Source organism: Tamandua tetradactyla, chromosome 14 (assembly GCF_023851605.1).
Source record: "Tamandua tetradactyla isolate mTamTet1 chromosome 14, mTamTet1.pri, whole genome shotgun sequence".
Taxonomy (NCBI): Eukaryota; Metazoa; Chordata; class Mammalia; order Pilosa; family Myrmecophagidae; genus Tamandua; species Tamandua tetradactyla.
In genome coordinates, this window is record NC_135340.1 from 43,878,007 (window position 1) to 44,022,185 (window position 144,179).

At 36.5% G+C, this 144,179-nt stretch overlaps 3 protein-coding genes and 5 pseudogenes across 3 annotated transcripts; 2 read left to right on the plus strand and 6 right to left on the minus strand.

Annotated features, from left to right (window-relative positions):
- Nucleotides 1-1,197: 1,197 nt before the first annotated feature.
- On the minus strand, nt 1,198-2,148 carry LOC143655407 (olfactory receptor 4F3/4F16/4F29-like; annotated as a pseudogene).
- Nucleotides 2,149-23,955: 21,807 nt separating this feature from the next.
- LOC143655040 (olfactory receptor 4F15-like) lies at nt 23,956-24,894 on the minus strand. Its single transcript, XM_077126601.1, has one exon. It carries the CDS (start codon nt 24,892-24,894, stop codon nt 23,956-23,958), a length of 939 nt encoding a protein of 312 aa, XP_076982716.1.
- Nucleotides 24,895-39,903: 15,009 nt separating this feature from the next.
- LOC143655041 (olfactory receptor 4F3/4F16/4F29-like) lies at nt 39,904-40,797 on the minus strand. The gene has a single exon (XM_077126602.1). It carries the CDS (start codon nt 40,795-40,797, stop codon nt 39,904-39,906), a length of 894 nt encoding a protein of 297 aa, XP_076982717.1.
- Nucleotides 40,798-45,712: 4,915 nt separating this feature from the next.
- Nucleotides 45,713-48,189, plus strand: LOC143655408 (methylmalonate-semialdehyde/malonate-semialdehyde dehydrogenase [acylating], mitochondrial pseudogene; annotated as a pseudogene).
- Nucleotides 48,190-57,199: 9,010 nt separating this feature from the next.
- On the minus strand, nt 57,200-58,135 carry LOC143655042 (olfactory receptor 4F3/4F16/4F29-like; annotated as a pseudogene).
- A 37,971-nt stretch (nt 58,136-96,106) lies between these two features.
- Nucleotides 96,107-96,982, minus strand: LOC143655409 (olfactory receptor 4F21-like; annotated as a pseudogene).
- Nucleotides 96,983-114,499: 17,517 nt separating this feature from the next.
- On the plus strand, nt 114,500-116,038 carry LOC143655410 (methylmalonate-semialdehyde/malonate-semialdehyde dehydrogenase [acylating], mitochondrial pseudogene; annotated as a pseudogene).
- A 21,999-nt stretch (nt 116,039-138,037) lies between these two features.
- Nucleotides 138,038-138,976, minus strand: LOC143655043 (olfactory receptor 4F3/4F16/4F29-like). Its single transcript, XM_077126603.1, has one exon. It carries the CDS (start codon nt 138,974-138,976, stop codon nt 138,038-138,040), a length of 939 nt encoding a protein of 312 aa, XP_076982718.1.
- Nucleotides 138,977-144,179: the final 5,203 nt, after the last annotated feature.

The window sequence follows — 144,179 nt, forward strand, 5'->3', positions numbered from 1 at the left end:
ATTTTCCAAACAAGGCTTAAAAGAAAGCTATCATTCTTTCCTTTTGAAATTGGGTAAATTAAAACTTATGATATAATTTGAAATTATGATTCTTTTTCAAAAGAACTATTTTAAACCTATGCGGGAAAATGGCATTAGAAAGCAAAAAGAAAAGGCAAATAAATTAAAAACTGAGATAAATTATGAAGAAAAATAAGGATCACTTGTAAGACAATGGGGAAAGTTAGAAGGTTGATAAATTTGTTAAGGCGTATGATGTATATATTACATTCAGAGCCATTTTCACTACATCTCTATCTGAAAATGATCTTTTGTTTGTTCTTTGTTGAAATGGGTGTGGATTATAATTTTTAAATCAGTTGATGCAAATCACCCATTCTAATAGAATGAAATACATTCATATATAAAATATCTCTCAACCTTAAACTTAGCCCGTGAGAAGTGCGATCATACAAAATCATTGGGAATAATCTTATGTTAGCAGAAGGAAGATAAAAAACCTGGCTAGTCACATATCAAAATACGGTGTTCCTTTAACAATATGGGGATATATAGGTTGGAACAAAGTGCAGACAAGTCAAAAGATGAATATTGGAAAAATCAGATGGCCAGTCCTCAAAAGGGTAGACTGGCATAAGGATTCTGTTTTTCCTCTTATGATGGCAAGAATAGACTAGCTGGAAAGATGGATATTAATCTAACAAAACCTGATATCATTCAATATTGAATAATTCCTTGTTCATTGATGTTCTCATCATTGATTGACCTACCAAAAACCTCCTGATAATGAAAGAATGAGTTCAACCTATGTGGAAGTTCTTCCACTGGATGGATATTCTTTGTAACAAATTAATACATTGGCAACTTAGTGTACATTTTCCATCTGGTATCACTATATTTAGTGACAATCAGTACTTCTTTTTATAAATGACTCTGTGACACTGAAAAAGACTCAATCTTGAAGCCAAGACCATGATCAATTCATAAAAGTAATGTATCCTAAGGGACAGTCATTAGATTTTTCCTGGAGGCTTTTCTACACCACATCTTAACTTCAACCATAGAAAGCAAAATAATTTATCAGTTAAGGTTTGAAAAGAACAATGTTATTTTAATTGTGACACCTAAACAGTAACATTCTTGAAAACTTATGATATTGGTATAATAGAAAGTTAATGTTACTTCATGAAACATCTGTCAATCAAGAAATTTTCTATAAATAATGAATTCACTACATAGTTTCCTCATTGCCATCTTCATGTCTTTGCTCCTGAATGTATAAATAAATGGATTCAAAACAGGGGTGAGAACTGAGTCAAAAATGGCAAGGAATTTATCTAGGTGTGAAGTGGAGTGAAGCCAGATATAAACAAAAATGCGAGGGCCAAAGAACAAAATCACCACCATGATGTGAGATGATAAAGTAGAGAGGGCCTTAGATGAGTCCCTTGCAGAGTGTTTGTAAACAGTGACCAGTATAAAAATGTAGGAGATTATCAAAGTGAAGAATGATCCCAGTGATATAAATCCACTGTTAGCTATGACCATGAACTCTAGTCTATAGGTGTCTATGCAGGAACCTATAGACAGTTTAATGATCCGAAGAAGGTCACAGTAAAAGCTGTCCAACACATTCGGGCCACAGAATGGAAAATTTATAACAAAAATCAGTTGAATCACAGAATGGATCAAGACAATTAACCATGCAGCAACTAGAAGAAAAATACACATTTTTTGACTCATAATAAGTCAAGTAGTGGAGAGGCTTACATACGGCAATGTATCTGTCAAAGGCCACGGCTATGAGCAGCACCATCTCTGTACCACCAATGATGTGAATGAAGAAGATCTGAGTGATGCAGCCTCCAAAGGAGATGACTTTGTGCTTTCTGAAAAGGTCATAAATCATCTTGGGGCAGTGACAGAAGAAGCACCGAAGTCAATGAAGGAGAGATTGGCCAAGAGAAAGTACATAGGGCAGTGTAAGTGAGAGTCACTGGTCACTGTGAGCACAATGAGGGAGTTTCCCATCATGCTTGCCACATAAAACATGGAGGAGAACCCTAAAAGGAGAAGTTAGATATCCCAGGAGTCAGATATTCCCAGGAACACAATCTCTGGCACCTCAGTGTGATTTGCTTCATCCATTGATGTATCAGCTGGAGCACCTCCAATGTTACCAGATACAAGAAAATGGGACATAAACTAAAAAGAGTGATAATAACATCATATAATGATTAATTATTCAGGTCCATTCATATTGTGAAACTCTATACTCTCTCAATTCCTTCTCAGGGCCACATAATCACTAAATAAGCATTTTACTCTTGATCATCTTAACAGTTGAGTCACTTCCACTTGCAATAACCCATCATCATGGCTTCCTGTGATTATCCTCTGTCTATAAACAAGATAATGTAAGAAATAGGGAATCATATACTCGCATGGAACAAATTGAAGGATCAGGGAAGTAATGCATTATAAAACAAAAAAGAAGTATCAGGTGGAGATTACCTCATTTCCCAGAATTCACAGGATCTATTATTGAATTATCCATAGAATATTCTTCAGTCATTCAAGTTGTCTCTCCTTTTAGCCTCACCTTATTTCAGACACATAGTAAGTCTTTTGTAGTCATTCTCATATCACTATGCACAAGGACATTTGTAGTTCCTCCAAAGCCCAGAGAATATGGGTGATTATAACACAACCTATTGTGGGACACTGAAGTGACTCCAGAGAATGACAGGACCAAGGCAAGGGTAAAAAAGAATTGAGCACTCAGGATATTTTGTGAGCTCCCAGAATATTAAATGGTAGTACAGGTAAGGTGGTTATCAGTCAGACACGACAAAGGTGTGCAAGATGGGGCTGGGGTTCTGTTGAAATTCAAGGATATTAAGAAGTCCTATGTATTTCTTTGTTCAGATTCTTGGCAGTTCCTGATGTTTCTAAACCTTGGCTATCGATAATGGAAACCTAAGATTTTACAGTCTGTTTGAGATAAAGAAATGCACACTAACGTCATACTTAGTATATAACCACTGAGCTCTCTTGTCCCTTCACCCTTCTGTTTTAGCCTCTCTTAACTCATCTCTCTGTTTTAAGCCATCCAAAGTCAAGTCTGACATTTTTGCTGACACAAATCCTGGCTGCTATAGGAGTTTTATTCTGCTCTATTTCTGTAAACAATACCAGATGGAAGATATAGTTTTCTGCCTGTGGATCAAACATTTTTGTTTCTCAAGCCCTATTCCTTCCACAACATTTGGACATATTCTTAATAAAAGTAAAGTGAGTTGAGGAAAGAGGGAGTTTGGAGTGAAAACAGTGGAGGGCTTATAAAATAAAAGTACATGAGTGCATAAGAACCCTTAGACTTGAAGCTGAAAGGATAGGATGTGAGAAACTGAGCATTAGTAATAAACCAAATTCAATGTTTTGCCCTTTGATATTAGTGTTTATATTCATAAACATACACACATACACACATCTCAGATGTATGTGATGGTTGAAATTTATCATAAAGCTATTACCACAGAACCTCCCAGATAATATCTTTTCCTTGATGCTAGTTTACAAATGAGATGGTGAGGACATAACCAGCATCTAGGTTTCCTGGTCCAGATATAGTTTCAGATTTTACATACAAGAAAAGTAATGAAGTGAGAAAATTCTAGAACTACTTGGTCCAATATCATAACCTCTAGTCACATATCGTTATTAAATAAAACAAAAAATCCATTTCTTTAGTTATACTAGCACATTTCAAGTGCTCAATAGTCACAGGTGGTAAATAGTTATTTATTGAACAGTGCACTATTGAATAGTTCCAATTACTACCCACATTTTAAAGGTTAACCAAAATCCCATTTCCTCCATGAAAATATACCCATTAACTGCACTTCATACTAATCTCTTCCTAGTTTTTCCTACAAGTCAAGAAACTCAAAATTTAATTGGAAAAATAATTTCTCACATGACAAATAAACCTCAAAATGGCACAATGGGAGAATTTCCAGGGATTTGTAAGGTACAATAGGAAGAGAGAAATTTAAGTTACAAGAGGAAAAGAGAAATGATTTGTTTCCTTAACTAGAGAATATTTTTTGCTTCAATTTATCGTTATTGATGGTTTCAGTTTTTCAATTCGATCTTCTCAAATATAAGTATAAATTGGAGGAGGATAAGGACTGTTTCTTCTGGCTTTTTTTTCGCCTCAAATAGAGAGTGAATTAAATCATAAAGTTTTCTTGATTGTTCAGTTAATACAATTTCCAGAGGCAAGGCCATTTCTTCCAGTCAATAATGTTCTACAGTTCCTATTTTTCTAGTTTATCATCTTTTTTGTTTGTTTGTTTGTTTGTCATCTTTTTAAATTAAATCCAACATTTATAAAGGAAGTTTCCACATTCACCTTATGTAACACATTTCCCAACCACTTCCAAAAAGATAATGCATGATATTCCTGCTATAAATTTCCAGTTAGAGTTTAGGGGAACCTCTCTTCAAGGTTTATACACCCATGATATTATCTGATGAAATATTAGGCCCAAATGAAAAACATGTAAAGGGGAAGAGAGAGACCCAGAGAGACAAAGAAAGATAGCATACAGAGAGTGAGGGGAAAAAAATTCCAAAATCAGCATGGAAAAATAGTTCCATAAAAAACTTACACAAGTTCTCTTTTCCAGGCTTCATGATATGATTAGTAATATCTCCAATACCCTTCCTAAATGCAAAGAAGAAAATACAAATGATCTTTCACCAGATTTTAAAGGTTTCTGAAATAAGTAATGATGGAATTTAGAAGCCGCCACAGTATATAACAAAAAAATACATATTTGATCTTAATAACCATCTGTTGTGGACAAAGGACTGGTATATGTTAGATAATATAATTATTTTTATTTATAGATGAGAAGTATCAAGGCAGAGATAGTGACAACTTACCCCCAAACAATAAGCCTAATAATTTGGGACCAAAAATCAGGTCTTCTGATCCATATTCAGTGCAGTTTTCATGGCATCATGCAACTATGATTATTTTCTCATTAACTAAAACAATTATTCATATTATGAACTTTACTTAAGAATTTCATTTTGCTCAGAAGAATAGTCAATTCTATACTCATAAATATTTAACACAAGATTTTACAGCTAATAGCAGCAGAGCCAAGATTATTATCCACACATTATTACTAAAATTTGGAGGGTGTGATAATAATGAGAAAGGGAAAGAACCAAAATACATCAAAGTTATGGTGTCAGTAAAAGAGTATTCATCATCATCATAACATATTACTACTATTTTTTCATATTGTCTACATTTATAAAGCCCAGGTTTTTTTTTTTTTTAATATTATTTTATTATTTTTTGTTTGTTTGTTTGTTTTTTTTTTTTACATGGGCTGGGGCCGGGAATCGAACCGGGGTCCTCCGGCATGGCAGGCAAGCACTCTTGCCCGCTGAGCCACCACGGCCCGCCCTATAAAGCCCAGGTTTTACGTGCTGTGACATGATACAAAGGAGAAAGAATATAAAAAAACTAAAAGGTGAGCAGTGCAATGGTGACTCAGTGGCAGAAATCTTGCCTGCCATGTCAGAGACCAGGTTCGATTCCCAATGCCTACCCATACAAAAATAAATAAATTAATTAATTAATTTAAAATAAGAGGTGTCTTTCACTTATGCTACCAAGTGTTCAAAGAGAGCAAGACTAGGAAAAATGCATAGATTTATTGCCGTGACATGAAAAAAGAGCAACAGAAATCAAATTCTAGAGAGACAACCAAGATTGTAAGAAGGTAGTGAATGGTGACAGATGTAAATAACAAGATTACATATGATGATTAATTTCAATAATGTAGGTGAGAGGTTATTTGTAAAAAAAACCTGTTAAAAAGTATTTAAAAACTGTTTATAAACAGTTGAGATAAACAAAACTATTTCCAAGCAACTGTGAGAATTCTTTTAAGATGAAGAAAAGCTTGCGGGACTATTACTGTGATGCAATTCAGAAATGCTCAGGAACTCAATACATAGAACTTAAGAATAGCACTTTTGTCCACCATATGAGCAGAATGGAGAATCACAAAAAGACAAAGATCCTTATAGGCTAGAGATCACACTGAAATTGTCTGACTAGATCACATGCTGGGGAATATAGCAAATGAAGCCAAAATTAAGCAGGTATATGAAGAAAATAAGAAGCATTTCAGATCTTCAAAGCAAGTAGAGTAATTGTAAAATTATGGTGACAATTCTTTCTCCTATATTTTGACTCTCAAATATGGATCCTCATTAAAAATCAACCACACTTTCTTTCATATGCCCTTTCTTCATACAATTGTCCCAAATCTCCCTTCCTGTGAAACTTATGTTCCTTCTGTTACGTCCTACCTCTATGGAAACATAAGAAAGGGTTCTTCTTGAGATACAGTGTAGTGTGCTATCTCTTCAGCCCCTTATCACTACCACCACCTACCTTATCTATGAAAAGATCTCAGATAGCAGCATGATCAGGAAGTCAGAGAAGTTCCTTAAATTAAATATGCTCCTGTGCACAAGAATTTCTCCTCTCTCATCATCCACCCTCCCTAAGACAAGAAGCTATATACAACACTGCCATTTGGAGAGAGGTCACTATTTGCTACAATAGAAGGTGATGACAGAATGACACTTTACAGCTCTGGGATCCTCAGACTGAGATCATCAGACCAAGGGAATTGTCTCAGAGGATTGTCAGGGGATAGATAGATTCATACTTCCTTATGAAAAAATAAATATTCACTTTTTCTTTTATATCTTATTTTTAGATCTTATTTTAGCTATGATCAGGGAATCCCTAATGAAAGGGAAAATGTATTTTTCAATTTTTCCATAGAAGAAATTCCAAACCATTCTTGAAAAAAATTGGTTGTAGAACTTAGAAAATTCTGACGTACTTGTCACCTAAAGCCCTTTGTGTGTTCAAAGGCCCAAACAATGGTTAAGAACAGCAAGTATGAGACAATAAACATTTTGACCATAATGTCATGAGAGACCCTGACCCACTCAGCTAAAAAGCTTTTAGATTCCTGATCCACAGAAACTATATGAGGAAACTATATGTTTGTTGTTTTGAGGTTATTTAATACATACCAGCTAAATGGCTGGGTTCCCAAAACAGAGGATTTGTATCAAGGCTTTAGTCAGGTTTTAAGAAGGAATGATTTTGGAAATGTTCAAAATTACTGTCTAAAATACTTTATGAGACCCTAAAATTTGCTGAATTATCTTTATATTAATAGGCCTAGGGAAGTTTAGACGGTTTTGTAGTAGGCCAGATGTAAGAAGTTTAATTCCTTGAGATGGCACCATAAATAACAACTATTTTACAAACAAAATTACAATTTTTCTGATTTCTGATTTCAGTCCCAACATGTAAAGAGCTTGCAAATTGTCACTCCCAACTCTACAACAAGAAAAGTGCTGAGGAGACTGAAAATCAATGACTTGGCATCTATTAACCAATACATAATTTGGCTTTCAACAAAAAAAATTGTAAGGCATAATAAAAGGTAAGGTTATACCTTTAAAACAGCAAGCTGTTGATACAAGGACATATAAATATATATAAATGAATGAAATTGCACAGAATATCAACTCTCACATTTATGGCCATCTGAGTTTTGACAAGGGGGCAAAGACTACTCAATTGAGAAAGAACAGTCTCTTCAACAAATGGTGCTGGGAAAATGGTTCTCCGTTTCCAAAAACAGTGAATGATGACCCCTACATCACACCATATACAAAAAAATCAAGTCAACGTGGATCAAAGACCCAAATATAAGAGCTAGCACTATCAAACTCATTGAAATAAACATAGGGAAGCATCTTCAGGACCTTGTGTTAGGCAATGATTGCTTAGACTTTATACCCAAAGCACAAGAAACAAACAAAAAATATAGATAAATGGAACCTCATCAAAATTAAAAGTTTTGCACCTCAAAGGACTTTACCTTGAAAGTAAAATGACAACCTATGCACTGGGGAAAAAATTCGAAACTACATATCTGAAAATGTTCAATAACCAGAACATATAAATAAGTCCTTCAACTCATGAACAAAAAGACAAATAACTCAATTTAAAAAATGGGCAAGGGTGGTTCAAAGGTGGCTCAGTGGCAGAATTCTTGCCTGCCATGCCAGAGATCTGGGTTTGATTCCTGGAGCCTGCCCATGCCAGAAAAAAGGAATAAGCAAAAGATATGTGTAGACATTTCTCCAAAAAGATATGCAAATTGTCATAAAGCAAACAAAAGGATGCTCAAGATCATTAGCCTTCAGGAAAATACAAATCAATACCACAATGAGATACCATTTCACAACCAATTAGAATGGCTGCTATTAATAAAAATGTAACAAGTACTGGAGAGGATGTGGAAAAACAGGAACATTTAAGCGTTGCTGGTGAGAATTTAAAATGGTGCAGCCACTGTAGTAAATGGTTTGGCAGTTCCTCAGAAAGTTAGGTATAGAATTACTATATGGAAATCCCACTTCTATTATACAGCCAAAAGAAGTAAAAGGGGGGTCTCAAACAGATATTTGCACAGCAATGTTCATAGTGACATTATTCACAACTGCAAAAAGATAGGATTAACTCAAGTGTCTATGGATATAGACTCATTCAAATGTGGTATATTCACAGAATTAAATATTATTCAGTCACAAAAAGAATGAAGTACTGATAAATACAACACCATGGATGAACCTTGAAGAGATCATGTTGAGTGAAATAAGCCAGACACAAAAGGACAAATATTGTATAATCTCACTGATATGAAATAATTAGAATAAACAAAGTCTAAGAGGAAAAGTCTAGAATGTAAATTACCAAGGGACAAGGTGGAAGAATAGCATAGGGAGTCACCATTTAAAACATACAGAATTCTCATTTGGTGGTGATGATTAACAGCATATAATTATGTAATAAATGAGGTCAAGAGGGGAACTATTAGGTTACATATATGGTACTAAAATCTGTTTTTTTTAAATCTATGGAACTGCACTACACAGTGAACCCTAATTAAACCATGGATTAGTATTAATACTGTAATTATAAAGATGTGTTTTCATCAACTGAAGCAAATGTACCACACTAAAGCAATGTGTTACTAAGAAGATAGTATATGAGAAACGTGTATTCTATGCATGATTGTTATGTTAACCCACAACATATCCAATAAAAAACAAATTAGGCAAATAAGTTCTACAGGTAAAATTTATTTGTATAAATGTTTTCAGAAACCATGCATACTGTTACCACATAACTCAAGTATAGTGTTGTAACCCAGAAAGGAATTTGTATTATAAGTGAACACTTTTTGCCTTATTTCCACCAAAGTAGTTTGTTATGAAATTAGTATTAGACACAAAGCCCCATATACAAAGTTGAACTTCTTTGATTCTTAAAAGATTAATTTTCCCTATATAAAATTAATAACTTAGGTTGTCTTTATAAATATTTTAATTCCTTATTTTGAATAAAAATGTGTTCTTTTCTATTCTTAATTTTGGCAAATGGTATATTTTTATGAGAGGTTATTAAAAATCATTTCTACTCCATTAACATTGAAAACTTAAAGACACATACCAGTGGTTGTTCTGGAAATTTTCCAAATGGAGGAGAATCCTGTTTCCAGATTTGAGACACTATAGAGGAAGGCTTTTGGGTTAATGGGGCAGATGAAGGCAGTCTGTTTGTGCAATGGTTTCTCCTGAAAATGCCCTCTTAAGATGTGCAGTGAAGGTAGTAAACTGTCATTCCAGGAAAAAAGGGATAGAGGTGGTGTAGCCTAAAGGGCTCAGGGCATAGAAGAAAAAGTTTCCCAAAACAGAAAAAAGATGATTTGAAAATGCAAAAAAAATGGATATCTAGAAACTAATCTCATTGTTTGTTCAGTCTCATTGTAACAGTAACTTTTACATAAAATCTTAAAACTGTTAAACTAGAAATTGTTAAATTAGCCTTAGAATGTAGCCTTTAAAACAGCCTTTGACTATAACTTGAAAGTTGGAAACGGGCTGTTAATGGGAGCTTCTAGCCTCAAAAAGGAACAATATGTAAATGTAAAGTCTGCACCAGACCTGAGTAAGTTAATGTAAATGTAAAGTCTGTATCCAGACCTCCCAGGTATGAATAGACTCTCATCTATCTCCCTCAACTGGGAGGCACCTTTCCCGGATGTCACAGGATGTCAATCCTGAAGGAAATATGAAATAATTAAGATAAACTATTGAAGTTTTCCAGACCTCTCTTACCTGTTAACTAGATGAGTATCTCTCTTTGTCTCTGATAAAAGCCAATTGAACATTCAGTTCAGGGAGGATGATTTAGGAAATCACTCCATTCTTCCTGCCAAAATGAATAAATGTCTTTTTCTCCTCAGCCCCCATCAGTGGGACCTCTGTTAGTGGTGCAGAGTGATGAACCCAGATTTGGAAAGTGCCCCTTCTACATCACAGCCAGTCTATAATCCTGATAGATAGTACCATAGTTCCCCAGTCTGCATAAAGAAGCAAAGAGGCAAACATTGTCCATAAAAAAAGCTTCCTCCTCCCCCTGCTCCCAAGGGTTTGACATCGTTTTTTTAATCTTTTGGTTCTTTACCCAAACAAAGTCATTATAACTGTTCTTGTAATTGTCTTTCAATCATTATTTCTTTCTTCTTCTTAATAATTTCATATTTAAAAGATTTATGAACATCATTTCAAAGTCTGATATATCAAAGACAATGTAATAGGAAATTATTATTTGATGATTTGTTTGAGGTGTCTAAAATGCATACATATAAAGTACAATTTAGATACATATCATACTTGGATAATATGTATGGGAAAGACTGGAGAAAAGAGGAGGCTATATTACAACCTGATGAAGAGAAGAGCAGAGGTTATAAAGTCCTGAATGTTTTATACTAATTTCTTTGATGCCTTGGGCAAGGTGTGTAACTTTCTTTATATGCTACAGTTTCTTTGTTTTAAAAAATGATGATATTGGCATATGCCTTTTCTCTGTCTCATACAATTCTTCTTCAATGACATAAGATGAGCTAATGTACCACTTATCCAGCCATCGTGCTCCCAGCCCTAGATATTAAAAAAAAGTATGGAAAAAACAATCTGAAAAGACAAAATAGACATCAGAATCATCTTATTTATTGCTCATATTTGGGAATTATGAGACATTATTCAAATAATTACTTGATTAATATGTTAAGGTCATGATGGAAAAGGGAAAAATATGAAAGAAAAGATAGGTAATATAAGCAGAAATGTAGAAATTCTAGGAGAAATTGTTAGATATCAAAAAGACTTGTTAGAAATTAAAAACACTATAACAGAAATGAAGAATGCCTTTGTTGGTTCTTCAGTAGATTTCCAAAGCTAAGGAAAGAATTAGTGAGCATCAATAGAAACATCCCAAACTGAAATACTAACAGAAATAGAATGGAAAAAACCCAAATAAATGTCCAAGAACCCTGGAGCATAGCTGTGATGGACTCAGGTCTCAACTTGGCCAGGTGATGTTGACCCATTTTTCTGTTTCTGTGGATGTAAATCATTAGCATGTGAAATTCATCTATGGTGGATTACACCTGCAGTTGGCTAAAGGGAATGCCCACCATAATGAATGACAATTAACTTAATTAGCTGAAGGCATAAAAGAGAGCGATCAGAAGAAAGCTCAGCAGTTCAGCATACCTCATCTCAGCACTCAGACCCAGACTTTGGAGATGCAGAAAGGAATGATCCGAAGGAAAGCCTTCTCATGTGACAGAGAAACATAGAGGAAGGCCAGTCACCTTTCCCCTGAAAAACTGTAAATTTGTAACTAAATAAATCCCCTTATTAAAAGCTAATCCATGGTTGGTGTGTTGCACTCTGGCAGCTTTAGCAAACTAAAGCAATAGTAAGAAGGAATAATAAAAAATTGAAAAGAAAGTGAAAAAAAAGAGAGAACAGAGCAGAAAAAATATTTGAAGTAACAAAGACAAAAAAATTCAAAATCAATGACAAGACACCAAGCCACAGATCTAGAACTCAGAGAATACTAAGCAGGAAAAATACAAAAGAAAAAATATATATACCTAGACATGTCATATGTAAAGTGAGGTAAACCAAAGATAAAGACAAAATCTTGAAAGAAGCTGGAGGTTAAAAATGACTTACCTATAGAGGAACAAGGATATAACTAAGTCCAATGGTATCATTTATTGCCTGCCATAAATGACTAAGGGCTAATGGAGATGTCTTGTTCTTGGGCATTTCTTTGTTTCTGAAGGAAAGATAGACTAAGAAGTAGTGCACCCCTATGTCTAGTCAATCTGTAAATTTAAAAGAATAATTAGAAATTGGGTGCTACATTCTCCCTCAGAGACCTCTTATTGCTCATCAGATTTTTCCTTGTCTTTTATTTCTTTAGCACAAGCACAGCAGTTGTTTTTCCAATATTCTTACCAAAGAGTTTTGATTAGGAGGGATCCAGTAATATATTGAACTGAAAAATAGTTTAATTTGCAAACATTAATTTGATTTGGATCTCAATCTCAAAATGTTCAGCCAAATATATTAGAATTTGTTTTATTTGCTAAAGTCAAATGCATAACACCAGAAATGAAATGGATTTTATAAAGGGTAATTATTTAGTTATAAAGTTACTAATATCAGAAGGCACATGGCAATGTCTGCTGGCTTCTATCCCTGCTTTATGGTCCAAACAGTTTTCCCAAGGACATATCCTCTCTGCATCTCCAAACATCTGGATCTGAGCTGGCTCTGAGTTCTTGTCTTCTGACACCTTCTTTTAAGCTTCACTCATGGTGGAACGCATTTCCTTTAGTCGAATGTAGACATAATCAGCCATATATGAAATTCACATGCTGATGATTTAAGTCCACAACAACAGAACAACTGCAAATTGTTCTGTTCATCACCTGGCCAAGTTGAACTTGAACCTAACTGCACTCTGAACCACTCACTGTCTAGTGTCCTTTACCTTCAGTTAAAGAACTCCCTTTAACATTTCTAATAGGGCAAGTCTAGTGGGGATGAACCCCCTCAGCTTTTGTTTAGCTGGGAATGTCTTAATGTCCCTCTTATTTTGGAAGGAAACTCCCACTGTATATAAAATTCTTGGCTGGTATTTGTTTTCTTTCAGCCCACTGCCTTCTTGCCCCCATGATTTTGGATGAGAAATCAGTGCTCAATCTAACTGGAAGTCCATGCACTTAAAATATTGCTTTCCTCTTGCAACATTCAGAACTCTCTCCTTGTCCTATCACTCAATAGTGTGATCAATATATGATGGGGTGCATTTTTCTTCATGTTTATCCTGTCTGGTGTTCTCTGGGATTCTTCTATGTGAACCATCACTTCTTTTGCTAAGTTTGGAAATTTCTCAGTCATTATTTCTTTGAACATTCCTGCTGCTCCTTTCTCTCTTTGTTCTCTTTCTGGGACTCCCATAACATACGTATCAGTGTGCCTGATGGGGCCTCAGAGTTGTCTTAGAATAGTTTCACCTTATGTAATTTTTTTCCTTTCTGCTCCTCAGCATGATTCTTTTCAAGGGTCTTGACTTAAGGTTTACTGATTCTTTCTTCTGCCAAGTCCAGTCTGGTCTCTAGTTCTCTGTATTTTCATTCATCAACTTGAGCATTGTTTTTCTTTTATTTTAACATGAGTATTTTTAAGATCATTTTTAAGGGCTTTGTTTGGCATGGCCACATTCTGGTGATTATAGTAGAAGTCTTTGTGAACTTTGGATGGCTTATATGATATGTGAATATATATCAATAAAACTGATTTCTAAAAAAAGACAACCAACAGAATATTTGGAAAACATATACATAAATTGAGTATAATATCCAGAATATATGAATAACTCCTATAACTCTACAACAAAAAGACAAAACTCAATCTATAAAGTGAATAAAGGATTGAATAGTAGTTACTCCAAAGATGTAAAAAATGACCAATAAGCATGTGAAAAAGTGTTCAATATTATTAGCCATAGGGAAATGTAAATGAAAACCAAAATGCAATACCAACTCACACCCAACTAAATGGTTATCATAAAATTAAAAAAAAGATAACAAGGGTTGAAGAGGATATGGAGAAATAGGAATCTTAGAACAGGTTTGGTGGGAATATAAAATGGTACATCCAGACTTCTGGAGAAGATGGTGGCTTAGTAAGACACGCGGATCTTAGTCCCTCCTCCAGAACAGCTACTAGGGGAGTAGAAATGATACAGAACAGCTCCAAGAGCCACAACAGAGATAAAAAAGACAGTGTACCCCATCCTGGAACGGCTGACTGGGTGAGAGAATCCAATTCGGTGAGATTGCCGAGGGCACGGGGTTCCCCAGGCAGGGTGGTAAGCAGCCGGAATCCCTTCCTTCCTCCTTCCCGGGCCAGCTGGAACAATTGGACAGGCGGTCCCCTCAAGCTGCGGCGGCTGGTGCCCCCACCACGCATGGCCCCCCAGACCAACTGAGAGAATTGGATCGGAAATCCCCAGGCCGTGGAGAATGGTGACCAGGGGTGTCCCTTCCAAACATGTGAATCCGCAGTCCAGCTGGGAACAGTGCACTTTCCCGGGCCGTGGTGGCTGGTGCCCTTTCACCATGCTTGGCACCCCAGGCCAACTAGGAAATTAGGACGGGCGCTCTCACGGGCTGCGGCAGCCGGCGACCCTCCCCGCATTCGGACCCCTGGGCCAGCTGGCCCTCTTCCAAGCCGCTTCGGCTGGCAAACCTCCCCCACGGCGAGAGTTTTCCAAAGTTAAAGGACCCACAGCACCTTTTACTGATGGGACCCACAGACAAACGTGTGCCACGAGCGCCACCTACTGGGCAGGATAAGAAAAACAGAACCCAGAGGTTTCACAGAAAAATCTCCCAACCTGTTGGGTCCAACACCCAGGGAAATCTGACTAAATGCCCAGACACCAGCAGAAGATAATGGATCACGCTCAGAAAATTGAAAATATGGCCCAGTCAAAGGAACAAACCAATAGTTCAAATGAGATACAGGAGCTGAGACAACTAATGCTGAATATATGAACAGAAATGGAAAACCTCTTCAAAAATGAAATCGATAAATTGAGGGAGGAAATGAAGAAGACATGGGGTGAAACAAAAAGAAGAAATAGAAAAACTGAAAAAAAATAACAGAACTTATGGAAGTGAAGGATAAAGTAGAAAAGATGGAAAAAACAATGTATAATTACAAGGATAGATTTAAAGAGACAGAAGATAGAATTAGTGATTTGGAGGATGGAACATCTGAATTCCAAAAACAAACAGAAACTATCAGGAAAAGAATGGAAAAATTTGAACAGGGTATCAGGGAACTCAAGAACAATATGAACTGCACAAATATACATGTTGTGGGTGTCCCAGAAGGAGAAGAGAAGGGAAAAGGAGGAGAAAAACTAATGGAAGAAATTATCACTGAAAATTTCCCAACTCTTACGAAAGACCTAAAATTACAGAATCAAGAAGTGCAGCACACCGCAAAGAGATTAGACCCAAATAGGCGTTCTCCAAGACACTTACTAGTTAGAATGTCAGAGGTCAAAGAGAAAGAGAGGATCTTGAAAGCAGCAAGAGAAAAACAATCCATCACATACAAGGGAAACCCAATAAGACTATATGTAGATTTCTCAGCAGAAACCATGGAAGCTAGAAGACAGTGGGATGATATATTTAAATTACTAAAAGAGAAAAACTGCCAACCAAGACTCCTATATCCAGCAAAATTATCCTTCAAAAATGAGGGAGAAATTAAAACATTCTCAGACAAAAAGTCACTGAGAGAATTTGTGACCAAGAGACCAGCTCTGCAAGAAATACTAAAGGGAGCACTAGAGTCAGATACGAAAAGACAGAAGAGAGAGGTATGGAGAAGAGTATAGAAAGAAGGAAAGTCAGATATGATATATATAATACAAAAGGCAAAATGGTAGAGGAAAATATTATCCAAAAAGAAATAACACTAAATGTTAATGGACTGAATTCCCCAATCAAAAGAAATACTGGCAGAATGGATTAAAAAACAGGATCCTTCCATATGCTGTCTACAGGAACCACATCTTAGACCCAAAGATAAACATAGGTTGAAAGTGAAATGTTGGGAAAAGATATTTCATGCAAATAACAACCAGAAAAGAGCAGGAGTGGCTATACTAATATCCAACAAATTAGACTTCAAATGTAAAACAGTTAAAAGAGACAAAGAAGGACACTATATACTAATAAAAGGAACAATTAAACACGAAGACATAACAATCATAAATATTTACGGATCAAACCAGAATGCCCCAAAATACGTGAGGAATACACTGCAAACACTGAAAAGGAAAATAGACACATATACCATAGTAGTTGGAGACTTCAATTCACCACTCTCATCAATGGACATAACATCTAGACAGAGGATCAATAAAGAAATACAGAATCTGAATATTACTATAAAAGAGCTAGACTTAACAGACATTTATAGGACATTAAATCCCACAACAGCAGGATACACCTTTTTCTCAAGTGCTCATGGGTCATTCTCAAAGATAGACCATATGCTGGGTCACAAAGCAAGTCTTAACAAATTTAAAGAGATTGAAATCATACACAACACTTTCTCGGATCATAAAGGAATGAAGTTGGAAATCAATAATAGTTGGAGTGCCAGAAAGTTCACAAATATGTGGAGGATCAACAACACACTCTTAAACAACGAGTGGGTCAAAGAAGAAATTGCAAGAGAAATTAGTAAATACCTCGAGGCAAATGAAAATGAAAACACAACATATCAAAACTTATGGGATGCAGCAAAGGCAGTGCTAAGAGGGAAATTAATTGCCCTAAATGCCTATATCAGAAAAGAAGAAAAGGTAAAAATGCAGGAATTAACTGTCCACTTGAAAGAACTGGAGAAAGAACAGCAAACTAATCCCAAAGCAAGCAAAAGGAAAGAAATAACAAAGATTAGAGCAGAAATAAATGAAATTGAAAACATGAAAACAATAGAGAAAATCAATAAGACCAGAAGTTGGTTCTATGAGAAAATCAATAAGATTGATGGGCCCTTATCAAGATTGACAAAAAGAAGAAGAGAGAGGATGCCAATAAATAAGATCAGAAATGGAAGAGGAGACATAACTACTGACCTCACAGAAATAAAGGAGGTAATAACAGGATACTATGAACAACTTTACGCTAATAAATACAACAATTTAGATGAAATGGACGAGTTCTTGGAAAGACATGAGCAATCAACTTTGACTCAAGAAGAAATAGATGACCTCAACAAACCAATCACAAGTAAAGAAATTGAATTAGTCATTCAAAAGCTTCCTAAAAAGAAAAGTCCAGGAGCAGACGGCTTCACATGTGAATTCTATCAAACATTCCAGGAAGAATTAGTACCAACTCTCCTCAAACTCTTCACAAAAATCGAAGTGGAGGGAAAACTACTTAATTCATTCTATGAAGCCAACATCACGGTCATACCAAAACCAGGCAAAGATATTACAAAAAAAGAAAACTACAGACCAATCTCTCTAATGAATATAGATGCAAAAATCCTCAATAAAATTCTAGCAAATTGTATCCAACAACACATTAAAAGAATTAGACATCATGACCAAGCAGGATTCATCCCAGGTATGCAAGGATGGTTCAACATAAGAAAATCAATTAATGTAATACACCATATCAAGAAATCAAAGCAGAAAATACACACGATCATCTCAATTGATGCAGAGAAGGCATTTGACAAGATTCAACATCCTTTCCTGTTGAAAACACTTCAAAAGATAGGAATACAAGGGAACTTCCTTAAAATGATAGAGGAAATATATGAAAAACCCACAACTAATCTTATCCTCAATGGGGTAAAATTGAAAACTTTCCCCCTAAGATCAGGAACAAGACAAGGATGTCCACTATCACCCCTATTATTCAACATTGTGTTGGTGGTTCTAGCCAGAGCAATTAGACAAGAAAAAGAAATACAAGGCATCAAAATTGGAAAGGAAGAAGTAAACCTATCACTGTTTGCAGACGATATGATACTATCCATCGAAAACCCAGAAAAATCCACAACAAAACTTCTAGAGCTAATAAATCAGTACAGCAAAGTAGCAGGTTACAAGATCAACATTCAAAAATCTGTAGCATTTCTGTACACTAACAATGAACAAGCTGAGGGGGAAATCAAGAAACGAATCCCATTTACAATTGCAACTAAAAGAATAAAATACTTAGGAATAAATTTAACTAAAGAGACAAAAAACCTATACAAAGAAAACTACAAAAAACTGTTAAAAGAAATCACAGAAGACCTAAATAGATGGAAGGGCATACCGTGTTCATGGATTGGAAGACTAAATATAGTTAAGATGTCAATCCTACCTAAATTGATTTACAGATTCAATGCAATACCAATCAAAATCCCAACAACTTATTTTTCAGAAATAGAAAAACCAATAAGCAAATTTATCTGGAAGGGCAGGGTGCCCCGAATTGCTAAAAACATCTTGAGGGAAAAAAAACGAAGCTGGAGGTCTCACGCTGCCTGACTTTAAGGTATATTATGAAGCCACAGTGGTCAAAACAGCATGGTACTGGCATAAAGATAGATATATTGATCAATGGAATCGAATAGAATGTTCAGATATAGACCCTCTCATCTATGGACATTTGATCTTTGATAAGGCAGTCAAGCCAACTCACCTGGGACAGAGTAGTCTCTTCAATGAATGGTGCCTAGAGAACTGGGTATCCATATGCAAAAGAATGAAAGAAGACCCATATCTCACACCCTATACAAAAGTTAACTCAAAATGGATCAAAGATCTAAACATTAGGTCTAAGACCATAAAACAGAGGAAAATGTTGGGAGATATCTTATGAAACTTACAATTGGAGGCAGTTTTATGGACCTTAAACCTAAAGCAAGAGCACTGAAGAAGGAAATAAATAAATGGGAGCTCCTCAAAATTAAACACTTTTGTGCATCAAAGAACTTCATCAAGAAAGTAGAAAGACAGCCTACACAATGGGATACAATATTTGGAAATGACATATCAGATAAAGGTCTAGTATCCAGAATTTATAAAGAGATTGTTCAACTCAACAACAACAAAATGGCAATCAACCCAATTACAAAATGGGAAAAAGACATGAACAGACACCTATCAGAAGAGGAAATACAAATGGCCAAAAGGCACATAAAGAGATGCTCAATGTCCCTGGGCATTAGAGAAATGCAAATCAAAACCACAATGAGATATCATCTCACACCCACCAGAATGGCCATTATCAACAAAACAGAAAATGACAAGTGCTGGAGAGGATACGGAGAAAGAGGCACACTTATCCACTGTTGGTGGGAATGTCAAGTGGTGCGACCACTGTGGAAGGCAGTTTGGTGGTTCCTCAAAAAGCTGAATATAGAATTGCCATATGACCCAGCAATACCATTGCTGGGTATCTACTCAAAGGACTTAAGGGCAAAGAAACAAATGGACATTTGTACACCAATGTTTATAGCAGCATTATTTACAATTGCAAAGAGATGGAAACAGCCAAAATGTCCATCAATAGACGAGTGGCTAAACAAACTGTGGTATATACATACGATGGAATATTATGCAGCTTTAAGACAGGATAAACTTATGAAGCATGTAATTACATGGATGGACCTAGAGAACATTATGCTGAGTGAGTCTAGCCAAAAACTAAAGGACAAATACTGTATGGTCCCACTGATGTGAACCGACATTCGAGAATAAACTTGGAATATGTCATTGGTCACAGAGTCCAGCAGGAGTTAGAAACAGGGTAAGATAATGGGTAATTGGAGCTGAAGGGATACAGACTGCGCAACCGGACTAGATACAAAAACTCAAAAATGGACAGCACAATAATACCTAATTGTAAAGTAATCATGTTAAAACACTGAATGAAGCTGCATCTGAGCTATAGGTTTTTTTTTTGTTTGTTTTTTTACTATTATTATTACTTTTATTTTTTCTCTATATTAACATTCCTTATCTTTTTCTTTTGTGTTGCTAGTTCTTCTAAACCGATGCAAATGTACTAAGAAACAATGATCATGCATATATGTGATGATGTTAAGAATTACTGATTGCATATGTAGAATGTTATGATTTCTAAATGTTGGATTAATTTCTTTTTTTCCATTAATTAATAAGAAAAATGGTACATCCACTGCAAAAAAACAGTTTGGCAGTTCCTCAAAAAGTTAAACATATAACTATCATATGTCCTGACAATCCTACTTCTAGATATATACCCAAAGATTTTAAAGAAGGAAATCAGACAGTATTTGTACAACAATGTTCATAGAAGCACTTCACAATAGGCAAAAGGTGAAAATAATGCAAATAACTTTAGCAAATGAATAGATAAAATACATTAAATACATGCACATGGAAAAAGATACAGCTGTTAAAAAGAATGAAGTTCGACAAATGCCACTACATGGATGAACCTTGAAGACATCATGTTGAGTAAAATAAGTCATACACAAAGAGATAGATATTGTGTGATTCTATATAAAAACTTGCTAGAATATACAAATTCATAGAGAGAGAAAGTAGACTAAGATGTGGAGGGGTAATTGGAATTTTACACACTATGGGTGAAAGATTTCTCTTTGGGGTGATCAAAAATTTCTGGTACTGGATGGTTGTGAGGGTACCACAACATTGTGAATATGATTAATCCCACTGAATTGTATGTTTGGGAGTGGTTGAGATGGAAAAGTTTGCATTGTATATATGTTTTGGCAATTAAAAATAAAAGGCCAAAGAGGCAATAACAGCTAAATACAGTACATGATTCTGGAGTGTATACAATAATGGAGGAGAAAAGGCTCAAAATACCTTATTAGAACATACGGGGAAAATTATATATAGACTCTAAGCTTTATATTAATGTTAAATTTCCCAAACTTCATTGCTCTACTTAAGTTGTTTCCATAAGTTAATGCCATTGTTCTCAGGAAAATTATATGAAAGTATTGAGTGTACAAGAAACATGTATGCAACCTATTATCAAGTATAGAAGATAGATGAATAAATGGAAAGACGGATGATAGATGATGATGATGATGATGATAGATAGATAGATTAGAAATATATTGATGACAGATTAGATAAGTAGATATAGATGATAGATGGATGAAGGATATTAGATTTAGGTATAAAAACTGGATTTAGGTGTCTAAGTATGAGATATGCTGGAGTTCTCTGTATAAGTTTTGTCTTATTTTTGCAGCTGTCTTGTAAGTTTGAAATTATTTCAAATGAAGAGTTTTTTAAAAAATCAACTCCTTACTCACTAAAATAGTAACAGTGGGATTTCAGTGTTCTGGAATGCTGTAAGCAAGAGTTTTCTATATTTTCCAAATTTCTTGTATATTCCTTTTAAAATAATAAAAAAGTAAGTGCCCAAGTAGCACTATTAGAGATGAGGAATTGCCAACCAAGTTATACTTGGTAAAAAGAATAACCCAAAGATTGACATTAGCTAGGCCAAATAACAGAGAATAAAGCAAAATTATTGTAAAGAGATTACTCATCAACAGGAGGGAAGGAAGATGGGATGGTAGTGAAAATGGATTTTTGCCAGATTGTAAAACTTAAGCCCACTTGGTGGTTGGATTTAATTGAAAAATCAATGGAAAGTATCAGTATCTATACTAAAGAGTTGAAACCATGCTTATGATTGACAAAAGTTAAATCTACTGCCTGTATCAGTAATGTTAAACAAGCAAACAGAAATACATTCACTAAAGAATAATCAATATAAAGTTTACAGAATGATTTAATAACTTATTCTTAAAAACGAATTAGAAATGAGTAATGGCAATATTACACACATCTTTAAATTGCACCTGATGTCAAGGGAATTAAGTAGGAAATTCACATATACTTGATAGGAAATGGATAGGGCAGGGCTCTAAAAATGTTAGCACTTATATAAGTTCAAAGTATAATAATAATAAATGCCATAAAACAGAATTGAAATCCCTAGGTAATGATTTTAATTCAATGACTACACTAGAAATGAAAAATGGGTACCTACAGATCTAGGGATATTCACAACTGTACTCTGAATTATCATCACAAGAAATCTCTTTCCCTGACTATGTCTCTGATTTTAGTAGCATATGAATCTGATCAATCAGAGCCATAAAGATAAATCAAAGAGCCTGAAATCAGCTTGCACTTACTCCAACTTTGCTACGTCCACATGAAAGAAACCTTTTCCCCATGCAACTGATTTGACTCACTTCCACTAATTGTAGTGAAAATAAACAATATTTGTTTCAGTAAAGACCTAAATTCCTTTAGACTGTAAATTTTGTCAAAGTCAAGGCAATGTATAATATTTATTGAACATCTATCCATAATTCCAAGAACACTATTTTGCACACAGTTGAAAATTTGGTATCATTAGTAGCCAGGTCAATATACACTAATTTTATCATAGTTTCACTTGTAAGCATCATCATATTTGACTGCACATGGGAGGAACTGTGACTTTCTTTTGTGTGGCTGGCTTTCAGTGCTTGCTTTTAAGTTGGCCAAGCTTGTACGTTGGTCTAAGTTGATCTCATTCTTATTTCTAACAATATTTATCCAATGTAAAAACTGGACCCAATCTGTCCAATATTTATGTCCTCAAGACATATGCAGAGAAATAGAGATTGCATTGTGACCTCCATTCTTAAAGGGCACAGAGACTGCCTGTCAAAGCACCCTAATATCTCTTTTGTCACCAATTGAGAAGTTGACTCATATCCATTCAATGAATGAGTGTGACATCTGCAGACCATTATCAAAGTGCTCTTACCAAAAAAGACAGCAAAATGTTTAGTGATCTATGGCTCAGTAAAGAGACACAGCTTTGCAAGATATGAGAAAATGCACTGTAATATTTAAGACTAAAAGTAATGGTTGTTAGAATTCTACAGGAGGTCAAGTATGCATGCAGAGAAATTAAAACCAGTGATCACAATATTGTAGCTCAAAAAATGCCTTTGTCAAGATTCTACATTAAAATCTGTGAAAAACGACAAATTTTTGTATTTTGTTTAAGGTTTTTAAATGTATTCTATTATTACATGACAACATTTGTTGTAAAAATATAAAAATCACAGGTAAGGATGGAAGATAAGTGTACAAAGGGGATAGCTATATTCTTATGAGAGAAAATATCACTATTAACATTTTGCTTATACACATATATTACTTAAAAATAGATTGTATTTTGTTTTATTATCTCCCTTTTCATTTATTAATCTATATTAAGCACTTTTCCATGTTATTAAATTTTAATTCTATAATAATTGTCTGGTTTGTACATTATATATTTAGACTGATAGAATGAATACGTGGCCACAGAACTTAAAGATGATTGCTAAATTTTATCCATAACCAACGAAATTCAGGAAAGAAAGCAGAACAACAAAAAAAGATATGGGATGCAAATAGATAATGATATATGATGTTAACAAGGGCACCAAGTAGAGGGCAAGACAGCTTGAAAATATTTGTATGGTTATCTTGAGAAAAAAATTACACTATTATTTAAAATGTGTGAAAGCTATTCTTGGCACTATTCTTTGGGACCCATAAAGTAAAGATTAATATAATCGTGGATAGCTCTATCTTTTATATAAAAATCCTCCTCTCTTTTCAGGTAAGAATTTTACTAATTCTTCAGTGGGAATCAAATAGACCCACTACACCAGTGATAGGAAGTCTGTGAACACTCAAATCCTGAATGATAAAAAGATGGACCCTTCTTCATGGTTACTGCTATGAACAGTTAATAGTGTCTTGGAAGTAAGCTTCAATCAAACCATTTAAATGATGATTCTAAAGATTTTCACCTGACCAAACACGTTCCTCATTGCCATCTTCATTTCTCCATTCTTGAATATATAAATGACTGGATTTAGAAAAGGAGTTAAAATAGCATCAAACAGAGCTAGAAATTTATCCAGATGTGTTGAAGGAGATGGCCACATATAGAAAAAAATCAGTGGACCAAAGAATAAAACCACCACAGAAATATGAGCTGACAGAGTAGAAAGAGCTTTGGATGGACCACCAGAGGAGTGCTTCTGAAGACTGGCCAGGATGAAGATGTAAGGAAGGATGAGCAAAAAGAAAGCTCCCAAAGAAATGAACCCACTATTAACAGTCACCATGAACTCCAATCTATAGGTGTCTGTGCAAGCAAGTTTGATGAGCCGAGGTTTGTCACAGTAAAAGCTGTCTAATACATTAGGGCCACAGAAGGGCAAATTTACAATAAAAGCCAACTGGGTCAATGAGTGCATAAGACCAATGGCGCAGGCAACCACTAATATCAAAATGCACATCCGTGGGGTCATGATTCCCAGGTAGTGGAGAGGCTTACATATGGCCACATATCTGTCAAAGGCCATGGTTATGAGCCACACCATCTCAGTGCCTCCAACTGCATGGCTAAAGAAGATCTGAGCTAAACAGCCTCCAAAGGAGATGGCTTTCCACTTCTTGAAAAGATCACAAATCATCTGGAGTGCTGCAATGGAACAAAACAGCAGGTCAATGATGGAGACGTTGGCAAGCAGAAAGTACATGGGGGAGTGTAGGTAAGGGTCAGAGGTCACAGTGACCACTGTGAGGAGGTTTCCCATTATACTGGACACATAGAAAAGGAAGGAAAAGCAAAAGAGAAGAAGCTGGATCTCCCAGGAATTGGAGAGGCCCAGGAACACAAACTCAGACACTACAAAGTGGTTGGCTCCATTCATTGTTCAATTGGTATGTTCAATCTCATGTTACCTACAGGACGAAATAAGAAAATGTAAATTAGTAGTACTATATTAATATCCTCTATAGAAAAATATCTAAATTATGGAGCCAAATACCACCTGATCATTTCATAAAAATCAAATAACAACCTTTTACTATTAATACTATAGTTATAGAAGACATAAATGAGTTGTGTTGTGGCCTTGCTAACATGAAGAATGGTGAATGATCTAGAGGACTGATCATACTAATCACATATACTAGACAGATTAAGAGGGTTATACTTATTGTGAAAAGAATTGTAAGATTTTGTGGCTTTGTTTTTGTTGCTTCAGCCAGAAATTATTTCTGAATTGTGTACTTCTGAAAAAATTCATTCTTCAATGTTCCATTCAAATGGCAACTCTTCAACCAAACGTCACTCATAACCAACTGTACATCCATTTTTACTTACTTTGTTTTGAGTTTATGTACAAGAAACTTATCTAAATACCAGAGATGCTATGAAAAACAAACTAGAAAAAAATAGCTATCTTTATTGATTTGCATTCTTTCAGAGAAGGACAGGCAATTAAACAACAATAAAGATGATAGATAGTGTGTCTGATGATGGTTTTGCAGTGGAGAATATAAAGCAAGGAAAGAGGATAGAACAGTATGGGGAATGCTTTGATAAATTGGAGTAGACAGGGAAGTTTTTGCTAGTTGTTTGGCTCTGAGAAGAAATCTAAAGAAAGTGAATGAGTGAGCCATGAAGATATTTGAAACATGAAGAGAACAGCAAGAGTAAAACCTGAAGCATGAGCATACTTGATGAATTCAAAGAGCTATTAGAAAATCAGAAAGGCTGAACCTGAGTACGTAAGAGGGAGAGTGTAGTACATGAGGTCTGAGAGGTAGCGGAGACCGACAATCACAAAAAATGGCCTTGTGAGCCATTGTAAGTACTTTGTTTAAAGCAGTGAGTGAGATAAAAAGCAAGTGGAGGACACTGAACTAAAGGATGATAAAATTGGCTACATTGTTAAAGTATCACTTAGGTTGCAGCCTTGTGAATATACTTCATAGTCTCAATGATATAATCAATGAGATTGGTTAGAGAGTACTGCAAAAATCCAAGCAAATGAGAATGGTGGCTTAGATCAGGACAGGAGAGGTGGAATGGTGAGATTTAGTTAGGTGCTAATTATGCCAAGAATGATGCATAGTGAGATTTCCAGGGATATAGATGATCCTCAGGCTTTTAGATGTTGTGAAAAATCAAAGCTCACTGCATAAGTTTTCATATGAACAAAACAAAAATGACCCCAAACCTACAAAATTATGAAAATGTATATTTAGTCAGTAACTAATAAAGGTTCTAGAATAAGAAAGCATTTGAAGCTCTAAGAAAAGAATTTGAAGCAAATAAAAAGAAGTAATCCCTTACAAAGCAAGTAGAAAATTAGAGAATACCATTAACAGTTGTATAGGCTGAAATGTTTTAGAACCCAAAATGAATTTTTAAAGAAAATAACAAAATAGCCTCTATTTATCATGCCATGTCCTAAACAAAGTTTAAGTTAACATTTCTCTTTTTTTTAATGAACGATTTGGAATTTCAGGCTAATTACACTGAGCTCTTTAACCTTTTTTTCCCTAATGAGATTTTTATGAAGCAGGAAAGCAAGAATAAGCATTGCTTTTGGTCACTTTAAACTTCACATTACCAGGGGTTTCAAAAACTTGCTCATAGACACTCTATAAAATGTGACCAAATAAACAACCCAAAAGACACCCAAAATGGAAAATAAAGAGTAAAATAGTAGAAAAATAGAAAGACTACTTTCTACCTTTAGCTAAAAACTTTTAAGTCAGTTGTAATCAGGTCTGCATAAATCCAGTATACAAAATTTCAGTAGTCACTTTACCAAGGGTAGACCAGATTGCAAAAAATTCAGATTTATTCATAAATAATATGTGAGCCTTTTAGACTGCAATGAATGATAAATGGTAAAGGGAAATCATTTTCTTTCTGTGTGATAAGAATTTCCCTGCCAAAAACACATCTAAAATTACATTAGGAATCTGTGTGTACTCAATAGAAGAGCTCAAAAATGAACACTGGAATATTTACAGCCAAGCATCAGCTGTGCCTGTATTTAATACATTCCCATATGTAATATTTACTCTGCCTCTATGAAAAGTAGGCAGAGAGACTAATCCTCTGTAGTGTCTCTTTATGGGTATAGAGCTAGGATGAATTAAACAGTGGAAGAAATTTAGCTTTCTGGAAATAAGAAGCAAATAATTGTCAACATTGTGATAGAACAACTCTGCTGATGATTAAAACCTACTAATGATCAGAAACCAAGAAGAAAATTGCACATGTCAACCACTTCCATTTAAAGTAAATAGATGAAACGTCCCCACAAATAAAGGTTTGGGGAGAGAGTGAGGGGGTGGGAAAACATTTCAAGCAATATCCAGATGACTCCTTTAATGCTAGAATTAATACATAAAGAGCCATGACATTCCATGAATACTCTCAAAAAGCTGAAGATGAATATTCTTTAGTGTAGAATGTAAGAGAAAACAACACTTCAGAACCAATAAATTAAATGATGAAAGCAAAAAAAAAGTAAGTGTGAAAGACCTATATTACCTACTGAATGAACAAACTGGTATGAATACTTCACACCCAGTTAGATTTAAAGGAATAGCCTATCTTTTAATATTACTACTCCTTGTTTATGACATAAAACATTAAAGGCCTGCACTTAAAACAATACTAATATAGAAGTACTCATAACCAATTTCAGTTAAATTTGATCAAAATGTTTCTTATTAAAAAACAGAAACAAGAGGTGCATAGGTGGTTCAGTGGTAGAATGTTCTTCTTCCATGTGGGAGACCTGGGCTTAATTTCCAGATCATGCACACACCCCCCAAAAAGGCAGAAACACAAGCAAACAGAAATAAAAAATCCATTTTCTAAATTGATTACAAACTCCAGTGTCATTTTCAATGGTTTAGTATTTAAAGACTCCTGAAAATAAAAGAGCATTTTTATTAAATCTCTTCATAAAGTTATATCAAAAGTAACCACGTGGGGGCGGGCCGCGGTGGCTCAGCGGGCAAAGTGCTTGCCTGCTATGCCGGAGGACCTCGGTTCGATTCCCGGCCCCACCCCATGTACCAAAAACGGAGAAACAGAATACAATAAAACAAGCAAATGTTTAAAAAGATGTTTCCCTTTCTTCCTTCCTTCCTTCCTTCTATCCTTCCTTCCTTCTCTCTGTCTTTCCTTTAAAAAAAAAAAAAAAAAAAAAAAAAGTAACCACGTGGTAGAAAAAGCAGTGAATCAAATCGAACTTGTTAGCTAAATCATTTACTTGGATAGGAATTGATCATATGAAAGAAAAGTCACTGTATTGTAAAACAAGTCAACTATGGGTTATGGTGAATAATTTCCTCAAATAAAGGATCTTCTTTTGGGATTGAACTAAGAACTACTTTGCAGAAGTATATTTGCAATGATCATAGGTGGGGAGAAGAGACAAGACACATACTTCAGTAGAAGACCAAATCTCCACTGAGCACATCTTTACTGTAGCATTTACAACACTGCAGGGGAATTATGTGTTTTTAAGTCTCTCCTATTAAACCAATGATTCTCTGCTAAGGGTGTTTATCCCATAGGGGACATTTGAAAATGTCTGGAGACATTTATACCTATCATAATTGGAAGGAGGTGGTGGTACTGGCATCCAAGGGGTAGAGGTTGGGGATGGGGCTATATATACTACAATGCACTGGACAGCACCTCATAACAAAGAACTATCTGGCAAAAATATCAAGAACATCTAGTATGGGAAGCCCTACTTTAAATTACAAGCATCTCTGAGGCAAGTTCTTCTATATCACTTAACCCCAGATTGTCCAGCACCATTCCTATCATACAGTGTACATATAAGTAGTGTTTGTTGAAGGAATGAATAAGGGAGGATGGATAGGTGAATGGATGGAGAGAGGGAAAGATGATAAGCAAAGTAGCAGATGAATAGATGAACTGAAGAAGAGCCAAAAGCAGTACAAAAGAAGAAAGGTCTCTAAACAGTTGCTAACTAGCACTTGTTAGAAGCACTGGGAGTCTATAATGACCACGTTCCATAAAAAATGTAAACATCATGGAAGAATTCATCAACTTTACTAAAAATAAATGGCCATATACTTAATTTAATTTGTTTTGTGGATTTGCATGGATTTTGTCAGTCTCACAGAAGATATTCTTATACATTTTGAAGTTTATTATTAAAGAAAATAGAGAATGTGCCACTAATAAAGTCATAGAAATAAGCCTTTCAATAAACAAATAGAATTTCTGATCTAGTCCATATAATTCATCAGGGTACATCTAAATCATTTAGGACATACGACTTGACAATTCACATCTCTCTTGTTTGGTTATTCTGGGCTTTATTATTCTGACAGTTCAAATCTTTCCTGCTTCCAACTGAACTTTCTGTTTCTTTATTCTGGCTGTTTTCTCTTTTCTATTACTATTCTATTTCTATTAAGTAAAATTTCAGATATTATAAGAAATCTCTTATAAATCCTTACTGTACTTAAATGAAGAATTCGAATTGTTACCCCATCCTTTTACCTTTCCTCTTAAGCTCTATTTCCATACCCTTAAACCCCTAAATTTGTCATTGTCTCTGAACCTTAACTACATCTATTTTACATTATGGTGGTCCAAATTAGAGAGGGAGAAAAAAACATTAAAAGTTCAACATACATCATGACAGGTGGATTACTTACCAGTTAATATCATTAAGGCAGTTATTCTACATCACAGTTGAAAACGATGGTATGTCTCTAGGCATATAGGTGGCATCAGGTGTATTCTCAGGAAGACAGTTAACCAGTCAATCCTCCAAATTCTGTATGTATCATTTGGTTGTAGTTCCAAGAAACATCACCTAATAGTAGTCTCTTGTGGACTTCCTTTTTTAATTTTTCTGCAAATATAGATGTAAAAGAGGGCAAGTAAACTTAACTTTTAACATTTGTGTGTTGTTCATTTCTCTTCATTCTTAACAAATAGATTAATGAGATAAAAAATAATAATTGAATCCTTTGCTAAGTTAAAGTGTCCCTAAATCCCTTGCCTATGCTAAGGACATCGCATTCTGCTGGTCCCAGCTCTCCTCCACAGCTTTAGTTTCAGTCTGAAAACCCCAAGACATATTTCTGGTATCAGGTGAAGTCAGTATCAGTTATTTGTCTTTCTTGAGTCTATAAATACCCTTATATACTCTGCAATATGATCTATTCCTTTCCCTTATAATGTAACCTTTATGAACAAACCCAAAAATTTATTTGAAATCTGAAAGTGGAGATTCTGCCACTAGACTATTTTTCTGAAACTAGATGTAATAGATTAAGTCCATTTTTTCCCCTATTAACTTGATATTCCATCTTTCCACTTACCTATTTGCAGACCACATCATCCTCAGGGAATTAGAGTACCCTCAGCTTCTGATGCTGCCACCGCTGTTATATAAAAAGTTGAGAGTAAAAAAAATTAAAAGGAGGCTAATTAACAGCACTGGAGTATAGTGACCAGATATTGATGCAGAGAACTGGCTTTCCCATCCTACTCATGTGGTCATGGGAGTTGTCCCTGAAACCCTATAGGTTTGGTCAAAGCAATCAAAAGAAAAATCATTTAATAAGTCTCTGGGGAGGAAACAAAACTGAGACTGGTTATTTTAAAAGCATTACCTTTGGAAATTTGGTTTAGAGGGAATCAGAATTCTGAGGAGTGGAAAGACATTTACTTATGAACAATTTAATCAAAATCATGTGATTTCACATAAACCTTTAGCACAAGTAATGTTGGGCAGGCAGCAGAAGCTCCTTGGCTCTCTCAAGTTAAAAAAAAATAATAGTCATGCAATATCATTCTCCAAAGTGATCTCAAAAGCCATTAAAAAAGAAAAGGAAAAGTCTACTAGATTGCAAGTTCCTTGAAAGTTAGAACCTTGGCATGGATTTTATTCATTCAATCAATTCCTTGACCATTATCTACATCCAGTCCCACCCCAAAATCTCTAGGAGATGGGTCAAGAGTCTCCAGATTTTTCTAAAGCTCCTCAGATTTAAAAAAGTGTAGTTGCAGAAAAGGTTGACCACCAAGACCTGTGGGCAGGTGATTAATATGGCCTGCTTCTTTGTACTCCCATAACATCTTCTTCAAGCCATTAGTACTCACTTACCTCCTGACAAAGAATCTGTTCCTTTCTCCATCTCCTACAGGATGGAAACTCCTCAAGGACAGGATGTTACCTTATTTTTCTCTGTATCTCCAGTGTCTTGTATATTTTCTGGCAATAGTGGTTACACTATAAATGTTTATCAAACTTAATGAAAGTGAAATAAGGAGAAAAATAAAACCTAAAATATAAAAAAGGAAAAATAAAAATAGAAATGTAGAAAATGATTAAGAAAGGAGCATAAATTATAATAACAAAATAACCACTTGTGAAGTTTAGATAGAAGAAATTAAAATTGAAGTTTAAAACTAGGCAAATAGCTACATTCTTAACAATGGCTTCTGGGTTGAAGCCACTTCCCAGGAGAGACTGTCTCCTTGGTAGCAGGTGGCTTGACCTCTCCCAGTGTCTCCCCAATGTCCATTCATGTCTGTGGCCCACATGATCCCTTCCAAGTACCAATGAAGACATACACTCATAGAGTCATACAGTACTGTATGAAACAGGCCTGTAATCATTCAGCACAAGGGTACATCATCCTTAACATCTAGACTGGTAAGAAATTAGGAATCTAAAAAAGAGAGTAATGTCAAGTAATGGGATCATCTGCTTCATTTTAGACAGAAAAATATATATATCTGATATATAAAATTTATAAGATCTTAATTTTAAAATAAAAAAATGATTCTTTGAAAACTCAAAATCCAGTTTAAAGTATCTGATATATAAAATTTATAAGATCTTAATTTTAAAATAAAAAAAATGATTCTTTGAAAACTCAAAATCCAGTTTAAAGTATCAAAGACTGGCTTGATGGTAGCAAACATCACCAAGTAATATTTTCAATTTTTTAACTAAATATTAATAGATCAGAGAAAATATGAATCTCTTCTCATTTTAAAAATTAGAACAACACAAAGCCAAAGGCCCTTTGATAACAAATCTTAGTCCAAGGCCCTATTCCTGTTATCTACAGGTAGCCATCCTGTGATGTGTATTTCTCTATATTTTTTATGCTTTTGTATTTATATTTATTTATCTATTAAAATGCATATAGTTCTAATTTGTTTCTTTTCATTGTTTTACAGATATTGCAGGATGTTGGTCAAGGTCAAGACAGAAAGATATGCCAGAGTCAAATTAGTCTTCTTTGACTGAGAGTCTAATGAAGGGTCCATAAACAAGGGTTTGGGCAGGATTATGAGAAGCAGCAAGAGGTGGTAACAAAATGCAGAGCTGACAAGAGCATTGAGCTCTTATTGTCCTTACAGCCAAAGGTGTTGGGGGGGAGTGGTTTCTAGAATCACAGGTAAAAGCTATAGCTGCAGAAAAGGGCAACCTCCAAAAGCTGTGGGCAGATTAATATGTTCTGCTTCTGCCACCTATCACAAGCTTATACTGCATTCTGTAGAAAAGCACTCAGTTCCCCAGGGTGTCATGCCACAAATAGCATTGTAACTGTACCCTAAAATTCATTACATGAATCTAACAAGTCTTCTGCTTATAAGTGATGGAATAAGTGGTCAGACCAATGAATTCCATGAGCATGAGTTCATTATTACACTTTATTTGCTGAAAAATGTATCTTCTGGTCATATGCAAGTTTGTGCAGATATGGCAATAGATAAGGCATTCTGTAGGTACACAATGGTTAGACTGGCAGAAGCATTGAGGATATATTCTTCTGAGTTTCAACAGAGAAACAGAACCACTATGAGTGAGAAAGAAAAAGGGATTTCTTGCAGGGATTAGTCCTTACAATGTGGTGGACACTGTAAAGCAGTCTATGTAAGCCTCTTGCCATGAACCTTCTACTGGGCCTGGAGGCAGCAGAGCTGGCAATCAGAAAGGGAACATGGACAAGAAGTAGAGAAGATCAAGGACAAACTAGAAATGTCTGTCTCTCTCCAATTCCAATTTTGATGATGTAATTTTGACCTACAGAGTAAGCTGGCACTTTCCACCATAAAGATCCACTCATATTTGGCCCATGACAAGGAGAAGCTAAAGGAGGAGATCCAGTGTGAGCTGGAGGAATTGCAGGCCCAGTTGCTGCCTCCACACTGGCCGCCTTAGCCAGCAGATCAGTGACAACATATCTGTGCTACAACAGCTTATGCTTTGCACTAATCTTTCAGGCCAAAGAAGGCTATGACTTTGCTCCTACATTCCATGCTCACAGAAATTTTTGTGACAAACCCTAATCTTGAAATATACCTGGAAAAACATAGTTCTAGTTTAGCTAAATTGACATAGTATAAAGCCATTCAGCAGACTAGTAAGGAAAATCCAATCTGAAATATGTATTTATTCCTCATAGGATAAATCATCACCTCTTCCATAATAGAAGAGGTCCAATGCAATCAGAGGCCACTGGGTAATGGTTCCTCCCCAAGAATGGTGCCTAATTGGGTTCAGCATTCACTTTTGCCATTGGCAGGTTGGGACTCAGTTGTGGTACTAACTAGATCACCTTCAGCAAGGTGAGGTCCATGTTGCTGAGGCCATGCATAGCTTCCATCCCTACTGCCATGGCCACTTTGTATTTGGGCCCATTCAGCAAGTCCTGAAGTGGCTGGGGGAAAAGACTGACTAAATTCCACCTGATGGCTCTCGTATTCACCTGACAATAAAGAAATTCTCCAAAATGGACGCCCTCTGATGGACATTTTCATGAGATCATCTTCATTGAGTACAGGATTTAGCTAACCAATCTGGAAGACTATAACTACCACTCCCGATACTCAAGTCAACATTAATGCCTGAATTACTGTTGCACACACCCATATCAACAAATTCTGACTGATTTAGTCTCATATGTTTATCCTTTTTTGTCTAATACCCTTAGAAATAATTTGCATACATGTCACCTAGATGCTTCACAATATCAACTGGAAATTCTTATAATTTTATTAGTGGATCAGTTCTTATATTATATATTATATTGTATTAATTATATTACATTATGTTACATTACATTGCATTATATTACATTACATTATATTATTTCTGTCCAAATTATGTTGGGCTGTAGCTCTTCTTATCATCCTAAGGCAAAAGTCTAGAAGAGAATCAGCATATCTCTTTATGTGACAGCTGCTCTGGGATCGAGGTGCTGCTCCATTAGCAAAAAAAGCAAGGCATTGAGAGATCAAGTGGCTGTGATTCTTAGTGGTATATGGATAGTAGTGCCTTACCCTTCATCAGGACCTCATTCTATACAAATACCAATAATCATTTGAATAATCACAGTGTGACTGTGCCCCTCATACAGTCAAAGTCCAACATGACCCAGACAAGGGAGTTATACAGGGACCCCTCAGATATATGCATGACTCATTTCCAAAATCCCATTTTAAGAAGCTATTTCCTGGGACTTATTCTACAAATACAAATCAGTCAGGTTCCCCTTGGAAAGAACCCCTACAGTCATATGGCTTAAATGAGGAAAATCTGATTTATAAGGTTTTAAGCAGTACTAAGGGAAACCAACAAAGAATAGTAAAGCATCCAGAATTAGCAACAACAGGGAGCCATTACTGTCCCTAAATCTGAGGTGCAGAGGGAGGGGGCATTTACCAGAAACCAAATAAAAAGCTGTAGCAGCAGAAAAAGGCCACCATGAAGAGTTAAGGCCACTAGTGGAAGAAGGCAGCAACTGACAGGGCAATACCCAGAAATGAGGAAATTGTGTTAAAAAAAAACTTCTGATTTCAATTGCCTCCTGTCTTGCAAATTTCTGCCATAGTTTCCCATTGGCTAAACCCATGCAAAAGTAAGAGGATAAAAGCCATCAATTGATTCAGTCAATAAAGTTAAGTTTCTCATTGTGCAGAGCAGAGTAGGAGATGATGAAAATTAGACATGGGTTGGCAAATAGAGTAGATCTATCATAGCAGTTTATCTAACAGTTCTCCATTGGTGAACATTTAGGACTTTTTTGCTTTTACAATATAACAATAAAATATTTTACATGTCTTCTTGTACACACGTACAAGTGCTTCCCAAGGATATATAATAATACATGGATTTCTAGGAAATGCTGTAAGCACAGTTCAATTTTTAATATATATTGCTAAATTACCCTTTATGGAAATGTCATGACTACAATGTTTTGGTTGGTCAATAGAAAGAATACATTCAGTTAGTTTCTCATATGAGATACTTACTGATTATGGCAAAGGACAAATTAGATTAGTAACCACTTAGTAACCACAGCTTATGGATGCCTTCCTTTCCACCAAGTTGGTGGATTCATGTGGCCAGTAAGGAGTGGAAACTACCAGGTCAGAGGAGAACTTGATCTCATCATTTTAGAGCTTGTATCCTTTATGAACCAAGAACACCCATCACCATATCATCCTATAAACCCATATTCTAACTGTCATATCACTTGGACCTTGTTTCCAGGTTCCAAGAATGGAATCTCTCATGTGCCACAAAAATTAGGAACGTTTGAAGCCGGGTTTTATAAGCAACATGTTTTCCATATAGCATATGGGCTTTTCAGTCAAGAAGCTGGTTTTAACTTGGAATTACCTGATTAAGAATGAAGTTATGTGTTACTCAGACTCCTTTTTTTAACTTCTTAAAGGTGATAAAATATAGACTGCTTCTATATTTTAAAAGTTTTAATATTTAATTTATTTATGTCATGAACTGTTTGGCTTTCAACTTATTAATCAGTGGATATGCATTTTTGTAAATAAGGGGTACACTAACTCTATTTTTTTATTTCTTGGGATTTGGTTCATAATACATCTGAAGTGGCCACTGTGCTTCAACCCAGTTGTGAAATACTGGCTTAAGTTAAGATCGTGGACTTGCTAAGATCAAGAGTTTTTGAAGATCATTCAGAGTGATATTCATTCAGTCTTAAGACCTGATTCCATGGAAACATAATTAGAATGAGTTAACTGCAATACTGGTTCTCTTGACATAATTGACATGTGATCACTTTGTATATCAGTCATGTTTTTAACTTTTTGAAAATTGTATTTTGCTTTTGGGATCACATGAAGACATGCACATTAACTCACCTTCTGGGGCCTATTGAAGAAACCAGATTGCCCAAGTAAGGCACATATAGGTTTATTTATGCCTACTCATGCCTCTTTTTGGTTCTTATATTGATGCCAACTAGCAATAACCTTTTCCTTCACTGACTCATCTTTCAGTATTGGTTTTCTGTGGTGTGTGTGTGTGTTGTCTTTTTTTTTTCTGATCTTGGCCAGGGTTGACTTTGATGTAGTTTGCATAGGACCATAGCTTATCCCCATTTGTGGCAGGAAAGATTGAGAATTTCATATAATGATCTGATCATTTTGGTAATCCCTATTGGGTTGGTGGAGACATAGCTATCAAATGAGAAATGACACAAAATTTAGTTTGTTTTTCTCATCTGTTTGTCTATTTGTTCAAGATTATGTTTCCATTGGAAATAGAACAGCTCAATGAGATCTGATGTGAATTTCTTTTCTATCTGTCCCTACTTTTGTTTTCTGGTAAATTTAAGTCTACTTTTGATCTAGAATTAAAGTTGTAGAACTGAGCCTTAACGCTTTGTGTGTGGTTGTGTTTCTATAATTGAGAAGACTTTCCCTGTCATCATGTGGGAGTGAAATACTAGCCTACTTCAAGGAGATAATAAATTGGATACAAATCTTCTTATAATAAAGGAGTTTTATTATTATCAGTTATAAAGTTTTGTGAAAACATGAATTCAATGTTCTCCAAATTCCCAAAACATAAAAAAACTGAACTTCTAATATTTCAAATAAAAATATTTTCTCATAGAAATTACATGCTCAGAGAAGCATTTTATATAAAAATTCAAATTCATATAATCAAATAAATTCTTGGAAAACTATTTTGATGAATTGTTTTATTAAACAGCTATCAGATATCCATCAAACCTTATGAGTATGGAGTGTAAAACAAGCATTTAAGATTATGAAAAATGTTGAATTGTGTGTTCAATCAATTTGGATTATAAGTCTGACCACTTAAACAAAGCTTCTCATTTTAAGTTTATTTTAAGACCTTGGTTAATTGTTAAATATAGTTAATTAGTGGACATTCCTTGGATAATTTTTAAAGAAAATTGAATATTAATTCATTGGTCATGGTGTATGTGAATGTGTGTGTCACTTTACTTATACCTTTACCAAGTGTCTATATCCTTGAATCATACTAGTGAATGTGTTCACATTTGCTACTTTAAGAATGCCATGTATTGCCGTTAAGAAGCATTAAGAAGCATGATAGTGTATGTGTGGCTGTGGGGAGTATTTTGTGTACTCATGAGCTTTGCTGGTCTACTAAGAGAATTGTATATGATGGAAAATTCTCAATTATAGACCTTCAAGTTCTTTTTGTGAAATAGAAGTCAGTTACCTTGGTTAAAAGTCATTAATTTGGGTGATGTACTCTGTACAAGAAAGAATAGTGTCCAAGAAATATGAATGAGTATGAAAAATAATAGGATCTGATCTGGTTTTGTTTATCAAGAGAAAAAGAGTAGACATATCCTGAAATAAAGTATCTGTTTATTTCAGTATGTGACAGGGAATAGTAAAAGGTAAAAATGAGTGGTAAGGGAAAGCTTAGAGGTTTTGGGGAATTAAATTTTATTTTCCTTTGTTAAAAAAACATCAAATAGTGAAGATGAAAAAGGAACCATGAGATATGTTAAATATTGGCAAAGTGTTCACAGCCCAGCTTTAATGGGTTTATTTCTTTAAAAAACTTAGAAATGATGTACCACCAAACAGTATATTAAAGCAAGACTAAAAAACAGGTTTTCTCTCTGTTACACTAGCACAAAAAATTTATCTTGGTGTTCTCATTCTGTTCTTAATTAAAAGAAGTAAATATATCTTCTGGGTAATCTTCTTAGTTAGCAGAGATTCTATAGCTCACAAGAATAATAATAGTCCTTTATGTTGACTTTATATTGCCCCATTACTTTTTTAAGTTAATTGCCTATGAAAGAGCTAAGTTTCCTTATGCTGTTTATTTTCAAATATTATATTGTTACTATGATAAATAAGGTGCTATAATTGTTCTTGTTTTCAGATACTTATACTACCTATGCAACTACCTCATCCAAGTAACCATTCCCTTTTTTTTATTTTTTGGGCATGCACAGGCTCCAGGAATCAAACCTGGGTCTCTAGCATTCAGTTGAGAATTCTGCCACTGAGCCACTATTGCACCACCCACCATTCTCTTTTGATAACTAATTTCTGATAACTCTTTTGAGATCAAACCCTAAACTCAGATAAAAATTAAAATGATAAAAGAGATAAGGAGATAAGAGAGATGTAGCAGACCAAAGTGAATACATAAGGGTAGATTACTAGAGGTAAAAAGTACATTCCACAATAAATATGTATGCAGGGTATTTTTGAAAGCATTCAACACTTGCTCTTATCATATGTCTGCAAGCATTTATTACATTAAATACATTTTCTCTAAATCAGTCACAGCCTCCTTTTTGACCTGGTTACCTAGTTGCCAGCAGTAATGCAAAGATAAACAAGACATAATCCTATACACATCCACAATACTTTTACCACTAGGTTCTCCAAGGCAGTCACATTTCATTCATGGCTTAAGAAATCAATTTAGTGGATTGTGTCCAGAAGTTTTTAATGGAAGAGAAAAGAAAGGAAGAATAAAAAGTAAAATAAAATTTCCTAAAGATATGTATTAAGTTACATGTGTCTCAGGAAGAACATATACCGTGATAGATATTACAGCCCTTGCTGTAAAAACAGCATGAAAGTCACTGCTCTTAGTTACTCCCCCTCACACTTTAGCCACTCTCTCCTCATACTCCATCAAGCAGACTTTGTGATGAACATGGATATGAAGCCTGTGGAGTAGGCAGCATATACTAACTAAAATAGAGCAATTTAAAAAGGGCAGCCATAAAGGGAGGTTAAAAGGAGACAGAGCAGGGAGTGAAAGGAAGGAGTGGAGAAGAAGGGACTAGAGCAGAGCAAGAAGGAGAAAAAATCCTGGAATAGGAGAGGAAAAGAGAAAGAAAATGGTCCAGAGACCACTGAGTTATTGACAAAGAAGGAAAATGAAGAAATTGGAAGAAAGGGGAAACAAAAATTTAATAGGTTTGAATAGTGTAATGCTGATCAGGAAGAAATATTATATTTTTCCACTTCTTTTTGTTTATCCCAAGAATGGATCACATATTCAGAGAATGCATCCATTGACTCTTATGTGCATGCTTTCAAAGACTTTTCTCTCCTTGAATCCCCAACTCAAAAGTGAGTGGGGTAGGGACAAGCAATTCAAACTTCCCTTAGAAAATGACTCATTGATTGCTGCCAAGGTTTCCTATCTGTGAAACAGACCCCCGTTGAAAGAAAGAGAGACTTCTTTCTGAAGACATTAAAGAAACACTGCTTTCTTTTTGTTTCTAATAATAATTACTTCATAAAAAATATTCCTTAGGAATTGAGGCATAGATTTATTATAAACCTTGGTTTGTAAGTACTTTATATGAAACCCCTTCTCTCTTTTCAGAAGTGAATGTCACTCACTCCTAAGTGAATGTCAAAATAGACCCTTTTCAGCATGGATAATCAAGTCAAGAGAGGGTACAGGAAAGCTTCTTTCTGACTTTGACCAGCAACAATGACTCCAGTAGTCAAAGAGGAGACTTCAAAAAGCAGTCAATCATTTAAGAAATCTTTCCATAACTTAATAGCTGTCTGCATACTCTCCTCATTGCACCTTCATTTCTTGATTTCTGAATGTATAAATCATAGGATTCAGGAAAAGAGTGAGAACTGCATCAAAAATTCCCAGAAACTTATCCAGAGGTATGGAAGGAGATGGCCATGTATAGAAGAATATCAAAGGACCAAAAAACAAAACCACCAGAGTGATATGAGCTAAAAGTGTGGACAGAGCCTTGGATGAACCAGCTGAAGAGAGTTTCTGAACACTGAGAATGATGACAATATAGGAAATGAGCAATATGAAGAAGGAACCCACAGAGAAGAATCCACTATTGGCTGTGACCATAAACTCCAGTTGGTAGGTGTCAGTACAGGCAAGTTTGATTAACCAAGGAAGGTCACAGTAAAAGTTGTCCAACACATTAGGACCACAAAAGGGTAAGTTTACTACAAAAGCCAACTGAACCACAGAATGAATTAGGCCAACCACCCAGGCAGCTACTAAAAAGAAAATGCACATCCGTGGGTTCATGGTGGTCAGATAGTGGAGGGGCTTACAAATGGCCACATATCTGTCAAAGGCCATGGCTATGAGCAGCACCATCTCCACACCACCAATGACATGGATGAAGAAGATCTGAATGATGCAGCCTCCAAAGGAAATGACTTTGCACTTTCTAAAAATGTCAAAAATCATCTTGGGAGAAGTGACAGAAGAAACACCCAAGTCAATTAGGGAGAGGTTGGCCAACAGAAAGTACATGGGGGAGTGCAAGTGAGGGTCAAAAGTTACTGTGAGCATAATGAGGGTGTTTCCCACCATGCTTGCCACATAAAACATGGAGGAGAACACAAAGAGGAGAAACTGGAGTTCCCATGAATTAGTGAGTCCCAGTAATACAAACACTGACACCATGGAGTGATTTGCTCCATCCATTGGTTTTGTTAGCAGGGTTACCTGAAGGAAGTGAAAAGGAAAAAACATAAATTATAATAATTATATTTGTAAATTAGGAAGACAATGTCAACATTATGAGTCCTATTTCCATTTAAGTGTTACATCTGAACTAATGTGCTCATGGCCCCTGAAACTGTGATCACACCAAAAGTTGGTGACTGTCATGTGCAGCTATTCTCAATCACCAAGTCATCTCTGCATTTAATATCCCTCTTCTTCCTCCCAAGATAGATGCTGTAATTTTCTTCATGAGATACAAGATGTTCAAATTGGGTAATAGCAACTCAACTGCAAGTCATTCTGATTTTCGGTACAGACGAACATAGCCTGGCCCCAGTCACATAATATTAATTACTATTGCATCCACTTTCAATCCAGAAAAACTTAATGTCACAGATAGACCTCTCCTCTTTTCCTTCTCACTCCTCATTTTGGGAGTACATTCTCTGCAGGGTTTTAAAAATGTTTACCACATCTTCAAAGTCTTGCTTTACGTACTATTTCTATTTTTATTATTTTTTATTTTTGTTTTACTATCTCCTATATTTTAAGGAATTTGTTAAAGGTCAAACTCACGTGTAGTCTGTGAGCTTCTGAAGGCAACAATTATGGCTCATTCATCTTTGGAGAACCTGAAGTAGTGTTAGTGAAAAGTGAACCACAGACAGGTTCAATTTCATGTACAGTCTCTCTCCAGTGTGCATCACTGGTACAGAAATCAAATTGCAGCTTTTTGATATTATAGCAACATCTAAATGTTCCTAATTTTGTATTTTACAAAAGTATTGATGTATACTTTTTTAGGAGTAGAAATTAAAGGGAAAATAGCCTCAACTTTCACTACTACATAATTTAAGAAGTACTGCCCTAGAGTAATTTGCACATTATCTAAATGTGCAAACTTAAAACTGAGAAAAATGTCATGGCACACTAAAAAGCATTTTGTAAGATGCCCTAGGTGATAACTTATCACATTTTCTTGTAATTATTAACTTTTATTTAAAAAAGAAACATAGTTTGACCACTGACAGGTTAGTCTTATGTAAGTTACCTAAATTCTTTGAGCCTCAGTTTATCTGTGAAATTACAATTAGTAAAATTATTAATGTATTTTTATTATATGACATATTTGACATTCAGGAAATGTTAACTTTATTTATCTTTCTTTTGATTACCCCAAAATAACACCAAAAACATAAAATTAAATTAATGAATGAATAAGAAAATACAGTGGTATTGGCCAAGAGAAAACATCAAAATTCCATATCAGAAAGGTTATTTCAGTAATGAGTTATAATTATCCCCTCCAAAAAAGCCATACTCCTTTTGTAATAGAAAAGAAAAGTCTTTTGTAAATTAAATTAATTTTCTCTTAAAAAAGAGCACTGTATTTCTTAGTTCTGTCTATCACAAATGTAATTCATTGATTATTACTTTTTAAGTTTTCTACCCAACTAGAATCCAAGCCCCATAAAATTTTGGACCACATCCATTTTGTTCACTAATCCATCCAAAAACTTTGAATTACTCCAGGTATATAATAGTGACAAATAAGTATTTGCTGAAAGCACAAATTAATGAAATTGTCATTTGATTTGGGTTAGAAACTGGCCAGAAGAGAACAGGTGAAGTCAATAGAATTCAGAAAAAGTGAAAAAGTTGTCTGAAAGGAAGATCAAAAATATTCAAAGGACTAAAAGAAATTGTCCTGAACATATTCAAGAAGACTTAAATCAATGAGATCAACTTTGGGCCCCTACTGACAAACTAAAGTTCCCTAACTCAGAAAAATCTTTAATGTTGTACAATAAGAAACACATATCTGAACATTTTAAGTAATTTAAATAAGACCATAAATTTACTTCATGTTCGAGCTTAGACTAAAAGCCAGATTCACTGACTCCAAAATCAATACTCTTTCCAAATCCCTCCTTTCTCTGATTTAGCTGTGACTCCATGAAAATTCAGCCTGAACAAAAACATATGACAGAATCATGACAGAAACTGTTCATGAAAGATAAACCCTTCCAATAGCTGATTACCACCACGTATTGGTATACCAGTGACTAGTGCCTCAGCCTACACGATGATTAATCATCTATGACAACTGTCTGTCAACAAATTAAAGTAACTCAGTGTCCTGGGGAACCTGCACTTGTTCAAATGAGTTCAAGAAAATACTCCAACTTGAACAGGTGGTCTTCTGAACTGACACATGGCAAAAATATTGCCAGTTTTATCTACTCTATTCAACTTTTCTTTCTGCAGAGGGAACTGAGACCCCTGAAGAATCCAGCATGGGCTACCACAGGGAAGTTTCCACAATCCTAACTGTACTCAAGTTCTACCTCCTTCATGAAATCAACTCAAGCAGTTTTCTGTTTCTTGTGTTTCATTTCAACTTCCTAAATAGATCGTAGGGCTATTCTATCTATAATTCTTTTAAATCCTCCACAATGCCTCAAAGACTGCTAGGTACATAACAAGACTAAAATAAACAGCCTGGGGACAGTCATCTGGAGAGCACATGGCAAACATGGTGGCATCTGCTGGCTTTCTCTCCAGGCATCATGTTTCATGAAGCCCCGCAGTATGCATTTTCCTTCTTCATCTTCAAAAGTCACTGGCTGGTGGACTCTCTGGTTCATGGTTCCATGGCATTCTCTGTTGTGGCTTTCTCATGGCTGTCATTCTCTGCTGTCTTAGAATCTCATTGTAGGATTCTAGTAAACTAATCAAGTCCCAAGTAGAATGGGTCGAGACACATTTCCACCTAATCAAGTTTAATAAACACACTTGATTGAGTCACATCTTCATGAAGATAATCTAATTAAATTTTGTAATATACAGTACTGATCTCATTTACAAAATGTCACCTTGTTCCTGTACTGCAATCATCTCTAATAGGTTTTTATATGGGGCATGTATATCTTCATTCTCTATGCCTTTTATGAGAAATACAGTTACATACCTCTCCCCAAGACTCCATAACAATAATTCTGTAATCTTGTTCTTTCTTGAACCTGACCAACCAGCCAAACCATCAGTTTTGCCTAAGAATTAGTGTAGATCATAATCTCAGGCCATCTGCTCTTCCAAAGGAAGTTTATACCTAAATGAATTCCTTGAAATACCTCCCTTTAGAAGGTTTTCCCTTCATCACTATCCTTCAGGGTACTCTTTTGTAAGATTTATTGATACGGTAATCTGATTCCAGCTGGTGCCAGCATAAGATGAGAATCCATTCATAAGCTAGGCCTATTTTTTTGCCTCCTTTGTGGATTGGTCTTAGATAATTCCTCATGTGAGAAGAGAGAGAGTTGGTGAGGAAACAGGAAGAAATGGAAGTCTTAGCCACCTGCTTATGCAGGTTATTTTGCTTTCCTCCTGGACCAATGTATGCTACCTGATGGGATGTAATGCCATATAATTGTTGTTGATTTAGTGTATATACTATATCCTGAAAAATGGCACTCCTTTCCCAAGATATCATCTTTAAGCTGCTGCTTTAGCTACACCTGAAATAAATAGTTCCAATTCTTGATTAAGTTAGCAGCTTCTAAGTGGTGCTGTAGGTGATAGGACCAGTAGATCATGTGATCATGTGCCCTATTCCAACTCTGCTTTGCCCTAAAGTCAGTCCTCCGTATGACATGAATTTTCCTGGGTGTTCTGACCACCTCCTAGTCAACCTGAGGGTTAAGGATGCATCCCACCCTAAATGGTATGAGATAGGTATACATATGACACCTACACATATGATATTGGAAGATGCTTATTAGTTACACATACTTATAGCTCAAGGAAAGAGGAAACTTTATGCCATACAAGGCTACTGTACAGTTTCACTAGGGAGCAGAATGAAACCAAAAGTGGTGTGGGAAGCAAGCTTTGTAATGATGAGAAGGCTGGATGGCCCTTGGTTCCCAAGGGAGGATGCAATTAGCTTCTTAGAATGATTTCATGGGTTGACAGGCTACCAAAACCCTTTAGGCTGAGTATGGGATGTGGTACAGTAAGTCTGGCTGTTAGGGAAATTTTCCCACCAATTAGGAAACATTAGCTGGAAAGAGCAGAGAACTAGACTACACAGGCAGGACTTTGGGACCTTAAGAGGCTCAAAGATATGAAGGCACTGCTTTCATAATGCATCTCAATTTCAAGTTTTACAATATCATGGTATATCATCTTTATTTATTAAATATTCTGTATACCTTAGGAAACTATTTGTTCCAGAATCGTAGAAGTTTGGATTGTGATTATCTTGTTGGTGCTTGCTATAAACTCTACATAATATCTCTTTGCAATACCAATTTTTCTAATAATATATGATATGCTAAGGAGAACAGCCCAAGCAGCAAGGCCATTTGCACACAGCCTCCACCTACTGCAAAAAAATCCTCTCCAGATCTAGGCCCCATTCAAACCTGAAAACCCTTCTCTTCATCCAGTTATGGGTTGGAGCAGTATTATTTGATATAAAATATTCTTCCTTCAGAAACAGAAAAGGCCATAGTGCATCTTTATTAGTGTTAAGAGGTGAAAAATTCAATAATTTGTTCTTTACTTAGAAGGGATATCCTAGAATGCCCCACACCACTGAATCCCAAAAATTTTAATGATGTCTTACTTTGATAATTCTTCATAGAGTTAATTTTCCGCCATCTAGAAAGCATGTGAATTAACAAAATCTCTGGAGAACCTGCCACTTCTTACTCATCTAGTTTGATAAGCATGCTGTCATCAATTTAATGGGCCATTATGAAGTTCTGAGAAACATCAAGACGGCCCAGGTCTCTTAAAACTTTATTATGGAGTAGAAGAGCAAGGAGGTGGAGAACAGACCCAGATTACAGCAGCAGTGGTGACTGCTGAGGAAGAAAACTTTCAGGTTTCTTCCAAGGCAAACTCCACCTGCTTTCCAGCATCCTCTTTCTCTTCCTCTTAAGTGCCAACTGTAGAACTCTTCATTGATGGGAAAGTAGTTGAATCCAAAAGTCACAAATGGATGGACACCCAAAACACAGAAATCAATGAGGTCATTATTTGGGTCCTCAGGCCACCAAGGATGAAATGGAGGCAGTTGTTGCTTCCTTCAGACTTGCTTTTCCTCCATAGATAAATACATCAGTATTAGTCTATTAACATTTCATTAAAGAAAACTTGAAGTTGTCAGGTTAATTATGTTGGAACAGCTAGGGAAGAACTTAGCTGATGCTGAAGGAGTTGTGCTTTGAGGCCTTCAGGTGGTTGAGTATGCTTATAGGGGAACATCCCTCGTGCTGGGAGAAACCAGGCCATCCATTACCAAACCCATGGAACTTTATTCCTATTCTTTGCCACTGAGTGTGTGTGCAGACATTGCACCATTCAATTTTCTGGCCACAATCCCCCTTTGGATGCTCCCCATGGCCACACTGCATGGAAACTTCTTCCTAATGAAATCATCAGAGTGAGTCCCTGGGGCAATTGTGCTTCTTACTAAGTTGCTTCAGGACTCTGATGCTCCAGATAGGATGTGGAACATCATCCATATGCAATCATCTAGATATTAAAGCAAGCAGAATTATGGGATCCAACCAGGCAGGAGAGTACGTTTTTGAGAGAGGGTAATTGTAAAAGAGTTCAAGTCAACATGGGAGCCAAGAACCATGGAGTTGTCTTTCCAGAATGCTGATTAAGAAAACAGCCTGAACCAGCTGATTGGGGCAGCATTTGGAGCAGTTGGCCAGCAGTGCATGATTCTTTCAGCAGAGATTCTCATGGGGGATTCCAAGAAATGGGTTCCAGAACTGATGGAGCTTGCCAAAAACATGAGAGTCAATGAAGAACAGTCTCATTCTCATTTTGATCCTCTGATAAGCCCCCAGGTGAAAAAGCCAAGCTGTAATATGGTTGATAGTGGAATAAAGGAGGGAGTGTCCATCAGCCTTGATGCATGAAAAATTAAAGGCAGAAGCTATGAAAATGGCCTTTGTTGGAACAACATCATCCCAAATATCAAGTGAAGTATGGCTATTAAAAGGAAGAGATTTTTGGTCTAGTTCTTCTGTTTCTAGGGACAGAAACATTGGATGAAGTCATTAAGATATTAAATGACAACCCATATGGAAATGGAACTTCCATCTTCACCACCAACAGAGCCATAGCTCAGAAATATTCCCACCTGGTGAATGTCATACAAGTGGGTGTGACTGTCCCCATTCCAGAATCTTTGCCAATGTTCTAATTCACTGGCTCTTGATCTTCCTTCAGGGGACACACCAATATCTATGAAACAGGGTGTTCTTGTTTGCTAGCTACTGGAATGCAATACACCAGAAATGGAACAGCTTTTAAAAAGGGGAATTTATTAAGTTGCAAGTTTACAATTCTAAGCCTATGAAAATATCTAAATTAAAGCAAAGCTATAGAAGTGTCCAAATTAAGGCACCAACAAGAGGTTACCTTTACCCAAGAAAAGCCAATGAAATTCAGGGTTTCTCTCTCAACTGGAAAGATATATGGTGAACATGGAGACATCTGCTAGCTTTCTCTCTGGGCTTTTTTTTCATGAAGCTGCTCCTGGCGCATTTTCCTTCTTCATCTCCAAAGGTCTCTGACTGTGTGGGCTCTCATGGTTCTTATGGCTTTCTCTAAAATGCTTCCTCTTTTAAAGGATGCCAGCAAACTAATCAAGACTCACCTGGAATGAGTGCAGTCACATTTCCCTCTGATCAAAGTTTGATACCAATAATTGGGTGAGTTTGAGAGAGAGATTATCTTTGTGGAGATATTCTAATCAAGTTTCAAACCTGCAGTGCTGAATAGGGATTAAACGAAACAGCTGCTTCCACAAAATGGACCAGGATTAAAACATGGCTTTTGTAGTGTGCACAATACTTTTGAATTGGCAGACAGGGCATCTAATTCTACACTCAGTTAAAGGCCATCTCAGTAGAAAGAAGAAAATGCTACTCTTTCTTCACCTGCTAGGCATGCCTACACTGGGCCATCAAAGAAAAGTTTATTCCAGTCTCAGCCTGTCATGTATAATCTCCCTTTACTGCTGACCAACTTTACTTGCTAACTTTGCTCAAATAATTAACATTTTCCTTGTTAATACCTCTTACTCAGATCTGTTTCAGGACCATTCACCTTAGCAATGTGATATAGAGAGATTCCTAGTAAAACTTTGAAACCAGATTTTCACTCACTCATCATAATTTTATTTTTGAGGTAAACTATTGTAGTTGTGAAATGCTTATTGGAATGAATTCTTATATCTGTGTTTTAAGAGTTCTCCCCTTTTTTGAAGGTGGACAGAGGGGAAGTGAACGTAAAGAAGATCTTGCAGTAACCAGAAGAATTCTTGGATCAGGGATAGGATAGATATACTTCACCCTTGATTGGTCCACAAACACAGCTCCATGTAAGTGCTGATGAGGGAGAGCCCTCTGCCAAATTTTCCTGAGCCTAATTTATCCCACACTACACAAAAAGCATCATCTGCTATTGCTCCCAAAGTTGTGACAACTGCATCTTTCTATTCTGAAGGCTGCCACTTTGTTGTAAAAAAGATTCAAGACTATTTTTCAATTTTCTTATTGTCAGCATTCCAGTTTCTAAAATCACCACTTCTCAAGGATTCCTCAGTGTGTATTTTGTACGTCAATGTATTACTATGTGTTCCAAGTGTTAAGTTTCAGGTTTTGCTTTAGCAATCATTGATTAGTCCTTCAGCCGTTAATTAAGACCTCGAAGATGCAAAGTTTAGGTCAGAAGTCAAAGTATGTGTCAATCATGCAAGTGGGCAAGACTTACCTTAAGCACGCCTATTTGACATAACTTGCCTTATTTAATATTTTATATGTTCTTTCTTCTTGTTTGGATTTCTCATTAGTGATATCTTTAATGAAAAGGAATCTTTAATTTAGAGTAATTGACAGGGTCTTAATAAATTTTAAAACAGAAAAATACTGAAAAAACATAAGAAATAGTGTCCAATTCATGAGCGGTCTTGTATGATACATGTTAAATTTCAGTTATACTCCTGCTAGAACCAGAAGTTTGAACAGGAGGGTACCATGATCATATTTGATCTTTAGGTACACATATCTGAAAGTTTACTGTAGAATGAATTTGAAGATGGGTAAGACTGGGGGCAGGGAGATCATTCAGAAGGCATTTCATTTATCAGTATGAGAAAATATATAGACCTAAGAAAGAAATTGATAATGGAAATGGAGAGGAGGAAATTAAAGTCAGAAATATTGAGGAGACATAATTGTCCATTGGGAATGTAAGACATGGGTGCCAAATAGATTCCTGGATTGGACATCTGAGAGACTTATTACAACATTTATTAAAGTATTGAGATAGAATATAAAATCATGAGTTCATCTATCAGCATTTTAATCTTGAGGCACGGAAGGGTTTTCCATTTGTAGACTTAAATACAGTTTTGGGCAAAGTTACACTGGAAACCATGTCTATAGCCATAGGTATAAAAGTCTTCAAGAAGTAGGAAGAATGTAAGATAATAACAAATTTTGGAATGAAAAAAAATAAGATGTTAAATAAACTCCTGAGTCACCTCAACATTTGGGTAAGCAGAAGTAAACCAATTTCTAACTCAGTGAAAGACACATAAAAGGATAAGCCAGGTATGTAGTTTATCAACAGGGTATTTTTATACAAATATTAAAATTGCATTCAGATGAAATTAACAAAGGTCTAGTATACAAATTTTAGTTTATTTCTGTCATCTTAAAAGATTTCAGGAAGTGAATCTTTTCTGACAGCAGTTGAGGAATATAACAAGATCTTTGGAACTTAGGTTCTATTCTATCTGCTGGCATTGTCATAATTAACACATGGGCATTAGAATGATTATTGCACCTTTAGGCAACACATTAGTATTATACATACATAGAAAGAAAAAGGTCTTCTCCATATGAAATTTTGCATACTTATCTGGAAAAGGAAATCTTCAACCTTCCATGGAACATAGGACACTCAAAAATCAAAAGATCTCTTCCGAATTCCTAATAAGATAGATGTTCTATTGTGAGGATGGAAAAAGCTTTTGGATTGGCAACAAATATAGCAGCTAAAAGCAGAGGGAATTTCACAAACCAGGACATTAACAATGGTTTCAAATCTGGAGTGGTTTCAAGTAAGATAATGGCTAAATCATTTTGGCATGTGATACTTTTATATGTGGCCTATCCTGTGTTCAACCCCTTTTGACTTCACAAAACCAGTGTTCTGGGGTGAAAGCTAGATAGTTTTATCTGTTTAACGAATGAAGGTTTCAAAACTTAAGATAAATGTGCTCATTAAGTGTTGGAAAAAGAAAGGGGAAATCTTAAATGTATGCTACTATTCCAGAGGTAATTCTATTTTTGAAAAGAAAGTGTTTATGTGTAACAAAGCAAGAAGTGAAAAGTTGAAGAAAAAATAGGTTTAATATATGCATCAAGACCTTTGGGGAACGTGGTAGTTAGGTTCTGGTGTCAACTTGGCCAAGTGATGGTGCCTAGTTCTGTTGCTGTGGACTTGAATCATTATCATGTAAAACTCATCTATGGTTGATTACATCTGCAGTCAGCAAAGGGGAGTGCCTTCAACAATGAATGATGTTTAGTTTAATTAGCTGAAGTTTTAACAGAAAGAGGTCAGAAGAGAGCTTAAAGCAGCACAACCCAAGCAGCTTAGCATACCTCATCTCAGCACTCACAGCTCAGCTCAGAAGTTTGGAGATTCAGAATGGAATCGCCTCTGGGAAGACTATTAGAAGCCAGAAGCCAGAAGCCAGGAGAGAAGGCCAGCAGACATAGCCATGTGCATTCCCATGTAACAAGAACCTCAGATGAAAGTTAGTTGCTTTCCTCTGAAGAACTATACATTTTTAGAAAATAAATCCCCTTTTATTAAAAGCCAGTCCACCTCTGTTATGTTGCATTCTGGCAGCTTTGACCGATCAAAACAGGGAAATCTGGGGTACACTTGGGGGTAGGTATTGGTCTTACAGAACATAAAGCAGTGGTAAAGATTCTGGACTTCTAAGGCCCTTGATAAAAGTCCTAATTCATCTCTTTGAGATACAGCTTCTTCATTTGTAATATTGAGATAAAAATTGAACCTATTTTATGGAGTCATGACAAAATTTGAAGAACATAATTACTTTGTACTATGCTCTTCATGGAGGAGGTACTCAATAAATGTGCTCTGTGTTTATTATTGTTCATTAATTATCATTGTTATGATATTGTAAACTTTAATCACAGATATGCAAAGTTTTATTTTTAGCAGTCATTAAATAACCTATTAATTTAAAATGGTTAGGTTAATTGTGCCACTGAATCATGTATGTGAATACAGTTAAAGGGGGAAATTTAGGTGGTATATGTGTTTCTAGAACAACAAAAAACACAACCATTGGAATGTGCAGCTCAAACAATGAATTATAACCTCAACTATGGACTATATTTAATCATTCTATTATAATAGTTTCTCATAAATCATAACAAAATTTAACCACACTGCACTAAAAATGGGGCAATGCAGGGAAATTATGTATTTTCTGCAAGATACTTCTGTACCTCTACATGTTTTCTAATAAGAAAAAAAAAGGCTATGAACTGAAGATGACATTTTGTTATGAAACAAATAGTATAATTAATATGTACTGTGTTCCTGAATTGCTGTGTTCAGCTACATTCATCCTGGTAATAACTATATGCCACAGTGGTAAGAGATTAATAGGCTAAGAAAGGTTCAGCTGAAGGTTATACAACCTCGTGTGAAAATATTAATGATGTTATGGAGAAGATCACAATGACGTAGTGAAGGACAATCAGGAAAATGGTCAGTAAAAGAAATGATCAAGAAAGCCTCAAGAGAAAGAATAACATAATTTAACTATGGGATAAAAATTGCAGTAACCATATTTGGATCCCTACATACTTTTCCATCATATTTTTCCATCAAGTATCTGCTGTGTAATAATTCTAATGCTAACATCATTTTCTGCATATACTTGATTTCTCCCCATAGACTAACTGGACATCTAGAATATTACCTAATATAATTAATGAGCAGTTAAAATAGGTAAACTCTTCTCTTGCCAGTGATATTTATTATTTTTCATTTTTACCTCAGGTCACTTGAATATCTACACTTTTGTCCCAGTCAATGGATAGACTAAATGACTCTGTGGTCACTGAGTTTGTATTGCTGGTCTTGTCTTTTCCTTCACCGCCAAAATTTGATCTCATCTTGATATGCTCTTTGCTCTATTTTTGAGATATTCCTGGGAAAGCTTTCATCTTATTTTCAGTGATTTTTGAGAATTAAGCTTGTAAGCACAAAGGAAGTAGAAAATGATTATTTGGAAAATTCTCAGCCTACCCAGATAGCATGCTCTGAAATTAGGGCCAGAAGTGACTTCCTCAGGGCTCTTCCTGGGCTTATGGCAAGTGAACTCACATAAAAACAGGCTCCATACGTGGGCTTATTTGAACACCCCTTTGATAAGAGGATGTGACTGAATATTGGTCCAGAGGAAGGCAGACTGGAAGTGAGTTAACCAGGTAGGACCTGGAGAAAAATTGATGGTTCAGACCCCCTTGAGTTATACACAGAGTTGATAAGGTTTTTATAAAATTTGTATAAGCAGAACTACTTACAGCCTGGATGTAAAGGAAAAATGACTTCAAAGGCAGAGCCATGGAAGCAAAGCTTTGACCAAAAGAAATCTCCTGGGTCTAAGAGACAGGGTCCTTTCATGTGTATGGAAAGGGCAGATCTACCTTTGCACTTAAAGGCAGCTGGCCAATAGCCCTGGGACTTGGAGGGGGCATGGTTCCCACTCCATTGGAGAATGTGTCCACCACCACAGTGCTAAGAGAGTGTGTGTTCTATGCACAAGTGTTTTGGGAGTGAGCAGCCACTACCCAAAAACTTGAAGATAGTAAGGCCTACACCTCGGTATTTAGGCAAAACTAGGCTGCCACTCCAAAGCTCAGATAAGGTAGGCCTAGACTTAGGCCACAGTATTTGCGGAGAACATGGACAGTGGGTAACACCTGGAAAGGGGGTGACTGCCTCTCCAACAGGCCCAAAGAATAAAGCATCATCCAAAGATTACTCTCAGGCCCTGAAATCTAATGTAGTTTACCCTGGTGGGTTTCAGCCTTGCTTGGAACCTTAACCCATAATTTCCTTTCAAGTTATCTCTTCTAGAATAGGAATGTCCATCTTATTTGTGCCATACCATTGTATTTTGGAAGCAGGTAATTTGTTTTCTAGGTTTCACAGGACCGCTAATGAAGAGGAATGTTGCCCCAGATGAACCATACCCATAATTGATTTTTTTCTTTCTTTTTTTTTCACATGGGCAGGCACTGGGAACTGAACTTGGGTCTCTGGCATGGCAGGTGAGAATTCTGGCACTGAACCACCATCACACCACCCCCATAATTGATTTTGATGAGACTTTTGATTTAGAGCTGTTCTAAATTGGATTAAAGTTTTTGGGATATTATAATGGAATGAATGTATTTTGCATGTGAATGTATTTAACATGTTCTTTTGGGATCTAGAAGGCCAACTATGGTAGATTAATTTATGTTATGTACCCCAGAATAAGCAGGTTCTTAATCTCTTTTTCGTGGGTGTGAACCCAATACAATTAAGAGCTTTTGTAAAGGTTACATTTCATTAAGGTGTGGTCAGCTGAATTAGGATGGATTTTAATCCTATTCCTGGAGGCCTTATAAAGAAAGACAGGGAAGAACCAAGAACCCAAACATCAGGAAGAACCTGGAAGAGAAAGTTAAGGACATCACCAAGTAATGAAAAAGCCAAGGAACCCAAGAATTATCAGCCAACCAGAATGCTATGAGCCCCAAGAAGCAAGACTATTTAAGCCAACCAACCACATGGTATTGGTTATAGAAGCCCAGAAAACAAAGACAAAGATACATTCTAAACTCTGTAACAATTTCTTAGCTTCTCTGATAATTCCCTTCCTTTCACACAAATTTCATGGTATGCAAATATCAAATTTCCATAGATATTCACTGAGGTTTTCAGGAAGTTTTGCATAGTTTCCAGAATATTAAAGAATTCTTCTTCCAACTTATACCTGGGCAAAGGCAACTCAGCACCAATTGGAATTCCTTTTATACAATCTCAGCACTCTTAGAAGTCCATGTTAGATAAATCCTGATCTTTCCAATCCACAGTCCTGTATCCTCCTGGATTAAGGGACAGCTAAATAGATATATGACTGAAATTAATAAGAATTGCCTAATGTAAAATTGGTTGTTAACAATATTGGTTGCTAAAAGCCATGTCAGGAAGAACCTAAATGAACGATATGGATGGAAGTTATTCTGATTTCATGTCTCCATATGCTTCCCCTCTCTTTAGGGGGAATTATGCCTTGAGCTATTTGATGATAAAAATATAAATTTTGGGAATCTGGAAATTTATTAATCCCAACTTGAATATCATGTGATTTGAAAATTATCACAGTATTATTAATTTTGTTATTAATATGAATTAATTAATGTGATACTATGACTTCTTTGTCATTTTTAACAACATAAACTGTCAGGAGCAACTTTCAAGGAAAGCAGTAAGGGTAAACAGGAATGATCTTTGGTGTAACCCACAACACTCAGGTCTCTTTCAATTCATAAAATGAAAATTTTACTTTTTTAAATTAGCTACAACTTGTTAACTATAATATTCAAACAAGAGAAGAATGATATGGGTATTGTTGAAGGAAAAATAATCCTAGAACTCTATATCTAGCAAAATTATCCTTCGAAGGTGAAGGATAGATACGACTTCTGCAGATAAATAAACACTGAAGAAAATCATTACCTGCTGATTTGCCTCACAAAATTGTTAAAAGAAGTTCTTCAGGAATAAGGAACTCAAAATTATATGATCATAAGCCCAGAATAATTGAAAGAAAGGGTAAGCCTCAGAGAACAAATGAATCAAGGTAAAATAAAGTGTTTTATTTTCTTACTCTTCATTGATCTTAAAAATATCAGTCTAAAATAATATTGTAAAAATTTATTTGGTGAACATTGCATATGGATAAGTGAAATGAAGGACAGTAATAATACAAAGGATGGGAAGGAGGAATTGAGAATGCCCTAAGGGTCAACACTAATGTGCAATGTACAGAGCTCTTTAAAAGTACAGTTGGATTAGTTGTAAATGTGTATTGCAAATTCTAGGTCAACCAATAAAAGAATTTTAAAAAGAGGTGTAAGTAATATACTAAGAGAAGAGAGAAAATACAATCATGAAAAATTCTCAACACAGGAGAAGATAGAAGAAGAGAAAAAGAGATAAGTGAATAAGTGCAAGGCATATAAAATTTATGGGCATGATAGATATTGACACAATTATATGAATATTCATTTTAAATGCGAACAGTCTAAACAGGTTAATTAAAATACAGGCACTGTCAGATAAAAAAAAATTCCCACCCATATATTGGGTAAAAGAAACCCAAGTTAAAAACAATAACTCAGTGGTAAATCCTGTTGAGATCTGCACTCTTGATAGGGTGTGACAAAAAAAAAAGGATTTTACAACAGTGGTTTTCTTCCCAAAGTCCCCATATCCCAATATAATAGTGATAAAACAGATAAATCTCCATTGAGGGAAGTTCTATAAAACATCAGACCACTACTCCTCAAAACTTTAGATCATCAAGAACAAGTGAAGTTTGAGAAAAGATCATAGTCAAAAAGAACTTAAGTGAGAGAAAAAATTTAGCTCAGGTAGTAACCAAACTGTGCGAAAGGCAGGAAGAAAGATAAAATGTTCAAGAAAGCTAGAACCAAACTCTTGACTATTGCCAAGTGTCTCTATAAAACCCGTATATTTTTTGGCAGACAGCATACTTGAAAGCCACCAAAAGTGGTCATTCTTTAGACAAAAAGAATGATCTTTAATACAATTTTATGTTAAATTATAAGGAAATGTTCAGTCACTAAGTGATCATAGATGGAGACTGAGAAAAAACAGAAGGGGAATGCACTGTAAGGAGCAAACTTTCTCTTTATGAACACATACAAACAATGAGAACTTCAGGAATCCCTGCTAGGACCTAGAGACCACTAGTTATCATTGAAGCAAAACAGTGAAATTTCAATTTGTAAACACAATTTCTTATAAACAAATTATCAGGAGGATTAGTACAATGTCTGGCTAGTAAACTTGATAGATATGTTTTCCCAAAATCCAACAAAGGATTCAGAAAAACAGAAATAATAAATTAAGACCTTAGACAGAAAAAGAAAATACAAGTAAATTAACATGAGGAGAAATTGTGAGGGAAAATAAGGATTGCTTACAAGAAAATAAAATGTTGACAATTTGCTTAAGATGTATGGAGTACATATAAGGTACAGAGTCTTTTGCAATACATCTCTAACTTATAATGACCCTTAGTATTCTTTGTTGGATGGCTATGAATTATAATTTCTAAATCCATTGATAAAAACCCCTCATTCTTCTAATTGGGATAAAGTCATATATAAAACATCTTACAATGAAAACTTAGCTTGTGATGAGTGAAATTATACAAATGCCACAGAAATAGTTTTACATCAGCAGAAGGAAGAGGAAGAAGCTGGATAGTTACATATGTAAATTAGGACTCTTCTTTGAAGAATCTAGAAGTTAGATAAGCTGGAACACAGTGCTCATAAGATTGAAAAGGTTAATCTTGTGAAACCCAGACAGCACTGTCCAATCAAAAATGTGGTCAGACCAAAGGAATTCATTTTCCCTTTTGTAATGGGAGACATACCCAGTGTGTAATACAGGCATTACTCGCCAATCAAAGCACGATATCATTAAATATGCAAAAAATCTATCTAATTCCTCTTGTTCTGATACATTACTCATTAATGCTGTCATCATTCATGGACTTCCGTAGGCTTCTGTATAGCAAAAACTTGGGTCTCACTTATGGAGAAGTCTGGGTTACTCGACAGATTATTTTGTGTTATGACAAGTTAAAACAGGCAATAAATGTATATATTCCTATTTTGCATCCATTTATTGAGTCATTCAACATTTCCCTAAACCACCCACTCTCTGACAATGAAGAGACCCAATTTTGAAACCTTGGACATAGTATATTCATCAAAGTAATATCACCTGAAAGAAAAGCTTTTGGACTTCTCCCGCAGGTACATTTCATTGCATTATTAGCTTCCTTCAAAAAATATGTCAATTAATACTTAAAAGAATGAAGTTATTATCATCTAGTTCAACTAAATATTTGTAAAATATCTTTGAAAATCAAAATATTGAAATAATACAAACTCTATGTGCCTACATGTCATACTTATCTCATTTAAGACATCTTTCTATAAATAGTAAGTAGGATGCATACTCTGCTCATTGCCATCTTCATGTCTTTGTTCCTGAATCTGTAGATGACTTAATTCAAAAAAGGAGTGAGAACTGCAGTGAAAACAGCAAGTAATTTGTCTGCATGTGAAGTGGGGTGAGGCCAGGTATAAACAAAGATGCAAGGACCAAAGAACAAAATCACTACCATGATATGAGATGACAAAGTGGAGAGGGCCTTGGATAATCCCTCTGAAGAGCGTTTCCAAGCTGTGACCAAGATAAAAACATAGGAGATGACCAAAATGATGAATGATCCCAGAGATATAAACCCACTGTTGACTGTGATCATCAACTCTAGTCTGTAGGTGTCTATGCAGGCAAGTTTGATGAACCGAGGAAGGTCACAATAAATGCTATCCAAAACATTAGGACCACAGAATGGCAATTGTATAACAAAACTCAGTTGAGTCCCAGAGTGGATCAAACCAATTATCCATGCAGAAATCAGAAGAAAAATGCACATTTTTTGGGTCATGATAGTCAAGTAGTGGAGAGGTTTACATATGGCAATGTATCTGTCAAATTCATGGCTATAAGTAGCACCATCTCCACACTACCGATTATGTGAATAAAGAAGATCTGAGTGATGCAGCCTCCAAAGGAGATGACTTTGTGCTTTCTGAGCAGGTCATAAATCATCTTGGGGGTAAGGACAGAAGAAATACTCAGGTCAATGAAAGAGAGATTGGCCAGCAAAAAGTACATTGGGGAGTGTAAATGGGGGTCAGAAGCTACTGTGAGCACAATGAGAGTTTGTCATAATGCTTGCCACATAAAATGCAGAGGAGTACACAAAGAGAAGAAGTTGGATCTCCCAAGAATTGGAGAGTCCCAAGAACACAAACTCTGAAACAGTGGAATTATTTGCTCCATCCATTGATTTATCAGCTGGAGTGCCTCCAATATTACCACACAAAAGAAAATAAAAAGGAAACTGAAATAAGAGAAGCAATACTGTTCTATTATTATAATGATTCATTATTTAAGGATATATAGATACTGAAAAAGTATATGCCCTCTGAATACAGGCTCAGATCCTTATATTCAATAAGTAATGAATTTCCCTTGGGGTCACCTGAATAACCTGATTTACTAAAACATAGCATTCTCATCATCATGGCTTCACATCATTTCTCTCAAATTATAAGCAAGAGTTGATAACAAATATGAAAACATAGATGTATGTACATGGCACAGATTTAGAAGGTCAGGGAAGATAGTACATTATAAAACAGAGAAGGGAGAGGTAGAAATGGCCTCATTTTCCAGAGCTCACAGGTTCTGTGCTTGAATTGCTCATGGGATTTTCTCCAGTCATTCAACTTGCCTCTCCTCTTAACTTCACATCATTTCATGCACATAATATGACTCTTATGGTCATTCTCATTTCACTACCAACAGTTACATTCACATTTCACCCAATGCCAACATAGCAGGAATGGAAATAACAAAACGTGGTCTAGGGCATGTAACTGACACAATAGTATGACTAGACAAAGACAAGGGCAAAACAAAGATTGATGCATGGACATTAAGCTGTAAATGGTGGTACAAGTAGTAGAATTTTTAAGAGTCAAGATATGGCCAATGTATACAGAGTGGGAAGAGATCGTCCATGAAGTCAAGGAGGTTAAAAATGTCAATTTGATTTATCTGTTTAGATTTTCACAGTCTATAATTTGTGTCCCTGGATAGAGCTATTGGAACTCTAAACTCCCCAAAATTGCAAGAGATAAAGAATTTCGCACTAACTTCATAATTGGTATATAACCACTGATCTCATCTACCTCATCTTCAGTGGTTTTAGCCATTTGTCTTATCTCTCAGCATCAAATAATCCAATGCCAATTCTCACTTTGTCTCTGTCCCTAATCCTTGGTTACTATATGAGTCTTACCTATTCTTACAAGAATATATGTTACCAGATGGGAGATATAATCTCCTACTTGTGAGTCAAACACATCAGTGTCTCAATCCCTCCTAATACACAACTCTTGAGCATGCTACTGAAGGTAGGCGGTATGGAGAAAAGAGGAAGATTGGAAAAGAAACAAAGGCTGGCAAAATAAAAGTACATCAATGCATAAGAAACCTTACATTTGGTGTTGAAAGTAGAGGTCATGAGAAATGAGCATTTAAAAAAAAATAAATCCCAATGCCTTTTACTAAAAAAAAAATCCTAATGCCCCTTATTTACATGAACACACACATAGTCACACTTCATTTTTGCATGATGGTTAAAATTCATCATAAAACTACTACCACCCAAATGCCCCAGAAATTATCTTGTAAAAGCTTCTCACTTAAAATTGAGAAAGTAGCAATCCAGTGGGGGACACACAATACTCATAGACAGAGAAACTAGGTTTTTTGATACAGATGTGGCTTTGTATTCTACATACTAGACACAAGTACATGGAGAAGAGACAATCCAGAACTCTAATATGCTGAATCCAATACCTCTGGTCATATGTGATATTAGATGAAATTTAATACATTTCCTCAGTTCTACCAGCACATGTATCAAATATGTACTGGACAGTACAATAGTGAACACTCCTAATCACTAGAAACATTTAAAATTTAACCAATATCCCATTTCCTCATTGAAAATTTCCCCAGTAATCTAGTTCATAACAATCTTTTCCCTCTCTCACTCCTAATGTCAGGAACATCAGAAATTTAATTGGCAAAATAATGCTTTGCCACATAACAATTAAACTGAAATATTTGGTACCATAGGAGAACTTCCAGGTGTTTGTGGCTGACAAAGAAGGACATAAAAATTTCTGTTGGGTAATTCAGAGAAATTTCAAAAAGCTTGAAGGGTTTGATGTGAGCTTTGAAAAGTTAGTAGAAATTTGATAAGGTGAGGGGAATGCAGAATATTTCCTGAGGTTGAATAATGAGCTTCCTTGATTAGAGAAAATCCTTTGCTATTAATGATCTTTCTTCAATGGTTCCATTTTTATAGATGCTATCACCACAAATATAGGTTTAAGGAAGGGAAGGAGAACTTCTTCTGTCTTCTTTGTTTCCTAGAATACAAAATGAAATAAACGGTAAAAAAAAAGGTTATTAAATTATTCCTGAGGCAAAGTGATTTCCTCAGTGCCATAATTTTACAATATTGCTATTTTTGCAAACTAACATCTTTTTCCATTAAGTCCAGCATGCAAAAAAGATGTTTCCAAATTCAAACGCTGTTAGCACATTTTCTAACTACTTTCATTAAGAAAATAGATAATATTCCTGCAAAAAATTCCAAGCTTAAGAACAGAGAAAATGCTTCAGAAATTTTACATAGGATCTTGGTTTAAAATGATGAAACCTTGGAAAGTAACAAAAAGATTGTAAAGGAAAAAACTGAGACAAAGAGAGAGGAGCAGTTTCTATTTACCAGGCTTCATGAAATGATTAGTAGTGAACTCCCATACCCTTCCTAAAGGTTGAGAAGAAAATATAAATATGCTTTCAGCAGATTTAAAGTTTTCTGAAATAGGCAATAATGGAATTTTAAAAGTGGTAAATCACCTGCTCAGGGAACAAAGGATGGGAATATGATCAGATGGTAGAATTATTTTCATTTGTAGATGAGGAATCTCAAGCTTAGAGGAGTTACAACTTACTTCAAACCATAGAGTCAATTAGTTTGGAAACAAAAATCAAGTCTTCTAACACAAATTCAATGCAGTTTTCACAGAATCAAACTATTATGGATATTTTTTCATGATCTAAATAACCCATATTTTACTCAGACACACAGTGTATTCTACATGCATAAACACTTGACACAGACGTAATTTGACTTACCAATGATTTCACAGCTACTAGTAGCAGAACCAAAATTTAAATTCCCAGGTTAATATTACAACTGGAAGGTGCAGTGCTGATGATAATGGGAATGAACCAAAGTTTTAGTATCAGAAAATATTTAGCAAAGTCACAGGGTCATTTATTCATTAAGAAGCCATGATAAATGATAACCAAGAAAAGCCAGGATTGGAGACAAAAATTGGGAACCATTTAAAAGTTGGAGTCATGAGAAAGTGAGACTTAATATAGAATAACATGTGTGTAAAGATATTGTTTGTTTAAAGTTAATAAAATGTCCATACATGGGTAAAGGAGCAAATATCTAGTATTTGCCATTATTGTATCACCACTCTTACTATTTTTATATATTATCTGCATTTTAATAAGTTCAACATCCATGCACTGCAACAGAAGACAAGATAGAAATGAGTGGCAAAAAGGTGTTCACTTTCATAAGCTACAGAGTGAACCAAAAGGATAAGATTAAGGAAAAGACATAGATTCAGTGCTGTGACACTAAAAAAAAGAGAGAAAGTGAACTCAAATAATAGAGAGAACCAAGAATGCAGTAGGTAATGAATGGTGAGAATATGGAGACAACAAGATTATAAATAATACATTCAATACTGCATGAAGAAAGATTTTTACAAAGTTAGTTACAATTGTTAGAAGCTGTTTACTAACATTTGCCACAAATAAAAGGCCCGTCAAGCAACTGTGATAATCTTGTCAAAGACAGATATTATGAATTTGGAGAGACATGCAAGGAGTGTTTTTGTGAAGCCATTCAGAAATTATTAAGAACTCAATACTTAGAATTTTAATGTGTGCTTGTATGTGTGTGTCTTTACCAATGAGAAGAATTGGGTATCCCAAAACAGAGACCCTTCGTGGCTACAGAGCACATTGAAAATGTTTAACCAAATTACATGCTGGATGATACAGCAAGGGAAGCCCAAGATAAAATAAGTGAAAATTTTATAAAATAGCTGTAGTATTTAAATTAAGAGAGTAAGAATAAGCAGCATCAGAGAACTTAAAACCAAGAACAGTAATTGTAAGGTTAGGGTGATAATTCTTTCTACCACACATTGATTCACAAATCTGGGTCCAGTAAAAATTCAACCACACTTTCTTTCATATGCTTTTCTCCAGAAAATTCTCCCAACTCTCTTTGCCTATAAAATTTCTGATCCTTCTGCCCTTATTATTGCATCCTTCCTCTCTGGAGGCATGGGAGCCTGAGGATGCAGTTGTTCCTGTGGGAAAGAGTGGTCCACCACATCTAATGACCCCTCTCCACCCCCATCACCACATACCCATGCTGTCAAAAGTCCTCAGGTGGTGGCATGGTAAAGGAGTCAGAAAAGTTACGCAGAGTAGATTTTCTCCTGTGCTGAAATATTAACAAATTCACATCACCCACCCTCTCTTGGACAAAAATCTTTTTAAAACACTCCTATTTTGAGAAAGGTGACTAATTAGCTACTGTGAAAGTTGGTGACAGAGTAAAGCTTTAGAGTTCTGAGATTCTGGGATTCTCAGAGTGAGGTCATCAGACCAAGGGAATTGTCTCCTAGGAAAGTAAAGGGTGAGAAAAAAGTTGTATAATTTACTTATGTAAAATAAAGATTTGCCATTTCACTTGTTTGCATAATTTATATTTTTATTTTATTATATAGTCTCAGGGAATACTTACTGAAGGAGAGAATGTTTTTTCTACTATTTCAATGGAAGAAGTTGGAAACATTAAAAAAATTTGTCTTAGATCTTAAAAATATTGACATACCTTCTCATCTGTGTCCATTTCTGTGTTCTAAGGTCCAAGCAAGAGCTAAGAGCAGCAAGCATGAATAATCATAAAACACTTAGAATAATAGAGAAAATGTGAATTCCTGGACTAGAAACAGATTAGAAAAAGAAAGACAGAGATGAAAACAGAGAAAAAAATCAAAGACATATAGAGACACAGAATGTGGGCACACACTGTTACTTCCTCGTGAAATTAGTCTTACCAGAGAAGAAAGTCCAATTCAGCCCTTCAAGCCTTTTGATGTCATACTTTACATACTAGCAAGGATTCATTCCATTATAGAGAAAGAAGAATTGTTAAAAGGAATAATTTTAAGAAATGATTGATGTGTAAAAATTCCAAGGATATCAACCAAAAGACTTAATAGAGTACAGCAGGTTTGAGAGATGTAAGATAATTCACAAAAAAACTAATAATACTAGTACACAAAATTTTAAAAGTTCAAAAGGAGTATTTAATTCAAAATAAGGCCTCAAAAATAACTTTCTTGAGTTTTAAATAAACTGATGAAAAAATGTTTGGTTTCCCTCTAGATTGACATCATGTTCCAGATTTCAGAATGACATAGAAATTACAGTTTGGAGTACACTCAGGGTCTGATCCACTTGCACCTAGGAAAGGTGAACAAATAGACTCAAAGACACAAATTCTAGAAATAAGGTTAATAATTACAAATTATGGTTCCAAAGAACTCTGCATTTAACCATCATTCTGATTAAGATTGTCTATGAATTACAACTGCAAGTACTTTCCAAAGTCTTAAGTGTTACTGCAAAGCATTGTTATATCAAATAATCCCACAATTCATAATTTGACAAATGGAGCAAGGACATAAGATACCATGGAATTTATCAATGACTATTTTAACATTATATTTAAGAAATTCACAAACTTAAAATATGAAAAAATACATTATATAGTAGTATTTTTCTGTACACAGACCTTGACAATTCTCAGAAAAAGGTTAAAACTCACGCATTTATCCTTCTCATAACAAAAATAAAAGCAGAGTTCAATTGTTTCAGTATGGATAATACTAGACAAAGGAGAAAGCAATACTATTGTCTAAAATGCAGTGACTGACAAGGAAATGTGGAAAACTTTTCAGTAAACAGCAAAAATTACACAAATTAGTGGATCAATAAGTGTTGGGAAATGAAGTTATTAGAAGCCCCCATAAGAATGGTAGTGGATATTGTTGCCTTTATTTAAGGTGTGCAAGCAAGTGGTACAGAATCAAGATAAAGAAACTATAATAAGCTATGATCACCTCTGCTGGTATAAACCATGAAGTAGTCCCAACATACACTGTACAGAGTTGATCAGTGTGACAAATAACATGAAACAAAAGGGAGAGTATGTCACTTTTCAGAAAAGTCACAAAATGAATATAGCTTCTGTCTTGGACTTTCTTCCTCTCTCTTTCTCACTTGTTCTCTCTAGCTCCCTCCCTCTCCTTCTTTCCTCTATCTCTCTCTCCCTCGCCCTCTCTCTCACTAATTACTCTTTAGCAGGGCTGTCAAATAAATACCCCCAATGTGCTGAATCTAGCAATCTACTCTAGGGAAACAATTTATCGTGTTATGAACACACAATGAAGAGACCCATGTGGCAAGGAACTTAGGCTTCCAACCAACAGTTAGTGAAGAGCTGAAACCTTCTAATAATCTCAGTTCAACATGGTACCTGAGTCCCCAGCCTTAGATTAGCCTTGAAGTGACTGCAGTATCTGTCAACAGTTTGGTTACATTCCCCTAAGAGGTCTTTCCTTAAACCATTCTACTAAACAGCTCTCAGATTCTTGACCCTCAGAAAATATGAGATGATAAATGTATGCTGTTTTAAGGTTATTGCTCATAAATAAGTTGTACTTTGAGGCCCCCAAAGATAGCCAATGATTTAATAAGGTCATAAAGAGAAAGAGACATTGAATAAGTTGGTAACCCACTTGCTACAATACTTTGTAAGACTGTGAAATGTGCAGGGGTGTATTTTTATAATGTACATAGGGAAATTTGGGTTGACTTTAGTAAGTGGATCAGAGGTCAAAAATACACTTCCATGAGACAAATGATACCACATGCAAAAATGAACTACTAATTATAATAAATTTTTGGAACTTCTTGTTTAAGCTCCAACTTCTAAAGACATTGCAAGTTTTCACTCTCAACTTTACAAGAAAAGTGTTGAACATACTGACAATCACGGACTCAGTTTCTCTTACACAATAGATGATGTCTGTCTTTCAGTAAAAGTGTTAGGGTTCTCCAGAAAAACAGAACCTATAGGAGATATCTGTGAATATGAGTTTTTAAAAGTGCCTCACACAACCATGGGGACATAAGAGTCCAAAATCTGTAAGGCAAGCCACAAGCTGGCAGCTCCAATGAATGTCCTCAATGCACTTCCCAGGAGAAGCTGGCTGACTGAAGTGGAAGGAAAGATTATCTCTTCTGAATTCTCCTTAAAAACTTCAGGTGATTAAGTTAAACACTACTCATTGCAGAAGACACTACCCTTAGCCAACTGCAAATGTAATCAGCTATAGATGCAACCAATGTGCTCATTATTTAAGACCATGAAATGTCCTCACAGCAATAGATAGGTCAGTCTTTGCTTGGCCAGATAACTGGGCACCAACACCTGGCCAAGTTGACAAATGAATCTAACCTCAGAGTACACCCCTTGCCATCTTGGCAGCAGTGCATATCACATTAAGCCATACTTAATATCTAAATAAAAACAAAAACAAACACTTTTTTTCTTGCCTAACAATACTCACTCAATTGTCTTGCAACCAGAAATGCACTAAATTTCTCCAGAATAGAGTGCATGTCCTTGGGTAATATTCACTATTAAACTTGACATACTATAACTTAAATCCTATAACATGAATAATACGATTTATGTCATATGATAAAGGGGATAAAATAGAAAGGAAAATAAAGATATTTGCTTTATGTACAAATGCATAGATACACATTACAAAACAAGTATGTGATGTATATCTATGTATTTGTAATTTAAAAAATCCATACCATTACTGTCCTTATTTCTGTAACTGTTCACATGGCCATAGTTCATATTTATTACTACCTGTTTCCAATACCCATTCCATGTGTACTTTACCTTCAGTAAGCACTTCAGCTGGCCGTGGTTCATTGCCTAGTGGGGGACAAAAACTTTCATTCCCGAAGTTTCTGAAGCATTGATAGTTGTGCCTAGATTGTGATGTTGAAATTTTCTCTTGACTTTAATCACAGGGCATGGTAGTATTAAGAGATGCCCTAGGGGATCTCCTGCATTCTTGGAAAATCTTCTTTACCTCCATTGTGTAGTTGCAGTCCTATTTCCTCTGAATAGTCAGGGTCAATCCCCCCAGCCAGTAAAGTAGTAATTCCCTTCTTGGCTTGTTGATCCAAAGGCATGACTAGCCCAAAGTGACAAGGTGGCAGTTTTAGCTCCAAGTTCAATGAAATCACTGTGTTTCCTGATGGAAGCACTCTTCCTTTTGGAATTAAAACCTGTAGACAAGCAGAGATCAAGATTGCAGGGGCAATCCTATTGGATCTTAGTGGATTTTCTTAGTGGATCACTACAGGTAATAGTGAGGGGTGTCACTCCCATTTCCACACCTTGAATCCTGGACCCATGAATTCTAGCTGTGGAAAAAACAGAATCATATAGTGGACACTTTCTCAGAACATACATGGCCTCCTGGAGAACAATGCTCCAACCCTGCAAAATATTGCCATCTAGTTATACTGTAATTACGTCTTCAAAATGTCATTCCCCTGTTCTATCAATCCAGATGCTCAGGATGATGAGGAACACGATAAGAGAATTTCATGACCATGTGCCCATTCCTGTTCTTCATTTGCTATGAAGCAGTTCCCGTGGTTAGAAGCAACTCTGTTCCATTATAGTGGATAAGATATTCTGTAAATCCATGGATGGTAGTTTTGGCAGAAGCATTGTGTGCAGGAAAGGCAAACCCATATCAGGAGTATGTGTCTATCCCAGTTAGAACAAATCACTGCCACTTCCATGATGGAAATGGTACAATGTATTCAACTTGCCACCAGGTAGCAGGCTGATCACCTCAGGAAAGAGTGCCATATTGGTTGGTGGCTGAGTGTGGGTCCCTGCTGCTGGAAGATTAGGCACACAGTGGTGTATATAGCCGGGTTGGTCATGGTGAGTGGAAGTCCATGATGCTGAGAAAATGTAAAACCTCCATTTCTATCATCATTACCACATTGTTCATAAGCCCATTGGGCAGCAGCAGGAGCTGCTGGGGGAAGAAGCTACCTGGAATCCACAAAATGGGTCATCATATACACTTGATTATTAAAATACTCTTCTGCCGAAGTCACCCCATTGTATGCATTCACATGGGACACAACTATCTTAATGTTTTTTGCCCAATTAGAGAGGTCTGTTCACATACCTCTTCCTCAGACCTTCTGTCACCAATCTTCCAATCATGCTCTTTCCGAGTCCCAGACCATCCAGCCAAACCATTAGCAATAGCCAATGAGTCAGTATATAAAAGTCCCACCTTCCAGTACTCCTTCCAAGCAAAATGACGCACCAGGTGCACTGCTCGCAATGTTCTACCAATTGATAGGATTCTCCTCACCATTGTCCTTTGGAAACATACTATAAAAGGCCACGGTACTGCAGCTGTTCACTTTGGGGTAGTACCTGCATATCATGCAGAACCATCTGTAAACCAGGCCATGATTTTTCTCTTTCCGGTCAACTGACTGTAAGGAACTCCCCAAAAGGCCATAGATCTGGGCTGGGAAAGAGAAAGCAATATGGAAGTAGCTGGGACCATGGGCATTTGGGCTACTTCCTCATGTAACTTACTTGAACCTTCATAACTTGCTCTGGCCCTATCTCAAATATGCCATTTCCATTTTATGATGAAGTGCTGCTGTTCACTCCAAATTTATGGGTTGGTGGATCAGATAACACTCAACTCATGATAGGCAGCACAGACCTCAAAGTAACCTGTTGTTGCATGGTTAAGGATTTGGGCTCTACTAAGGCCCAGTAGCAGACAAAAAGCTGTTTCTCAAAAGGAGGGTAGTTACAAAAGATAGCAAGATCTTACTCCAAAATCCTAAGGGCCTATGATGTAGTTCTCCTACAGGAGCCTGCCAAGTCTCCAGACAACATCTGTATTAGCCACAGACACTTCCAGCACCATTGGATCTGTTGTATCATAAGGACCAAGTGACAGAGAAGCATCTACAGCAGCCTGGACCTGTCACAGTCTCCTCTTATTCAGGTCCCCACTCAAAACTTGTTGCTTTTATGGTCACCTCATAAGTGGACCACAGTAGTACACTCTAATGGGGAATATATTGTTTACAAAATCTAAAGAGACCCACTAGGCATTGTACCCTTTTCTTCATCATTGGAAGGCCCAGATACAACAACATATCCTTCACCTTAGAAGAGATAGCTTGACATGTCCCCCACACTGGACACCTTGAAAATTCACTGAAGAGGAAGTCAACTGTATTTTTGTTAGTATTTTTGTTAGATTTATCTCCCATTCTCTAACATTCAAATGCTTAACCATAAGTCTGGAGTAGTTGCTTCTTCTTGCTCACTAGGTCCAGTCAATGTGATATCATTATATAATAGGCAAGTGTAATGTCTTGTGGGAGACAGAGAAATAATCAAGGTCACTGCATATAAGATTATAACATAGGGCTGGAGAGTTAATATACCTCTGAGGTAGGACAGTGAAAATGCATTGCTGGCCTTGCCAGCTAAAAGCAGTGTGTTTCTGGTTGCCCTTAATAACAGCTATTGAGAGAAAAGCATTTGCCAGATCAGTAGCATATCAGGCCTCAGGAGATATGTTGATTTTCTTAAGCAATGATAACACAGTAAGAACAACAATTGCAATTGGAGTCACCATCTGACTGAGTTTACAATAATCCACTGCCATCCATCAAGACTCATTTATTTTCTGCACAGACCAAATAGAAGAGTTAAATGGGGATGTGGTGGGAACCACCATGCTGCAAGCTTCGAGTCCTTAAGAGTGACACTAATTTATGCAATCCCTACGTGAATCCAGGATTGTTTCTGATTTACTATTCTGCTAGATAGGGGCAGGTCAAGTATCTTTTACTCGGCCTTTTCTACCATAATAGCCCTCACTTCAAAAGTCAGAGAGTCAATGTGAGGATTAACCAGTTGCTCAACCTGTCCATTTCAATTTTGCAATTTTGATCTGGGGAAATAACCCCAGAATGGGTGTGAGAGCACAATGTCAAATTGACCTGACCTAAAACTCCATCAATCACCTGACCTCCGAAAGCCTCTGCTTTGGTGGACCATAGTGATGTTTTGTGTCCCATGGAATTAATATCACTTCTGAACCATTGTCTAACAATCTCTGAAATAGCTGATCATTTCTTTTTCTCCAATGAACCATTACTGATATGTTTTTTTCAACCAGGAGGGAGGAGAAGAGGCCAAAACTGAATTTAAGTAGCATTTTTGGGAGGCTATGCACAAAAGAGCTGAAGCCTAAGATGGCAGGAGAAGGGGAACAGTTTATATAGGATGGTTGGTGGGAAGTACAGAAAAGGAGGCAGAGAATTTTCTTTGTCTAATTCATAGGAGGAAGTTAACAGGTTTCCATTGGCTGGTTTTGGAAGCAGGGAACTAAACTGGGAGTTGAAAGCTTTTCATTGGTGAGGTTTAAAATTTAAATGCCACTATAGTAATGCAGGGTTGCAATTTCCAGAGACAGATATTGAATAAGGAGAGTTTATCCCAAGTTTATGCTGCCAGAGGGGAAGAAGACATGGGCTTGGGTGAGCTCTGTAAGTTTCCTGGAAATCATCGGTGGGTGAAGCCTCTTGGAATCTTTGCTAGAGGTTGGCCACATCATAGGGGAAAGGGTTTTGCCTAACATTCCAGCCTTTTCCTTTTAATTATCTGGGGATTCTGAAATGTGGAGTTATGGCTTCCCCATCTGCTTCCAGCTGGTAGGGGGTACAGAAATGTCCCTATGTCTCATCACAGGGCAGTGACTGGTACTGATGTTTATTGTTGGGGGAGTAGCATGTCACCAATATCCTTATTTGTCATTGCTCTGACAGTTCTGCAAAAAAAACTGGTTAAGATTTTAAGAGACAAGGCCCCAAAATGAGGAGTGATATCTAGATGATGACTCTTTAAAACTGCTTCAAAGCTGAAAAGGGGTGTTGTCATTAAGGGCCAAAGGTATGATATGCTGAAACTGATTGTTATTCTTGGAAGTTCCAGCATCTCTGGGTTTCAGAAAGTGTCTGGCATTGGAAAAATCTGGAGGCTTTGAGTCTCTGAAAAAGAAACCTAATAAGTAAAATTTTGTAGATCACAGAATCTCTTTCAGGGTTCCCAAGAACACAGTTTAGGGTTTGACACATCAGAGCAGTTTGCAATATCTGGCTGAAACTTGCATAAGAGTAACCTCCAGAATGACCTCTCAATCTTCAACAAGTAGTTACAGTTAACCACTGAAACTCTATTTCTTTACTCTCTTTTGGTCAGGTAATCCATGCTGTCAGGGCCAGGTTCATCCTTGGAACTTATGTTTCATGATGTCATGGCCAGTTATTTTCTGCAATGCCAGGGCCAGGCTTACACCCCTGGAAATAATGTCCCATGTTGGGGGGAAGTTCAGAGTTTGGCTCAGAGTGAGAGCACATTTGAGCAACAGCAAAGATTTTGGGGAGATAACTCAGACACTAATCATAAGAAGATTCAGTTTGCTATTACAGAAATAAATTTCATAGGGGCAACACTCATAATTGAGGTGTTGGCTTATTAAATTAGGAGACTCTTTTGCTTAAGAAAATGTCAGGAATTTCCCAAGTTGGGAAGTTTAGTAGTTCTATTTTTCCCAATCCCTCAAGGGGCTTTTTTTCTTTATTTTTTTGTTGTATAATATAAAATATATACAAAGCAAAAAAAGGAAAAAGCAATAGTTCTCAAAACAATCATCAACAAGTAGTTACAGGACAGATCTGAGACTTTGTCGTGGGCTGCCACATGATCCTCTCATATTTTTCATTCTAGCTGCTCCAGGATATAGGAGGCTAGAAGAAATACATAATTTTTTTTATCACCAAATCGACTTTTTTCTTTTTTGTGAAAAATAACATATATACAAAAAAGCAATAAATTTCAAAGCACAGTACCACAATTAGTTATAGAATATATTTCAGAGTTTGACAGGGGTAACAATTCCACAATTTTAACTTTTTACTTCTAGCTGATCTAAGATACTGGAGACTAAATGAGATATCAATTTAAACATTCAGCAATCATATTCATTTGTTAAATCCTATCTTCTCTGTATAACTCCACCATCAACCTTGATCTTTCTATCTCTCTTTAGGGGTATTTGGGCTATGGCCATTTTAACTTTTTCATTTTGGAAGGGTCTGCCACTAATATGGGGTAGTGAGATGGAACTATCTGATATTTTGGAGAGGCTGGGCCCTCTAGGTTTCAGGACTTATCTGGTCCAGGTGTTGTAGATTTCTGGAAAGTTACTCTAGTGCATGGAACACTTATGGAATCTTATATATTGCCATAGGTGTTCTTTAGGATTGGTTGGAATGATGCTGGTTGGGATTTGGCAAGTTATGATAGGTAGGAATATCTAATTGAAGCTCCAGAGTAGCCTCTCAATTCTATTTGCATCCATTCAACTCAATTTGAAATCTCTCTGCCACTGATACTTTATTAAACTTCTTTTCCCCAGTTTGGACAGGATGGAATTGTTGATCCCACAATGCCAGAACTGAACCCATCCCTGGGAGTCATCTCCCATGCCACAAGGGAGACTTTCCCCCCTGGATGTCATGTCCCACATAGAGAGGGGAGCAATGATTTCACTTGCAGAATTGGGCTTATAGAGAGCAAGGCCACATATGAGCAACAAAATAAGTCCTCCAGAAATAACTTAGGCACACCTACAATTAGGATAAGCTTCTTCACTACCTACATAAGCTTCACAAGTGTAAGCCTCAAGATCAAGGGCTCCTCAAGGGACTTTGCAAATATTTTTCACTTTCTGCCCAAAATATTCTGAACAGAACATTAATTTGTACAGCATATTAAGATTGTATTCCTTATTTTAAGTTCTATGTTAAATAAAACTGAATAAGGTTGTTTAAATTAACTAATTAAACAGATTAATTGTGATAGTGTGCTACAGAAAACTTAAATTTTGGATAGAATAAAATTTTTTCTTTTTATCATACAAGAAATTAAAACTTTAAAATATAGGCAATATTATTGTTTACCTTGTTTATTGAATTACCTTAGTTTTAACTAGCTCAGTTTCATCACATCTTTAATCAGAGTTTGATCTTTTTTTCAGGTATTTTGCTTGTGTTTTTTATTGTTTAAACAGTTGCTATATGTACCTATCCTGACTTTTGGAGCTGGAGATATAAATCTGAGTTTTCAGTATCACACAGAAACTTAAAGTTCCAGGGAACTACTAAACTATACAAAGAGTAAAGCATTTTAAAATGTAAAAATAACAGTTTAAGCTTACAATCTGAGCTTTAATCTTTATAAGCATTTTGAAGTGAAGACACTTTCAGAAATAAAAACATTAAACAGTTGTTTTATATTAACAAACCATAGCTGAGCTTTTGTTCTATTTCACTTTTACACATTTACCAAAGTTTTGTTAATTAACAGACAATATATATCTATATTTGTCCTGCCTTTCTTCTAAAGTTTTTCCTTGTTACAGATGGTGCTTTGACTTATAGCTGACTAAAGAAGTATTAGAGCAAAGAAGTGCAATTGATAATTTGTCTGTTTCTATGATCTGTAGCTTTTTTAAAGAATAACTAAAACTATGACTAACAACACCACACCATTTCTGAACATCACACAGATTAATAGCAAGATATCACATGGATAGTGAGAACAATGTCAGTTTTTAGGAATTTTATAATCTCTGAATATAGGAACAATATTATTTTATATATACAAATTTAACCAGCAGCGGAATAGAAAAACTTTTTAACCACTGTAATACTCCCCAAATACTTATGATACATTAAAGTATTAGCACTTAAACTATTTTAGAACTTGCTTATAAAGGGGAAAGAAAAAATTATTTGTAACTGTTTCTTCCTGAACAGTGAGAAGACTTGTCTTAAGAAATAAAGGATGAAGAGGTTATGGATATTAATGAAGATATTATTCTGATGCAAAATCTTTGTTTTCTGGAAAGAGTACTTGGATATTTAAGGAAAACCTTTTTAAAAACTTTACATTAAGAGCAGACTAACAATCCATTTTATATTAACAGGGAGGAACACAAAACTTTAGTTTTGCATGAACACCCAATTTGACCCAAAAGCTTTCTTTTTTTAAATGTATGATTAACAGACTTATTAAATTTTGGTCAGCACTGACTCTGACAGACAGAATTCACTTGTACAATCTCCTTTTTTATAATTCCATTCATTCAGAGCTCTAGTCAACAATGATTAAAACAAAATTTACGACCTCCAACTATCTACTGCTTTCTGTATCCATTCAGGGCTTACAGTCAACATGACTATAATGAATGAAATCCATTCTGTTAAACTTTCTATCACTTTCTATATCAATTCTGCATATAATTTTTAAATATCTAGGCTGCACATAAGAAATAAACTCGATACTGAATTCACAAAGCTTTTGAACCTGGCTGCATACCTCCTTCCAATAACAGTATTCATGAAGGGAAGTAGATACAGAAATACTACAAAATAATGGGAGAAGGAAAAATTCATGCTTGACATGCTGGTTTGAATCTGTTGTGTACCCCAGAAAAGCATGTCCTTTAATTCTCTTTCAATATTGCTGGGTGCAAGCTTTTTTATTACTTTCATGGAGGTGTGACCCATGCAATTTGTGGGTGGTAACTTTTGATTAGATGCTTTCCATGGAGATGTATCTCCACCCATTCAAGGTGGGATGCTTACCAGAGCCTTTTAAGTGGAAAACATTTTGAAAAAGCTTTAGAACCCATACAGCCAGAGACCTTTGGAGATGAGGAAGGAAAACACCCAGTGTGGGGAGTGTCAGGAAACAAGAATCTTGGAGAGAAAGCTAGCAGACTTTGCCATGTGCCCTTCCAGCTAAGAGAAAAACCTTAAAATTTACCAGCCTTTCTTGAGTGAAGGTAAACCACTTGTTGTTATCTTAATTTGGGCATTTTCATAGCCTTGCCTTAATTTGGATATTTTCATGGCCTTAGAAGTGTAAACTTGCAACTTATTAAATTTCCCATTTTAAAAGCCATTCTGTTTCTAGTATATTTCATTCTGGCAGCTTGAAAACTGGAACACTTGAGTCAGGAACACAGGCAGCTATTTATAGACTTTATATTCAGAAACACAAATGATTACATCACAATATGCCTGCAATATCTCAGTTCAATCAGAATTACCTTAGACTAGTTGCTTTTATCTGTATTAAGCTTGTATAAATTTAGGGAGAATACACCCACGATTAAAATCACATTTGTTTAATTCAAAATTTACCATAAATTTCTTTTATCACAGATTCAAAAAAGTCTTTGTTTTCATAATATCTTAAAATTACAAACAGTTTAAAAGTACATTGATTATCAAGTTCTGGGAAATATATACCACAATTTTACTTACTGAAATTTAATTAGATTTATTGAGTTACTCCAATTGCAAGACTATTTATATTTTAATGATCTGATTACTACAGTTATAATTGCAAAGCTTTTACTGGAGAAAAATACTGACAAACATAGCTTATTATGTAGCATTTTTTATGCTTACCATTTCTAATCTACAGGCCGAGTTAAAACAAAATCTAAACCACACCATTCCATATTTTCCTATGCCTAGCCCTCATCCCATAACGGCTTTAGGTGTAGGCCTTGAGGCAAGAATAGGTTGGACAGAAAGAAATCAGGCTTGTTGAGATTTGAGTTGAAAGTTTTAGGTGAAGGTCATGGAATTTGGGGAGTTCTTATGTCTTTCTTTAAGTATTTCCCATTATTAGATATATTTTACTAAAAGCTGAGACCAGGATCATTGGAAAATGCCTTTGCTTTTTCCAGAGATAGCCCTCTATCAGTTTTATGCTACCTTAGAGAAATTCCAGGGGCAAGAGAAAGGTTAGAGGCGAGTTGAGACCCTGTGATGGAGTCTGGAAATGAGTGTGGGGGAGGCAGGGAGATAGGGGAGTGTTATCTTCTGGCTGTGCCACAGCAGCTACAGTTTGGCTGAAGAAACTGCACATGGTGGGGGAGGGGGGCTGAAGAGAAGGTCTTTGGCAGGATCTAAGGAAAAATCAGGAAGAGAAGGAGAAGGGGCACTTAGTTTGGAACTAGATTGTTTTGGAAGAGGGGAATGGAGTAGTAGAACAAGTTTGGTAGAGGAATGGTGTACCTGCACAAGCCAAAGAATGCCTGGATATATGGGACTTCACTCTGCTTGCTGAGATGTTGAACTATAATTGTCAAGTTCTAGAAGAATTTGTGGGTCAAGTGTTTTGTTTTCTGGTGAAACTTATCCATTATTCAATTTTTACTGTGGCCAAGCTGTAAAATTAATCTCTTAGGTCTTAAATTAGCTGTACATAATAGTGGATAGGGTCAGGAGAAACTCTAGCTCTTAAATTACTTAGAAACAATAAAGAGGGCATTTCCCCTTGAGAGTTTCAAACCCCAGTGAGTATGTGGTGGAGTTGATGAAGGCATCCCACCTTCTCACTCACTTCTTGGGTTCCAGATCTGGTAGAGGAAGCACTCCTCTCTGCCAGACATGTCCCAGACAGCAGAGAAAGGGAGTACCTGACAGAAAAAAAGAGAACATTTTTCCGTATCCTGAGATGATTCACTAGTGTTAGTGCTAACGTCAGGCAAGTGAATTTCATTGCCTCCTATGAAGGTTTTTTTCTTTTCCAAGTCCCAGGTTTGGGCACCAAAATGGTAGGTTTGGCAACCAGGAGGGAGGAGAGAGGCTAAAACTCGAACAAAGGAGCTTTTTTGGAGGCTATGCACAACAGGGTTGAAGCCTAAAATGGTGACAGCTCTGAGCAGGAGAGGACGTTCAGCTTATATAGGACAGATAGTGGGAATTAGGAAAAGGGAAGTCATGGGTTTTCCTTGTCTAGTTTGGGAGTGGTACATTTGCAGGTTTCCATTGGTTGATTTTGGAAGCAGGAGGCTAAGTTGGGAATCGGTAGCTTTTCATTAATAAGGTTTAAAATTTAAACACTGCCATAGTCAGACAGGATTGCAGCAGCCAGAGGGCAGACATTTGGTACAGGGAGCTTGTCTCAAGATTAAAACTGCCAGAGGGGAAGAGGACATGGGCTTGAGTGGGTCCTGTAGGTTTCCTGGAAGTAAAGCTTCTTGGAATATTTGCTAGGGGCTGGTCATGTTATGGGGGAAAGTGTCCTACCTAACAGTTTACTCTCATAAAAGGCCATAGGTCTCCTTGAAGAAGGCTGGGAAGAAGATTAACAGTGTAAATTTGTGGTAATGTAACAGGGTCCTTCCCCAAAGGGACCTGGCCTTCCCTCCTTTCAAGGAGTCCTGGGTCTATAATCTGTCTCAAGTCTGGGAATTGATTAAGGGGCATAACTCTCTGTTTTTGTAATTCAAGTTAGACTTCTGTTCACTTGACCTAAACTCTTCTACTTATGCAGCTTAAACATGAATGCAGTAGACTGCCCATATATTGTACTTCTAAATACCCCATGATCTACTAGCAAATAACACAGACCTCTGTGAGTCAGAGTATTTTGACTACTGCTTTGAATCTGTTGTCCATTATAATAACTACACCAACCTTGTCTTTGGCAATTAAGTGTTGCACCTGCTTCTGCCAACTCAGGATCCAATCATTTCCATTATGTTTAGATATTCCAGCACAGTGACAGCAGTTCTCACATTATTACCTGGCCTACAGAGAAGGATGAATAAAGAGCTCTTCAGGGATGATGGAGCTATTCTCACAAATTTATTTCTCATGGTTCTGATAAAAGTTGTATCCTCTGGACATTTCTGGATGTGTGAGTAGGGCTTCCATGATCATTTCACTCTGATTTTCCAATTTACCTAAGCCTTTGGATCCCCTCATTTACATTATGCCATGGCAATTCTGGCATTTCAACCTCATGTAATGTCAGCTACCTATTGACCCATGTTTCAATCAACCACCCAAAAAAACTGTTAATACCCTTTCTAACCCCTCGAACTTCAACATTGAATGCAGAATCTCTGCTTAGTGAACCCATATCAATAAATTCAGCCTCATCCAGCTTTATATTCCTTCAACCATTATCCCACATCCTTAATATTCATTTCCACACATATTCCCCTGATTTCTGTCTACATAGATTGGCAAACTCATGCAGTTCTTTTGGAGTATAGCATACCCCTCATGGATCACACCTTGTACCTCACCTTTTGGGACCTGTTGTGACTTATTCTAGTTATATGTCTGGAAGAAAAGAGGTGTGGCACGGTGGGTCATGAACAGAATTAAAAGTGTCTTTCAAGCTAATTGATTCAGGGCATTCCCTTCCAGTTTCATCTGGTTAAACAGGATTAATCTCTCCAGATTGAGAAGCAAGGACTATTTCCCTGAGGGAGATTGTTACATGTCTTGCAGACACAGAAGGGTTCATCTCTTCAGGTGGAGGCTGGATGGCTGACTCCTCAGAGCAGACTAGTGGTCTGGAAGCTCTTTCCTCAGTGCAAGCTGAAGGTTGGTTGGATATGTCCTTAGGCAGTCCATTGCAAGTTTATCTAGAAAAGACTCAGCAGAATCTAGAGTTTCAAAGTCCCCACAGCAGTGCTTATAAATCCATATGTCTACATCCCAGTTTTCAGAATCCCACTCCTTTCCAAACAATGCCTTCTCTTTTACAGCAGACCTCCTGCAAGGTTGAGATTTCAGTTTATGTTGTAAATCTACTACTCTAACAATGAGACTCTGGGTCTGATTTTCAAGGATCTCAACTCTGAGGCTACGATTTTCTTTCATGGCACTCATACAAGCATCTACATCTTTCATATGGTGCTTAAGCTGCAAATTGGAAAACTTCAGCTCATCCTTTTCTTTTATAAATGTATCCATCATCTCTAAGAACAACTAGCCAACATCATCATACCTTTTAATTCCACAAAACTCTGTTCAGTGTAAAAAATACTCTTACCAAGAGTCTTGCAGAATTAAATGCTGACATTTTGTGTATCTCTCTTGCCAAATCACCCCATAGATTGTCAGTGCCATCTTGATTATTGGAAACAGAGTCTTTGATACCTTTGAGAATAATCAGAGTAGAAAACCAGTGAAAAAAATGTTTTTGAGATTCTGTTTCTCAAGAACCACTTCCAGTACCAAGCTATGTTACTCAGAATTTTCTATAGAAACAGGACCAAGAGGAGAGATCTATAAATATGAGATTTATAAAGCTGCTTCATGCAACCATGGGGATGTAAAAGTGCAAAATCTGTAGAGCAGGCTGTGAGCTGGCAACTCCAGTGAATTTCCTCAATGAACTCTCCAGGAGAGGCTGGCTCGCTGAAGCTGAAAGAGAGATTCTCTCTTCTGAATTCTCCTTAAACACCTTCAGGTTATAAGATTACGTGTCACTCATTGCAGAAGACACAACCCTTAGCCAATAGTAGATGTAATCAGCCCTGGATGCAACCAATGTGCTCATGATTTAAGTCTCTGAAATGTCCTCATAGCAACTGATTAGCCAGGCCTTGTTTGATGAGAAAACTGGGCATCATCACCTGGGCAAGTTGACACATGAACCTGACCATCACAGCATACTATAAGGAAAAGCAAAATCACTCTCAAGAGAAAAAAATAAGCATAGGAATGAAACTCAACCATGACACACATTTTAGAATTATAGACAGAGAATATTAAATAATAATGATATTACATTAAGTACCTTCATGGAAAAAGAAGACAGCATGCAAGACACAACTGGAATGATATACAGAGAGATGGAAATTTTTTCTGACAGTATTAAAAGAACATATTAGACATCAAATGTAAAAGAATGCTCATCAGTAGACTCATAAAAGCTAAGTAAAGAGTAAGTGTGCTTGAAGATAGGTCCACAGAAATTACCCAAATACAAAATGAAAGAGAAAAATAATGAGAAAAAAGGAACAGAATATCCAAATCTATGGAACATTTTAGTAACTTGTTAAATGTATGTATTTGGAAGATCAGAAAGTGAAAGTGAGAACAGGGAAGAAATATTTGAAGAAATAATAAATGAAAGATTTCCAAAATTAATGATAGATATAAAACCATGATCTGGAGGCTCAGAGAATTCTCAAGCAGTGTAAACACTGAAAAATCTACATGTAGACATAACACATTTAAACTACAATAAGTCAGAGACAAGAGAAAATACTGAAAAAAAGGCAGACACAAAAAAATACCTCAACTATAGAGGAACAAGGATAAGAATCACAGCAGACTTCTTGTAAGAAACCATGTGAGCAAAAGGACAGTGAAGAAACATTGAAAGAATTGAAACAACAACAATATAGAATTCTGCATCCATCAAACTTATACTTCAAACCTGAGGGAAAATAAAAACATTTGCAGACAAGCAACAAGTGAGAATATACATCATGAGCACACCCACCATGAAAAAATTGCTAAAAACGTCTTTTGGGACAAAAAACTCAGAACTCCATAGTTCAGAAACTCAAAATTGAATTAAAAAGGAACAAGTATCACAGAAGGAAAAAACGAAGGTAAAGTAAAATATTTTATGTTCTTACTCTTAATTTTTCAAAAATTTAACTATAAAAATAATAATAGGAAAAATGCATTTGATGATTATACTATCGGAATAAGTGAAATGAAGTACAGGATTGTTAACAGCAATACAGAAGAATAATAGGGAATACACTGCTTTAAATATACACACTACATTTTCAGAAGTATAATTTTATTTGAAAATATACTTACCTTAGTTGTAAATGTATATTGAATCTCTGGAATGGCTACTAACAGAATTTAAAAAAGATGTATAATTGATATACTAAAAAGCAGAGAAAGATTAATGTGAAATGCTCATTAAAGCCATAAAGTACAGACAAAAAGAGAGGAAAAAAAGAAGAAACAAAAAATAAGGGCAATGAGTACAGAGCTAACCAAATGTAGTAGATATTAATTCAACTATGTGAATAATCACCTTAAATGTGAACTTTCTAAATATGTGAATTAAAATACAGAGACCATTAGAGAGGATAAAAAAACAAGTCTCAACTTTATATTGGCTACAAGAAACCAAATTTAAATAAACTCAATTTAATATTGAGTGATAAGTTGCATTGGTACTATGTATCCTTGATAGAATGTGATATAAGTGATATTTTACCTCTGTGGTCTTTTTCCTCAAAACCCATATCCCAGAGTAGTCATTAGAAAACATCAGATATATCCAAATTATGGGATTTTCTGTAAAAGACCTATTTGAGTCTTCTCAAAAATGTCAAGCAAAGTAAGTTCATGAAATGTTTTTCAAAAGGAGCCTAAGAAGACAGGACTACTAAATATAGTATGGTATCCTGGATGGGATTCTGGGATAAAAATAAGGACAAAAAGAAAACAACAACAAAAACTAGGAAATTCAGAATAAAACATGGACTTTAGTTAATAATTTATCAATACTTTTCACTAATTTTAACAAATATATTGCCTTATATCAGATGTAAATAAAAGTGAAAGTAGTGGAAACACAGAACAGCAGAGGAGGAACTTTTACAAATTATGTCTCCACTACAAAAATGAATGAATGAAAAAAACATTGGCATTCACTAGAGGGAACCCTGGTACAAGACTGGACATTAAGAGTGACCACGGGAGTGTCAAACAAAGCAAGGACACCTGAGCTTTCACCTCTAATAAGTGAAAGCATGCAGTACACAAATAAGGACCAGACCTGTTCCTCAGCCCCAGGGCTGTAGTTGTGGAAGCATGGCCTGGACTCTGGGACTAGTAGGCTTATGCCAGAGAGGAAAGAGGACACCTTGCTTCAAAAGCTAGAATTGGAGAGCAAGGTAAATCTGGGGATTCATGAGGGGCCAGAGCAAACACTAGCTTGTTATTGACCCTCCTGGTTTACAGAATAAATTGGGATGAAAAGACCCAGTGTATCTTTTCTGCTTGGTTTCCTTTCTCTTTTTGGCATTTTTGGTCTGGCACATCTTTGAGGGATCAGCATGGGTGCTAGCCTTGGTATCAGTCCACTGCAGCAACCACTTCAAGCCTCCCAATCCTATTTACCAAGAGACTTGGAGACTCAGTGCCCCTCTCTTCTTGCATGTAGCTGTTCTGGCTGTTGACTAGTATGTTTCTTTCTCTTCTGTCTCTGTCACTCTCTTTCCATTATACTTTCTTTTGTTCTCTTTTATTGTTCTTGTGGAATGAAGAGCAAGAGAACCCAATTTCCAGAGTCACCAGAATATATTACTTTGCATATTCCATTTTCAACAAGAGATTACAAAACATACTAATAAAACAGTAAGCTATGGGACAGTCACAGAAATTATTCAACAGAAAATCTCCAAGAGAAAAAACAGTTTTTGAACTCACTGATCAAAGATCTTTGATCATCTATCTAATAGAGCAACAATGAGCTAAAAGAAAAAGGACTAAAGGAAACTAGGAAAACAATAAATGAATGTATGAGAATTTCAATCATGAAGTAGAAATCACAAAGAAAAGGAGAAATAGGATTTCTGGAGATGAAAATGGCAATATATCAGATGAAAATTCAATAGGAAGATTCAACAACAGATTGGAGTAAGCATAAAAGAGAATCAGTGACCTTGAATATCAGACAAATCAAATTATCCAGTCTAAGGTGTACAAAGTGAAAGAATGAAAAAATTGATCATAGTGAACATGTGAGACACCATCAACCACACCAACATGTACATTATAGAAGTCGAGAAGGAGAAGGAGGGGAGGAAGTGGCTGAACACTTACACTTACAAATTTAATGAAATATATAAATATATAAGCCCAAAACCCCAAAAAACTCTGAGTGTGACAAACTCACAGAGACCATATTGAGACATATTATAGGTAAACTCTTAAAAGACAAAGACAAAAAATCTTGAAAATAGAAGGACAGAATTGATGTGTCACTGTTTCAGTTTGTCAAAGCTGCTGGAATGCAATGTACCAGAAAAGGGTAATTTTTTACAATGGGGATTTTTAAAAAATTTTTTACTCTATAATACATATATATAAAACAAAGAAAGAAAAAAAGCACTAATTTTCAAAGCACTCTTCAACAAATAGTTACTGGACAGATCCCAGGGTTTGTCATGGGCTACCATAACATCAGCTCAGATTTTTGCTTCTAGCTGCTCAAGAACATAGGAGGCTAGAAGGAATAAATATTTTTGTCATCAAAAATTGACATTTTTTCTTTTTTTGTGAAAAATAGCACATAAATTTCAAAGCACAGAGCAACAATTAGTTGTAGAACAGATTTCAGAATTTGGTATGAGATGCCATTCCACAATTTTAGGTTTTCATGTCTAGCTGCTCTAAGATACTGGAGACTAATGATAAAATAATCATATTTGTTTGTTAAACCTTACCTTCTCTGTATGACTCCACCATCACTTTTGATGTTTCTATCCCACTCTTTAGGGGTATTTGAGCTATGGCCATTTTGTTTCATGTTGGAAGAGGCTGTCAATAATATGGGGTAGGGAGATGGAATTAGCTGATGCTCTGGAGAAGCTGGGCCCCCTAGGTTTCAGGATTTCTCTGGTCCTGGGACTCATCTGGAAGTTGTAGTACAATGAGGATTTATTAGTTTAAAAATGTATAGTTGTAAGGGGTTGAGCTCTCTTCTGACCTCTCTCTTTTAAACCTCCAGCTAGTTAAATTAAACATTACTCATTGCAGAACACACTCCCCTTAGCCAACTGCAGATGTAATCAGCCATAGATAAATTACACATGCTAATGATTCAAGTCCACAGCAACAGAACAAGGCACCATCACCTGGCAAAGCTGACACCTGACCCTAATTACCACACCATGAAAATGTTCCAGTTAAGGCATCAGCAAAATGATACCTTTTCCAAAAAAGGCCACCAGCATCCAGGGCTCTTGTGTCAGATTGCAGGCCCATGGCCAGCATTTGCTTATCTTCCCTCTTGGCTTTCTTTGCTCTCAGCACCTGGCTCCAGTGCCCTCCTCTCTGAAATTCTGTGGATCCTCTCTTAGCCCCTCTTGGAACTTTCTTTCTGAAATCTTCTGAGTGTTTCTCTATTTTATCTCATAAAGGGCTCTAGTAAAGGAGTTATTTACAAATTTGAGGCCTTTCTATCCAGTTTTATATGCTGGCTCATTTTCAGTGGTTTAATATTTAAAGACTTATGAGGGAAAAAAGAGCATTTCTACTAAATATCCTCTCCAAGTTGTTTCAAAACAACAGCATGGTAGAAAATTCAGTAATAATGTCCAACTTTTAAGCTAAATAATTTACCTAGATGGGGATCTAACACATGAAATAAAAGTCGCTATGTTATAAAACAAGCCAACCATGAGTTATGGTTTATAACTTCCAGAAATACAGGATCTCTTTCTTGGATTGAACTACTTGGCAAAAGTATGTTTAAAATGATCATAGGTGGGGAGAAGAGACAGAACACATCCTTCAGTAGAAGACCAAGTCGCCAGAGCAAATTTCTTTATTGTACCACTTACCACAATGCAGGAAATTTATGTGCCTTTAAGCCGTTCCTATTAAACCAATGGTTGTCAGCCAAGGTGTTTTATCCCATAAGAGAGAGATGACAATGTCTGGAGACATTCTTGCTTATCACAGCTATGAGGATGTGTTAGCTACAGGCATCCAGTTGTAAAAGGCCAGGAATGTGTTAAACATTCCGTGGTGCAGTGGAAGCACCCCACGAAGAATTATTGTGCCAAAATGTCAATAATGCTAAGGATGAGAAGCCCTATTTTAAACTATGAGCAATTCTGAGGCAAAGTCTTCTATATCACTTAATCCCCAGAATGTCCAGCACTATTCCTATCACATGGTGTGCATGAAATCAGAAGATTTCAGAGAGAAAGCACCCAGAATGCATAAGGGAGGATGGATGAGGAGGTGGGTAGATGAATGGTAGGAGGGAAGGAAAGATGATAAACAAATGGACTGTATGGATAGATGGAAGAGGAACCAAATGCAGTGCAAAGAAGGATTGCCAAGCACTTGCTAACCAGTGCTTTTTAGAAGCACAAGGACTCTATAATGTCCACATTCCAAAAAATGAAAAACATCATGGAAGAATTCATGAACTTTATTAGCAAATCAATGTCCATATATTTAATGTACACTCTAACTTTTGTAGATAGCATCAGAAGTTTCCTAAGTACCGATGCCATAAGATGATAATATACTAATACACTAATGTTCACAAGGATTCTGAGAATAGGAAATGGCAAGTCGTTCATGTCCTTGCATGAATTGGTTTTTTTAAAAATCACTTTGCAGAAGGTATAGCTAACTCAAATGTAAGTATTTCAAAAACTTGAAATTTTGTTAGAAAAAGACCAAATGCATTTGGAGCATTTGATACTGTCCAAGTATCATGAGTCTGAATGGGATATGATAGTGTAACATTATAATCACTAATTTTCTGAAGAAGGAGGAATAGGAGACAAGAAATAGGTTAAAAAAACAAGAGTTTGAAAAGGGCTAAACTAAAAAGGGCAAGGAAGTAATGCAAAGAAAAGAATATGTGAAGATATTGAAATGGGCATGGCTTACATCCCAGAGATTCAAAGACAAGTGTGGCTGTTCATTGAATTCAGAAGACTAGAGAAAGGCATTGGAGAACCTCTGAAATATGAGAAACAATGATCTCTGAGCCATTTGTCACTGTGCATAAACAGAGCTTGTTCTAATAGGTCACATTGAATCTTCTGTTCTCCAGAACTTGTATCTATGACCATCCACTGCTTTCTTAAAGGACTATAATAATTTCAAAATAGGATTCTTCAACATTGACTTGCCATATACCATCTTTTCTTTCGTGGACTTACATGGATTGGGTCATTTCTACAGGAGATACACTCATTCATTTTGAAGTTTATTGTTAAAGAAAATGGGAGAGAATGTTTCTCACTAATAAAGTCATAGAAATAAACCAGTAAGTAAATAAAATTTCTGATCTAGTCTATATAATTTATCAGTGGCATATCTAAATCATTTAGGACATACCACTTGACAATTCAATACCTCTCCTGCTTGACTATTCCTGTGCTTTATCATTCTGACAGTACAAATCTTCATCCCTGCTTACAACTGAACTTTTTGCTCTTTGTTCAAAGCCTATTTCCTCTTGTCAATTATTCTGTGACAGTAAAATTACAGATATTATAAGGACCACCCTAATAGAAGTCCTGACTCTACTTAAATAAAGGAATCAAATTAAGTTAACCCATACTTTCACCATTCTTCTTAGATCTATTTCCAAATCCCTGGATCCTGAAATTTGTCATTCTCTCTTAACCTTATTTATATCTGTTTTACATTATGGTGGCCAAAATTAGGGAGGGAAAAAGAAAAACACTAAAAGCCCAACACATATCATAGCAGATGAATTAATTCTCTGTAATGGAGAGTTTCCTACATCACAATTGAAAATAATGGTAAGTCTCTAAATGAGCAGGCATGTGAGTCAGATGGATTCATAGGAAGACAGTTTACCTATCAATCCTTCTGCGAATTCTGCGTGTAATATTTGGTTTTATTACCAAGGATTACCAAGTAACAATAGTCTCTTTTGGACTTCTGCAATGACAGAAATAAAACAGGATGAGTAAACTTTATTTTTATTATTTGTGTGTTATTAATTTCCATTCACTCCTATCAAGGTGGTAATGAGATATAAAGATAAATAAGTACTTTGCTAAGTTATCAATGAACGCCAGTCCCACCCCACCCCCAAATTCCTTGTCTTGGCTAATGACATCACATTTTGCTCATCCCAACTCTCCTTCAGTGCTTCAGTTTCAGGCTGAAAATCCCAAGACATATTTCTAATATCAGGTAGAAATCAGTCAGTTATTTGCTTTTCTTGGAAGTCTTTAAGTACCCTCATATACTCCCTAAGATGATTTTTTCTTCTCCCTATATGATAGCCTCTCTGACCAAAAGCAAATATTTCTTTGAAATCTGCCACTATTTTTTCTGAAACTGGAGGTAATAGATCAAATCCATTTTTTTCCTGTTATTATCTTGACTTCCCATATTTAAACCACCTGTTTCCAGACACATCATACTCAGGGAATTAGTGCATATTGTTAACTGAACTTCTGCTTCTGCCACTGCTCTTATATAAAAAGCAGAAAGTCAAAAAATATTAAAAGGTAATTGACAGCACTGGACTATAGTGACCCAGTAATGCTGCAGAGACCAGTATTTGTCACCTTAGATCATGTGTTCTCTGGAACGCTATAGGTTTATTAAAAGCAAGCAAGGAAGAACTTTTAATAAGTCATTTGAGAGGAAAGAAAATTTAGGCTGCTATTCTAAGAGCATTACTTTGTCAATTTTATCTGCAAATTCTGCCTTGTTTATTTATGGTTTAGAAGGAGGCAAAATGTCTGGGGAGTGGAAAGAAATTTACTTATGGACAATTTAATCAAAACTATGTGTTTTCACTTAAATTTCCATCACCTTAAGAACAAGTAATGCTGAACAGACAAGAAAAAATTACTTCATTTTTAAAATGTCATGCAATATAGTCTCTCCGTGATCTCAAAAGCCACTAAAAAGGAAAGGAAAAAGTCTATTAGATTGCAAGTTCCTTGAAAACTAGAACCTTGACATGGAGTTTAAGAGTTTGAGAGAGGGTGGGATTGGGAGATAGGAGGCACTGCAAGACATCCCAGAGGGAATTAGTATGCAACATGATATAGTTTGGTACATTTGAGACATGATAATTAATTTATCCTTAAAGGATCATTAAGTACAGGGTAGAGAGTGGTAGGAGAAGAGTCAGAAGAACTGTTAAAATATCAATTCCACCCAAGACCAACTGAATCAAAATCTCTGGCAGATGGGTCAAGAGTCTCTGTATTTTCTAAAGCTCTTCAGGAAATTCTAATACACAGTTAACAGTGAAAACTAATTCTGTGCTCTTTGTACTCCCTTAGCATCTTCTGTATACCATTATTGCTCACTTAACTTCTGACAAGAAAAAAATATGTTTCTCTCCCCATCTCCTACAAAATGGAAGGTTCTTGAAGTCAGGAGGTTGTCTTATTTTTCTCTGTATGTTTAGTGTCTTGCATATTTTCTGGATCATAGTAGCTATTCTCTAAATGTTCATCAATCTGAGTGAAAGTGAAATAAGAAGGATAAAAATAAGGTGTTAAAATATGGAAAACAGAAAAATAGTTTAAAATAGAAATGACAGAAATGATTAAGAAGGAGGATAAATCATAATGATAAAATGATCACTTCTAGTAGAATTTTAGAAAGTAGAAATTAAAATTCAGGTTTAAAATAAGCAAGTGGATAAATCCTTAGCAATGGTTTCTGGGTGAAAGCTGCTTCCCAGGGGAGACCATGCCCTGGGTGGCAGGCCGGTTGACCTCTCTCAGTGTCTCCCCAAAGTCCATTCACATCTGTGGCCCACACGAACCAAACAGACACCTGTGAAGACACAGAGTACATACTTTACGAAGCAGGCCTGTAATCAATCGCCACAAGGATACATTATTCTTAACCCACAGAGCATACTGAAATTAGCAAACTAAAAACAGAGAATGTCAAGCAATGTGATCGTTTTCATTTTAGCCAGAAAATAAAAATGTATGCCTGATATATAGGAATTAATAAGATCTTTATTTTAAAATAAACAAATGATTCATTGAAAACTGAAAATCCAATTTAAAGTATCAAAGAATGATTTCAGGCAACAGAAATCAAGTGATGTATTTAATTTTTAAATAATTATTAATTGATCAGAGAGCAAATGAATTTCTTCTCACTTTTAACATGAGGACATTACAAATAAAGCCAAAGACCTCTTGAGTATAACTCTTAGCCCAAGGCCCTATCCCTCTTCTCTACAGGTAACCATCTTCTGATGTGTATTTGTCTAGACATTTTTTTAAGCGTTTACATTTCTACTTATTTATCTATGTCAATGCTTATAGATCTAGTTTATTTCTTTCAGTGTTTTACAGGTATTTCAAGGCATCATTCAAGGTCCAACAGGAAGATATGTCACAGTTGCATGAGTCTAATTTGACTAAGAGTGTCTAATAAAGAATCCATATACAAGGGTTTGGGTAGGACTATGAGAAACAACCAGAAGTGGTGACAGAATGAAAAACTAGCAAGAGCAGTGAGCTCTTATCAACCTTACAGCTAAAGGAGGATAAGGAGGGGTCAGTTTTTAAAATCACGAGTAAAACCAAGAGCTGTAGGCAGGAGATTAATATGGCCTGCTTCTGTAGCCTATCACAGGCTTATATTTCATCCTGTAGAAAAGCACTCAGTCCCCCAGGGTATAACGTCCCAAACAGCATTGTAATAGTACCCAAAAAGGCCATTACATGAATCTATCAAGACTGTTGCTTGTAAGTGATGGGGCAAATGGTTACACCAATGAATTCCATGAATGTGAGTGCAATCATTTTCTGTAGATTGAGTCCTCTTGTAATATGCAAGTTTGTGGAGATATCATGGGGATAGACTAGACATTCTGTAAAACCACAAATGATTCAATTGGCAGAACCATTGAGGATATATCCCTTGGATTTGATCATAGAAGTAGAAACATTATGAGTGATATAGATTAAGGGATTTCTTATGGGAATTCGTCCTTATGTTGTGGTAGAAACTGTAAAGCAGTCTACGCAAACCTCTTGCCACTGAACCTTGTGCTGGGCCTGAAGGTAGCAGAGCTGACAGTCAGGAAGGGAAAAAGGACAAGAAGTGAAGAAGACCAAGGGCAAACTAGAAATGTCTACCTCTTCTTGCTTCCAATTTTGATGATGAAAGTGACTACCAGAAATAGCTGGCACTTCTAACCATAAAGACAAACTTGAACTAGGTGCAGGTCAAGGAGAAGCTGGAAGAGTATATTCAGTTTGAGCTGGAGGAATTTCAGGCCCAGTTGCTCCATTTATACCAACAACTTTAGCCAGCAGAGCAGTGACAACCTTTATGAGCTGAAAGAGCCTTTACTCTGCACTAACCTTCAAGCAAAAGAGGCTACTGCTTCACTGCCACCTTCTAATACTCACAAAAATCTTTCTTGTGACAAACCCTAATCTGGAAACATACCTGGAAAAAATTCTGGGTTAACTGACACAGTAGAGAGCCATTCAGCAGACTAGTAATGCAAAAAGATTCTGACATATATATTTGTTCCTATAGGATAAGAGGCCCAAAGTAATCTATGTGCCACCAGGTAGCTGGTTCCTCCCAAAGAATGTTGCCTAATTGAGTTCAGACTTGACTTCAGCCATCTGCAGGTTGGAACTCAGCTGTGGTAGCAGCCAGATCACCTTTAGCAAGGTGAGGTCCATGTTGCTGAGGCCATGCATAGCTTCCATCCCTACTGTCATGGCCACTTTGTGTTTGGGCCCATTCAGCAAGTACTGGAGTGGCTGGGGAAAGAGGCTGACTGAATTCCACCTGATGGCGCTTGTTTTCACCTGATAATTAACAGATTCTCCAAAATGGACGCCCTCTGATGGGCATTTACCTGAGATCATCTTCATTGAGTACAGAATTTAACTAAGCAATCTGGAAGGCTATTACCACCACTCCTGACACTCAAATCAACATAAATGCCTGAACCACTGTTGCACACCCCCATGTCAACAAATTCTGCCTGATTCAGCTCAGATTTTTGTCCTTTTTTGCCTAATACCTTTAGAAATAATTTGCATTCATGTTCTCCAGAACCTTAACAATACAAAATGACAAATTTCTATAATTATTTTAGTATAAAATTTCTATATTATTAGAACAAGGCTTGTGCTTTTCTGTTCAGATTATGTTGGAATCTAGCTCTTGTTATTGTCCTAGAGGCAGACAGGGGTGGTAGGAGAGGTTCCTGAAGAGAATCAGCATCTCCTCATGAAACAGCTGTTACCAGGATGGAGGTGCTGCTCCACCAGCTAAAAGGGGAAAGCATTGGGAGACCAAGTGGCTGTGACCCTCAGTGGTCTATGGATCATGGTACCTATCTCTTCATCAGCATCTCAGACTATGCAAACACCAGTTGTCATTCGGGTAATCACAGTGTGACTGTGTGCCTCATGAGATCAAAGTCCAACATCCCCCAGACAAGGAAGTTATACAGGGACCCCTCAAATATGTGAGTGATTCAATTCCAAAATCCCATTTGAAAGGGCTGTTCCTGGAGTTTCTCCTGCTGCAAGTACAAATCAGTCAGGACCCCCCTTGGAAAGAACTTCTTCATTCGAATGGATAAATAAGAAAACTCAAATTTACAAGTGGCTAGGAAGTATGAAGAGAGGCCGACAAGGAATGGTAAAGCATCTAGGATTAGCTACACATTACTGTCCCTAAACCTGAGGGGACCCAGGAAGGGGGCATTCACCAGAAACCAAAGAAAGAGCTATTACAGGAGTAAAAGGCCACCAGCAAGTGCCAAAGCCACTGGTGGAAGAATGCAATTCTGTTGTCAGTGCAGCATCCGGAAAGGAGGGAGCTGTGATAAAAAGAAAAATTCTCATTTCACTCTCATCCTATCCTCAAAATTCCTGCCATAGTCTTCCATTATCAGATATCAGTGGGTAAAAGCCATCTATTGATTCAGTCAATGAAATTAAGTTTATCTCAGCACTGAACAGGGTGGAGATGATGAAAATTAAGATATGAATGGGAAAATAGAGAATAGCCACCATATCAGTGTATCTAATCAGTCCTTCATTGGTGGACATTTAGGATTCTATCCCAAAATTTTATGTTCATAGCTTAACAATAAAATTTTAACATGTCTTTTACACATGTGCAAATGCTTCCCAAGCATATGTAAAAATTTGTAGAAAACTGTATGAATGGTTTATGCAAATGCTTCCCAAACATATATAATAATAAGTGGATTTTATAGAAAACTGTATGCATGGTTTAGTTTTTGTATGTATTTCTAAATAGCCCTGTATGGTAATTCCATAGCTATACATGTTTTAATTGGTCAACAGAAAGGAAACATGTAGATATTTTCTCATATGAGATATATACTGATTAAGGCAAAGGACAAATTATATTAGGAACCACTTGGTAACCACAGGTTATGGATGCCTTCCTTTCCACTCAGTGGATGGACTCATGTGGACAGTAAGGAATGGAACTACCAGGTCAGAGGTGAACTGGATCACATCAATTTGAGGTTTGATTTCTTTATGTACCAAGAACACTTCCCCCAACATCTTAGTCTGTAAACCTACATTCTAACTACCATATCACTTCTTTATTTCCAGGATCCAAAAACAGAATCTCTCTCATGTCAAAGAGATTAAGAACTTTCCATCCCACGTTTTATAAGCAATTATGTTTTTCACACAGCATATGGGCTTTTCAGCCTAGAGATTGGTTTTAACTTGGAATTACCTTTAATCAGAGCATTGTTCGTACTTATTGCTTCTTTATTATAAACTTCTTAAATGTCATAAAATATAGACTGCTTTTACATTTTAAAAGACTTGCCATCTAATTCATTTATTTCATGACTTTTTGGCCCTTAGTTTAAATATCAATAGATATGTGTTTTTGTAAATAAGAGGCAGTCTGATTCCAGTTTTTTATTTCCTTGTATTTGGTTCTTAATAGATTTGAAGTGGCCACTGTGCTTCAACCCAGTTATGAAACACTGGCACAAATTAGAATCATGGATTTGCTAAAATCAAGAGATCTTGAAGATGATTCAGAGTGATATTCATTCAGTCTTAGAAACTGATTTTATGGACTTAATTGGAACCAATTACCACAATGCTGGTCCCCTCGTTAGTAACGTAATTGACATGTGATCACCTTATATATGAATCTGCTCTTAAATTTTTGAAAATTGTACTTTCTTTTGATGGTCACATCAAGATATCCAAGTGGACTCACATTCCGGAGCCTATCAAGCAAGCCATATTGCCACACAAAGCACCTCATTGGGTATTTAAGCCGACCCATGCCTCTTATTGCTTCTTACAGTAAATACCAAGCAGAAGTAAACTTTTACCTTCACTGATGCAGATTTCTGTATTGTTTTCTTGTGTTGGTAGTTTTTGTTTTTTTCTGATCTTGGCCAAGTTTGATTTTGATTTTAATTCGCATAGGGCCAATAGGTTATTCCTCATTGGTGGCAGCAAAGATTGAAATCTTGATATCCTGATCTGATCATTTGGTAATCTCTGTTGGGATGGTGGTGACCTATCTACCAGATTAAAAATGACAGAGAAATTGACTTGTTAGTTTTGTTATCTCTTTTTCTAGTTGTGCAAGATTATGTCTTGTTTCCATGGGAAACAGAACAGCTCTTTGAGATCTGGAATGACTTCTGTATATGTGCCTCTATTTTTTTAAATTTTTTTATAAATCTGAGTCCATGTTTGATCTAGGGTTGAGGTTCTAGAACTGAACCGACATGATTTATGTCTGGTTGTTTTTCTGTAATTGAGAAGCCTTTTTCTCACTCTGTGTGCAAGTGAAATATCAGCCTAACTCAAGGAGATAGCAACTTAAATACAAACATTCTTCCAATAAACTGGTTCTATTAGTATGGTTATAGAGGTTAGAAAGTGAAAGAATGAATTTAATTTTCCCTAAATTACCAAAAACTAAAAAAATAAAATAAAATTGAATGTCTAAGATTTGCAACATGCTAACATTTGCAGAAAAAAAGTATATTCTTGTAAAAACTACCAGTGAAGAAACATTTTTACATAAAAATAATCAAAATGAATTCTTGGAAAATTCAGACTGCTTTGATTTTTTTTTGTAAAACAACCAAAAAACAGCTCCAAGATCTTATCAGCATGGAGCTTAAAAACAGCATTTAACATTATGAAAAATGTAAAGGTATGTATTCAGTCAATTTAGATTATAATTATAACAGTTCTATAATGTGTGCACAAAAACAAAACTCCTAATTTTATTTTTTAGGACTTTCTCAATTGTTAAGTTCAGCTGATTCATGGATAATCTTTGGATGACATTTTAATGAAACTGAATATTGAATATTGATTCATTGGTCAAGGTGTGTGTGTGTGTGTGTGTGTGTGTGTGTGTGTGTGTGTGTGTCACTTTACTTATGCCTTTATCAAATGTCTGTAACCTTGGGTCATATATGAATGTGTGCATTTTTGCTACTTTAAGAATGACATATTTTGCCATGAATAAGGGGCTAATAGGGTGTATGTGGCTGTAGGTACTTACATCTTGTGTGCTAATATAGTTTGCTGATCTACTAAAAAAGTTGTAAAAAAAAGTTGTATATAATAGACAATTCTTAATTACCCACCTTCAAGTACTTTCTGTGAAAAAGAAATGTTACTTCAGTTAAAAATCATTAATGTGGGTGAAGGAAATACAAGAAATTATAGTGAAGAAGAAATAGGAATTAGTATACAAAGTAATAGGATCTGGTTTTGTTTATCAAGGGAAGTGGAGTTATCCTTATATAAAATATGTTTATTCCTGAATATGAAACAGGATAAAAGAAAAAATCAGTGGATATACAATTCTGCAGGTAAACTCACTGTCCTTCCCTGCTACGTGGAAACTTTCTTTCAGGGATGAGCCTGGCCTGACATCATAGGATTGAGAAAGACTTCTTGACCAAAAAGAGTAAGAGAAATGAAATAAAACAAAGATTTACTGACTGAGAGATTTCAATTAGACTTGAGAGTTCATTCTGGGTGTTATTCATATGCACTAAGTACATACGCCTTTTCAGTTCTTGCTATACTGGAGTAACTACAAGGAAATGCCTGAGACTGTTGAAATTTAATCCAGTAGTCTTGGTTCTTGAAGATGATTGTATAACAATATTGCCTTTATTGTGTCACTGCGTGATTTTGAGAACTTTGTGACTGACACTCTCATCACCCAGTATATAGACAGATGAGTAAGAAAATACAGATAAAAAATACATAAATAATTGGGTGGCATTGATGCACTTTGAGTGTTCTCTTTTACTTATATTTTTATTTTTGTTCTTATTTTTATGTTTTTGGAGTAATGAAAATGTTTAAAAAAGTCTATTGTGATGAATGCACAACTATACAATGATACTACAAAACATTGATTGTGTACTTTAGATGTTATATGGCATATGAATATGTCTCACTAAAATTGAATTTTATAAAAGGAAAAAATAATGAGTGGCTACATAAAACTGCAGAGGTTTTCAGGAAGTAAATTATATTTTCCTGGCTGTACACAAATATCAAATAATGAAGATGGAAAAGACACAATGAGATGTGCTAAAATTTGGGTAAATTTTCACAGCTCAGCTTTCATGGGTTTATATATATAAAAAAAAAAACAGAAATGCTTTATTGCCAAATATATTAAAGCAGAATAGAAAACAGATTTTCTCTCTGTTACAAAACCATGAAAAATTTATCTTGGTGTTCTCATTCTGTTCTTAACTAGAGGCAGTAAATGTCATTATTCTCCTTCTGGGTAATCTTCCTAACTTAGCAGAGATTCTTCAGCTCATGAGAGTGATATTTCATCCCTTATGCTGACTTTATGTTGTCTCATTATTCTTTTTTAATGTCAGTGGTCTATGAAAGAGCTAAAGTTCCTATGCTGTTTATTTTTAAACATTGTATTGTCATTCTTATAAATAAAGTGCTGCAACTGTTATTCTTTTCAGATATTTATACAACTACCTTATCCAAGTGGCCATGTTCTTTTAAAGTAATTTCTGATAGTTCTTTTTATTTTACCTTCCCAAGATCTGACCCTAAATTCAGGACAAAATAAAAATGATAAAAGGAGTAAGTAGATGAGAGAGATGTGGTAGACCTTAGTAGACCACAGTGAAAGCACAGGGACAGTTTAGTGGAGGTAAACAGTGCATTCAACAACAAATATGCAGTGCAGAGAATTTACCAGAGTTAACACTTGCTCTTACAAGTGCCTCCAATCATTTATTACAACAAATACATTTTATCTAAATTAGTTCAAGCCTGTCTTTTTTCCTGGTTACCTATTTACCCACAGTCATGCAAAGAAAAACAAGACACAATACTGTGCATATCCCACATACATTGCTTCCAACCAGGTCCTCCAAAGCAGTCACAGTTCATTCATGGATTACAAAATTAATTGTCTGGATTGTGCCCAGGAATTTTTAACAGAAGAAGAGAGAATGGGAAAGAAAAAAATAAAATAAAATTTCCTAAAGATAGGTATTATGAGAAACCTTATTTTAGATGCATGTTTTGGAGAGGTGGCATACACTATAGCTCTTACTATAGGGAGCTATCAGAAAGTGTGAGAGCTCCTGCTCTTAGTGACTCCACCTTGCAATTTAACCACTCTCCCCTCACACTCCATAGCTGAATCCTTGTGACTCATGCACAAAAATTCCTCAGGACATGAAGCTGGTGTAGTAGACATCTTATAATGACAGAGCAATTTAAAGGCAGCTGCAATAACGGGAAGATAAAAGGAAACAGCAAGGTGTGAAAAGGAAAAGCAGCTCTGTTCAGTGAGGGGACTCAGTTCAAATTTCCATTAGCAAATGTCCCATTGTTTACAGACAGGATTTCCTATCAATGAAACAGACTCCTGCTAAAAGAGACACCCCACTGTGAGAAGACCTGAAAGAAGCCTGTTGTCTTTTGCATTTTTAATAATAATTACTTCATAAAAATATTATTCCCTAGGAATTGAGGCATAGACCTTTTTTATAATCTTTGGTTTGTAAATACTTTATATGAAACTCCTCTCTTTTCAGAAGTGAACATCACTTATTCTTAAGTAAATGACAAAATACACTCTTTATCAGCATGAATAATCAGATCAAAGTAGGGTAAGGAGAAGCTTCTCTTTGTTTTTGACTAGCAAAAAAGGAACTCCAGTAGTCAAGGAGGAGACTTCAAAAGGCAGTCAATCATTAAGAGATTTTCCCGTAACTTACTAGCTGTCTGCATACTCTCCTCATTGCGACATTCATTTCTTGATTCCTGTATGTATAAATCATAGGATTCAGGAAAGGAGTAACAACTGCATCAAAAATGAAAAGAAACTTATCCAGGGGTATAAGAGGAGATGGCCATGTATAAAAGAATATCAAAGGACCAAAAAAAAAAAAAAAACTACCACAGTGATATGAACTGAGAGTGTGGACAGAGCCTTGGATGAACCAGTTGAAAAGAGTTTCTGAACACTGAGAATGATGACAATATAAGAAATGGGCAATATGAAGAAGGAACCCACAGAGATGAATCCACTATTGGCTGTGATCATAAACTCCAGTTGGTAGGTGTCAGTAGAGGCAAGTTTGATTAACCGAGGAAGGTCACAGTAAAAGCTGTCCAACACATTAGGACCACAGAAGGGTAAGTTTACTACAAAAGCCAACTGAACCACAGAATGAACGAGGCCAACCACCCAGGAAGCCACCAAAAAGAAAACGCACATCCCTGGGCTCATGATGGTCAGATAGTGGAGGGGCTTACAAATGGCCACATATCTGTCAAAGGCCATGGTTATGAGCAGCACCATCACCAATGACGTGGATGAAAAAGATATGAGTGATGCAGCCTCCAAAGGAGATGATTTTGTGCTTTCTAAGAAAGTCAAAAATCATCTTGGGAGAAGTGACAGAAGAAACACCCAAGTCAATTAGGGAGAGGTTGGCCAACAGAAAGTACATGGGGGAGTGTAAGTGAGGGTCAGAGTCACAGTGAACAGAAGGAGGGAGTTTCCCACCATACTTGCTACATAAAACGTGGAGGAGAACACAAAGAAGAAAAGCTGGAGTTCCCATGAATTAGTGAGTCCCAGGAACACAAACTCTGATACCACGGAGTGATTTACTCTATCCATTGGCTTTGTTACCAGGGCTGCCTGAAGGAAGAGAATGGGAAAAATGCATAAATACGACAATGATATTTGTGAATAGCATTTCTGTAAATGACTAGGAGAGAAAAACCAAATTTTGAGAGCTTATTTCCATTTAAGCATTACATCTGACCTAATACGCTCATAGCCTCTGAAATTGTGATCACCTCAAGAAGCTGGTGGCTGTCATATGCAGCTGCCTCAATCACCAAGTCATCTCTGCATTTAATATCCCTCTTCTCCATCTCAGGGTAGATGCTGTAATGTTCCTCATGAGACACAAGATGATTAACATGGTTTACAGCAACTCCTTCTGAATTTTGGTACAGACTAACATAGCCTGGCCCCAGTCACATAAAACTAATTACTATTGCATCCACTTTCAATCCTAAAAGCCTTAGCGTAGCAGACAGACCTCTCCTCCCTTCCTCCATATTCCCCACTTTGGGAATATGTTTACCTGTGGACTTAGTAAATATTTACCACATCTACGAAGTCTTGCTTTATATTACTTTTGTTCATTTTAGTATCTCATATTGTCATGATATTATAAATACCTAACTCACAAGTATACTGCAAGCTTCTTGAAGGCCACATTTAGGGCTTTATTCATGTGTGTATTCCCTGAAACAGTGCTACTGAGAAGTGATCCACAGACAGGGATTTAGGTCTATGAACTATCTGACATATGCATCACTGATATAGAAATTGAAATTGCAGCTACTTGATGTAATAGCAACACACCAAGTGGTGCTAATTTTGTATTTTATAAAGGTATCAGTACCTGAAGGACTAGAAAATTAAAACAAAAAACCTGGAACTTCACAACAGATCATTTGTGATGTACTGGCCAAAAGTAATTTGAACATGATGTGAAATGCTTAATGCTATAAAAAACACCACAGTGCATTGAAAAGCATTTTATTCAAACCTCTGTGTAAGAACTTATCACATTATCTTGTTTTTATTTACTTTTATTTAGAGAAGAAGCACAGCATAGTTTAAACACTTACAGGTTATCTTGGGTAGTTTTTTTTTATAGAGAAACTGTTTGAGCCACAGTTTATCTATAAAAATGCAATTATTAAAATAAATAATGTGTTTTATATTAACTATTCAGTAGATGCTAATCCTACTGTACCTTTCAGTTGTCCAAAATAGCACAGAACATGTGAGATTAAATTAATGAATGAATAAGAAAATATGGAGGTATTAGTCAACAGAAAGCATCAAAATTTCATTTCAGAAAAGATATTTCAATAAAAAATTATAATCTCCTCCTATAAAATGTATACTATTTTTATGATAGAAATAAAAGCTATAACATGTAAAATAAATTAATATTCTCTTAAAAAGCAATATATCTCTTGTTATATCTACCACAAATGTAATTAATTAATTATTAGTTTTTCAGTTTTCCACACAACTATGCTGTAAGCCTAATAAAGTTTGGAACCACATTTGTCTCATTTGCTATTACATCCAGAACCTTTGAATCACTCCAATTACATAATAGGAACAAATAAGTATTTTCTGAAAGGATGAATGAAATTTTAATTTGCTTTGGGTTAGAGACTGACCCAGTAATAAAGGTCAAATCAATGGAATTCAGAAAAAGTGAAAGAATGCCTGAAAGGAAAACCAAAATTAAGAAAAAGACTAAAAGCAAGTATGCTAATCCTATTCAAGAAGAAGGAGATCAACTTTGGACCCTATTGATGAACTCAAAATTCCTAATTTAAGAAAATCTCTACTTACTACACAACTAGAAACACATAACTGCATATATTAAGTAAATTGATGAAAACCATAAATTTACTTCATGTTAGAGCTTAGACTAGAACCCAGGTTCATTGACTTCTAGATCAATACTCTTTTCAGTTCCTCTTTTCACTCATTTATCTGTGACCCCCTGAAAATTCAGCCTGAACAAAAATATGTGGTAGAGTGATGACAGAAACTGTTCATGAAAGATGAACCCTTCTAATAGCAGATGACTGCCACATATTGATATACCAGTGACTAGTGCTTCAGCCTCCTTGACAACTAACCATATCTGACAACTGTCTGTCAACAAATTAATGTAACTCAGAGTCCTGGGAAACTTGCCGATTTGTAAAACATTTCTTCTTATACTGATTGTTCAGGAAAATATTCCACTTGAACAAGTGGTCTCTTGAATGGACTCATGATAAAAAATTGCCAGATTTATGTGCTCCATTCAATTTACTTTCCCCACTTCTTTTTCTTCCCCCTGAAGAGAATTCAGCAAGGTTTACCCCATGGAAGTTTACTCAATTTTACAAGTACTTTAGTTCCACCTTCTTCCTGAAATCATTCTCAACTAATCCAACTCAAGCAGTTTTCTGTTTCTAGTGTTTCATTTCAACTTCCTAAATAGATAGTAGTGCTATTCCACTTGTTTCTTTATAATCCCCACAGTGTCTCAAAGAGTGCTAGATATATAACAAGACTAAGGTAAGCAGCTTGAGTATGTCATTCAGTCACTGTACACTGATGTTGATCATTAATCTCAATGTGGATGCAATGACTCTGGAGTTAATCTATGGTTACATACTAAAGATAGATTCTCATGTATAGCCATATCATTCATTAATTTCATCTCTCAGCGAGTTTTCAAATGGCAAACAATACCTAATAAACATTATTTCTATATTTTGATACAAGCTGCATGGTATAATGAAATGAATTTAGGCTTCAGTAGCTGAAAACCACATTTATATTCCACATCTAGCCACCTATTAACTCAGTGATGCTGTGTGACATCCATTTCATTTCTGGGCCAACCCTTTCTTCTATCTGTAATATGAAGATAATTCATGTCCTTTGATGCATGTGCCATCTATCTGTTCCTTTCTCTTCTCACTGCCCCTGCATTCATACCTCTCACAAGCAAAGCCTCACCAGGATGCTCACTTTCCTACAATTTTTCTCTTCCCACAGTTATTCAAAGTGTTCAAAACAATTATAATCATAGTTTCAATGGTTTAATGGGTTATTTTTACCTCCAGATGAACAGCAAGCTCCTAATAGATCAAAGTCCTTTCCAATCTTGTGCTTTCCAAGCTTATTTCCAACCTCATCTCTCCTCCTCCCTTTCTGGCATCTCGTGATACAGAAACACATAACTGTTTCGAGTGATAGTTCTATGAATGATTCTCACTCCCTGCTTCTAGTAACACAGTGACTTAGCCATAGCCTCTGCTGAATCGAAAATATTATAAAGCCATTTGCCTTTTTCTTATATCCTTAACATTTCTCTAGACACACAGCGTAGTTCTGCATAAAAATCAAAACATCAATTATCCATTTCCAAATGTCAATCCCCTCACTATTATTCTCCTGTACTACTCTATTCCTAACTCCAGACATTATCTACCATGGGTAAATATGACACTCATGCCCATTAGGATGTGATTTATGTCCACAGCAATTCCAACTAGAGAATCTTATATGACATTTAATCTACTCTTCCTAATGTAAAATGTACTTTCATGGTTCCATTTTACCATATTTATGGAGTCCAGATTCCCCTGAGTTCTCTAAAACAAAATACCATATAAAATATTATCATTGGAGTAAATGGAAATAGTGCTACAGGACAGTGACCAAGTGATAACTCCAAAGACATGAGTTTACAAGAAGCTATGGGTCAAGGGATTTTACCAGCAGGGATATATTAGGTTTGGCCAGAGACACCAGTATTTCCATGAACTTATAATAAGGCACTAGAGAGGAAGAAGGAAAAGAGTGGAATATTTTCTGCTTATTATTTTGTGCAATTTTGTAGATATTTTACAAATATGGGTTATTGCGCAATAAAAGAAATCTCTAAAAGTAAATAAATATTAACTCAAATAATTTTACTCTAGTCACTTTGGTTATCTCTAGAAAAACAAATGTGCTTAATTTTTATATAGTTTAAATGTTGGAAGAATATACACAAAAGCTTCATTTTCAAACAATCATATATTGAGCAATTATGGGTGGACACAAAGCTTTGGCAGTACAGAAATTCATTCCATTGAATAGGACTTAAAACTGAAATATCAATTGACAATAAGTTAAATTATAATACACTCATACACTGAAATTCTTTGCAACCACTATAGAGCATTTGCAGACTCTATACAGTTAAAAGATAACCACATATATTGCTAAGTAAAACAGTGACTAGCTAAACAGCAGAGGTAGTATGTTGCCATGTGCATAAATATATACATATCTGAACAAATAGACAATAAATCTTCTTCCATAAGTACTTCAGAACAGTTGAACCACAGGGCAAGAAAACAAAGATTTTCTTCTTTAATGTTTGCATACTTGTATCAGTCAGGAACCTGCCATGATAAGAGATGGTACATTCAAATTAGGTAACCTAAGAAAGGCTTAATTTAAAAAGAAACCCTTATGAAGCAATGTGTCAGAAAATAAAGAGTGGTACACTACACCAGGCTAGAAAGAGCAGAAGTACACATTACAATTTTTAGGCCTAAAGGGGCAAGGTCACTGTAGATTAAATCTAAAAAATAAGGAACTTTGTAGTGAGGGCCACTGTCCAAAATCCCAGCCAGCCCACTAAGATCCTGCAGAGTAGGAGCAAATGCAAATGACCAAATCTCAGTCACCACTCTCCCACATTTGTATCTCTTGCAGAGTTCCACACTGGCTAAACCAATCAGCAAATCCAGGACAAGAAGCCTGTTAGCTCATTCAGGTCAGATTCCAAGGGCAAATAGTAGGATGCAGAAGGGTTGAGAGTAGGACTGGAGGGACAAATGGAAGTTATCATTTTATTCTCTATATCCACTGCTGCCTTTTACCAGGGGATGAACAGGGAAAGACATAGTATTCAGGGAAAATTATATTGAACATCATTGTATTAGTCAGGATTCTCTACAGAAAAGAACCAAAAGGAGATATCTGTAAATATGAGATTTATAAAGACGTCTCATGCAACTGTGGGAAAGGAAGAGCCTAAAGTCTGCAGGCCAGGCTGTGAAGTTTGCATCTCTGATGAAGGGTCTGTATGAACTCCACAGGAGAAGCCCACTGGCTGAAGAATCTCTGCTTGAAACAATTCAAGTGATTGAGGTATTTCATTGGCAAGAGGTACGGATTGATCGCTGATGTAATCAGCCACACATACAATCACCTGATTGCTGATTTCATATACCAGTTGATCAACAAGCCACAAAATATCCTTGCAGCAATGGTCAGACCAGTGCTTGACTGACAAGACATCGTAACTTGGCCAATTTGACACCAGACTCTAACCATCACAGTCCACTTCTTGTCAACATGGCAGCTATACACATCACCTTGAAACATGCTTACTTTCCAAACAGAACACAATAACAGACATATGTTTTGCCTAACAATGCTCAAAAGTCTGGCACAACAACCAGAAATGCACTAAATCCCTCCAGAATAAGGTGCAAGTACTTAGGTAACATTCACCCTTAAACTTCATATCCTGTGACTTAAATACTATAACTTGAACAATACAATGCATGTCATAGGATAAGAGGAAAACAAGAGATTTGCTTAAATATAAATGCAAACACACTTATAACAGTGCAGAGAAGAAATGTTCATATAATCACAGTCCTCATTTCTGTAACTGGTTACGTGGCCATAACTCATATTTATCACTACCTTCTTCTAACAGAATCCATGTTGCCTTTACCCTCAGCAAGCACTTCAGCTGGCTGTGTTCTTTGTTAGCTGGGGTGACTCAAACCTTCATTCGTAAAGTTTCTGGGCCATTAGTAGTCCTGCCTGGATGGGGTTGTTGCAGTTTTCCATCGACTTTAATCACAGGACTGGGAAGGGCCAAGAGATTCTCTATGGGATCTCCTGTAGTCCAGTAAAATTTTTCTTTACCCCCATTGTGTAGTTGCAGTCTTCTTTGCCCTTCATAGTCAGGATGAATCACCCCAGACAGAATAGGAATCTCTTTTGTGCCTGTTGAATTAGTGGCATGAGAAGCCCGAAGTGGGCAGGTGACTGTCTTAACTTCCAGTTCAATGGAATCATTGCTGTGTCTCCTGGTAGCAGCAATCCTCCTTTTGGAACTAAGTCCTATAGACCAGCAGAGGTTAAATTTTCAGGGATAGGAAGAAGAAATTTACCTAGCGCATCCCTAGAGGTGATAGTGAGTGTTGTCACTCACATTTCCACTTTTTTATTCCTGGACCCATGAATCCTGGCTCTGAGAGAAAGGGAACGATAAGGTGGATGCTGATTCAGAGCATACAAAGCCTCCTGGATAGCATTGCCCCAGCCCTGCAGTCATTGCCACCTAACTGACACCATAATGGGGTCATTAAAAGACCACTCCACTGCTCTATCAATCCAGCTGCCTCTGGATGATGGGGAGCATGGTAAGACCAGAGAATTTCATGAGCAGGTGCCTATTCCCATACTTCATTTGCTGTGAAGTGATTTCCTTGATCAGAAGCAATGCTGTGTGGAATATCATGATGAAGGATAAGGTATTTGTAAGTTTTTGCAGATGTATTGCTTGCAGGGAAGGTAAACCCATATCCAGCATATACGTCTTTTCCAATTAGAACAAATTGCTGCATCTTCCCTGATGGAAGTGGCCCAATGTAGTCAACCTGCCACTAGGCAGCAGGCTGATCACCTTGGGGACTGGTGCCACATTGGGCCTGACTGTGGGTCTCTGCTACTGGCAGATTGGGCACACAGCAGTGGCCGTAGCCAGTTCAGCCTTGGTAAGTGAAAGTCCATGTGCTGATCCCATCCATAATCTCTATCCCTACCACATGCCCACTTTGCTCATGAGCCCATTGGACAATGGCAGGAGTGGCTGAGGAAAGAGAATGGCATACCCACAGGACAGGTCATCTTATCCACTTGATTATTAAAACCTTCTTCTGCTAAAGTCACCCTCTGGTGAGCATTCACATGGGACACAAATATATTCATGTTCTTTGCCCTCTCAGAAAAGGCTATCTACATACCTCTTCCCCAGACCCCTTTGTCACCAATTTTACAATCATGCTCCTTTCAAGTCCCAGACCATCTAGCCAAGCCATTAGCAACAGCCCCTGAGCCAGTATACAATGCACCTCTGGCCAGGTCTCCTTCCAAACAAAATGAACAGCCAGATGCACTGCTCAAAGTTAAGCCAATGGTAGAATTTCCCCTCACCACTATCTTTTAAGGACATCCCAGAAAGAGGCTTAGTGTTGCAGCTTTCCCCTTGTGGGAGGTTCCTGAATATCATGCAGAACCATTTGCAAACCAGGCCCACGTTTTCTCTTCCTCAGTCAGCTGACTATAAGGAACTCCCCAAAAAGCCATAGTTCTCATCTGGGAAAGAGAAAGTAATGTGGCAAAAGTGGGGCATTGGGTATTCGGGCCACTTCCTATGTAACTTGTGCCTTCAAGACCTGATCAAGCCTTATCCCTTATATACCATTTCCATTTTATGTTGCAGTGCTGCCATGCATGCCCAAGCTCATGGCTTGGTGCATCAGACAAAACCCAACTCATGATAGGCAACTCAGGTCTTATGGTAACTTGGTGGCCTATGGTTAAGTGTTTAGTCTCTGCTAAGGCCCAGTAGCAGGCTAAAAGCTGTTTCTCAAAAGGAGAGTAGTTATCTGCAGAAGATGACAAGGCTCTACTCCAAAATCCTAAGGGTCTGAGTTGTGCTTCTCTATAGGGGCCTGCCAAAGTCTTCAGACAGCATCCTTATTAGTCACTGACACTTCCAGCACAATTGGATCTGCTGGTTCATGTGGCCTAAGTGGCAAAGCAGCTTGCATAGCAGCCTGGACGTGTTGCAGAGTCTCATCTTGTTCAGGTCCCCTCCCAAAACTAGCATCTTTTCTGGTCACTCAGTGTTCTAGTTTGCAGGCTTCCAGAATGTGATATGCCAGAAATTGAATGGATTTCTAAAAGAAGAATTTATTAAGTTGCAAGTTTACAGTTCTAAACCTGTGAAAATGTTGAAGTTAAAGCAAGGCTATAGAAATGTTCTATCTGAGGAATCCAGGTAAAGATACCTTGGTTCAAAAATCCCAATGATATTTAAAGGTTTGCTCTCAACTAGAAAGGGACACGTAAAACATAATGATATCTGCCAACTTTCTCCAGGCTTCTTGTTTCATAAAGTTCCTCCAGGGACATTTTATTTCTTCATCTCTTTCCAAAATGTGTCCTCTTTTAAAGGATCCCAATAAACTAATCAATACCCACCTGGAATGAGTAGAGTCATATCTCCTTCTACTCAAAGATTAACATCCACAATTGGGCATGTCACATCTCCCTGGAGAAAATCAAATCAAGCACCCAACTGTGTTAGCTTGAAAGGATTATGTGTCCTGGAAAAGCCATGTTTTAATCTGATCCCATCGTGTGAGGCAACTGCTTATTTTAAACCCTATTCAGTACTCTATGTTGGAAACTTGGTTAGGTTACCTTAATGGAGATGTGACTCCTCAATTATGAGTGCTGACCTTTTGTTAGAGGGAGATACGAATCCACCCATTTCAGGTGGGTCTTGATTAGTTTACTTAAATCCTTTAAAAGAGAAAGTGTTTTGGAAAATGACCACAGAGCCATGAGAGAACATGAGAGCCACAGAACCCACACAGACAGAAACATTTTGAGATGAAGGAAAATACCCCTGTGGTAACTTCATGAACAAGAAGCCTGGAGAGAAAGTTAGCAGACATTGCCATGTTCGCCATGTGCCTTTCAGTTGAGAGAGAAACCCTGAACGTCATTGGCCTTCTTGAACCAAGATATCTTTCCCTGATGCCTTAGCTTGGACATTCCTATAGCCTTGCTTTAATTTGGACATTTTCATAGGCTTAGAAGTGTAAAATAGCAACTTAATAAATTCCCCTTTTTACAAAAGTGTTCTGCTTCTGGTATATCACATTCCAGTAGCTAGCAAACTAGAATACCAACCTGTAGTACTGAACAGGGATTAAAAGAAATAGCTGCCTCACAAGATGGATCAAAATTAAAACATGGCTTTTCTAGCGTACATAATCCTCTCAAATTTACACAGTCAGTAAATAGGCTAGAGTAGCACACCCAAATGAAGAATAAGTTGTCTCCAAAATCCAAAGAGACTAATTGGGCATTGTGACCCTTTTTTTGGTCATAGGAGGGACCAGATGCAGCAACTTATCCTTCACCTGAGAAGGAATAGCTTGATGTGTCCCATACCACTGGAGACCTAGATTTTTAACTGAGGTGGAAGCTCTCTGCATATTGAATATATCTCCCATACTCTGATTCTTGCCAAAGTCTAGAGTCATTACTACTTCTTGCTTACTAGGTCAAGTCAACATGATATCATCAATATAATGGACCAGTGTGATGTCTTGTGGGAGGGAGAAATGATAAAAGATCTGTGGACATGACTGTGACATAAAGTTGAAAGGTTGTAATACCTCCGAATCAGGACAGTGAAGGAATACTGTTGGCCTTTCCAGCTGTACGCAAATTCTTTCTGGTGGTCTTTACTGACAGCTATTGAGAAAAAAAATATTTTTTCCATTTTCCAGGTCAATACCTGCATACCAGGTACAAGACAATGTGTTTATTTGCTCAAGCAATGATGCCACATCTGAAACAGCAGCTGCAACTGGAGTCTACATCTGATTAATTTTAAATAATCTACTGTCATCTTCCAAGACCCATCTGTTTTCTGTGCAGGGCAAGTAGAAGAGTTGAATGGGGATGTAGTGGGAATCACCACCCTTTCATCCTTCAAGTCCTCAAAAGTGGTTCTAATCTCTGCAATACCCTCAAGAATACAGTATTGCTTCTGATTCACTCTTTTCCTAGGTAGGGGCAGTTCTAGTGGCTTCCACTTGGCATTTCCTACCATAATAGCCTTCACTCCGTGGGTCAGAGAACCGATGTGGGGATTCTGCAGTTGCTGAGTATGTCAATTCCAATTATACATTCTGGAACTGTGGAAATGTCCACAGAATGGGTACAGAGAACCACTGGATCCATTGTGAGATGGAAACAAGCTAAAACTCCATCAATCACATGGCCTCTATAAGCAGCCACTCAGACTGCTGGACCAGAGTGATGTTTTGGGTCTCTGGGAATTAGTGTTACTTCTGAGCCACTGCCTAATATTTATCAAAATATCTGAACATTCCCTTTTCCCCAATGCACAGTTACCTGATAAAAGGCCATAGGTCTCCTTGAGGAAGGCTGGGAGGAAGTGTAAATTTTGGACAGTGTTAAAGGGTCCTTCTGCAAGGGTATTGGCCCTCATTCATTCAAGGGGCTCTAGATCTGTAAACTGTTTCAAGTCTGGAAATTGATTAAAGGGCCATGAATCTATGATTTTGTATCCAAGTTAGATTTTTATTCACTTGAATTATATAATTCTTCTGCTTAGATGGCTCAAACAAGAATTCAGTAGACTGTCCATCTATTGTACTTCTAGGTACCCTGTAATCGACTAGCCAATGCCACGGGTTTCTTCAAGTTGGTTATTTGGACTGCTGCCTTCAGTCTACTTTCCATTATAGTGGCAATTCCTACCTTGTCTATAGTGATTAACAGTCACCATGTGGCTTCTGCCAACACGGAATGTGACACTCCACATTGTGTTTAAGGGTTCTAGTCAGAGACAGTAGTTCTAAAAAGTGTATCTGACCAAAAGAGAAGGACAACTACAGAGTTCTTTAGAGATGATGGAGCTAGTCTCACAAATTAATTTCTCAAGGTTCTGGTTAAAATGTGTCCTCTGGACATTCCGGGAATGTCTGTGCAGGTCTTCCATGACAAATTCACTCTAGCATTCCAATCTCTCTAAACCTCTGGATCTCCTCATTTACATTATACCAGGGAAGTTCTGACATTTTAACTTCAGATAATGTCAGCCACATTCCGATCTAAGTTTCAGCCAATTATCCAAATTTTTAATGCCCTTTCTAACCCCTTGAGCTAATAAATTGAATGCATATCTCTATTTAGTGGTCCCATATCAATTAATTCAGCTTGAACAACTTTATATTTTTCCACCACTATCCCACACCCATAATATCCAGTCCTACACACATTGCCCTGATATCTGTCTATATAGATTGGAAAAATTATTCAGTTCTTTTGGAGTATAGCATACCCCCTCATGGGTCACACTTTGTACCTCACCTTTTGGGGTGTTTTGGAAGTTTAGTCTAGTTATAGGTCTGGAAGAAAAGAGAGGAGGTGGGAATGGTTCATGAAAGAAATAGAAGTGTCTCTCAAGCCAATTACCTCAGGGTATTCCATTGCAGTTTCATCTAGTGAAACTGTATTACTCACTCCAGACAGAGGAGTGAGGGCTGTTTTCCCAGGGGAGGTTGTTACAGGGTTAGCAGACACTGACAGGTTAATCTTGCTAGGTGAATGCTGGATGGCAGACTCCTTTGAGCAGACTGAAGGCTGGAAAACTATTTCTTCAAGGTAGGCTGGAGGTCTGGAAGCCCTTTCCTCCAGGCAGTCCATTATAGATCTATCTAGCAAAGGTTCAGCAGATTCAAATGATCCCATCTCCTCATCACCATCATTATCAATTCGTATATTGCCATCCCACATTTTAGGATCCCATTCTTTTCCAGTCAAAGCCCTTATTTTAATAACATACACCCTACAATTTGACATTTTAGTTTACATTGTAAATCTAGTACTCACACCATGAGGCTCTATGTCAGGTTTTCAGAGATCTCAAGTCTGTGAGCTCAGGACATAACATTTTTTTCAGTGAAAACATGGAAACTTTTATATCATTCATACGGCACTGAAGTTGCAAATTTGAAACCTTCAGCTGATCCCTTTCCCTCATTGCTGTATCCAGTCTATCTAATAATAACCCTCCAAATTCATTTTACCTCTTAATTCCACAAAACCCTGTAAAGGTGTCAAAGACACTCTCATTCAGAGCCTTGCCTCATATATGCAGAAAATTAGCAAAATCTAATGGTGATATTTAGAGTATCTCTCTTGCCAACTCACCTCATAGACTGTCAGTGCCATCTTCATTACTGGAAATAGAGTCTAATCAGAGTAGAAAACCAATTGTAAAACCTATTTTTAAAATTCTATTCCTCAAGAACCACTTGTGATACCAAGCTCTACTAGTCAGTGTTCTCTAAATAAACATAGTCATCTGGAGATATCTGTAAATATATTTATAAAGCTGTTTAATACAACTGAGGGAATGGAACAGTGTAAAATCTGCATGGCTGTCTGTGAAGCTAGCAGCTCCAATGATGGGTCTGGATGAATTTCATAGCAGAGGCTCACTGGCTGAAGAAGCAGTGAAAAAGTCTCTCTTCTTAAAAGTTTTCAGATGATTGGATTACCTTGTTGGTAGAAGACATACCTTCATTGATCACCACAAATATGCAATAATCACAGATACAATCAACTGACTCATGATTTAGCACATCAGCCTTCTAGTTTATCAACTAGCCATGAAATATTCTTGCAGCAATGGTCAGGCCTGTGCTTGCCTGACTGGACAATTGGCATCATCCCTTGTCCAAGTTGACACCAGAACCTAATCATCACAGTCATAGAAGAATAGCCATTTTATGATTACAGAGAGATCTAAACAAAATGTTAGTTCCCCCGCCTCAGTGTTCTTCATATGAATTACCTAGGGGAAGAAAAGAAAAAATAAATAAATAACGTAAAACATGGGTGCATAATCCCTGTTTCTACATCAGTCATGAGTCTTATCTTGATAACAGTTTCTTCATTTCATCTTATCCTCCATCAGTACTTAGTTCAATGAGTACTCTACCTGTTGGAATAACCAAAACCTCATTCTTATAGGATATTAATCAAAAGTATTCTATAGTCATAAAATGATCTAGTTAGTGACATTGCCACTATTTTCCATTGATCAGAACTAATGGACAAGGGAATTTGAAGAAGTAGTCTAGTAAATTCCCCGAGTCCTACATTTAATTCTACTTGTCCACATTGTGCAGTAGAAACCCCTTTGGGCTGTTACCTGAGGAAACAGTATTGTCCTTAGAGCCAAGCAAGAGGGTTACTTGTCTTTGTCACCATAATATATAAGGCCCAAAATTGGTCCTTTGTGAATCATGAACTTCACTATGGAGTGAAGATTTTAAGGGGCCAAAAAGACATGCCCATCTGGAACCTGTCTTCATCCTTCTAGACCATATTCAAGGTCCTTCAAGGATTTCTTTCCAAACACCCCCTAGCTCACAATCCTGGTTTTCCAGGGTTTGTGTATATATGTATATGTATGTGTACAAATATTTTGAGGGACAGACTTTTTTCTGCCTGTTTGTTTAGTAACTTGAGTTGGACAATGTGGTGAGAAGCCAGTCTCAATTATATTCTTTGGTGAAAGCATTCCTCCCTGCAACATTAGGACCTCTAACCCTTTGGAATAGTTTCTAATACAGTGACTACTTCCACCTTGGATTCATGCATTCTGGCTCTGGGGAAAGATGACACTAACATGACCTCACGTTTAATATATGTAGTGCATCAAATAAGACCATATCCCAAAATTTCAAGATGTTTCTCTCTCAGTTGATGCAAAAGCTAAGCATTAAACATGTTATTCCTGTTGAATGAACTGAATTCTATCAATTCAGTTATTTCTGCATGAAGGAACATTAGTAAATTTGGGGATTCCTTACAGGTGTAATCTCACTCTCACTTTCCATTTCCTAAAAAAATATGTTCAGAGACAATGTTACCTGTGGTAACCATTGTAATAAATAAGGAAGGAGAGGGATTCAGCATTCTGTTAATGGTGGTGCTGGCAGAAGCACTAGGGTAAGAAAGAAATTCAATTCACAGAATATATGGATATGCCTATGAAGATCATTCTCTAGCCCCCACTCCACAAATATGAAGACAGAACTCTATTCAATCTTCCACAGGGTGGACAGTTCCCTCAGAGTGTGTGACTCATGGTACTATACAGGGGGAGTGGCCATTCACTTTGTTTTGGCAAGTTGGGCACTCAACAGTGATGGTAACCAGATCAGCACTAGTGAGAGGAAATTCATGTTGCTGATTCTATGAGGATATTTCATCTATGCTGCCATGGCCATGTTTTATATAACTATTAGGCAGTATTAGGAAATCTGGGGGAAGCTACTTATTAACATTCACCTGTACTGTGAATAAGCTTAATAGGTTTTCATGCTGGACATGTGCAGCTTCATTTTCTGTGGACTTTCTGAGAAATTCAGCTACTTACCCCTCCCCAGAATGCCATCTCATAATTCTATAATCTTGCTCTTTCTTAGCCCTGACCAATCAGCCAAACCATCAATCTTGCCTAACAATTATTGTAGATTAGGATCTCAGACGAGCTGTCCTTCCAAAGGAAGTATACACCTACATCTATTCCCAGAAATGTTTCCCTTTAGAGGGGTTTCCCTTCATCACTGTCCTTCAGGGTAATCTCTTATAGGATTTAATGCAGTGGCAATCCACTTCAATCTGGTGCCAGCATAGCATGAAAACTAGTCATAAGCCAAGCCTATATTTTCTCCTTCTTTGTTAATTTTTCCTGGAAAATTATCCTTGTGAGGAAAGAGAGAGGTGGTGAAACAATAGGAAACAATGGATGTCTGAGCCATCTGCTCATACAATTTATTTGGAATTCCTACTGACAAACAGCCTTTTCTTGCACCTGACCCAACTCAAAACTGGCAGTCTTATGAATTATGCAATAAGTAGGCTGTAGGAACTCACCAAATTTTGACATATGTTGTCTCCAAACTACAAAGAAATTCACCAAGGATTGACTTTTCTACTGTAGAGGGCACTGTAAGATGCAGGAACTTTACAAAGGATATCTTGACATACAGCAAAACACTTAAAGACTTCACTGATTATTTGAGCTCATGAACTTACATCATCTGACACACATATGTCTTACTAAGGCATCTAGGATACTTAACTATTTCTAGCTCCCCAGGTCTATTTTGCATAATTTCACCAGCATAGTAGACCAACATGATATTCCATGTGATCGTAAAATCTACAATATCCATCCTGAAAATGAAATTAAAGGGATCAGCAAAATTTGGTCAAAAGTCTGGTTCCTTGAGAAGCATACATTGGGATGGAGATCAGCTTCGAAGAAATTTATTAGGGAAAGCTATGAGGATCAACACTAGTTAGTGGAGAATTAAGCAGAATTTGACAGGAGAAAAATTTGAGTGGAAGTATATTTATAAGTCTTCAACAGATCCTTCAGAGAGCTCTGAACCCAGGATGAACCTGTAGAACCATCTCAAATTGGGGTGTTACACAATTTGCATGTGAACTACCATAGGAAAGGGATAAGGTGTGGGGTAGGCAGCTAACTCCCTTAACCAATTCCCAAAGAGATCTGACTGATAAGAATGGTCAGATAATAACCATCACAGTAGCTGGGGGTGGGGGTGGTGGTGGTAAATCTTTCAGACCTAAAGGTGGGACCTGGATGCCACAACATGGCATACATGATAGACATTCCTTAATCCATTTGCAACTATTTGCTTTATTTGAGTTCTGGTAGCAGCTCCTTGAGAAATCTGGGGTGCCTCCAAGTCTTAAGAAAACTTACAAGATGAAAGTTACTAGGATAAAATGCAGCCACTGCTCCTAAAGTTGGCATTTAGACCACAACTGGTACTCATTTACCTCCTCTAGTATATATTCTAGATACTTTAGTCAGCAAGTCCAGTAGCTAGGTGGTTCACCTAGTAAAGGAATCTAGTTTCTTATCCATGAGTGCTGCAAGCCTGTTTTTCTGTTCTCTCCTCAGGAAATGACTATTACATTGGGACATTTACCATCAAAATTGGCGTAAATATTCCCTCCTGTTGTACAAACCAGCACTTCTAACCCACAGTGCCCAGTATTGCTGGGATGGAGACTCAAATTTCCCAACAATAACTTTACTCCTGGACCTATGTATGCTACCTAATGAGTCATATTGCCATATAATAGTTGTTTCAGTATATATACTTTATCCTGGAATATGACACCCCAATCTCAAAATGTCTTCTATAAGCTGGCACTTTAGCTACACTTGCAATAAATTATCCTATTGCTCAATTAGGCCTTCAGCTTCTAGATGGTGCTGCAAGTGATAGGATCAGTAGATCATTGGATCATTGTTAAGTCACTTCTCTCACTCCTCCTTTGCTTCAAAGTAGGCCTTGGATATGACCTGACTTTTTGTGGGTGTTCTGACCAACTATTTACCCAGATAGTGAAGAATATATCCCTCACCTTAAATACTATGAGATGGCCAAACATGTAACACCTACCACAGATGAGATTTGGAGAAGTTCATTAGGTAAATATGCTCACATCCAAGAGAATGAAGACACCACCTGTCATGTAAGTACTGAACACTATTGCACTTGAGAGCAGAGTTAAACAGCAGGGGTTGGGTAAAGCAGGATTTGTAATGACAAAAAGGCTAGCTATCCCTTGATTCCCAAGGGAGGATGCAGTTGGGTTGTTTGAATGATTTCATGGGTTGGCAGGCAACTGAAGCCCATTAGACTGACTATGGGGTGAAGAGCAGCAGGTCTGGATGATAGAGGAATTAGCTGGAGGGTGCAATTTTTCCCACCAGGTGGGAAGCAGTATTTGGAAAGAGCAGAGTAACTCACAGGTAGGACTATGGGACCTGAAGAGGCATAAGAATATCAGTGCTTTAATATTGTACCTTAATTTCAGGCTTTACTATACAGTGAGATGCCAAATTTACATATTACATATTCTTTAAGTCCTAGGAAATTATTTGCTCCAGAATCATAGAAGTTTGGATTGTGATTATCCCACTGATGCTTCCTGTAACCTCTGCATCTTGTCAATTCCCACTAACAATTATTTTAATACCATAGGGTGTGCTAAAGAGAATGACAAAGCAGCAGGGCCATTTGCACTCATGCAGCCCCAACTGCAAAAGAATCCTTTCCAGTTTGGCCCCATTCAAAGATGAAAGTATTTCACTTCATCCATTATTGGTTGGAGCAATATTCCTTTGTATAGAACATGCTTACTCAAGAAACAGTAGCCATGGTGTATCCTTATTAGTGATAGAAGATGCAATTCGCAATAATTTGTCCTATATACTTAGATGGGATGTCTTGAGGTACCCAGACCACTGAACTCCTAATATTTTAATGATGTGCCAGTTTCCTGATTCTTCAAAGTTAACCATCTACCATCTAGAGTACACACAAAATTTAAAAACCTCCAAAGCACTTGTCACTTCTTACTCATATGTTTTGATAATCATGCTGTCATCAATATAATGGAACATTATGGTGATCTGCAAAGCATCAAAATGGCCTTGGTCCCTTAAATGATATTATGGACCAGTGGAGTGAGAAGCTGGAGAAGAGGTCTAGATTATGCGTTGGTAGTTGCTGAAGCTATATGAGCCCATATCTTTCAGGTTTCTTCCAAAGTCAGCTCCAACTGGTATCTAGCATCCTCCTTCTCCCCCTCTTCAGTGCCAACTGCAAAACTGTTCATTGATGGGAATTTTGTTGAATCCTAAAGACAAAAATGGATTGACAGTCATAACCTAGCAACCAATGAGGTAACTTGTTAGGTCCTTCAGTCCACCAAGGCTGAAATGGATACTGGCATTTCTTCCTGAAAACAAACTTTTTCTGCATAGGCAGACACTTCAGTATTAAGCCAGCTATAGGTCCTGTTTCACCATTTACAATTTATTAAAGAAAACTTGAAAGAAATTGCCAGGATAATCATGTAGGAACAAGGGAAGATCCTAGCTGATGAGGAAGGAAATGTATTTTGAGGCCTTCAGGTGGTTGGGCATGCCTGTAAGAGGACATCCCTCATGCTGGGAGAAACCATTGAATCAATCACCAAAGACATGAACATTTATTCCTCCCATTAGCCCCTGGGTGTGTGCAAGCATTGAACCATTCAATTTTCCTGCCATAATCCCCTTTTGGATATTTCTTGTAGCAATGGTGTGTGGAAATAACTTCCTAATGAAGGCAGCTGAGTGAGTCCCTGGAGCAACTATGCTTCTTGTTTACAAATGGAATATGTAACATTATCCATGGACAACATGAAACTCCAAATTTTATTTGCAGTCATCTGGATATGAAAGCAATCAGCTTTGTGGGATCCAACCAGGCAGGAGAGTACTTCTTCAAGAAAAATTCAAGATATGGAACAGAGTTTAAGCCAGCATGGGAGCAAGAACCATGGAGTGGTCATGCCAGTTGTCAATAAGGAATCAACTGGTTATGGCAGCATTTGGTGCAACTGGTCAGCACTGCAAGTCTATTCTAACAGCCATTCTTGTGGGGTAGGCCAAGGAATGGCTTCCACAGCTTGTGGAACTTGCCAAAAATGTGAATGTCAATGTAGAAGACCAACCTGGAGATTATCTTGGTCCTCTGATAAACCTCCAGGTCAAATAGCAAGTCTCCAATCTAATAGTGGAATAAAGGAGGGAGCTTCTATCCTCCTTGATGAATGAAAAATTAAAGTCTAAATTTCACATGAAAATGGCAACTCTGTTGGACCAACCATATCAGATGTCAAGCCCAAAATGACCTGTTACAAAGAAATGATTCTTGGTCCAGTTTTTATAGTCTTGGAGACAGAATTCAATGTTTCTGTCTCCAAATGAAAGCATCAAGTCTACAAATGAAAACTCATACAGAAGTAGAACTGACATCTTTACCATGAATGGACAAAGGCTCAGAAATATTCCTACCTAATGAATGTCAGAGAAATGGGTGGAAGGTCCTTATTCTAGGGGCTTTGTGAATGTTCTCATTCACAGACTCTTGATATTCCTTGAGGCACTGTCGTGGAACAGGGCATATCATTCTACACTCAATTACAGATAGTCACTTCTCAATGGAAAGAAGATGCTACTCTTTCCTCACCTGCTGAGTCATGCCTAGAATGAGTTGTCAGAAACAAGTTTATTCCAGACTTAATCCAACATGAGTAATCTCCCTTTTTTGCTGACCAACTTCACTTGTTAACTTTGCATACATAATTAACCATTTCCTGGGACTGGAATACCTTGTAGTACAGATACTTTTCCGGACCATATTTGTTATATGGAAACTCTTAGTATAACTTTGAAACCAGATTTTTACTTACTTCTCATACTTCTATTTTTAAGGGAACTATTTTAACTGTGAAATTCTTACCTGGAATCACAGTTTCAATCTGTTTTCAAAGTATTCTCACTTTTTCTGAAAACTGCAAAGAGGGGAATGTTAGTGAATGTAAAAAACATCTTCTAATAATTGGAAGAATTCTTGTTTGGTCTTCAAACATAGTTCTACACAAGTGCTGAAGAGGGAGAGCCCTCTGCCAAGTTTTCCTGAGCCTCTAATTTATCCCACACTAGACAAAAATAATCCATTTCTATTTCTCCCAAAGTTGTGACAATTGCATCTGTGTTTTCTGCTCACTACCACTTTTGTTGTCAAAATCGTTCATGACCCATTTTGAATTTTATCATAATCGTCAGTGTTTCAGTTTCTTATGATCACTCAAGGATTCTCAGAGTTTACTAGGTAAAGCAACATTTTTACTATGTGTTCCAAGTGTCAAGTTTCAGGGTTTGTCTCAGAAATCATTAATTAATGTTCAGCCATTAATTAAGACTTCAAAGATGAAAATTTTAGCCCAGAAATCAAGGGATGTTCCAATCATGTAATTGGAGAAGATTCTTGCCTTGAGCAAGTCTAACTTGATATTTCTTGCCTTACTACAATTTTACATATTCTTGCCTCTTGCTTGCATTTCTTCCTAGTGATACTTTTTAATGAAACTTTTTAAAATTTAGAGTAATTGGTAAAGGGCTAAGGAATTTCAAAGCTTTTTGTGACACAAAGTAATGCAAAATATGTATTGACAGATTCTAATGATACCAGTAATGCATGTGTCTTTATGCTTTCTTTATGTTTCTTTGAGATATCTACACTGTAGGTCAGAACAGAAACTGATGTGCTAGAAAGAATGGATCCTTTCTTTCTGATATGGTTACACCCAGTGAGCAAAAAGAAGGCTGATAGCTCTGATAGAGAATTATCTGTTCCTCAGCCAGAGACATAGGCATAAGTCATTTATATTTTTGCTCCTTAATTAGTCATGTTTATAGTGCTAATCTACTACACAGGAGTCATTGAATGAATTAAGAACGGTGAAAAACTTTGAAAATATTTTTATATACTCTGAACTTCAGGCTTAATACTATCACCTGCTGGATAGAATTTCAGAATCTCAGATCCCTTAAAGTGACTGGAAATTTAACAATGGACTTAAGACCCTAATGGGTCTCTTCTTTTTTGGATTTAATCTTCCTTTCTGTGTAGAATAGAAATTTATATTTTGGAGACAGAATGCTGCTTGTTTTATCTCTATCACAGCTGGAAACTGGTAGTGATAATTAATCCAAAGTTGGGTCTAATAAAAGGTGGTATTGTCTAAATTCCATGTAGAATTAAATATAATCAGAGAGACTTCTATATTTCCCTTTTTAAAAAAATATGGACTAATCAGACTAGTGTTATTCTAATTGGAATCAATCTGTTTATTCATTTGGCCAGCTACTTGTTGTTCTCATGAATTTCTTATTTCTTAGAAGAAAAAAGATCTCTTCAGTTATGGTCATGCTAGCCACAGCTAAACATTCACTATTTTATTTTCTTTTGTGCTCAGGGGTGGACTCATTTGAAATTTCTCAGATTCTACATTGTGCTAACTGATTATTAATAATAATTTATGAATTAAAAACTCCCAAAGAGAAATAATATATATTATGGCAAAGAGTGAAATATGTAATTATGGACTGTTGCATTCCAAGTGAATGATGTTTCTAATTATTTCAAAAAGAGATGCAAAAGAATATTTACCAAATCAATGGCCACATATTATATACTAAAACTGTGTTAATCTGCTCTATCAGACCTACCACTTTTTCACCAGCTTCAACAAAAGTTACTACTGGTTGAATAGTAACATTGTCAACCTCCAGGATCTGACTGACTTTTGTGGGGGGCAGACAGTGAATTCAATGGAGCTGTGTTGGGGGCAGCCATTTATATATATTTTAGGTATGTCTGGATGACCACCAACCATCCAGAGTGCAATATAATTTTTTTCTTTAACTGAATCCTCAATTAGGTTATTGCTTGTGTATAAAAGTGTTACTGATTTTTGCAAATTAATTTTTTATCCCATCACCTTGCTGAATTTATTAACTCAAGTAACTTTGTTGTAGATTTCTCAGGATTTTCCAAGTATAACATCATATTGTCTACAAATAATGATGCCTTCCCATTTCAGATGCCTTTTATTTCTTTTTCCTGTTTAATTGATCTAGCTAGAACTTCTAGTACAATTTTGAATAATAGTGGTGACACAGGGCATCGTTGTCGTATTCCCAATCTTAGGAGGAGAGTTCTCAGTCTCTCTCCATTTAGTATGACTCTGGCTATTGGTTTTTTCATATATGCTCTTTATTATATCGAGGAAGTTACCTTTGATTCCTATCTTTTGAAGCATTTTATCAGAAAAGGATGTTAAATTTTGTCGAATGCTTTTTCAGCATCAATCAAGAAGATTTTGTGATTTTTCACTTTCAATTTATTAATGTACTGTATTACATTAATTGATTTTCTTATATTGAACCATCCTTGCATTCTCGGTATAAATTCCACTTGGCCATGTTGCGTAATTCTTTTCATTTGTTGTTGGATTTGATTTGCTGGTGCTGTGCTGGGAATTTTTGCATCCATGTTCATTAGGGAAATTGGCCTATAGTTTTCCTTTCTTATAGTATTTTTACCTGGTTTTGGTATTAAAATGATCTTAGCTTCATAAAATTAGTTAGGTAGTGTTCCTTTTTCCTCATTCTTTGGAAAAGTTTGAGCAGGATCATTGTTAGTTCTTTTGGAATGTTTCATAAAATTTCCCCATGAAGCCATCTGGCCCTGGGCTTTTCTTTGTAGGGAGATTTCTGATAACTTATTGAATCTCTATACTGATTGGTTTGTTGAGGTCTTCTATTGCTTCCTGAGGCAGTGGACCTTGATTGTGTGTTTCCATGAATTCATCCATTTCATCTAAGTTGTCTAGTTTGTTGGCATATAGTTGGTTCTATTATCATCTAATGACTTATTTCTTCAGGGTCTGTGGTAATGATCCCCTTCTCATTTATGATTTTGTTTATTTTCATCCTCTCTCTTTTTTTTCTTTTTCAGCCTTGCTAATAGCCTATTGTTTTCATTGATTTTCTCAAATAATCAACTTTTGGTTTTGTTGATTCTTTCTATTGTTCTTTTGCTTTCCCATTCATTTAACTCTGCTTCAATCTTTGTTATTTCTCTTCTTCTATTTGCTTTGGGATTAGTTTGCTGTTCTTTCTCAAATTTCTCCAGGTGACCTAAGTTCCCAATTTTTTCTCTTTCTTGTTTTTTTAATATCGGCATTTAGGGCAATAAATTTCCCTCTCAGCACAGACTTTGCTGCATTCCATACATTCTGATAAATTGTGTTCTCATTTTCATTCATCTCCAGACAGCTGCTGATTTCTCTAGCAATTTATTCTTTGACTCACTGGTTGTTTAAGAGTATGTTATTTAATCTCCATTTATTTATGAAAGTTCTCATTCTTTGATGGTTATTGATATTCAGCTTCATTCCATTGTGATTAGAGAGAGTGCTTTGTATAATTTCAATGTTTTTAAGTTTATAAAGACCTGTTTTGTGCCCCAGCATGTGGTCTATCTTGGAGAATATAGTTCCATGGGCATTAGAGAAGAGTGTATATTGTCGTGTTTTGGAGTTTAATGACCTATAAATGTCTGTTAAGTCTATATTCATTTATCAAGTTGTTTAACTTCTCTATTTCCTTGCAGATCCCCTGACTGGTTGTTCTGTCTATATAGGAGAGTGATGCATTGAAGTCTCCTGCTATTACTGCTGAAACATCTATCACTTCCTTTAGTTTTAAAATGTACATCTTATGTACTTTGAAGTTCCTTGATTGGGAGCATAAATATTTATGATTGTTATTTCTCCTTGGTTAATTGTCTCTTTTATTAATATATAGTGTCCTGTTTGTCTTATATAATATCTTTACATTTAAAGTTGATTTTGTCCAACATTGGTATAGCTACTCCTGCTTTCTTCTGGTTACAACTTGCAAGAAACTTCTTTTTCCATCCTTTCACTTTCAATCTATCTGTATCCTTATGTCCAAGATGAGTCTCTTGTAAGCAGCATATTTCTGGATTATATTTCTTAATCCATTCTGCCAATATGTACCTTTTAATTGGTAAGTTTAGTCTGTTAACATTCAAAGTTATTATTGAAAAGGCATTTCTTGAATCCACCATATTATCAGTTTTATTTTATTTGTCAGAAATATATATATTCTTTCCCTCTTTCACTTATCCTTTAAGTTACCCTGACTGGTACTCTTCAATTCTGTGCCCTCCTCCAGACTCCCTCTCCTGTCTTTTTTTTTTCAGCTGGGTTAACTCCCTTTAGTATTTCTTGTAGGGCCAGTCTCTAGCTGACAAATTCTTTGAGGATTTGTTCATCTGTGAAATTTTTAATTTCTTCCTCAGTTTTAAAGGACAATTTGGCTGGGTACGGAATTCTTGGCTGGAAATCTTTCTCTTTCAGGATCTTAAATATATCATACCACTGCCTTCTCACCTCCATAGTGCCAGTTGAGTCACCTGAACTCAGTCCTAAGTGACTTTCCTTGTATGCAGTAGATTGTTTTTCTCTTGTCACTTTCAGGACTTCCTGCTTCTCTTCAACATTTTGCAGACTGATTAGTACGTGTCCTGGGGAAGACCTCTTTGAGTTTGTTCAAAGGCCTTTATAAGTGTCGTGAAGTTTCACCCCCATTATATCCTCAGCTAATCTTTCTAGACCTTTACATTTCTCTTCTTCTTCAGGGACACCAATAATTCTTTTATTTTTGTGCTGTTTTGTTCATTATTTCCCTGAGATCCAATTAAAATTTTTCCATCTTTTTTGCCATTTGCTGTTTTGACTGTTCAAAATCCTTTGTCATGCTGTCTATTTTGCTTGTTTCTTTCTTCTGCCTCCCCAATCTGCTGTTGTATACCTCTAGTATATATATATATATATATATATATATATATATATATATATATATATATATATATATATGTATGTATGTATATATATATATGTGTGTACTAGAGGTATAAAACTATATATATTTTGTTTTGTTTTGTTTTGTTTGTTTGTTTGTTTTTGTGCATGGGCAGGCATCAGGAATTGAACTCAGGTCTCTGGTGCAGTATATTTTTCATTTGGTCTACAGCATCTTTAATCTCTGTGATATCTGATATTTTTCTATGTTTTTCTTTCAAATTCCTATTTATGACCTTCTAGTGTCTTCCTGATCTCCTATGTGTCAATAACTACTCCATTTATTTTATTTAGTAGAATTATATGAGCATCTTTGATTAGTTGTTCTAAAGTCTGTGTCTCCTTCAGTGTCTTAATTTGGTTATCAGGTTAGGCTATATCTATCTGTATCATGACATGCTTAGTGATATTCTGTTCTCTTCATAGCATGTAAATGTCTTGATTGGTTTACTTTGGAAGTTAATTTACTTCAGTAGCCTAAAGCTTTTTATTTGTGGGGTGGATATTGAGCAGGATGTGAAGCAGGGCACAACAGTGCAGTGATGCATTGCAGCACAGGTACTGACACAGGTTTGGAATGCTACACTGGTGCCTGTGAGAAGGGGAACACAGTGGCAGTGAAGATGTGGTTGTGCAGCTGCATAGGTCCGGGGGGCAGGGCCCTTGTGTGCACTGGTCATGGGCATGGGATTTTTGTGCACATGTGTAGAGCTCAGGGCAGCAGGTTGGCATTGTGCATGCATAGGCTGTGGGCAGATCTGGCCAATATGTGGAGGTTGGTGCTTGCCCAGAGCTGGGGAGCATGACTGGGGGTCATGAACATGCATAGATCTGGCAGGACCATAAATTGATGTGCATGTGCACAAAGTTCAGGGGGTGGGGTGGAGTTGCATGACTGTATGGGCTGGGGGTGGGTGTAGCCTGGGTATGGAAGTAAGCACCTGCAGACTTTAGGTGCTGGTGATTGCTTACAGGGGACAGGGAGGGGGAGGTAGTTCATGGGGGGCAAGACTGCATTTTTTCTGGAGAGATGGGTTGGGTTGGGTCAGGCTTGCACATGTTTGGGATGAGGGTGTGGGGCAGGAGTGCATGTGAGGGGTTGGCAGGGAGGGGGCGCTTAGAGTGCATAGAGGGGCATTAGTGGTGGGATTCAAGTGCATGGGGTGATTTTGGGGTCACAGGGCTGTGCTGATGAGGGTGAGGCATTCAAGGAATGAAGCTTGGCTTACTTCTTTGGCCCTGTCTCCCTGTCTGTGCACTCCTGAGGGCTCTAGGCTTCTGTATTAAGCTGTTTGCACCAGAAAGATGGTCTTTGGTTCTCTGTTTCTCAGTTCCTCAGCTTTTTCAACCAGGCCCTCCATACGTGGTGCAGAAGACCCTCCCAGGTCACTTACACCCTGGAATTGCCATCTCAGTTACCCTCCCATCCTTTCTCTAGCTGTTCCTTGGAGCAGGGGTGAACTAAATCTATCTTATTCCACCATATTCCAAGAAACCCTGTTTGTTTGTTTGTTTGTTTATTTATTTATTTATTTATTTATTTATTTATTTATTTATTTTACATGGGCAGGCAGCAGGAATTGAACCTGGGTCTCTGGCATGGCAGGCAAGAACTCTGCCACTGAACCAGGGTGGCCCACTCTCTCTTTATTTTTAATAGCAAAAAAAAAGAGCTAAGAGTATGCATGGGTGGTTCAGTGGTAGAATGCTCACCTCCCATCCAGTAGACCTGGGTTCAATTCCCAGGCCATGCACTGATCCTCCGAAAAAAAGTTGGCTTAAGAAACCCTTCCATGCCCCTACTTCACAAGACATTTTCCTACTTGTATTATTTATTGTTTTCTTTTCACATTTTCATTTTTAATCCTTCTAGAACTCACCTAAATGTATGGTAGAGATTCAGTTTCATGTGTCTGAATAGTGAGTCATTCATACCATTCCTTCATAATTCATCCTTATCTCACTTATTTATGAAGTTAACTTTAACTTTTATTAATTCTACTTAATAAATGAATCTGATGTTGTCACCAATTTATTCCATTTGTCCATTTGTGTTTTTTTGTGAAAACATCACACTATTTCTCTAGTCATTCCATTTCCTAGCTATAACTAAAAATAACAGTAAAAAAGTATATTAAGCCCACTTCTTGAAATCCTTGAGCAGTCCCTGCACTGATCAAGATGGTGGAGTGTGGTGCTTCAGAAATCTGTGGCAGAAATACCTTTCCTAAAGTGCCAGGAAATAGTTAAAAGGATGTGGTAACCAGGAAAACATTGAATCAAGAAAATCTCTACTTAAAGGGGGTGAATCTGTGGCATCCTGGCTGACCCCTCCACCCGTCTCTTACAGGCTCAGAAAAGAACCCACAAGCATTCCCAATGCAGACCTCTGATCCAAGATCAGGGAAAATAAGAGGAGACTAGCCCACATGCATATACTAGGGGTATAAGTGGTCCATTATGTCTGGTGGTGTCTGAGTGACACACCATTCTAGAACTTGCCCTACTGTATAAGACAACTCAGAAAACCCTGCTTTGGAATGCTGCCTCAGGCAAGATATTTCTAACTGTAGAACATAGAGTGCAGTGCCCAGGAATATGAGTAAACACATTTTAAGGAAGAGTAGACATTTGTATGCATGTAAACAGAGGGATCCCTAAGGTCATGTATACATCTCAAGACAAGATGCAAATGCCCAAAAGACCAGGGAAGCTTTAACTCTTTCACCTGGACTGACTATCTGAAGTCATTGAATGGATAAGCTCTGAAGAAGAGTGCTTGCACAGGTCAGTCTGCAAAGAATGGGATAGATGTTTTGTTATTTGTTTTATTCTGTGTGTGTGTGAGAGTGTATGTGTCACCTCTTGGGATGCAAGGAAATCTCTGTCATCATATTAGCTTGAGATAAGCTTAAGGAATAGTGCTTCATAGTCTAAATTCGTGAAAACATGTTAAAATATCAACATACCTAGGTATAATTAACCCATATTATACCATATTATAATCAAACTATCAAATGCCAAAAAATAAAAGGAATTCTGAATACCACAAGAGAGAAGGAATGGTTCACATACAAAAGAGCCTCAATACAATTTAGTGCCATTTTCTCATTAGAAACCATGGAAACCAGTGGGATGACACATTTAAAGTGCTGGCAAAAAGATTTACCAGCCAAGAATTCTATAGCCAGCAAAACTGTCTTTCAAAAATTAGGGAAATATGATGACATCCCCATATAAACAAAACTGGAGGGATTTTCATCATTACTATACCAACTCTACAGGAAATGCTAAAGAGAGTTATGCAGGTTGAAATGGAAGGACACTATACAATACGTCAATGTCACATGGAGACAGAAGGTAAAATGCAGGTTTCCAATGACATATGGCAAGGGAGATAATGTATAATGGGTACAGGATTTATGTTTAGAGGAATGGGGTAGTTTTAGTCTTGAAAGATAGAGAAGGTAATGTAATGTTATGAATGTGATTAATCCCATTGAATGTTATGGTGGGAGTGGTTGAGTTGGGAAAATTTATGTTGTTTATATGTTCCCACAATTTTTCTAAAAAGCACAACTAAAAAACAATGGAAATTAATTTAATATATGATCCTGTGTTGGATCTAGCAAAGGAGGAAGAAAGGTTCAAAGAGACTTTATTGGGACATATGAAAACATTGGAATACAGACTGCAGGCTCTACATCAATGTTAAATTTCTTGAACTTGATAGCTGCACCTAATTTAGGCTATTCCTTGTTTTTAGGAAATGTACATGCAGACTACATTCAAGTGTTCAGAAAATGGATCACTAAAAAGATAGAAAAGATTGATAAATAGAGTAGATAGATGGATAGATAGATAGATGGATAGATGATAGATAATAGGTAGTAGGCTGGTTTGAAACTATTATGTACTGCAGAAAAGTCATATTCTTCTAATCCTGATTCAGTATTGTATGGTGGAAACTGATTAGACTGATTTCATGAGACTGGAATTCAATTGTGAGTGTGACCTTTTGATTATATTACTCCATGGAGATGTGATATGCCCAACTGTGGGTATGACCTTTTGATTAGATGGAGATATGATTCATCCACTCAAGGTAGGTCTTGATTAGTTTACTAGAACCTTTAAAAATGGAAAACATTTTGGAAAATTATCAGATGCAAAAGCTTGGAGAACAATTGCTTCAGAGCTGACAGAGATGGAGAGTTTTGGAGATGCTTGGAGTGCCAACAGAGAGAGCAGATGTCTAGGCAGGGATGCTCAGAGCAGAGCCCAGCATATGTCACCATGTGCCTTCCCATGACATACTAAGCAAGCCAGAACCCAGAGTTAGTGTCCTGGATGAGGTAAGTGAAGGCCCACAGATGCTAGGAAAGGAAATTGCTGGCAACAGAAACTGGAAACAACAGAACCAGCAATAACAAATGGCAGACAACAGCCTTAGGCCTTCCCAAATACAGACTTCAATTTTCCTTGAGTCAATACATCTTTCTCTGATGCCATAGTTTGGACATTTTTTATGGTCATAGAACTGTAAACTAGTCACTTAATAAATTCTCCATTCAAAAGCCATTCCATTTCTGGTATATTACATTCTGGCAGCATTTAACAAACCAAAACAGATTTTGGTACCAGAGAAGTGTGGTGCTGCTGTGGTTTGCAAATACCAAACATGTTGGAAAGACTTCTTAAATGGATAAGGTGATGTCATGGTCAGGTTCTTGTGTCAACTTGGTCAGGTGGTGGTACCTGTTTGTCTGGTTGGGCAAGTGCTGGCCTGTCTGTTGCTATGAGGACATTTCATAGAATTAAATCATGATCATATTGGCTGTATCCACAGCTGATTCCATTTGTAATCAGCCAAGGGGAGTGTCTTCTGTGATGAGTGATACTTAATCTAATAACTGAAAGCCTTTTAAGGAAGATTCAGAAGACAAAGGCTCTCTTCCTGCTTCAGCTGGTGAGCCTGTCCTGTGGAGTTCATCCAGACCCTCCACTGGAATCATCAGCTTCACAACCTGCCCTACAGAGTGTGGACTTTATGTTCCCACAGTTATGTGAGACCCTTTTATAAATTTTATATTTATGAATATTTCCTGTTAATTCTGTTTCTCTAGAGAACCCTACCTAATACAGGTGTACATTCTAGATAAACTGTGAGGAGATTGATAGAGAAGGCCTAGTTTGCTTTGAAGAGACTGTTGGTGGAAATGTGGTCTCACAAGATACTTTTGATGAGGCCTTAGGCAGAAATGAGGACTGTGTCATTTCAAATTGGAAGGAAGGTGACCTGTGTTTTCAAATGGCAGATAATTTGACAAAATTGTGTACTACCATTGGATGGAAGTTAGAATTTAAAAGCAATGATCCAAGATACTTAGCTGAGGAAATTTCCAGGCTAAATGTCAAAAATACAGCCTGGTTTCTCTTTCAGTTTATAGAAAAATACAAGTGGAAAGAGATAAGTTGAGAACTGGACTCTTGGGTACAAATAAACCAGAAATTGTTGATCTGGAAAATTCTGGGTTTTGAAAAGGGGATACCCCAGAGAATAGTGACCCATGGGGGGATTTAATCATATATGGAAGCAGTCAGCCATTACAAGACAAGAGAGAATTGAAGTTGGCATTATCCAGAAAGGATTTGTGGAGAATCTTATTGTCTGATGGTTTTGATACCTGTTTGCTTTATGGAAAGCCAACAAACTTTTTTGCTAAATCTGTATGAGTGGAACAATTGCAACTCTGGACTAAAATAGACAGAAAAGGGTCAAATGGAAGGAACTATGACTTCAAAGTCACAACCATGGAAGCTAATGTATGAAGGCAAGAAATCTTGGAGCAGGAGAGCAGACCAACCCATGCATGTGGGAAGAGTGATTTTGCCATAGAATCACAGAGAAGATCTTCCTCCTTGATGTTCAGGAAGAGTCTCAGTACCCTAGATCTTGGAAAGGGTAGAGGGCATAAATTAGGGTTTGGGGAGAGCCTTGTGATCACCCCTCTGTTCTGAGGGTGTGAGTGTGTGCCCCAGAGATAGCAGGGAACCAGGATTCTTCCCCAATGCTTGAAGAGGATGGAACTGAGAAAAAGGTCATCCCCCTAATGTGCCCCAATATTGCAACCCTCACCCCAAAGTTTTCAGAAATCAAGGCTGTTACATAAGCCCTTGGAAAGGGTTGGACTACCACTTCACAAAGCTGTGAATATAAGTGATTCTCAGACTTCGAAATCAAATGGAATTTGTCCTGCAGGTGTTTGGCACAGTTTTGATACTCTGACTCATACTTTCTTTTAGATATCTCTCTATTGAAATGGGAGCATGACAAAGGGACATAAATATCCCTTATTTGTATATTGGAAGCAGATAACTTTTCACTGAGTTTCACAGGTCAAAGCCAAAGGTCAATATTTTACTTTATAACAGATCATGTTTGTAAATGACTTTGATGTCATTTCTGACTTTATTTTGTATTTGTATTTTTACTGTGATGTTTAAGGATTTTGTGATGTTGTGATGAAATGAATGCATTGAATATATGGAAAGAACATATCTTTTGCATGTCCAGAGTACAGAATGCATTGGTTTTAAAATGTTATGTACTGGGCAGGCCAGGTTATGGTGACTCAGCAGACATGTTGGAGACCCAGGTTCATTTTCTAGTGCCTGCCCATGAAAAAAAAATGTTGTGTACCCCCAGAAAAGTCTTGTTCTTTTAATCCTGATTCAATATTGTAGGGTGAACATTTTGATTAGATTGTTTCCATGGAAATCGACCCACTCAAATGTGAGCGTGAATTTTTTATTAGATTATTCTGTGGAAATGTGACACATCCAATTGTTGGTGTGGCCTTTAGATTAGATGAAGATGTGACTCTACACACTCAAGGAAGGTCTTGATTAATTTACCTTTAAAAGGGGAACAATTTTGGAGAAACTGCAGATGCAAAAGCTTGAGAACAGTTGTTCAGAGTTGACAGAGATGCAGACATGAGGAGATACTTGTAGTGTCAACAGATAGAGCAGACACCTAGATATGGATGTTTGGAAATGCAGAGCCCAGCGTACATCATCATGCACCTTCCTATGAGATGCTAAGCAAGTGAGAATCCATAGTTGTGGCCCAGAGGACCTAAGTGTAGGCCTACAGATGCTTAGAGAGGAAACCACTGACATTACAAACTGGAAGCAATGGAATCAGGAACAAGTACTGGCAGACATGAGCCACGTGGCAAACACCAACCTTTCTTGAGCCAAGGTATCTTTCTGCAATGCCATAATTTGGACAGTTTTATGACCTTAGAACTGTAACCTTGAAACTCAATAAATTGTCTTTTAAAAGCCATTCCATTTCTGATATGTTTCATTCTGAAGAAGGTTGTGATCCAACAAAAGGGGCTTCACATAGAGCCAAGAATCAACAATAGCTCTTGACTGGCAAACTTGATGGACTTTGGACCAGCTCTGAGAAGGATTTTTTGCTTTTATTTCTTTTTCTTAAGAATCCCATTTAAAAAGTAGGCAATCTCAGTTTTCAGCCCTACCACAGGCAAGTGTGGAATTAAGAAATGACTACATAACTCATAGAGGAGTGATGGAGAGTTCCCTAAAGGGTGTATCTTCCCCAAATGGGGTGGGGAATCAAGGCACAGCACAAGTACTATCTCTCACTCAGAGAATTTACACTCAAGGGGCTGGGATATCAGCAGCAGATTTAAACTACAGAAATCAGGGTGCAACTTGTCTCAAACATGCAGCTGTTTCAACTTGCAAAAAGCATCAGCCTATCTCAAATATGCTCCTGGCAGGAAAGAAACAGGGGGCAGCTAGAGAGTTCTATATTGTTTCCAGACAGCAGGAAACAAGGAGCTGAAATGTGGCTCCTCCCCCAATCCCCATAAAAAGAAGGGACAAGGCCCAGGATAAGCAGTGATTGTTATTTAGAGAATTTAGAACCCAGGAGCTGGAAAACATAAACATTTTAAGCCTGACTTCAGCCTCAACCTCTGTCTCAAACATGCTTTTGTCAGGGACAGGATCTACTGAGGAATAAAAGCACAGTATCAGTTTATGCATGTGAGGAACAGTGAGCTGACAAGCACCATATGCTAGGCAGAAATAGAAAAGCACAGAATTAAGAGGTTTCACAGGAAAGACTGAGTCACCATACCAGGTCTCTTCCTCAGGGATCACTGATACTGATTACACCCACTTTGAGTCCTGGGCCTGTTTTGTCTGGGGAAATCTCACTGGAATCAATCTTATCTGGGGGGATCCTCCTCCCTGAGCCAGAACTCCAGATAACATTTGCTAGAGGTATTGAAAGGGATGCTAAAATTATGCACAGACCAAAACCAAAACAAAAACCCCCAGCATATCAACATTCCCTAAAGAAGAGGGAAGAAAGAGCTTCTGCCTCAGGGTGTAACAACTAAACACAAAGAAGTGCAATATCAATTACATCCATATAGTCAGGGCAAGAATCATCAAAACAAGTTCTAAAAATTTCTGATCAGTTAAATAGAAGCTATGATAGAGTTCTAGAACAACTTGAGTCAATTGTCAAAGAATAATTAGAGAAAAAAAGACAACCAACAAGAAAACTCTAAGTTAAAGAGGGAAAAGACCTTCAGAATAAGCTAATCAAGAAAATTAGACACCAAGACACCACCAAAAACTTACATGTCATTCTAGGAAACATGAAGATACGGCCCAGTCAAAGGAACAAACTAACAATTCAAAAAGATACAAAAAAACTATTAATTAAAGCTATTTAACAAATCTTCTATATTAATTTAACAAGTTGAAGGGATTGTGGCAAAAGAAATGAAGAATATAAAGAAGATACTGGGTGACCATGAAAAAGAACTCAAAAGCTTACAAAGACAAATGGCAGAATCCTAAAGAACACCTAGGGCAATTTATAAGGTTCCACAAGGGTTCTAGGCACTACAGTAACCTTTCAGAACCTATAACCTCCAGATGGGTCCCTGGTCCAGATAAGTCCTGACATCTAGTCCAGCCCTTCCAGAACATCAGATAGTTCCATGTCCCAACCCCATATCAGTGACAGACCCCTCCAAGACCAAAAATTTATAATTGCCATAGCCCAAACAACCCCAATGAGAGGTATGGAAAGATCAAAGGTGATGGTGGAATTATACATACAAGAAAGGATTTGACAAATGAATATGAATGCTGAATCATTACATTGATCTCTTTTAGTCTCCAGTGTTTTAAATCAGCTAGAAGTAAAAACCTAAAATTGTGACATTGTAATCCATGTCAAAGTTTGACATATGTTCTACAACTGATTGCAGTGCTGTGCTTGGAAATTTATAGCTTTTTCGTATCTATGTTATTGTTCACAAAAAAAGAAGGAAAAAAGTCAATTGTGATGATAAAAAAGCATTGAAGCCCTCTAGCCTCCTATATTCTGGAGCAGCTAGAAGGAAAAATATGACAGGTTCATATGGTAGCCCATGACACACTCTGGGATCTATCCTGTAACCTCTTTTTGAAGAGTGCTTTGAGAACTATTGCTTTTTTATTTCTTTGCTTTGTATATATGTTATACTATACAATAAAAATGTTTAAAATAAGACAAGTGTAGGTTCTTGAAGTGGATATGCTCTCAAAATATCAGAACAGCATAAAACCAAACCATTTGTGTGGTCTACACCTTTTCTAGTGATGGGTTTCCATGTAGACACTTAAGAACCCACTATACAACCTAGTCTCACTTGACAAAAATAGGAGTACTTGAAATTTGAAAGTGATATTAAAGTGAAAATTAATGATTCTATTTATTCAAAGGGGAAAATGGTGATTCCACATTGTTTCTTAGGGCTCAAATCAACATCTTTATTGATAAATATATGTTCAACAGAAATCTTGTATTATATTTTAAACATAAAAATGATTTATCCCATCAGAAGAAATATAAAGTCACACATAATAACCAGCTTTTCTTGGATACCTTGGTAGTTAACTATTTTGTCTAACCATCTAAATAGCCATCATGCAATACATGAAACCATGTGGAACACATCTGAGTGGCCATTCATTCTGGCACATTTATTCACTCCCATAGGCTGCACCAAGATAACTTGGCAAACAATATACACCTTCATTTTGTATATATTTCTATCTGCTGTGCTTTCTTTTATTAAAAGAGAAAAAATAAACCACTCATCCAGTTAATGTTTGAACCATACAGTTAGTGTTTCCAGTTATAACATTTCTAATCACAGAGAATTGTACTTTTAATTCCACATAATCATCAACGTTTTTGTCATGGTCTGAACAAAATACTCCTCTATATGTAAGGCCAGTAAATGCAATATCACAGCTTGGCATTTTGTTTACCTGACAGCAACCTTCAATGAAGATGCCTCTTAGGAATGGTGCCACTTAAGTCGGGTTGTTTACTCACTAAGCTGAATCACATGTAATTTCTATGTTTGCATTCCATTACCCTGCTTCCCAACATCTTTGAGTTTCTTCCCAGGCAGTAGGTTAAATAGGAACCAGCACTTTGTCAATATTTTACAGCATTTTTTTCAAAAATGCGTTCACTTTGTAAAACCAAATAAAGACTGTTTCCTTAGAGGATGCTCGAAAAAAGATGAAAACAAATGGCAGAACTTATGGGAATGAAAGGCATATTAAAAGAGATGAAAAACAGTGGAGATGTACAACAACAGATTTGAAGGGACAGAAGAAAGGATTAGTGAACTAGAAGACAGGACATCTGAAATCTTACACACACAAGAACAGATTGGGAAAAAATAGAAAAATATGAGCACGGTCTCAGGAAATTGAATGACAACATGAAGCACGTGAATATACATGTTATAGGTGTCCTGGTGGAAAACAGAAGGGAAAAGAAGCAGAAAAAAATACTAGAGGAAATAATCACTGAAAAACTCCCAAACTTATAAAAGACATCAAATTACAGATGCAAGAAATACAAGGTACCACAAACTGAATAGATTCAAATAGATCTTCTCCCTGACACTTAATAATCATGTTTTCAAATGCCAAAGACAAAGTAAATTCTGACAGCAGCAAGAGAAAAGTAATCCATTTCATACAATGGAAGTTTAATAATACTAAGTGTGGATTTCTCATCAGATACAATGGAGGTGAAAGGACAGTTATATGATATATTGATGACACTGAAAGAAAAGAAGCTCCCAACATGGAATTCTATATCCATTACAGCTGTCCATCAATAATGAAGAAAAGCCTGAAATATTTACAGATAAACAGACAGTGAGAATGTTCATGAACAAGAGATCTTCTGTACAAGTAATACCAAAAGGAATGCTACAGGCATTAAGTGATTAATGGATTAAAATCACCAGTAAAAAGACACAGACCAGCAGAATGAATGAAAAAAAAACAGGATCCATCTATAGGCTGTCTAAAAGAGAATAATTTTAGACCCAAGGACAAAACTAGGTTGAAATGGAAAAGTCCTAAAAAGATATTTCACATAAACAGCAACCAGAGTTAGCTATACTAGTATCAGACTAATTAGACTTCAAATGTTAAACAATTAAAAGAGACAAAGAAAAACACAATATACTAGTGAAAGGGACAATTTATCAAGAAGACATAATCATAAATATGGCACTCAGCCAGAGTGTCCCAAAACACCTGAGGCAAACACTGACAATACTGAAGGGTGAAGCAGACACCTCTACAATAATTGTTGGAGTCTTCAATACACCACTCTCATCAACAGGTAGATCATCTAGACAGGATCAATATGGAAACAGAGATCATGAATAATAAACCAAATGATCTATAATTGATAGTCATCTACAGAACTTTTCACCACAAAACAGCAGGATAGATACATTTCTCAAATACTCATGGATCATTTTACAGGAATGTCCCCTTGTTGGTGACAAAGCAGATCTCAATGAATTAAAAAAGATTGAAATTATACATAACACTGTGTCAAATAATAATAGAGCAAAGTTGGAAATCAATAACAGGTGGAAGCCTGGAAAATTCATACATGGAACCTAAACAACACACTCTTAAACAACCAATGGGTCAAGAAAGAAATCACAAGGAAAATCAGTAAATATCTTGAGACAAACAAAAATGAGAACAGAATTTATATAAACTATCAGATACAGAAAAGCAATGCTGAGAGTAAAAATTATTGCCCTAAATGTATATACTAAAAAAGAAAAAAGAGGAGGCCATGGTGGCTCAGTGGCAGAATTCTTGTCTGCCATGCCAGAGACTGAGGTTCAATTTCTGATGCCTGGCCATGCAAAAAAAAAAGAAGAAGAAGAAGAAGAAAGAGCAAAACTTGATAGTTGGAGGAATTATTGAAAAAACAAATTCACCCCAAAGGAAACAGAAGGAAAGACATAAGAAAAAATAGAAAAGAAATAAATGAAACTGAAAACAGCAAAACTACAATTTGGTTCTTTAAAGTAATCAATAAAACTGAAGGGTCCATAGCTAGATTGTGGGAAAAAAAACTGAGAGGATACAAATAAAGAAAATTTAAAAATGGGAGGTGGGACATCACTACTGATGCCATAACAGTAAAGGAGATAATGACAAGATACAATGAGCAACAATATGCTAACAACTAGACAACTTAGACAAAATAAACAACTTCCTGGAAAAGTATGAACAAGCAACATTGACTCCAGAAGAAATAGATTTGTCAATTAAAACAACAAAAAAGAAATAGAACACCCCAACAAACAAATCACAGTTAAAGTGATTGAATCAGTCATCAAAAACCTCCCCCCCAAAAATGTCCAGGACCAGATGGCTTCACGTGTGAATTATACTAAGCATTTAAGGAAGAACTAGACTTCAATAAAATTACGCTTTTTAAATGACCAATTTTTCAAATTAAATTTCTTTTCAATTTTTAAATCAAATGAAAAAATAAATAATGGTACCAATTGTGCTCAAAGTCTTCGAAAAAAGCAAAAAGGAGGGGAAGCTACCTAATTCATTCTATGAAGCTAGCATCACCCTAAAACAAAAGCCAGGCAAAGATACTATGAGAACAGAAAATTACTGACCAGTTTCTTTAATGATCATATGTGTAAAATATTCAACGAAATGCTTGCAAATTGAATACAGTACACATTGAAGGAACTGTATACTAACCAAGTGTGTTTTCTTTGAGGTATACAAAGGTTGACTCAACACAAGAAAATCATTAATGTAATACACCACACATCAGTAAATCAAAGTGGTAAAACCACCTGCTCATCTCAGTTGACTCCCAGGAGTGCAAATCTTCCTGACAACATGGAACGGGACTCCCAGGGATGAGCCTGACCCTGGCATCATGGTATTGAAAAAGACTTCTTGACCAAAAGTTGAAAGATAAATGAAATAAAACAAAGTTTTGGTGACTGAGAGATTTCAAATAGAATTGAAAGCTCATTCTGGAGGGTATTCTTTTGCACTATATAAATATCCCTTTTCAGCTCTTGGTGTACTGGAGTAGCTAGAGGGAAATACCTGAAGCTGTTGAACTGTAATCTAGTAGTCTTGATTCTTGAAGATGATTTTATAACTCTATAGCTTTTATGAGGCGTGTGATTTTGGAAACTTTGTGGCTGACACTCTCATCACCCGGTATATAGACAGATGAGTAAGAAAATACAGTCAAAAAATAAATAATATTTTATTAATAATGAATAATAGGAGTGACATAGGTGGTATGGTGTGCTTTGATTGTTCTTTTTTACTTTTATTTTTATTGTAATTTTTTGGAGACATGGAAATGTATAAAAACCTATTGTGATGATAAATGCACAACTATATGGTGATATATGAACCACTGATGTATACTTTAGATGATTATATGGTATATGAATATATCTCACTAAAATTGCATTTTATAAAAAGAAAAAATGAGTGGCTATAGAAAGCTTTAGAAGTTTTCAGGGAGTAAATTCTGTTTTCGTGGGTTTACAAAAATATCAATTAATGAGAATGAAAAAGAAACTATGAGATGTGCTAAAATTGTGGAAAAGTTTTCACAGCTCAGCTTTGATGAGTTTATTTCTTTAAAAACGTTAGAAATTCTTTACTGCCAAATATATTAAAGCAAGAATAGAAAATAGGATTTCTCTGTTACAATAACTTGAAAACTTTATCTTGGTGTTCTCATTCTCTTCTTGTTTTGTTTTGTTCTTTGGTTTTTGGGTTTTTTTTCATAGGCATGTACCTGGAATTAAACCCAGGTTTCCAGAATGGTAGGTGAGAATTCTGCCACTGAGCCACTGTCACAGCCTCTTCATTCTGTTCTTTTTTAAAAAATATTTTTATTGACAAATCTTCACACACATACAGTCCATACACCGTGTGTAATCAATGGCTCACAATATCATCACATAGTTGTGTATATTCATCATAATGATCATTTTTAGAACATTTGCATCATGCCAGAAAAAGAAAAAGAGAGAAAACCCATATATTCCATATCCCACACCCACCCCTCTCATTGACCACTAGTATTTCTATCTACCACTTTACTTTACTCCTTACCCTCCTTACTACTTATTTATTTGTATTCATCTTTTACACATCTGTCCATACCCTGGATAAACAGAGCATCAGACACAAAGTTTTCACAATCACACAGTCATATTGTAAAAGTTATATCTTTAAACAATCATCTTCAAGAGTCCAGGCTACTAAGATACAGCTCAACAGTTTCACGTACTTCCCTCCAGCCACTCCAATACATCATAAACTAAAAAGGGTTATCTTTATAGTTCATAAGAATAATCTCCTGGATAGCCTCTCTACTCTGAAACCTCTCAGCCATTGAAACTTTATCTCATTTCCCTCTTCCCACATTTGGTCAAAAAGGCTTTTTCATTCCCAGGATGCTAGGTCCCAGTTCATCACAGGATTTCTATTCCACGTGACCAGGGATATTTACACCCCAGGAGTCATGTCCCATGTAGCAGGGAGGGCAGGGGGATTCTTCAGCACAGGAGAATGTTTTGTCCCTTACACTGACTTTATGTGCCTCAGATTGTTTTAAGATCAAATGCCTATGAAATAGCTCAGGTTGCTTATGCTGTTTGTTTTTAAACATTATATTGTCACTCTGATAAAGAAAGTGCTACAGCTGTTCTTGTTCCAAGATATTTATATTACCTCCACAACTACTTCATCCAAGTGACCATTCCCTTTTTTCTTTTTGGTCATTCTTTTTTGATAAGTAATTTATGATAGCTTTTTTATATTTTGCCTTCCCAAGATTAGACCCTAAATTCAGGAAAAAATAAAAATGGGAGAAGGAGTAAGTAGGTCACTTAACAAGGACAGTTTAGTGAAGATAAACAGGACATTCAACAACAAATATGTAGGAAAGGGAATTTATCAGAGAGTTCAATACTTGCTCTTGCCACATGCTTCCAGTCATTTAGTACAACAAGTATAATTTTTTCTAAATTAGTAATAGCCTGCCATTTAACCTGGTTACCTATTTTCTCACAGTAATGCAAAAAGAATCAAAACACCATCCTATGTACACTCACAACATTGCTTACAGCCAGGTCCTCCATGGCAGTCACAGTTCGATCATGGATTGTGAAATCAATTTATTGGATTGTGTCCAGAAGTTTTTAACAGAAGGAAGAAAATGGGAAAGTAAAAAATAAAATGAAATAAAATTTCCTAAGGATAGAAATTGTGAGAAATTTTATTCCATATGTTTGAGGGAAGCATATACTTTATTCCTTAATGTAAGTCAACATCAAAAAGTGTGAAAGCCACTGCTGTTAGTGAATCCCCTTGACATTTAGCAACTCTCCCCTTACATTCTATATATGAATCCATGTGACAAAACACAAAAGTTGATCAGGACATGAAGCCAGTGAAGTAGATGTCTTATAATAACTAAAACAGAGCAATTTAAAAGAGGCAGCAGTAAAAGGGGGATAAAAGGAAACAGAGCAGGAAGTAAAAGAATGCATATGAGAAGACAAGAATACAGCAGACCAAGGAGGAGAAAAAGCAATCCTGGAAGAGGAGCAGATAAAAGAAAGAAAATCCTCCTAGTCCAGAGACCATTGAGCTATTGATGAAGTAGGAAAATAAAGAAATTGGAAGAAAGGAGGAATGAAGATTTAATAAGCTTGAGTAGTATAATGCAAATCATGGAGAAACATCATGTTTTCCACATTTTTCTTTGTATTTTAAGAACAGCACACATATCTCCTACTCAGGGAATGCACCCATTAACTTCAGTGTGAATGCTCTCAAAGATTCTACCCTCTCTGCAAACCCAGCCAAAAGTGGGGTGGTGTGGGGACCACAGCTCTGTCCAGTGAGGAAACTCAATTTCAATTTCTCTTAACAAATGTCCCATATATTACTGACAGGAATACCAATTGGTGAGACAGATTTCTGCTAAAAGAAAGAGACTTCTCCCTCTGAGAAGACATTACAGAAGCCAGCCTTCTTTTGCATTCTTAATAATAATTACTTCATTGAAATATTATTCCCTAGGAATTGTGGCATAGATTTAATGTAATCTGTGGTTTATAAACATTTTATATGAAACTCCTTCTCTCTTTTCAGAAGTGAATTTCACTCACTCCTAAGTGAGTGGGAAAATACACTCTTTATCAGTGTGAATAATCAAATCAAGAGAGGGTAAAGGAGAGCTTTCTCTGAGTTGAAATTCCAATAGTCAAGGAGGAGACTTCAAAAGGCAATCAATCACTTAAAACATCTTTCCATAACTTACTAGCTGTCTGCATACTCTCCTAATCGCCACCTTCATTTCTTGATTCCTGAATGTATAAATCATAGGATTCAGGAAAGGTGTGAGAACTGCATCAAAAATGACTAGAAACTTATCCAGAGGTATGGAAGGAGATGGCCATGTATAGAAGAATATCAAAGGACCAAAAAACAAAACCACCACAGTGATATGAGCTAAAAGTGTGGACAGAGCCTTGGATGAACCAGCTGAAGAGAGTTTCTGAACACTGAGAATGATGACAATATAAGAAATGATCAATATGAAGAAGGAACCCACAGAGATGAATCCACTATTGGTTGTGATCATAAACTCCAGTTGGTAGGTGTCAGTACAGGCAAGTTTGATTAACCGAGGAAAGTCACAGTAAAAGCTGTCCAACACATTAGGACCACAAAAGGTTAAGTTTACTACAAAAGCCAATTGAACCAAAGAATGAATGAGGCCAACCACCCAGGCAGCCACCAAAAAGAAAACGCACATCCATGGGCTCATGATGGTCAGATAGTGGAGGGGCTTACAAATGGCCACATATCTGTCAAAGGCCATGGCTATGAGCAGCACCATCTCCACACCACCAATGCCATGGATGAAGAAGATCTGAGTGATGCAGCCTCCAAATGAAATGACTTTGCGCTTTCTAAAAATGTCAAAAATCATCTTGGGAGAAATTACAGAAGAAATACACAAGTCAGTTAGGGAGAGGTTGGCCAATAGAAAGTACAAGGGGGAGTATAAGTGAGGGTCAAAAGTCACTGTGAGCAGAATGAGGGAGTTTCCCACCATGCTTGCCACATAAAACATTGAGGAGAACACAAAGAGGAAAAGCTGGAGTCCCCATGAATTGGTGAGTCCCAGGAACACAAACTCTGACACCACAGAGTGATTCACTCCATCCATTGGCTTTGTTACCAGGACTACCTGATGGAAGGGAATGGGAAAAAATATGTTATGATGATGATATTTATAAATGCTATTTCTATAAATGGCTTAGAGGGAGAAGCCAAATTTTGACAGCCTATTTCCATTTAAGCATTACATCTGACTTAAAATGCTCATGACCTTTGAAATTGTGATCACACCAAGAAGTTGGTGGCTGTCACATGCAGCAGTTCTCCATCACCAAGTCGTCTCTGTATTTAATATCCCTTCTTTCCTCCTAGGGTAGTTGCTGCAATGTTCTTTATGAGATAGAAGATAGTCACCATGGGTTACAGCGACTCCTTCAGACTTTTGGTACAGACTAACATAGCCTGGCCCCAGTTACATAAAATTAATTACTACTGCATCCACTTCCAATCCTAACAACTTTATTGTGGCAGACAGACCTCTCCTCCTTTCCTTCATATTCCCCACTTTGGGAATATATTTACCTGAGGGCTTATTAAATCTTTACCACATCTGTGAAGTTTTGCTTTATGTTACCATTGTTTATTTTAGTATCTTGTATTGTCACGAACTTGTAAATGTCTCTCTCACAAGTAGCTGTAAGCTTCTTGAAGGCAGTGCCTATGACTTATCCATATTTGGATTCCCTGAAGCTACTGACAAGTGCCCCACAGACAGGTTCAGGTCCATGAACTATCAGTTACCATAGGCATCACTGGCAGAGAAATCAAAGGTGTAGCTATTTGATATTACAGCAACACCTAAGTGTTCTTAATTTTGCATTCTACAAAAGTATCAGTATCTGAAGGACTAGAAATTAAAAAAAAAAAAACCTGGACCTCCACCATGGATAATTTGAGGGGTAATGGTAGAGTGTAATTTGCACATGATCTGAAAAGCTTGAAACTCTAAAAACCATCAAGATGCAATGAAGAGCATTTTATTCAAAACTCTATGTTAGAACTTATCACATTATTTTTTTATTTACTTTTATTTAGAGAAGAAACATAGTGTGATGTAACCCCTGACAGGTTAATTTTGGTAATTTACCTAAACTCTTTGAGCTGCAGTTTATCTATAAAAATGCAATTATTAAAATATGTAAAGTAATTTAATTATAAGACTATATTAACTATTCAGTGCATATTAATTCAGCTTCACTTTCTTTCAGTTGCCCAAAATAGCACTGAATACATGAGATTAAATTAATGAATGGTAAGAAAATACAGAGATATTAGCCAATGAAAAGCATCAAAATTCCATTTCAAAAAAGATATTTCAATAATGAATTAGGATTATCTCTTCCTATAAAACGCATACTCTTTCAATGATAGAAATAAAAACTATAAAAACTATGTTATGTGAATTAATGTAATTTTCTCACTATAGGGGGTGCACGAGTAGTTCAACAGTTAGAATGCCCACTTTCCAAGTGGAAGACTGGTTTGTTTCCAGACCATGCACCAAAAAAAAAACACTATGGGTTGGGCCATGGTGGCTCAGCAGGCAGAGTTCTTACCTGCTGTGCTGGAGATCTGGGTTCAATTCCCAGTGCCTACCCATGCAAAAAAAAAAAAACACTGTAATTCTTAGTTATATCTACCACAGATGTAATTCAATGATTATTAGCTGATTATTCCACACAATTAAACTGCAAGGCCCATACAATTTCTGACCACATCTGTCTCATTCACTAATGCATCCAAAAACCTTGAATCATTCCAGGGACATAATAGAGACAAATAAATATTTTCTGAAATGATAAGTGAAATTTGCATGTGCTTTGGGTTAGAGACTAACCCCTAAAAACTTAAAAATTTGTCTGAAAGGAAGACCTAAATTAGGAAAACAAAGTATCCTAAACCTAACTAAGAATGAAATCAATGGATCATCTTGGGACCCTACTGATGAACTTGATATCCCTAATTTAGGAAAATCTCCAGTTATTACACAACAGGAAACACATATCTGTATATATTAAGTAAATTGACCAAAAACATAAATTTACCTCATGTTAGAACTTAGTCTAGAACTTGGGTTCACTGACTCTGAGATCAATACTCTTTCCAATTCCCTACTTTCACTCATTTATTTGTCTGTGGCTCCCTGAAAATACAGCCTGAGTAAAAATATGTGGTAGAGTGATGACGGTGTTGATACCTGATGACTGCCACATACTGATATACTAAGTGACTAGTTTCTCAGCCTCCATGACAATTAACCATCTCTGACAATTGTCTGTAGACACATTAATGTAACTCTGAGTCTGGGAAACTTGCCAGTTTATTAAAACATTTATTCTTATACTGATTGTTCAGGAAAATACTCCAACTTGAATGGACTCATGACAAAAAATTGCCAGATTTATCTGCTCCATTCAACTGTTCTTTCCCCATTTTTTTTTCTCCCCTGAAGAGAATCCAGCAAGGGCTACCACATGGATATGTACTCAATTTTACTTGTTTTCAAATTCTACCTCCTTCGTGAACTCATTCTTGAGTGCTCCAATTCAGGCAGTTTTCAGTTTTTAGTGTTTCATTTCAACTTCCAAAATAGATCATGCTGCTATTCCTTTTGCTGTATCTCTTTACAACCCCCACAGTGCTTCAAAGAGTGCTAGATATATAACAAGACTAAGGGAAACAGCTTGAATACTTTTTTGAGCCACAGTATCCTGATGTTGATTATTAATCTCAATATGGAGACAGGGACTCTGGATTTAATCTAGGGTTACATATTAAAGATATGTTCTCATGTGTAACTGTATCATTCATTTATTTCATCTCTCAGTGAGTTTGCAGATGGTGAACAATACCTAATAAAAACTATTTCTGTTATTTTGAAATAAGCTGCATGGTATAATGAACTTCATATAGGCTTCAAAATCTGAAAAAACACATTTCACATCCAGCCACCTAATAACTCAGTGACATTGTGTGACATCCATTTCATTTCTGAGTCCTCTCTTTCTTCTATTTGTAATATGAAGATAATTCATGTCCTTTAGTGCATCTGCCATGTATCTGCTCCTTTCTCTCTTATCACTACCCCTGCATTCATCAGCTCACACAAGCAAAGCCTCACCAGAAAGCTCCCCTTCCTACCTTTTTTCTGTTCACACAGTTATTCAAAGTGTTCAGAACAAACCTAATCTGAGTGTCAATGGTTTAATGGGTTTTTTTTGCCTCCAGATGGACAGCAAACTCCTAACAGGACTTTAAAGCCCCTTCTAGTCTAACTAAATCTTTCCAACCTCATTTCTCTTCCTCCCTTTCTTGCATCTCATGATACAGCAACACATAACTGTTATTAGTGATGATTATATGAATGATTCTCACTCCCTGACACTAGTAACAGAATGATTTAATCATAGCCTCTGTTGAATGCAAAATATCATAGAGCCAGTTGCCTTTTTCTAATCTCTTTAACATTTCTCTAGACACACACTGTAGTTCTAGGTAAAAATTAATGTCAGTTAACTGTTTCCAAATGATAATATTCTCACTATTAACTTCCTTTACTACTCAATTCCTAACTGTAGATCTTATCTACCATGCATAAAGATAACACTTATACCCATTAGGATGTGATCTATGTCCACAACAATTATAACTAAGAATCTTATGACACACTTAATCTACTCTTCTTAATGTAAAATGTACTCCCGTAGTTCCATTTTACCTGTATAAACAGAAGAGCATATTCATGAAGTCCACATTTCCTGTGTTCTCTAAAACATAATGTCATATAAAACATTGCTGTTGGAGGAAATGAAAATAACAGCTCTACAGGACAGTGACCAAATGATAACCCCAAAGACATGAGTTTACAAAGAGCCCATGGGTCAAGGGACTTAACCCCCAGAGATATATTTGGTTTTGCCAGAGAAATCAATATTTCTACAAACTTATAATAAGGCACTAGAGAGGAAGAGGGAACAAGCGGAATATTTTCTGCTTAGTATCTTTGTGTCATTTTGTTGATTATTTTACAAATATTGGTTATTGCTCAATAAAAGAAGTCTCTGAAAATACATAAATATTAAATCAAATAATTTCTCTCTAATCACTTTGATTATCTCTAGAAAATAAAATGTGCTCAATTTTTATATAGTTTAAATGGTGGAAGAATATGTACAAAGGCTTCATTTTAAACAGTCACATATTGAGTAATTATGGATATGCACTAAGATTTGGCAGTACAGAAATTCATTCGAGTGAATAGAACTTAAAACTGAAAATCTATTAATTGATAATAAATTAAATTATGCTACATCCATACCCTGAAATTTTCTGCAACAACTAAAAACATTTTCAAATTCTATACAGTCAAAAGACAACCATCTATATTGTTAAGTGAAACAGTGGATATATAAACAGCATAGGTAGTATGTTGCCTTGTACCTAAATATTATACATGTCTGGACAAATAGAACTTCTTCCAGGAGTACTTCAGGATAATTGGATTAAAGGCAAGAAAATGAAGATTCTCTCCTTTAATGTTCGTACAATTGTATCAGTCAGCAAACTGCCATGGTAAGAGATGGGGCATTCAAATTAGGTAACCTAAGAGGAGCTTAATAAAAAAAGGAATATTGACTAAGCAATGTGACAGAAAACAAAGAGTGTTATAATATAGGGGGCTAGGAAGTGCAGGAACAGACATTACCATTCTTAGGCCTAAAGGGGCCAGGACAGAGCAAATTAAAACTAGAAATAAAGAGGTTTATAGAGTGAGCCACTGTCGAAAACCACAGCCAGCACACTAAGATCCTGCAGAGAAGAAATAAATGCAAATGGACAGATCTCAGTCACCACCTTCCCTCATTTCGAGCTCCTCCTAAAGTTCCACATTGGATAAACCAATCAGAAAATCTAGGACAAGGAGTCTGTTAGTTCATTCATGTCAGATTCCCAAGGCATAAAATATGATGCAAAACTGTTGAGAGTAGGACTGAAGGGACAAACAGAAGCTCTCCTTTTACTCTCTACATTCACTATTGTCTTTTATCCAGGGGATGACCTGGGCAAGACATAGTAGGCAGTGTAAATAAAATTGAACATCATAAGAGAATAATTAGTTATTGTATCACTGCAGAGAGATCAAAACCAAGATATTAGCCACCATCATGTTCTTCATATTAGTTACCTAGAGGAAGAAAGGAAAGAAGAAATAAATAATTAACATAAAACTTGGTTGCCATAATACTTGTTTC

Coding starts and splice junctions, on each gene's coding strand:
- LOC143655040 (XM_077126601.1), bottom strand. CDS start 24,894: ATGAATGGAGCCAACCACTTTGTAGTGTCTGAGTTTGTGTTCCTGGGC.
- LOC143655041 (XM_077126602.1), bottom strand. CDS start 40,797: ATGGATGGAGCAAATCACTCCATGGTGTCAGTGTTTGTATTACTGGGA.
- LOC143655043 (XM_077126603.1), bottom strand. CDS start 138,976: ATGGATGGAGTGAATCACTCTGTGGTGTCAGAGTTTGTGTTCCTGGGA.